The sequence below is a fragment of the Ornithodoros turicata genome, chromosome 6 (assembly GCF_037126465.1).
Source record: "Ornithodoros turicata isolate Travis chromosome 6, ASM3712646v1, whole genome shotgun sequence".
Taxonomy (NCBI): Eukaryota; Metazoa; Arthropoda; class Arachnida; order Ixodida; family Argasidae; genus Ornithodoros; species Ornithodoros turicata.
In genome coordinates, this window is record NC_088206.1 from 241,388 (window position 1) to 357,743 (window position 116,356).

The following is a 116,356-nucleotide window of genomic DNA, read 5'->3' on the forward strand; positions in this document are numbered from 1 at the left end:
AAGCATGCCAAGTGAAAAATAACAGTAATTCATCAGCAAGCTTAGAATTGGATTGAGAAAATAGGTTTATCTTGCATGAAGAATTGATGAGAATGCCGAGTATAGATAAATTACAGTGGGTTGAAAGCTTATACATAATAGCTGGCATTTGCTGGCTGGCGTAGTTAATTTTGAAGATGCGAATTACCGCCGTGGACTAGACAGGTTTAGAGTAGCGCGAAATGGTTTATAATATGGTAGCATGATAGTTTTCAGCATCTGTTGGCTCATTTTGATTTTCTTGCTTTCTTGAACGGTCAGAGCCCCTGTAGTGCGGACTGCACACAAAAAGAGTGGTTTGATGCTTCCAGGCAAAATATCACCTGCGATACAAGAAAAGAGAGACGAACGTTTCAGTACATGCCACCCACAACAATCCTATTATTCTTGTACGTTTCCTATTGGTACCCAGTTCACCCTACCAAATGAACCGCCTTGCTAATCCTTCTGGACCTATCGATAACCCGAGCCCATTCACGACTCACGAGAGATCATGTCTTTTGTAGGAATATCGCGTATTTGAAAATATCATATTGATCGCGATAGTGCATAAAATAATGATTTGAATTTTAAATGCGATGAAGGAAAGACATGGTCTTCCATTCGTGAATGAAGTCGGGGTTATTAGTTCTTCTATTCGCTGTGCCTGCCGTGCGTTCCCTCATTTCCCACATCCCTCTCTTTACTGAGATTTCATTTATTTATCTCTTAAAGGCACTCTATAAGGGTAATACAAGTAAGATATTACGGAGCACAAATAGTCACAATACAGCAAAAAAGTATCAAATCAAGCTATATAAAAGAAAACAAATTGACAAATGATGGTATGATGATGGTGGTGGTGACCAGTATTTTGAAGGGGCTTGCGGAGATGATTCTGGTGAAAATATAGCATGGTAATAACCAGATAGTGTACTTATTACTTTCTTACTTATAGCTTTCAGATACTGTTTGTGACTGTTGAAAGCGTGAGTTGTCTGGTTACTATGCTGTTCGGCAAGCTATTCCAGATATCTATGGTTCGTGGTAAAGAAGTAATGGTAGAAGCAGAATCTTGTTTTTGGTGATGACCAGAAGGGGTTTTCCAACATATCAGACTTGAAGTCGTGAGAGCAGTGAAAACGTTTATGCTTTTATGGTTATGCTATTAAGGTCATGCCAGAGGTGTCCGCGTATCGGGGTCTAATCCCCGTGAGATATCCAAACTGTCTTGCTTATACATTACCGATTATACATTATACCGGTAGGTTGTTTCCTGAAACAACAATTCTAGCGAATGGACGGAAATGAAACGTTTTGCATGCAAAAAAACAAACAAAAACAATTGTATTGCAAATGTGATGGTTGATTACCAGAGTTATGGAGAGGGCCGCGAAGTTGATGGTTTCAGTCAGGGCTGAGACATGCTGCCATAGAGGCCATTCTTCCACCTCTGAAACGTCACGATAGGAGAATTAGTTCAAGAGGCAATGAAAATAAATGTGCAATCAAAGTTAAAACCCGGGAGTTTCTCGGTGAGTGTCCAGGCTGACCCACATTTCTTCACAGGAAAAGAAATAAGCCTTTTCTATTAAATATGCTGCTTGTATCTCCCTTGAACGAGCGATAGAACAGAACAAAATCATAGAACCGATTGAAATTCTTTACATACAGAGTGTCCCAGAAAACGTGTCATTGAATTCTAATAAAAACGCCACCTAGAATCATGCGGTAAACGGCATTTGCCACCACCTGATGTGCATGTCATGTAACCTAAGTTTAATTATGTAAATTTTCGCAAAGTGAACTCGGAAATTGGCCAAGTAAAGGTCACTGTTTTACCCCAACAACATCAAGAGGCTTCCGAATTCACTCAAATTCATGATAATTGACATTGATATTCAGGATCTATCCTATCGGGAAAAATAGCCGAACATCATGCTTCTCGGGGCACTTGAGTATATCGCGCGAGAACTTTTTGAGCGCAATCGCTGTCAGTCCGACGAAAGGAGGTTGGAAACCCAGCCCACAGAGTGATAATAGAAAAAGTCACCGTTCCTGAAATTGGGAGAGGGAAGGTATGGTCCCAGCCGAAGCCGGACGCGATAAGGTATATCTGTGTTATCTCTCCGGTGTGGGCCGGGTTTCCAACCTCCTGGAGGAGGAGGAGGAGGAATGTCGTTGGGAGGAACCCGAGAGGTCTGCCTGCCTGATTAGGCGGCATGTTTCTCGGGAAGGGAAAGGTGGTGGAGAGGAGGAAAGGGTGAAGTGGAAGACCGAGCGGAATCCGCTCGGGGGGAGGATAGCTGCGTCCATGGGCCGACTTCAGGGGAACTGTGCCGGCATACGCCTATTACACATCTGAGGGAAACCCAGGAAGAACCCGCGGATTCGAACCGCGGACCTCCCAGTCTCCAAGCGCACGCGTTACCGCTGCGCCACCGGAGCTGGTTCCAACCTCCTGTCGTCGGACTGACAATGATTTCACTGAAAAATTCAACGCGCGCTATTCTCTGCGAGCTCCGTAGAGCATGATTTTCGGCTATTATTTCTGATACCATCCCAAGCAGCACAATGTACTGAAAGTCGGGTGCAATAGGGGTGGACGGTATGTGTCTGATCAGTGTTCTTTAGTTTCACGAGTTTGTTCAAGGCCTTCTACCTACCCGTCCACCCCTATTGCACTCGACTTTCAGTACATTGTGCTCCTTGGGATAGCTCCTCAATATTCCTGTCAATTATCATTCCTTTGAGTAAATTCGGCACGCTCTTCACATTGGTAGGGTAAAAGAGTGACCGTTACCTGACAAATTTCTGAGTTCAGGTCGCAAAAATTTACATAATTAAACTTAGGTTACATGGCATGCTCATCAGGAGGTGGCAAAAACCTAACAAGAACAAATGCCGTTGACCGCATGATTCTATGTGGCGTAGTTTTTTTTAATTAAAATTCAATGACACGTTTTCTGGGACACCCTGTAAATGAATTAGCATTGAATACGCGCTTTTTACGATAATTCTACGAATGATCCTTTTTCAACGCATATAAGGTTTTTATAAGGGCTTGCCAACACACATCCCGGCATGTCGCCTGCTGTGAACGACGAGAGTCATGTTTAATTCATTCGCATACAACAGACATCACCATAATCACCAGCAATCACGTTTTTAAATATAAAACGGACATTAAAAACCACGTCGCGCTTGAAAAGGCACATTGCGCATGTAATTAGTACCACGTCGAATGCTGTGTAGCAGGACACCTCGCGGAAAACACGGGACTTGCAGGATGAGTACCTTAATGCACAGTTCAACATCTCTCCAATCAATATTGGTGTTGGAAAAATGACCGCTAGAACTCATTTGGAGTCACCGTTGAGCATAAATACCTAGAAATATTTCGTGCAGTTATAAATATTCATTAGCAAAACCTGACAGGTGTCAGGGGGTTGCTGCTTCCACCACATGTGTAACAAAACATACTTTTCATCTGCGAATTAATGTCATGGTTGGCGTAGAATTTACGTATTTGTGATTTTTTATGTGGCTTCAAGAAGGATGGAAGGGCTAGAAAAAATATTCAGGAGGATTACAAGCCCTGGTGTACACATTCGCAAAAAAAAGCCAAAAGGGCAGCGCAATTCTGGTGCACAGGAGTGGTTTCGATATCGCAGGGGATATCCCGAAACCGTTAAACTGATCCCGTGCCCGACGACCAAAAGAAATATTTTGTGTGACAGTTCACGCAAATATCCCACGAACAGTATATATCCATCAGAACAGTTACTTTCCCAGGGATCGGAACCGTTATTTTTTGCGGTTCGGATTCAGGTTCAGGCATATTGGTTCAGTTCGGGTTCAGCTCCGCAGCAGCGCAAAATCTTGGTTCGAACCGGTTTAAACCGGCTCAGGAAAGTGAATTTTGAGCGATTGGGTTAAAAGCAAGCACATCCTTATGATTCTCAAATACAAATGTACTTTTGTTGCTGTTGTTGCCGACACAGTAGTAGTCCACAGCAACACTGCGTGTTACAGATCTGCGTTTCAGGTGCAACGCATGCTGTACTCTCTATATTCACTCGTCGTATACAAACTGTTACACCCTGCTCAGGGACTGGCAGTTATTTTCACATCCCAAAATGAAAACTTGTGGTTGCTGCACGACAAACGTCGCGTACAATGACTCCAACAACTGCCACTGGCATTACGATGGTCCCTGAAAGGGACGCGACCCTCGGTTCTACTTTTCTTTCAATAGGAGGCAGCGAACAAGAGCCCATTCGTGGAACCCAGCCCTCCCGTTCAGATTTGTTCCGTTTTGAGTCTGTCTCCAACGTCATGATGACGTTTCTCGGGTAGAGGTCTATATCTGCGAGGAGCAAATACCTCGTACACTTCGGCTGCAGTTTGGTTTTGTTCAGTTTCGGTTTTGAATTTGTTTGGCAATGCGGCACAATCTGCAGTGTAAATCGTAGTTCCCATCTCTCACAACGTACATTACGTCGGAAGCGTTTCGCGAACCGGTAACTGCCTAAGTTTACTTCGGTTCAGTTCCGGTTTCGTTCAACGCGAGAAAAAATATTTTGGTTCGGTCCAGTTCTGGTTCAGCAAAAAATACGGGTTTTTAGAGGTTTTCGGTTCGGGTTCACTTTCGGTTCCGAGCCCTCTACGCTCCATAAAAAAAGACAGGTATCGAAAATCCCACGCGAAAGAGTGACGTAGTTTGACTGTTATTCGATGGAATACACGACAAGAGCAGCCGCAGGATGTTGAGGGTATTCCGGGACTCCCTCTCTAGAAACACGAGAAAACGTCACTCCCAAAGAACCAATGAGGGCGCGACCATGGGAAAAGGAATGCCGCAGCCGCGTCAGAGTTATTACGGGGCGTCTAGACGGCGCCTTCCTCATCTGCCGGAGCCTCTGCAGCCCCGGAAGCAGCGATGATCTTTAAAATTCATTTATTTAATATATAAGCACTTTTCGGAGGAACAAAAAATAGCCAAGTAGATTGTCGGGCGATGCCGACCATAGTGGTACCGGTTTCATGCATGGGTTTCTGGATGCGACCGTCCCTTTAATGTAATATAAAATAAAAAAAAATAAAAATAGCAAGTAGGTACTACTAAACTAACTACTAAAAACTAGCTAAGACCAACAACTACAGGAGAGTCACCAAAGTGAGTTTTACGTCCCAAACTGGGCAGACCTCTCCAACAGACGGAGGCCCCCAAGTTTTTCGTTCTTTCGCCGAAACAAACAAAAAAGGATGGCAAGTTTTGTGGCCGCTATTCCGCTGCTGATCGACTTTTGTTTCTCAACCTTCTGTAAATATTAGATTCAATGCCACCATTACGGTACCACTGTTGACCTATTTCATGATAACTCTAGTGAATACATAGTGAATGCTTGTTGTCACTTATATCGATTATGATCATACGGGTCAATGGTAATTATTGGGAGCAGATTTGCTCCCAATGAGGAGCAAGGTGAATGCATGTACCGCAGGGTAGGACTGCGGATAATTTCGACCACATGGGGTTCTGGTGCTGGAAGCAACGTTTACCTTCCCCACATTGCTATTGCCCGGGTTATCGACTGAGGCCATTGTCGTAGCGTATAGGCGAGGGGTGACCATTGACATCACGTTTGCCATTGGTTTTCACGGTGCTTTACTTTGCCTATGTTTTGCTGCGCATTCACCAACTGGTCCCCAAGCCGAATTAATTTATTGTAATTCTTGAGTGAAACATTGCACATCCTTTCGGGTGCCAAACAAGTCAAGGTGTGGAACTGAGTTTTTGCTTTCTTCTGTCAAATGTCCCGGCAGTATACTTATTGAAAAGCTTACCTTCAGATCCTATCATTTTGACCATGAGCCTGTAGAGATTTAGAATGATCACCGCAACTCCCATAATATTGGACACCACCTCGATGTTCGAGGTCAATTTTGCAATCATCCTACACCATAGCCGCAAAAAATGGCGTCAGCTGGACAGTGCTCGTGCAGAATGAATTTTCGTTTTTATCGGCAATATAGCTGTGGTTGCTCCAACCCTAAGGATAATCACGGGTCTTTTTATCTTGGAGACCGGCATTTCCGAGATTGTTCTTCGGTCTCTAAAAATGCCTCAGAAGGACACGCAATATTAGCGTTCCTGAAAAAGTAACAGTGTAAATAGTATTCTGAAACTAATAAAAACACATACAGTATCTACTTATTTCTAGAGAGTGGAACAATTGTATGTTGAATTAATCAAAGAAAGATGGGATTCCCTCATACTGCTCATGCCGTGAATGTGATTTAATAGCAGACTTTTACGTAACGTAACGGGCTTTGAGCTTTAACTCATGCTTGCAGCTTGCAGTGCTCGCTGTTATGCACGGCGGCGTTCAGACACTTCTGTTTGTACTTTTTCTCTCAGAAAGCGCAAGTAATTGGCAAAGTAACGCGTTACTTTTCTAGACGTTACCTCATTACTTTTTCCGGCGAGTAATTTGTAACGGTAAAAATTACTTTTTCGTACAGGGTAACGGTAACGGTAATCAAATAGTTTTTTTAGTAACGTGTACAAGTCTGCCGGTGACTGGCGATGTAGAGGTAAGGGGGATTGGCTGGGGCTTCCCGCGGTTGTAGGACGCCGGCCAGCGGAAGGCCTGACCTGTATTGGTCCGCGTCCAGTGGCATTGTTTATTTTCTTTTAGAGCACTTCTTAGAGAATGGCCTTCCATACCTGTTGTTCTCATGCCTACGAATGGGTCTCCCATCCACTCTTAAGATCTATCAGACTGGCTATCAGACTGACGCTATCTTTTTAGATTTTTCTCGCGCCTTCGACCGTGTTCCTCACAATCGGCTGCTACTAAAACTCCAATACATGTCCATTGACCCGTCCATCCTAATCTGGATCTCCAAATTTCTCACTACGCGCTCACAGTCAGTCGCAGCTAATAACCACACTTCCGGATTCGTCAACGTTGCGTCAGGCATTCCGCAAGGCACTGTTCTTGGTCCACTACTGTTTATGATTTACATTAACGACCTCCCATCTCACATCACTTCAAATATAAGGTTGTTTGCTGACAATTGTGTAGTTTATAGACGCATAAACACTACTAATGACCTCACTAACCTCCAACAAGGTCTTTTAATAATACATCAGTGGTGTAAGAAATGGCTTATGCCACTAAACATAGATAAATGCTGTCACGTCCCATTTTGCAGGAACAAACCGAAATTTCCTCATACGTACCGATTCGACACTGCTATTATCCCCTCTAATACATCTTACAAATACTTAGGCGTCACTTTACAATCTAATCTGTCGTGGAATCTGCATATCGCTAACATTACTGCCAAGGCTACTCGTACTTTAGGGTACCTGCGACGTAACCTCCATTTAGCTTCAGTTGACATCAAGCGCCTTTCCCAGTGGCGTATCTAGGGTGTGGCAGGTGTGGACAGGTGCCATGGGCGCCAGGTGAACAGGGGCGCCATTATGCGGTCGGGTGTGAATGTGCCAGGTCGGGCACTCAACCTGGCACATTCATAAATGATCTAAAGCACCCGCCATTAGAGAGGTTGTAGTGTGAAACGTAGTGCGGACCACACGGAAACGCATCCCCAAGGACATCATGTTAACCACGAGGTAGCTAAACTGGGCGCGTGACGTATTTGACGAGAACGGGGCACCGTGAGCAAACCGAACCAGCTCAGTGAGCGACTGTCACGGCGGAGACCAAAGCAGCCTAAACAAAAGGGAGATCCCACTCGAGACGTGACAGCAGCATTTAGGATGTTTAGGTAGCAAGCCGATCGCAGCAGTGGGACTTTGAGAGAGATATCTGAGCAAGAAAATCGACCCGACGAAAAGAGGAGTTCGTATCCGGCGGACCAACAAGAGGGTCGACCTGAACCCGTGTGTCGGGCTGGGGCAGGTGTAAAGGTGTAGGGGCGATTTCGGCAAATTTTACACTTCCGATGTTGACGGCAACGAGCTGTACGAAGAAATTTTGGACTGCAGAATGTTGCTCGCGAGGCGCACAGAAAACAAAATATCGAGACCCGAAGAGCTTCTTGAATTTATTGTTCACTATGGAGATGAGAATGTCTTCCCGAACCTTCGGGTTGCGGTCCAGATAATGCTTACGATCGCGGTTTGAATTGCCAGCTGTGAGCGGTCATTTAGCAAGCTTATACTTAGCAAGCTGATACTTTCGTATTTAAGAGTATATCAATGGGCCAGGACAGGCTTTCCGACCTTGCTGTCCTAAGTGTTGAAGGAGAAGAAACAGAAAAAAAAATGATTTCAGTGACATTATCGAAAAATTTGCAGCAGCAAAAGCCAGAAAGGCTATCATGTGACATTGGGCCATTTGCATGTGTAGTAGTTATGTGGACTTCATTAAAGTATTTACAAAACATGACCAACTGTGTCCTCGATATGTGCCTGAACAGGGGCGCAGACTCACTGGTTGCCATGGGCGCAGGTAGCTCTAGATACGCCACTGGCCTTTCCTATCTAACCCTTGTCCGCCCCTAGCTGGAATATGCTTCCGCCGTTTGGGATCCTCAACCCCTGTTTCTATCTGACGAGATTGAGAAGGTTCAAAACAGGGCTGCACGTTTCATTACAAATAACTATCACCGTGGCACTAGCATCTCTGGACTAAAACAATCCCTTGACCTTCCACCATAGCCAGCCTCTGTCTTTTCCACAAGATGTTCCATTCTCCTCTCGCTGTACGACCATACATTGTCCCAGCTCATTTCATCTCTTCTCGCATTGATCATCAATACAAAGTAACACGTTTCGCCTGTAAAACATCTAGGTTCACCGGCTCATTCTTCCCGCGTACCTCAGTTGCTTGGAATAACCTCTCACACGACATAATGTCCCTCGTTTCACCCACTCGCTTCCACGACGCTCTAGATCAGGCCATCTCATAATCATTCGAAACAGGGTTTTGCTCTTCCACCTTCTCGACCATCCTTGTTAATTGTTGAATTGTTAGTTAACCCACGACTACTAAAGTGATTATGCCGTATTTATGTCACCATGTATTTGGTATAACATGTATTCTTCTTTCAATGTTTTATTATCGTTGTATTGCTGCCTCCACCTACTCACCCATGTAATGCCCTTTTAGGGCCTTTGGATTATGAATAAATGAAATGAAATGAATGAAAGATCCTTATTCAGTGCCTTGAGGGTGTAACGCCTTACTTTAGGGATATTGCTGAGCTACGTCAGTATGGTAAAGACGGTATCGTGTGTAGGTCCTATCACCTGGACATTGTTCGATCGTTGCTCCAAACCTCTACCTTTTGGGGGCCTTCCTGTCAAGTGCTACATTCCCCATCACCTCGCCTGCGTCAAAGGTGTGGTGAAGGGGGTTGATGTCTCGTCCTGCAAATGAGCTCGTTGACCTTTTCTCTCTTGTCGGTGTGCTTGAAGCTTATCGCTGTAGCGCACCCGGTAACGACAGTCGTGTAGACACTGGGTCAGCCACCTTCGCGAAGAACAACTGTCCTTCGGAGATAAAGTCGTGGCCGTTTATTTTTCGCGTTGATTTGTTCAAGCGTGGGCCGCTGCAGTGCAAACGCTGCTTTGGACACGTCACCAAAAAGTCCGAGATGCGTTGCCGTCGCTGCAGTGATTCCCATCATGAGTTTGCTTGTCCCTCCTCTCTGAACTGCTGCTTATGCGGAGGTGACCACTATGCTGATTTCGCGGCTTGTCCTTGTCGTGATCAAGAAACATCTCTCTTGGATTTTATGGATACCGTCATTGCTCTTGTGGCGATGCTGCATCTTTGCTTAAGAGTCGTGGTGCCTCATTTGCCGCTAAGGCTCAGGCTTCTGGGCTTGCCCCTGATAGGCTCGAGAAAATTATTAGCGTTGCAGTGGAGTCCGCTGTCGTCAAGCTCAAGGAGTACATTTGTTCTCCGAATTATTGCTTGCCTCTCTGACTGCTGCCATCCAGCACACTGTGTCCTCAGTGGTTGCTTCTGCTGTCAGTCGAGGCAATTCTGCCTCTAGGTTGTAGGCCCATTTATGCTTTCCCCCATGTGACAGTCAGGATTCCGAAATGGATTCCGTACGTTCCTTGCCCAAGCGCACCTGCTGCTTCAGTATCTGGCTCCCCCAAAGGCAAGCACAATAAGAAAGGCAGTAAACTGCAAGGGGGTAGTGACGTGCTTGCCACCGCCCTTGCTGGATCCATACTAGGTTATGGATAGACTTGACCTACTTCAATGGAACTGCTACTCTGAACTCAACTGGCCCTAGACCTTAACACTCTTACTCTCCAGATGTTATTTTACTTCAGGAGACTTGGCTGACTGCACTTCTGTCCTTTTCTCTTCCTGGTTTTCATGCGTATCGCTTAGACCGACCATCTGGCTGACACTAGCTTCTACATCGCTCATTCACTCTTCCTGTGTTTTCTTTGAGCACTCATCTCGGGACTGTCAAGTGCTCGGTGTTCATCTTACCTCGCCTTCCATCACTCTCTCTATCACAAATGTCTACTGTCCTGGCGATTTTCTCTCCACTGGTCCAGTGGATGCTGCCGTGGCCAAGGCTTCTGGTGGATATTTTAGTGGCCGGTGATTTCAATGGCCACCATGTCCAGTGGGTCACAAGACTGACGCGCGAGGTCGGGCCTTGTGCACTTTGATTTGTCAGCGATACTTTTCTGTGGTTAATGATCATCCACGTTTCTCCGAGGGACTGCGCGCTCTGCGATTTACCTGACCTTGTGCTTTCCCCCGAAGACGAGCTGTCTTCGTGGAAGATCATCGACTCGTCCACCGACAGTGATCACCTGCCCATTTGTTTTGAGCTCCTGTCTCTGCCCTGCACACTGTCTCTACGAGGTTCCACTGTGACCGCTCCCTGCAAGAGAAGAAGCTCGCTTCATTGTTTGCTGTAAGCGATGGCCTCCCTCCTCTGGAATCGGGCAATCTCGTCTCTTTCCTCTATCTCCCCAATCTCTGCAGCAGTCCTATTTTAGGCTGGAGAAACGCACTTCCTCTAGTTACGCTCCTTGGTGGACTGGTGACTACACAAGAGCCTACAGGCGACGTAAAGCTCCCTGGGGACAACTGCTTGGCAACACGTGCTACGCGGACTAGAAACACTCCCAGCTTCTCAAAGCCATTTACAAGCGCACAATCGCAGTCGCCAAACGTAACTTTTATACTGGTCGCAACTCATTTCTCTGATCTCCGAACTGTAGGAAAGCGCTACACAGACACACTGCTTTTATCCGCAGATCATTTTCCGCAGCATCACCCCCCTCTAACCGTCCTCTCCGACGTGGACTCTAGCTCGCGCCTTCTGCATTTCTTGAATGCGGTAGCCGTCGTGCTCCCTGCTCTTCCAGCTCCTTCCTCTAGATTTTACGCTCCCTCCTCCACGGAACTGGAATGTGGTGTGCGGGCTCTTCCTAACAGTGCTCCCGGTCCTGACGGGGTTACTGCAGCGATGGTGAAGCACCTTAGGACGAACCATCGATCTGCATTGCTGAATATTGTGAATTCGTCGCTGGAGCACGCATGGATCCCCCGCGAATGGAAGCGGTCTCGAATTGTCGTCGTTCATAGGGTGCCCTCCAGAGGCCTCTGGACAACATTTGGTCGATCGCACTTACCTCAGTACTTTGTAAGACTGTTCAGCGTATCATACACCACCGGTTGTCAGCTTTTATAGAATCCTGTGGTGTCCTTAACGTTACCCAAATTGGTTTTCGCACGCACTCCGCTATTTGCTTGGCCCACGCAAGCCTCGAGAGCCAGATCCCTCCTCTTTGGGCGTATGACTCTAGATGTTGCTAAATCTTATGACAGCGTGGAGCATTCTATGTTCCCGCATTGATGAATGCCAACACCCCTTACCTGATTGCGTGGGTCATGGCCTTCCCCTCTGATCGTTCGTTCTTCTGCTCTGCTGGTTCCTTAGCTTCTTCATCATAGCCCGAGAGTAGGGGTGTCCCCCAAGAATCAGTGCTTCCTCCCATATTATTCGACGTTTTAGTGAGCTCCATCCTTCTGATCCGAGGATTACGACCTTTACGTACGCAGACGACGTTTCTTTCTTTGCTTCGGCGCCTTCGTTGTCTGTTTTATACGCTAAGCTACAAGCCTATGTGGACGCCCTGACAGCTTGAATGACCTCTGTGCACCTTTCCCTGAATATAGACAAGTCGGCCATGCTTGTGTTTCCGTTGAACACTTCGGTCACCATCGACTTATAAGTTGACCCGCAATCGGTCCGTCAAGTTAAGCAGCTTAAGTACTGGCGGATGTGGTACGACGACCCGCTGAGCTGGGGTTATCACATAGATCACTCGTGCTTAGAGGCAACGAATGCACTCGGCGCCCTCCATCGGTGCTCTGGCACCCGTGTCGGCATGCGTAGGAACGTCCTGTTATACGTGTACCGATCTTACATGCGGCCTATTTTGAAAGATGAAAGTCATTGTATCGTTTCATCGTTGATTTCTTAGGCAATTTGAGGCTTTGTTTGTATCTGTCCCTTCTATGATGTTCCAGCCTCAGAACATCAGTTTCTCTCTCGCCTATTTTGAAGTTTGGGGCTGTCATTTTTTCCTCCACGTCCGACTGGCGGCTAACCAAACTATATATTTTGGAGCGGCGGACCCTCAGCCTCTGCTTGGGCCTTCCCAGATATTCGACTTATGATGCGCTTCTCCTTGAGGCCCGTATGCCTTCTCTTAAAGTAGCACAGAAGTCATATTTAACACCTTGTTTTCTTCCTATAAAACTGTTAAGAATGCCAATAAGATGCACCATGAGAAGTAATTCACACCACAGAGTCATAATTATCGTAGAAATTGAATTTAAAATACGCCGCAATAAAGCGACCGTGCGCAACAGTGGCAGAGAGCAGTACCAAGTGATCTGCCTGCGACCTCGCGCTGACTCTAGAGTCCGCGCTCGCTGATTGGTTCAGAGAAATGTTGTCTGCTACTTAGCTGTCGTCTGATACTCGGCTGTTCGGGGCTCTGACAAATCATTGCTCCTGGTTCGGTCATGATTCGGCCGCTCCTTCAATCCCCAATTCTCCGGGGTAATTGGCAAAACTGGTTTACGGTGGCAAAGGGCAGGGCGCTGGCCCCACTGACCAGCGAACCAGAACGCATGGACCCTCAACGTCATCGGTGACGTGTCATCATACTTCTCCTCCTCGGAGTGGCGAGTTAAGGGTGAACGCGCGGAGCTATGCTTATGAGAGTTCTTTCTTCTTCTTCTTCTTTTTTTTTCGTGGAAACAAATTGCACACATCAAAACCTTTCGTGCTGTCCGGTAAATTGACACACATACTTTCATCAGACGTCTTAATCTGAAATTTTTTTGGATGCTACTGTGAGCGCCTACCCGTCAGGGCACACAAAGAGGGTCGACAAAAAATAAAGGTTGTTTGTCAGTCCGCTGCCTGTGCCGTCCCTCTTTGTGTGGCCTGCACGGGGCTTTTATCGCTTTTAAACAAGTATCTCCCTTCAATGCTCATCTTTAAAACGTGCTTTTGTAACCGTGTCTCTGAATTGACTTCTGTTTCACTAAAAGCGCTAAAAAAAACAGGATAACACACCCCACAGAGCGCTCGTAGCGCTCTGTGTGGTGTGGTGTCCTGTTCTTAGCGCTTTTAGTGAAATCGAAGTATCTTATCAACAAGCCCAAATGGACCTTTTAGACAGCGCTCTGGTGTGTTGTCTGTCTGTTCTGTTATCTGCCTGTCTGCCCAAAGTATAATCTGCCAAGGTCTGTTGTGAGCACTTTACATAGTACTTGTTTGTGGTTGATTTCACACTCAAGTGTGTCCTTCTCTGTATTGTTCACTTTGTTGCATAAAGCTCGCACCTTGTGAGGAGCGCTGAAAATCATTGGAACTTGGTGCTGCTCCGCAATTTTGTTTAAATTATGGCCAATTTTATGTATGTAGTACGTATACGAATGTATCTAAAGAATTATTGTCAAATCAACCACAAAAAGAAGTATATAATACTCACAATAAGTGGTTTATTCAATTCTACTGACTTGTGGGAAAATATACTTAGGCAAGACAGGCAGTTGCCTAAACACTAGACTAAGGAAACACGAATACACGATAAAGAACTCCACACCATCAGATTTTTTCGCATTACATTGCAACAATTGCAAATGCAATAATAGAAAAGGCGGGCAAAGAATTGTGAGGGGGGGGGGGGGGGGGCTCACCTTACGTTGATTTGTTGTCTTCAGAGATAAGGTATTTAGACTAACCAAGAACGTCAACATTCCTCGATGGAAACAGGTTGAAGATTCGGAGCACCAATTTCTTACGAATGTATAAAAATGAGAGTTGAGTTGTGTACATTTGTCTGCCCGTGTCGTCGTTGCTGCTTCAAGATGAGTGTACGTTACCAACTACCCCACTTCACCAGTTTACTGAAGTAATCTTCCAGTAGGCCAGAGAGATAGCACTGGAACTTTACGTTAATTAATCTAGACCAATTGTCATGCGTAGCAGACGACAAAGCCGTCGTGGAGGACCCAGCCAAAGGATGTTCCCACCGTCCAATCGCCCAATGTCGCCGGATACGAGAGACCCGTAGGAGTCTGAGCCGACGAGGATGGCGACCTCTGCACTGTTTTCAACTCAGTCAGGTAGCGCGTCAGCAGCGTCCATCCCAAGCTGCTCTTCAAGTCGTCAGCCACCAAGTGCGGGCATCTTCTAGTGAACAAGGGCCGGGCACCGCAAGGGCTTCGAGCGAAATCGTAGGGCCGCCATACTGACTTCCGAGGCGCAAGGTGACGTGATCACGTAGAGGCCTTGACGAAAGTGTGCTACGCCCGAAGGAATAAAAGGAAATGTCTTCTGACCAGAGGACTGCACACCAGAAGGCTCTTGACACGTCGCGGTGGAGGATGTGAGGGCGGTTCCTTCCGGTGTCGAACATTATCCGAACGATACGAGATGCCCTGCGTCTATGGGCCCATATGCATGGGAAGTCTGTAGAAGGATGTGGGGCGTTGCTATGCAACTGCCGGCGACCATGGTGACAGACATTCAATGAAGTGGTAGTGTGGTCATGAGTGTAGGTCCGAATGCGCTCTAGGCGGACCCCATGCAGGGCTATATCCTGGACTGTAGCGCCAGAGCGGCTGCGCTGGATGTCGCATAGGAGGGACAATTGGAGGCCACCGCAACCGGAGCAGGTAAGCGACCGGGAGGATCTGCAATCTCGAGCGAAGTGATTGTACGAGGGGTGAAGTCAAACCGGGACTTTTCATTTTTCGCAAAAGTAAAATGAACTTACAGGCGAGAAATTAAGTTTTATTTTTCAACGTAATCTCCAGCTGCACTAATGCACTTGTGCCAGCGTTTCACGAGGGCTTGGATGCCAGCAGCCTAGAAATTCTTACCGGCGCGTAGCAGCCATGATCGGACCGCATTCTTGACCTCGTCGTCGCAGCTGAAGTGGCGGCCCCCAAGGAACGCCTTCAGTGGCCCGAAGAGATGGAAATAGCTGGGGGCGAGGTCTGGATTGTAAGGGGGATGTGGCAGCAACTCCCAGCCAAGTTCCTATAAGGTGCGTGTCGTGAGGTGCGCGGTATGCGGGCGTGCATTGTCCTGTAGGAGGAGGACTCCTTTGGTGATGAGGCCCGGCCGCTTTTGCTTCAGCGCTTTATGCACATCCCTGAGAAGCTGGCGGTAATATGCACTATTGATGGTGGTACCACTGGGCAGAAAATCAACATGAACAACGCCAGCCTTGTCCCAGAAAACCGTGGCCATGACCTTACCCGCTGACGGGGCACTTCGGAACTTCTTGGGAGCTGGCGAGCCCGGATGCTTCCACTGTTTTGATGCGCGTTTAGACTCAGGAGTGAAATGGTGCACCCACGTTTCATCGCACGTGATGATCCGGACAAGGAACGGCTGTCCGTCAGTGTGGAAACGGTACCTTAGCTCTTGGGAGATTTCCAATCTTCTCTGCCGGTCAAACACGGAGATCTGCCTCGTGACCCAACGGGCACTAACTTTCCGAAACTGGAGGTGTTCATGAATAATAGTGTTCAACGTTCCCACAGAAAGGTCAGTCTTTCGAGCCAGTTTGAGACATGTTATCTGTCGGTCCTTGAGGATCAGGCGTTCCACAAGTTGGATGTTCTCAGGAACTCCACTGGGCTCTAAGCCGCCCCGGCCGGGATCGTCCTGCACTGATGTACGGCCTCTCGGAACCGTTTGCACCACTCAAACGCTTTGCTGCGGCTATGTGCATCATGGCCATACTGAGCCTGAAGTCTTCTGTGAATTTCAGATGACTTTACGCCTTCATTCACGAGAAACTTCATGACAATTCGCTGTTGGATATGCGCGCTCACCTCGTTGTCGGCCATCTTGTCCAGCACGTGTCTCCTGTTTTGCACAAACTTTGGACCACCACGTGGTGAACGCGGAAGTAGCGTGAACCATTTGTACACTCAGGAGACAAAAAGTCCCGGTTTGACTTGAACACCCCTCGTACTTCCCGCACCGTAAACAGCATCATGCTCCATAAGGCGCCTTCTCTTCTCCTACGGGGAGATAACAGCCTGACAGTCGGCGATGGAGTGGGTATTGCATTGACACAACGGGCAACGAAGTCGCGGAACTGATGTTACTTGCATCGATAGCGAGAGTGCCGAAGGAGGATTTCGAGAGATGGAGATCTCGATGTCGGAGTGAGGAGGCTCCGGCTCACGACTAAGAAGGCGACGGGGAGCGATCCGGCAATCCTCACTGCTCTGAATGTGGCTTCGCACAACCGCAAAGAGGTCTGAGACTGCTTGCGCTCTGTGGAGCTGACCGGTGCCCGTAGTCTGGGGGAATTCGCCTGCGTGTGCTCGCTGAAGCTGACTGGTGCCCGCAGGCCGGGGGGGGGGGGGGTCGCCTCGTTCAATTTGACGTTGTCGGAACTGGAGTTCTTCGGGAATACAGCGCATGAGGACACGATGCAGTACAACAGGATAGTCCGAAGGCAAGACTGAGATGCTGAAGGCAGCTGACGCGGAACTGGATTCTGTCTTAGAGATCCAGCAGCTTGCCCAGATCCTTGGCAGATGGAACTGCCGCCAACCCAAGTAGCTTATCAATGTGAGCATCGACCAGGAGGCCCTGTCGTCCAAATCGCTTAGTCAAGGTTGCGATGGCAGTGTCATAATTGCCCTCGTAGATGCCGATGCCCTCGATTGACCTCTTCGCGGCACCGGTGACGTAAGAAAGAAGGTACTTGAATTTTTCAATTTTAGGGAGCCCAGTAGCCTCGTGGATGGTGGTACGGAAATGATTACAGAATCCTTGCCAATCTTCCCAAACTTCCCGGGAAAGGTAGGTACTTGCTGTTTGGGCAGGGCGACCGTTCTGGTGGAAGGTCTGTCAGTGGCCATGGGCGTGACGTTGGGAGCGGGGAACGGGGTAACTCCGCGAATAGCGCGGGGTGCTCTCGACACGGCGAGGCTGACGTCATCGTATCGAGAGGTCGTGGTGAACACTTCCTCAAATCCCGTGTCATCGATGTCGTTTCGCATGGCCACGTCAAGGTCCTTCAGGTCCTGGGCCTTCCCTTCGAGAAACTGAGCGGTGTTCTCTATCTCGCCGAGTGCTGCGGCATTCGTTGGTTGCGATGTAGCGAGCTTGGCGATCAATCGGGTGACGGATGCTCGAACGATTCCGCGAGCCTTCTGCGGTCGAGTCGTCGGGCTGGGCAAAGGATTTCTTGCGGAGAATGAAGGTTCCCAGGTAACGAGAGGGTAACCTATTCCCGGGTTTCGGCACCAGAAATTATGTTACGAAAGGGACCAGAGAGTGGCACACGTCCGAACAGCTCGCTGACCAAAGGTTTAATCCACGAACACCAAGGCATAAAAAAAAAGAAAAAAACGAACTGAAATCACGCGCGCAGTCAACCTCGTCCAAGGCTCTTCCTCCTTTTCCTTTTCTTAACACAAGCATTGAGCATGAGCAACATTCCCTCAGTGCATGAGGAAATTTCGCTTGTGTTCGGCATGCTTATTTTCTGATGTTACTTCTAAGTAATAAGCAGATTTCACCAATAATTCTAAGACTGTGCCATTCTAAGCATTGTGCTCCACTACCACCAGTCTTTTTCGTGTTGGTTGGTTGGCTGGAATAAAAAGAAAAATATGGAGATGGTGGTTCCTACAAAACACAGGAGCCGGCTACTCGAAAACACTTCTTTCTTTTTCGTGTCTTTCATGTACTCCACTAGTCGTTTGTCTTTTCATTAATTGGAGAATAAAGTTATAAGCAAAAGTATGAAAATGAAATCTAGAGGAACTCATTTACTCTTTATAGCTAACTGTAGTTCTGCAGTTCTAACTTGATTACGTTTATGAACTGTAGTTCTAATCTTGATTCAATTACTTTTGAAACCTAATTTTTACAGGTCTGGTTATGGGTAGTTGGATGTCATGGGCATAGGGGTTGAAACTGGTAGTGCTCTCCTGAAACGAAGATTGGTGCTATGTGCTCGTTTCAGGTAGAGTGAGGGTTGACACAGACCTTTACCACTACCATTTACACTAGGTTGATGACATCAAAATTTTGACCGCGAAGCGACAAAATGCCTCTTCAAAGATAGCTGAAATTACGCACAGACACAATTCGAAAAGTCATATTCCAACTACAGTTTGGACCAGGTTAACGATACTTGGCCTCAAAACATGAAAGGGTTACGCACCATTACCGTTAACCATCAATAGCATACTTAGATCTCGAAAGACTTCGAAATTCCGACCGTAAAAAGAATTGCCACAAATAACCTCCGAGGAACTGTAAAGACCTAATTGGGATGCCCTATAGGAACCAGACAAGCAGCCCAAGTGATTTGAATCCAGCAGACGTCATTTCAGTTCAAATGTTCCCTGACAACCAAGAGAGTTTATTTCTTTTTAAGGGCGAATATTTGTCCGTCGCTCTTGCAACGATAGTCTTGAACCTTCTTACGAACCACAAGATCCATCCGTTGCTGTTTGCACAAGGCCTGCAATGTTGCCGTGAAGCGACTTTCCAAAAACTGCTCAGATTTATGTTCGTAATGGTCTAGCGTACGATGAATCCACGTCAGGTATCCACCCGCTGTTATATTGAGAGGACTGGTGGTTAGTAATGCAAATGACTCGCACCAAGAACTCACTTCTGACGAGCCTCGCCAGCTCAGGTAGTGCGTCCGGCATGATGTGCCCGGGCATAAGGGAACCACAGAGGACGACCAGGTCGTACTCCGCTGCAGTCGACAAGCACAATTCCCCTGGATATCACCTCTCCCGCGAATACTGCCCGCACAATGCACAGCTTACCATCTCGCATGGGGAGCTTGAACCCTTTAGCCACTTTTTCCAAGAAGTGCCTCTTGTAAAGGGCCTTCTTCTTGGCTTCGGCCAGCATCTCGTCGCTGTAGTCTAAGCCGTCCATGGTGGAGTAGCCAAGGCTCTTGAGCTGTTACAGAGAACATGTTTTACGCTTCTCCAGACGCTTCTCGAAACTGACCTGGACTCCCAGAAGACCAGTACCACAGCCCACGTCTAAGATAGCAGCAGTCTTTGGAGATTTCAATTCCTGACTGATGAACTGTGCTATGATGGCAGGAGCTTTGTACTTTTGAACTGTCATGTCCTGCCAAAAGTCTCCATGAACAAACCGCCTACCTGCTGCTTTGCCGTGACCCACCTCTTCGTAGTTGGGAGCCCAGCTATTGTAAATGGCTTTCGTTTCTTCGGGTGCTCGATCATCTACAACGAAATCGACTATGTCTGACCGATCCAAGGAGCTCGTTGAAGGTTTCTTTGCCATGTCGGGAAACTGGTTGGTCTTGGCGCTAAAACTTTTTTCAAAAACACCAGTCAAACATTTCACATGCTGTTTACTTACAAACCTCCAAAAATCCGGCACTTACACAAACTACATGCAGAGGCAAATCAATTAATAATGTTGCCCCGACACCAATATATTTTTAAACAAGTATCAAAAGATTTGTTTATTTGATTTTAGTACAGTGTACCAAAAAACATGCCATTACTCTCGTTAACAGGCTGCTCGACGATCCGGCGGCGGCCATTTCTGTTTGAGGCCAATTTGTTTAAGAAGAAGGTGTTTCTAAAGAAAACATCCTGAGGAAGGTGTTGTGGCGCACGCCTAAAAAGTTTCCCACCGTTTATTCTTATCTATCGTAATTGCCATGATCGTGACACTTAAGCCGTGCAGCAAGTACGTAGTAAAAGTGACATTTGCTTGGTTGAAGTGCACTTGACGAACATGACACTAAATTAGGCTGTGTGACAGGGATTGTAGCTCACATGTGCACGAGTTGGGCAAAGTCCGGAGTTTGCACCGGAGACAAGTGCGAAAAGATTTCGTCAACGACCAAAGGGTCGCCTGGTGGGTCTTGGCTGCTGAGTCGATCAGGAGTCACCAGTGTAGCTAGATTGATGAGTACGTTGTCTGTCCTAGAAGAAAGAGAGCCTGCAAAAGTCTTTGAAACGCGATATTATTTTCGGTAAGCACCTTCGAAGCCAAGACGTGTCCTGCGGGTGGAAGCCCTCGCCCGCGTTACCCGAGCCTTCAGTCATCAGAACACATCGTCCCCTGAAATATTTTGCTTAGGGACGACGCAACTGTCTCGGAGCACTTTTCAATAAACATTTTTGCACTCACCAGACGCGGGGCCAAAAGGAACGGCTAGGCCCACGAGACTTTGTTTCTTCTTCTACTTCCGTCGCCTGATTTGTCCTCCAAATATGCGTAAGTCGTGGAAAAACTCACACACACATACACAAAATATTGTTGCATATTTAACGTCATCGGGTCTCGTCAACATGCTCGCTCGGTCTTCGTTATCCGCATTTGGTGTTCACTTCCGTCATAGATAAGACGACTCTTCTCTAGTATACGAAGGGAGTTGCCTCAGGACAGGAGCCGCCGATATTTCGATATTTCGGATTGTCCTTCTACTGGGCACCGTCCTCATCATTGGCATAGCATTTAAAGGGTTAAGTGTGACGTGTTAAGGTTCATGCGAATTGCGGGTCAACAGCCCGCAGGGAAGAGAGTGTCCGTACAGGCTTTTATGGCCGGAGTGAATGACCGCTTTAATTGTTAGAGTGTGGAGAGGTTATACGAATGAAGTGATCTTGGCTCCAGACCGGTTGCAGAAACGGGAGGTTCACGAACAAGGGGACGGAACGGAACAACAGGCAGGAATTTGTGAGCATTCCGAAAGATAAGGAGGTTAGTGGTTACGTGGGGAAAATTCCAGAGCGACCAAAGCATTTTTCTTTTTTTTTTTCTAAGATATATACCGGGTGTTTCAGTTAAATCCCCGGGCTAAATAATTCGCGAACGGGTGCACCAATCCACGAACTTTCTTTTTTACAAGTATCTGTCCGATACCACCTACAAGCTGCACACCGTGTGAATGAGTGGGGGGCGCTCGTTATTAAAATAAAAATGCAAATGAGTTTCGTCAAAAAGCGTTTCTTCTAAAGCAGGGCGCTGTCGGCATTAAAATGGGTACTACCCCTTTTAGGACCTTCAGTGGACACCTTTTAGAGAAAAATCTGCCACCGAAGCGGGTCATTTTTTGCAGTAATTAATTGGTTTCGGTTTACGTATTTTTGTTGCGGCTGGTCGCGGCGAAGCGCAAAAGGGCGTATTTCATCGGTGTAATTCATTGGTGTAATTCATTAATGTAAGGACGTAATTTATTGATGGATAAGGGAGTGAAAGAGCGTCCTTTTGCGCAGCGCCGCGACCAGCCGCGAGAAAAATACGTAAACCGAAACCAATTAATTACTGCAACAAATGACCCGCTTCGGTGGCAGATTTTTCTCTAAAAGGTGTCCATTGAAGGTCTCAAAAGCCCATTGTAGTACCATTGTAGGTGTCCATTGAAGGTAGTACCCATTTTAATGCCGACAGCGCCCTGCTTCAGAAGTTACGTTTTTTTACGAAACTCATTTGCATTTTTATTTTAATAATGAGCGCCTCCCACTCATTCACACGGTGTGCAGCTTGTAGGTGGTATCGGACAGATACTTGTAAAAAAGAAAGTTCGTGGATTGGTGCACCCGTTCGCGAATTATTTAGCCCGGGGATTTAACTGAAACACCCGGTATTCGTAATACAAAGTTATGGCATGCAATAAAGAAAGCAAAAAGTACTGGCCACGCAGAACATAACAGATGATAAAGGGGATAGAAGGGAAAAGGTCTGGGCATATTTTATTTGTGAAGTGTTTCTAGGGTGCCTTGTGATTTGTTGATACCGAACGGGTGAAGGGCGTTCAACTTGTATATGAGATAAGACTCCCTATCACGTCTGTCACGTGTAGATCTAAACCCGATTTCTAGAATATATAGTTTAATGTTGTCAAAATTGTGACCAGGAACGTTAAAGTGTTCGGCGACTGCTTTGGGGAGCTTGTTGGACGTGTCGGTTCTGTGTCCGGTAAGGCGGCTGCTCATTTGTTGGCCGGTTTCACATTGGTCTGACACACATTGGGGTCTGACTCGCGAATGCTTGGTGGAATCCCTATTAGATTTGTTGCAGATGCAATAAAATTCTTTTCTATTGTAGAAATGTGTACTGTCTTGTATGTTTCTTCTGTTTGAGGTTTGATTGCATGTCTTGAGTCGTGAGGAGGAAAGTATGGAAAACACTCCTCAAGTGAGGATGGGACCTCCTCGTTCGGGGGTGTAATAAATGATGTGGAAAGGGAATAAGATGCATTTTGGTTAGTGGTTATGTACTTTGCATGTTGATGCACGTTCAAACGCGAGAAGGAAAGCCCTTTGTACGCGAAACGCGTGGGCGATCTTGGCGCGCGCTCCTCTTCGGCGCTGAGTATCTTGCTCCAGATATCTCTCTATTTGGAACGGGGAGGGGATACCGATGGTCACCAGTATCTCTGGTTGGGGTGATCTCCCAATGAGTACTACTGAAGGCGACATGGAAGCGGCACTTGTAACGACACTAGCATCTCTGCAGTTTCTAGCTTGCCATGATGGTGATGCGCGGCCATGACGACAAAGAGAGCAATTTGCAACAGCTCTTACAACTTCACGCAAATGACGTATCAGAGGTGAAGTTATGGCTTCGCCACACGACATTTTAAACGAACAGATGGAAATGATGGCTCATATGATGTACTGCGTTCCCTGATAGTGAAATCCGTGAAGCTGGGCATTATGCTGTGATCATGGATGAGACGACTGACATATCCGTAAGGAACATGTGTCAATATGCTTCCGAGCAGTGCAAGCTGTTCTGCGCTTTTCTAGTAGAGCAGGCACCAGCTAGAGCGACTTAACCCTCTTCGCCATTATGCCGATTCAATCTTGCTATTGACAACCCAAGCAAACAGTGGCCAATGGCCAGAGGTTGCCAGGGGCAGGCCTTTGGCCAACTTTGGCCAACCCCTCAAACTCGGTGCCTATGTGAGGTAGGTGGGGTATACGGCACATCACGCTGGCCACACAGCTAACGACGGGTGTCGGTGGCGCGTAAGTACTTGTAGTAAGCCATTCACCTGGCTTCCCACGTCAAGAAAAGTAAATGGCGCACAAATAACAAGAAACAAACCCGTATGAATGAACAAACCAAAATGAAACCCGTATTTTGCATTTGAATCCAAACCTGGGGAACATATTTGGGCAGTTGTTGGCCAACTAAATACGTGCCAAGTGTATGGCCCTTTTAGCAAAAGCAACAAATCCCATTACCAAACTCCCTGGCCTAGCTTAGGCCATTTATGGCAACTTTGGCGAGCCAAACTCAGCCCAATATTGGCCCACATCTGGTGTGCTCCCTGGGAAGACCTGTGTTTGGGCACACATTGGCCAGCCAAACCTTTCGCCAAGGAACCAATGCCACACTGGTCCCATACTCTTCGACCAAACTTGGAAAGTGGTTGGCCAGTTTGGCTAGCCAGCATTTTGCCAATGTTGGGCCATGTTGCTTGGGAAGTGTCTTGAACAGCGCTACGACGGTGCGGCAAACATGAAAGAGCAGCACAGTAGACTTGAGGCCGACGCCTCGAGCGATATACGTGCACTGTGTGGCGCACGTTCTTAACTTAGTGCTTCAGGACATGCGATTGAACATAACAGACTTGATAAACTTGGACATGTCCTCGCGTGTTCCAAGAGTGTGAACAAGAAGACGGAAACGCAAAGCTCCCAAAATTTTGCCCAACCGCTGGACGCGGTTCCTCCCTGCGATCGGTTGTTCAGAATTACAGTCGACTGATGACGTTTCTTGATGAGATTGCATCAGAGGAACGGAACGAGGCCGGAGCGAAGCAAGTGGATTCACGAAGGTATTATCAAAATTCGAGTATTCGACACGTTTTTTTTTTATGCTCAGGCTCCTGACCCTCGAGACTAGAGGCTGTGTGCTCAGCTTTACAGAAACTGAGACTGATACTTGACCAAGCAGAACAAATGGTGTGGCTTCTCGTGCTTCTGGAACGAAACGCAAGCGGATGCGAAGAAGTTCGACATTGAAGAGGTCCCGGTTTCAAGGCAAAGAAAAGGTGCCACGGCAATATGATGAGCGATCGGACGCTCACGCGTTCCAGTCAGCGGAAGACATGTATCGACAGCGCTACTACCAGGTCGTCGACACCGTGCAATCATCGGTGGTTGATAAATACCCACCATATGTGGTGGCATATGGCACACAATGAGGAGCTTCGTCACAGGAAGAAACGACAGCACGTACATCTCTAATTTGTACGGTGCAGATTTTGATGCGGGACGTCTTGAGTTATACCGGGACAAGGCGATCGATATGGCTAAGCAGCGTTGCGTCGTGCCCTAGCAAACATTTCAAGACGTTGTATAGAAGGGGATGGTCTCGGGTGAAGACGGCATATGAGAGACCTTTTACCCGAAAAGACACAACTCTTAAAAATCGCACTGACCATTCCACTGACGTCGTGCACATCAGAAAGATATCGTTCTTTTGCCTCCGTCGCATCAAAACATATTTGAGATCAACAGTGTCCCAAGCTCGACTGCACCATCTGGCGCTTCTGCACCACAAAGAGCTCGCCCGCAAATTAAACCTTGATGCCATTGCAGACGAGTTCATAGGACGGTCCGCAGTGCGACGGAACACATTTTTCACCACGGCGCAGGAATTGTTCCTAATCTCATTTCGTTTCATTAGTGATGCAGTGTGGAAATGGAATAAAAATTGCGTTCGCATCTTGGACCGAAGCACACTGCCCCCCGTGGACCGTGCCAATCTTATCCATGCTTACGTTGAACCGTATCTTTTCCTCGCCTGTATCTCAATTGTAGCCTCGGTTCCATCTAGGGTATCTTGGCATGGTTTACACTGCAAATGTCCAAGGTCAAAACAAAAAGCCTGGTCATAAAAATGATTTACATCTAATCAAATCAATTTAACTCAAATAAATCATCCTTTTTATTGTTTCATAGAAAACATGATTTTTTTGCACAACCTTTACTGGAAAACGTAAAATGAGTGCCTCACGTACCACTGTCTCTTCATGAAAGACTGTAGGTTGCAAGCTTTTGTCATGTTGTAGCTCGACCCAATTATGTAAGCACACAAAGTTACTTTTGGAAAGTCATGCCCTTTTTATTGGTGTGAATTCATTTTCAACAAAAACATTTCAGTTGTGACTTTATATTCGTACACAGTGCGTTTAATATCCATTGAGCAGAGGAAACTTTTATAATAAGGTTCATGGGGGCAATCCTTGGGAACGAGCAATATAAACTGCTCAAGATTGTGTGTATTTAATTTATTTGGCAGAAAATTTCCAGCGATATCCGTGGATAATACACACAAATAAGTGAATCGATAAAGATATTTTTTATTTCAGCTGCTTACTGTAAACACATAAAATGTCCACAGCAGGTATTCGAAATCGTGTTGCATCAGTTCTTGTGCAACAAATGGAAAAAAAAGAAAAAAAATCACGGAATCATACCACAAGTCAATTGCATGTTAGTGATAAAACCGTTTTTGATGATCTATTGCTTGCGGAGAAAAAGACACTCCCAACAACCGCACTGAGAAAAATTGAGCAATATGGTCTATCTACAAGTGTCCTTGCAGTCATTTTTTTAAATATTTTAAATATTTCAAAGGGAAAATATTTTCAAGTGTCGACACAATTTGGCACAATGAACATCTAAAAGACGAGCCAACTTTGTTCGGGCAATTCGTTGTCTTTTATAACGCCGATTAATACTGGGAGGAATAAAGGGTGATGAAATTTTCACACATATTAGTGGGTTATCGCACTTACTTAATCGTTAAATAAAATTCAGGTACTCACAAGGATAGCTAAAGATTTTATGGAATACCTTCTTGCAGCAAGGAAGGTGTGCAACACAAATAATCCGATTGAACACTTGGCAGTATAAAAGCAGCCAAAAACAATGCTTGCATATCTGGAATAGATACTGAGCAACACAGCAAGTGTACAATATCTGTGGAGGAAAAACACTAATTGAACTACGATCAAGACGATTTGTTAAGTACAAACATTGAGACCAACACTGGTCTGCCACAGAGAGCTTGTAAAACGACATCTTTCCACACATATGTAAAACTAGATATAAAAAGTCTGGCAGCTAAGTACAAAAAACACCACAAACGAAGAACCACTTGATATGGTGCTGACGGAATCTTCATCTGGGCTTGATGGATTCATGTTGATATTGTTTCGGGTTGCATAGAAACCACAGTTCAGTTGTCGTCACGGCCTGGAAGGACAAAGGAAATCCATATATGGCTTGAAGACAACAATGATAGAGCTCACCTGAACTGAGGGAAAAGAGCGAAAACTCGAGCGAACCTCTCCTCTGGAATGAACAGGAGGATGGTAAACGTCCGGTTGAATCCAAGGAGTTGGCTTGCCGTCGAATCGAGGGAGACCAATCCGTTCTTGACCTCCAGAACCCAGTGAGCAACTCCAGACCGGCGGCTGAACGAGGTATATACCGTGGCGAAATGGCCAACATGAATGGCATCCGTGCATGAAGGCCAATCAGAGCACTGAGGATCTCGCCCGTGGAACCTCGACGTCTTTCCCAACCTTCGCTCTCCGGAGATACCATCAGGGCAGTGGGCAAAGATCCCCGCCGTCTTCGAAGGGGATTCGGTGAAATAATGGGGAGGAATAGGTCACGGGTTTCGTCGCCTGATGAGCTCATGTGAGGCCGAGAGTCTTCAGATGTTGCCTGGAATGGTTCCAAGAAACCGATGCTGTGACGGCGCTCTCGAGGGATGGAACCCAAGCTGTCTGCACAAACAAGGGGACCTCCATCATCACTTACAAGCACTTGTGACAAAAACTCAATTTTTCGTTGCCTTTGCGTTGTCCGTCAATGAAAATTTTTGTAGACAATTTTTCCAATAATCAAGTTCACTTCACGTTGTCTCCAAAGCAGCCCAGGAGTGTACTTGGCGTCGAGTTCCATGATACCGCATGCTCGGTTAACAGAGAAATCTGATAAGCTAGCTTCGTCTTGCTGCCGGACTTTCCCCAGGATAGTGAAGGAAAGTCATGCAGCAATGAACGATAACAATGAATAGTGTCTGATGGCACATACAGAAAAAAACGTGAGTTTTCATTATCTCCATCTATGTCCCAGTATGTAGCTGTGTTGACCGATAATAGAGTCTAGATAATTCATTCATAATGAAGATGGGTCAACAAAATAAGCTAGTCACACAAACGGCTAATGTTTGGCCGATTTTTGGCTGAATACAACAGTATGGCGTAGGTCATTTGTGTATGTATTTGCGGATACAGCAAAAGCCCCATGGCGTAGAAAAACGAAGATGAAAGTAACAAATACAAAGATGAGGTGCAGGAAAGCTCAAATAGAAAGAGAAGTTATGGAGGAAAAAATAGGGACATGAAGGAGGAAGGCGAAAGTAGTGAGAGCAAAGGAAAGCAGAGGTAGGTGGTTCCATGGTTTTAAGAGGCTTAGAAGTGACACAACAGCAAGTCAACACGGATGAGGTGTAGGAAAATGCAAATGGAACACAGGAGAAAAAAAAAAAGGTATATATATAGGTATATGGAGGAGGAAGGCAAATGTAGTGAGAGCAAAGGAAAGCAGGTCATGGTCAACTTCCACAATTTTCCTGTAAGTTTAGCTTGCATAAATGTGTCGTCATGCACCACCGGAAATTCTCGTCCAATAAACAGGCAATGAGTTATGTTTGCAAATGCCACTTAGGTTTATCGGCCCACACCCTGTATTATGACATATGTAATCGCATAAAATTTCAACGTGAGATCTCCGTTTAACAAAATTTACATTTTACTGCTAATACTTTGCCCACCAATTTCATACCTCATTAGGAATCTCAGTGTAAGTGACACTTTCTTCTTGATGTGGCCAGCATGACTTGAACAGGAATAAGTTGATATTGGCAAAAGTTGAACGTGGTATGTGCTGTGTGTGGAATGAGTTGTCCTGGCGTGAGGCAGGGTAGAGGCGACGCTACTCTGCAATAATCAGTGGATCCGCAAGTATTCTACAGATCGCGTAATAGTTCTGCTCCTCAAAAAACCTAGTGTAGTGTTAATATTTCTGCTTCATTAACATTCAGACTAGAGGTCAGAAAGTTGCCTTAATAAGTATATAGAAGACTGCTGCTGCCATTTTTAATGTCATTCCATATGGGAATTCTATAGTGATGTGGAATGGTTCAAATGTTCTACTTCATAAATTGTACAATGTCTTATCGGTCGAATATACATATGGGAGTTTGTTTGTTATTCTTGTATGAGAATATGTTTACTTTGCATCAGAAGATGTCTTTTTTCTACTTTTTACGAATGATGGCATCACATGTATCGTGGCAGCGCTCCACCCCGGTTCCCGAACACTCTTTCTGGTGAGGCTCAGATAGGTTCCTTGTCGCTCTGCCACGCGCTCACTGATCTACCGTATGCACGGTTCCTGAAAACTCTCGAAAACAGCAACGAAATACTGTACTGCTTTCGAAGGAAAGCCCATACCAAAAGTTGCTTGGAAAAGAAAACAGAAACAAAAAATCGAGTATGTTTCATGTACCCAAAACAGTAACATTAATATTTTCGGAAACAAACACTGCGCTTACGCACCACAGAATCGTGAACTGGGATGGTTTCTAGTGTTTCTCTCTTTCATCCCACTTGCTGAGAGAAACGCTGAAAAAGAACACTTGTCTTTGATAGCGAAATGTTAGAGTGGGTGGCATTCATGCTTGGAGTAGCATCACACAAAAAGGGCAAGAATGCGCTCTACATGCGAGCTCTCAGACATGTGCTTTTTTGGTATCAATTTCCAGATGTGCCTGGCGACCATGAAACCACACGGTGCCATAGACCTGTTTCTGCAGGTCAGGCGACACGAGTGAGCAGCACCCCAAGATATGCAACGTGCTGTAGTTAGCAGACGACGATGGCACTTTCAAATACATGACCTTGAGTTGTTCCATAGCCTCCTACATAGCCTCATACATGCCTGCCCAATGAGGCAAAGGCGGCCGTTCACACAACCGTATGGGGGCACCAGTGTCCTAGGTCGGAAACACGGACAGTCAGAGCATTGACAACCTTTGCCTACCCCGTAAGGGTGGGTTCACACGAGGGACGCATCCCCGGGATAAGTCCGCGGCGGGCGGTGACGTCACGTGGACGGAGAAGTCCCCGTCCCCACTGAGCATTCACACGGGACGAGGGATGGGAGCGGATAAGTCCGTCTCCAACAACACTTATCAGGCTGCGTGAACCAGTTTTCTCACTTTTCTGCACTGTGGCTGAACAGAAAAAATGACATTTTATACGTTGTGGTACATTATTGCACCTCTAGCATTCCACAATGGAGGGAACCACTGCACTAGCGAAATAAAAAAGAAACTGCTACGTCGATGACAACACACATTTCGCGGTCGCCGCCTTTGCGTACGAGCAGTGTTGCCATGCCGCGGAATCATAAAATCTCCACTTCGTTGAAAAGAAAGAACTCAAACTGCACTGAGTTTTCAGCGAAGGAAACAGACAACTGTGAGTTCTCGAGTCTGGACACGTAGTAAAAGCTATTTACAGTACAAAGCGACAAATGCATATGCAAAACCTATCATAATCATAATTTATCTGTTACTGTTCTATCGTACAGTAAGGTCACATTTCCACGCCGTGCTATAGTGGGTATCGTATTTGGAGATCCGCTTGCTCGTAGCAAAACCCTCGTTTTCCCCATTTTTTCTTGCTTCGTGAAGACTCGTACAAGATTCCTCTCTTTTATTACACTGTTCTTCGAATACCCTCTGCTTCAGCGGTCAGAGCTGTAAAACAGCCAGTCGAAAAAAAAAAAAAGTCAAAAGACGCTGCTCCATCCTCAAGTCCCCCACCAACACAAGGACCGTTTGTGGGTTGGAGACGAATGGTCCGCGGTGGGATTCCGGTCCTCCGCGGACTGGAGAAGACGCACATTTTGATGACGTAGGCTGTGACGTTTACACCATCCGCGGACTTATCCCGGGGATGCGTGCCTCATGTGAACCCACCCTTAGTGTACACTGCCGTGTTCTCTGTGCATACGTTGCTCTACAGTGCTTTGCGGAGATGAGCGTCCTGGATGGGCGCATGCGGTGCAGGCTGTGTCATCGCTCGATAAGCCAGTATTTTACTGAAAGATGCCGTGCCAGTTAGCGTTGGTACAGTCTCTTTTGGGCGTCATGTCATTTCTCCGCCTGTCAGACGACACCGGTTGTAATCTGCAATCTGTGTGTAGGGAGATGGCGTCATGACCAATACTGCTGATATCGCATCGAGGTAGCTATCACCGACCTAGGAAACTAGCGCCACTATTGTGGATGACCAGCGCCTCTGTGTTCCGGAACCATTGGGCAGGCATATAGTATATAGGAGGCTATGGTTGTTTGCACCTGGAAAGATTTTCACCGATTCTTTAGATTTCCTACAGGTTTTGTACCATTCGTTGGCGCTTGAAACACCATGCAAAATCTGCTAATGAAGCTATACTATACTGTTGAATCTGTGGCCGCTTGGGCTCCCAAATGGCGTTGTGCAAACTTTGCTGCAACAGCCCTGCGTTTCATTCTACTGAGCGATAATGTAATACAGTCAAACCTCGTTACAACGAAACGCGATATAACGAAATTCGCGATAGAGCGAAATAATTTGGATTCCCCGGCAGAGGGCCATAGAGATCAATGTATTTTAACTCCCGCTACAACGAAACACTTTTCAGCCGCCGCCTCGATACAGCGAAAGAACGAGATAAGTTTTATGACTCCAAAGCCGACTTTAGGGTCATGAAAACAAAGGGCGCAAGCAGCGTCCTGTTCCCGCGGCGAAAGATGGCACGCGCGATTAGGGTAGGGAGGAATCTGGTGCCTACAAAAGGAAGTCTGAGTCATTGGAAGGTTAGGGATTTTCTTCCGAGGCTTCTCCTCCTTTTCGCGCTTGTTTTGAACTGTCCGGTTGCAGCCAAGTAAAAAGAGCACAAGACGCAAGGCGCTATCGCACGCGTGGGAAACGCTTCGTTCGCGTGGCGGCGTAAGTGACGAAATCAGCCTAGATGATTTTCTTGACAGGGACAAACATGCCGTAGCAACGGAGAGCCTTACGGGAAAACGCACTGTCATAGACGTAGAAGGTTTGCGGGAGATCGCAACATGATATGGAGAAAGCTGCGGAGGCTTCGGCGGCGTACGAACAATGCGTGACACCGCGTCTTCTAGGCACGACGCAGACGCGTATAACCGGCTATTTCACGCAAGAATAAAATACCGTAGGTGCACTTTGGCGCTGTATTTGTAGTTGTTGTCATTTTTCACGAAAAACTTTTCCGCGTCGTAGCGGGAGTTTCGTTATATCGACGCTTATGTACAGCGCGCGCCCTCGCAAACGTCGCAATCCGTGACCTTCAATTCGGTACAACGAAAGAAATTGCAGTCCCCGTGGGTTTCGTTATATCGAGGTTCGACTGTACTTGTGGGGAAACCTACCGCAGTGTTCAAATGGCATCGATGATCTCCGGTGATATCCTTTCTCAGCCAGGGAGCTTAGCTGGCTGCTTAACGCCGTCGGCGCTGAACTACGACGGTTCGTTAGGCGAGCGCAGCCTTTCCAAGAGGGCGGGTGATCGAATTCTGGCTGCCGCTCTGCCAACTGACTCACATGGTGGGACCAGGACGGCGTCTCTGATTTAACGCCAGATTTTCGCAACGATTTGGTTGTACCTGAGTGGGAAACAATCGTTCTCTCCATTATTGAGCACATATCAGTCGTACCCACCTTCTAACTGCGATGCTGACTCCAAAATGCTAAGCCTACTCTGTGCATCCATTTTCTGCAGCAGGAGAGTACCAACTGCCAGAACGTCTTCCTTCTTCCCATTGTAGTCTTGAATTGCTGTCGGAAGAGCACTGTTCTGCTGCCCTGATTGTCTCGTCGTCGGGGGCGTGCCGCATCCATTCTCACACTTGTCTTCTGGAAGGTCAGGTTCCCATCATTTTCCCAAACTTTTAACTTGATACAACTGCGACACCCATTAAAATTCCCCTTTAAAGGGGCCGCACAGATTGTGTGTTCCTCAGAAGAAACCACCACCAGGTCATAATCGGCAAACCTTACGAGGAGTCCGTCCGCACGATCCGTCAGGAGCGCTGCTCATCGGCCCGCGAGATCTCCATCATGATTGGACAATGGAAATTTTGAATTTTGAATGCGCAAAAGTGGACATACTACTCCCGTAGCAGACGACAGCAACCGCTCCTATAAAAACGCGTAGAAGGATGATGATAATCAACTTTAGAATGAAGCATCTCCTGTTGGACATCCGCCACTTGTACAGAAATACTAAGGTAAGCTAAAGTACAAAGTACTGCAGAAATTGAGGAAGCAATAACCGGGTCGATGAGCAGCGCCACCGCTAGCTTCCAAATGCGGCACTGGGAAGGGGTACCTATGACATAGTCGTTATAATCTAGTAGGTCGTGGTCATAACACACACAAAAGAGTCACTTAGAAAAATAACGTGCACTCTTTGCAATATTATTTGAGGCATTCAATGCATCAAATCGTGAGTAGGCTTGACAACAGCAAACCTTGTGTGCTACTTGAACTGATTTATCGGTGGACGCGAACGTACCACTCACCCGTTTGTCCAGCTTTGTCTACCGCCGATGTTTCTTCGTAACGGCTGAATGCAAACACAGATTCTGACCTTCGCGGACACACTCTTGCCCTATCATGAACAAAGGGTTCCGAGGTCCTCCTGTACGGCGGGTAGGACACTGGCTGGTGCACCAACCTACGTTCACATTCCCTGCTATGGCGGTGCAAGACTGCATGCACGGGAGCACCACGAGATGTGCTGGACAGCGACAACAGGCTCGACGTTGGTTGTAGATCATCAGCCGACGGAGGTGCTGCATGGGTATCCTTTGCAGGTACAGGTAAACTCTGTCGCCTGATCACTGTCCTGGGAAGCATTTTGGGTAAACTAAGCGGCATGCTATGACGCCTACGACCCCAATGTCCAAAAGGCTCTTCCATCCAGGAGTAGTCGGTAGCTGTGCGTTGCAAAAGCGGTGGTAGCACTTCTTCATCCTCGAGGTCACCCTCTTCTTCTTCCGAAGCTAAAGGGGCGTTGAGGTCCGTCTCAAAGGAACCCGTCTCGTCATTGGCGATCAGCTTCTCCCACTGAATGTGGTTAATATGTAGGTTGTCAAGGAGCTCTGTTGACAAAGGCGTGTCCAGAAACTGGTGCCACATTTCAAACAGTGGGCTCACGACAAACTTGAAGAAATCTGTAAATAGGTCTGCTCAAAAGCGTGTTATTTTCCGTAAACAACGTACCAGCTTGTATCTTGGCAACTGTTGTTTTATCTCGGTCGCAGATAGGTGTGACCGGGATATTCAACCTCTTTTCGTAGTCCCCTGGAGCAGAAAATAATTTGTAGGCACAGCTTGGCAAGGGGTGACAATAACTTACCCTGTCTGTAAAACTCCTTGCACACCTGCAAGCTCCATCGATGGCTGATATCCCAAGGACGGCAGGGGTTTCCCAGGTCAGCACATTTCAAGGCAATCTAAACACAATGTGCACTATGTAATAGTTGTCACTTGGAGGTTCAATTCGGAGTACCTGGAGAATAAAATGACGGTATTCTTTCTCTGCCATGTTGAGCACCCTGTTCTCCAAGTATCGCTGCAAGGAGAACCACAATCTGGTTTTTCCATTTGCATTGAAAACATTAGATTAGAAATTGTCATGCATAAAGTTATGAGATGATATAATATGATACCATAGTTTATGGGTGCATATGAACAGCCACAAGGGCCCCAATATTGGCGCCCGCTGTCAGATTACAGCGCATAGCCTACTGTAGACAAAAGTTTACTGAACATGCTCCGGCGCAATCCTTCCTCAGAGTGACATGCCATCACCTGCAAACTGGTCACTGGGTTATCCAGGCACATGTCTGCAAGTCTGTACAGTCCCATTTTCTGCTAGCTTGTCACTCTAGCGCATGTTCCGTAAACTTTTGTCCAACACTGTACACACAATACTTGATCAAATATGCACGTAAGACACACAGGTAGTGCACAGGACATGTAACAGCTACAGCAAAAATTTGTATGCTAAAATTCGTACATTACAACAGAAAAGCGGCTTGGTTCATGTTCATTGAAGGACGGACTAGAATAGGAGAAGTTTAGGCGACTTGGTAAACCCAGGGGAATCAATCCATGAATGCAAACCTTTATTAAGGAATATGGCGTCAGCAATTTTGTGTCGTGATGACAGAGAGAGAAGGTTAAAATATTTTAAAGGGGCAGTTGCACCAGCAATCTACTTGGCTAATTTTTTCGTGCGAAAAGTGCTTAGATATTAAAGAAACAAATTTCAAAGATCATTATTGCTTCAGCAGTTCCAGAAACTCTGGTGGCGTGACATCACTCCCTAAGCGGAGGAGTGAGAGGGTCCCGACGTCCCATAGCTCTGTGAGGCAGCGGCATTCCTTTTCTCAAGGTCACACCCTGATTGGTTCTGAGGGAGTGACACTCGTTGTTTCTGGCTCTTTGTCACGTATTCCATCCAATAACTACGCCGCTCTTTCAATCAGATTTTTGGATTTCGGTCAACGGTCCACAAGGAACAAAATGACACAATAGTTTCGAAATAGACTGGAACGAATGGAAGACCTGAGTAATCAAATGATTCAAGACCGAGAAAGTCCCATAGATAATTGGATTAAAAACAATTAAAAACCCCCAGTGCTAGGTAGGATGCAAAAACCCGCAAAAACCCGCAAAAACCGACCAAAAGAGAGTGCTATACACCAGAAACAAGTTCTTCCAAATCTGCTTGCCTATCTGTTGTTCTTCTATTTTCTTGGTGAAATCAATGGATGCCATACTAACACAATTATCCCCTTCCTCTCGAATGAACCTAGCCTCCTGATAAAGAAGCTTCCCTCTTCCGTGCCCGTGAAAAAGATTTTGCGTTCCGCAGTAATCTGGGGGCTGTTTTTTGCAACCATCGCAATCTTTTACGTGATCTTTTAGAGTTGAATATTGGGAGCTCGCCCTGGCATGCTCCTGCAACCTGACGTTGACGCATCTCTGCGTTTGCCCAATGTAAAATTTCTTGCAACCTAAAGGAATTTTGTACACGATAAGATTTGTGAATAGTGTGAAGCGGGCACTTCTGAACAGCTTCAAGGCAATTTCTCATGGCATGGTTTCTCAATAATCCTTCTGGTCAGGAAACTCCGGCAAAAAGTTGACATAGGGTGCCCAGATGATGCATGGCGGCGGTCATTCAGGGAGAGATTTTGGTGTGTGCCTGTATCTGTGCATGTGTTTGGATTTTGGCTCCAGCTTTTTCTTTCCCCTTTTTGGCTTTGTATTTTGCCTCCGTAACGACAGGTTCTTTCTTAAATATCCTCGAGGGATATTTCAATCCTTGCACACTGTGCGCATGTAAGAATGTTCTGCACGAACTAAGGAGACTTTGCCTAATTCGATCCTGGAGCGTTTTGTGATGATCCTTATCCAAGGGGGTCTTCACTTGATGAGAAGTGAGCGCAAGTGTTTTTTTTTTCCCATAAAACTGTGATTTGCATCATGATGACTACTTCTATGGAAATAAACATAAGACGTTCATTAACTGAACTGTGATGAGGCGAATCAGAAAATCCCAGATAGCTTAGCACCGCTTTGAGCTGTGGGAACTTGTTGATAACAAAGGAGAAGGTCTGTTTTGGTTCCTTCTCTCACGGCCGATTGTCCACGAGGAGTCAAGGTCAGCGAAAACGTAACATGAAGGGCAGTTCTCCCTTCCTCATTCCAGTAATCTCCCAGAACGCAATGTGTGCGCAAGGAGCACTGTGAGGCATGATGTGTGTGGAGCGAGTGAGGAGCACGCAAAACGCACAAGGAGATTATGTCCATGCTAGACATGTGCGAATAATTATTTTAAAATCGAACTCAAGTAAATACCAAGTTAATACTATGGTACATAGTCAAAGCAAATATAAAAGATATTGTATATGAAGTGAATAGGTAGTTGTATACCTGGTCCGGATACACATTCAGCACATGTACGGATACAGACATGTGTGCAGCATGTATATGCAATATATTTATACAGATCAGAATATGAAGGAGCACTCACATTGTCTTACGTCTTCTTTCATGCAGTTTTTGGCCTTACACGTGAAGCTTTGGAAACAAATATGCAGGGTGCTTCGCCTAATGTGTTATTAATTCCTGTAAAAAATTTACTTGTCCGAAAAAGATGTGGTCAACAGTACTTATCTTCTGGCAACTTGCGTCACAAATTGCGCTGGTTTTAATTTGCCTTTTTTTGTGGGATTTTAATTTTCAGAATTGAACTCAAAATTTAGCCAAGTGAAGGCAACGTTTTCTTTTTTTTTTTGTCAGCAATAGACAGCCCATGTAGGAAATACCCTAGCTCATTGAAATGCATGTTCCCTGTTCCACTGGTAACAGCTGAAAAAACGTTCTGAGACACACAAAGTGCTGGCCACCCTCATTTTGACAGGGGACCTTGCCTCACTCATTCAGCTGCCCTCTCAGTGTCACACTATACCGGACAAGTAGATTTCTTAATACAGGAATTAATAACACGTCAGGTGAAACACCCTGTATATTAAATACTGGTAAATTGTATAGGATGAGCAGGTGGGGGTTGGTGAGGCAACACTGTCATACACAGATGTGAGGTACTACAGTTGAAGGGTTGGTCTGTATGACACCACTATCAAAACTCGTTTCAAAGAACGAGGACTAAAAATAAAATGAGCAGATAGTATTTACCTTGAACCTTGACAGGAACTCCTGCTGCCTAGTGATGTCTGTAGCCAGGATGAGACTTCGAATATGTTGTTCTACTTCATCCCTGCATACAGGCGATGCATAACCTCTCATAAAGAACTCTCGGAAACAACCACAACCATAACACAGTCAAACCTCCTTACAGGGAAATGAGATACAAACTGACGTCCATGGGCGTACCCAGAGGAGGGCAAGGAGAGCAATGGGACACATGCGAAAGCTACCCTGTGAGTACGTCAAGGACTACCCTGATTTTGAGGAATTGACATCGTTCCGCGATCGCGATGCGGAGGTTGTCGTACCGCCGCATAACAGTGAACACAGCACCTGGAAAGTGTGCATTGAGAATTGCGGAACACCTCAGCGTGCGTGGCACAAAATATATTGTTCAGCTTGTGTCTCTTTAGTGTTGAAGCAATAAATGTGTATGGTATGGTGTGTATGGAATGAACTGCGTTTTCGCTGTACAACTGTACGCAAGTTGTCAAGTTTTCTCCGAATTTCGGATATTAACTGAGCTGTAAATCATAAAGTCGGAAAAACTCTGTTTCTTGAAAAACAATAAGCTCCGAAAAACATCCTCCAGTAACGCCCAGAAATAAACTCAGAAAACCCGGAACCCTAGTCATAGGTCGTCATGGCTATTCTCAGATGTCAGAATAGGAAACATTCGCACAGTACGTCTCCAGGGAAAGATGCGTGCTTTGCCCCCTCCCCACTGTGAAAAAAAATCGTGGGAACACCCATGGGCACAACGCGTTTTGCCTCCCGATAGAACAAAAGAGAGTTGGGCTGGCATCTCGATATAAAAAGAAAATTCCCAAAACAGCATGCTGCGTCCCTAACACGTGCCCAAAATCAAAGAAACAAGCAGAAGATTGATCGAAACTGATCGGGAATGCGTGTCGTCAGCTAGCCGGCAACAGTGTACCCGGAAAGGGAGACGCAGAAGAGGTCGTGGATTGCAGTTTCCTACGCAAGTACGAGTGATGCTCACGAACTGCACGGCGGCTTGCCTGTTCGCATCATTCAAGGTGTGCGGCCCGAACATGTACACGTTTATGTTGGTCGCCTCTTCACAATTCGCGGTATGAATCCTCTCAAGTTTCACCTACTTCGGTGCAACGAAAGGAAACGCGACACCCGTAAATTTCGTTTTTTCGAGGCTCGACTGTGTATATCCACTAAAATGCAGCAGGAAAAAGGCTTACCATACAGAATTGTCCAAGTGATCGAAGATCCCGGACTGACGGAGACAGGAAATGGCCGAACGCCAATGGTGGTTCTCTAATACTGAGAAATTCTGCAAAGAAATTGTCTCTGATGTAAAATCTCCTGCGGTGCTAGCAGGGGTCGAGCCTTGGGGGTAAAATAATAGTAGCAAAAAGTCACTACCTTGTACAAGGCTGCAAGGTGATTGGAGGTAGCGATAAGGAAGGGCTGATTGACCCCAGGGTGATCCAGGTCGTGTGTGACAGCTGCTATGAGAGACGCCATCGCCTCCACAGGAGTCATGTGCTCACGTATCTGAGGGTGAAAAAACGTCTCCCTTCCAGCTTCCATATGCTGGACATATGGACCAACCTTGTATTCTAAGAGGAAACAGTGCATGGCCTGGGTTACGTCTGCTGCGTGCACGGAGTTGTGATAGGGGTTGTTGCTGTGGTAACCAGCGTCTATCAAGTCTGAAAGCAAGCCTTTAGCGATTGCATCTTGATGGAATGAGCAGTAGTACTCACTGAAGCAGTGCCACACCTTGACCACATCTAGGTTAAAGGCGCCCATGAACCCGTACTGGTGAAAAAGGTGCACCAGGAGATGGGGCATGGAACGACCTCCCGAGCAAACGTCCAGGGCAAAAGTATTGAACGCCCAGCGGTCCACCTGCCTCAGGAGGCACTGCAATGTAGAAATTATGAACATGAATGAATTTGGACACAGCCATCACTTATAGTGACTGACCCTTGATACTCCATGGTAAGAATCGTCGAGGATGTTCATAAGATGCCTCCATGGTTGTAAGACGGGTTGGTTGTCCCTTCTCCTGTACAGCGTCAGGAAGGGCGTTGTAGTTAATGGCCGATCAATGTCAATGTCCACTGCTAGAGGAAGAAACGAGAGATATCAAGGGACAAACTAGGCAATTCAATGGTCACTTACCTTGCAAGAGATTGTACTCTGACTGACTTAATGACTTTTTGGGCCTCTCTTCCTTACATTCTGACAAAAAACAATACTTCCTTGGAGAAATCTCCAGAAAAAGCACAAACCACCTGTTAGAATGACATATTTTATGGCCATTGCATTAGCCTCTCTATTTTAGGAGGGGGGATTAGTTTCGTTTGTTCAGTGACAAAGTATATTTTTCTAAATCCAATTCCCGAATAGAACAATTTGCTTCACAGATTAGTACAATGAACATTTTCAGGCACAAATAATGATTTTAATATCCATAAAAATCACTCGGAAATCTTTTTAAAAAACTCCATTTTCTGCTAATTTGCCTCACGAACGATCAGGAGTGTGCTGGGATGAGTCTCATACCCAACAGAGACTCGTAGAAAGTTTTCCAAAGGCCTCTCTACAGTTAGCTGGCACATTTCAGCCACATTAGAAGCTTTTAAAATATCATTTTATAAACTTAAATACGTACTCAGCCATATTTACTGTGGAAGTCATTGTCTCCGTGATGTTGTTTAAAATTTGAAAATAAGCTACGAGACACAGAAATTGCGAAAGGCTTTCTTTTTTTTGTTCTTCACAAGGCACAACCACATGCAGGTTGAGCCATATGGTACATAATTTCAAGGCGAGCAACAATGCAGACTACGTAAAATATCACACACAGGCCCACTTTTCTACGCAGTGTGCGAGAGTTGTCGATATAGAAACAACAAACAGTTGTGTTCCCTTCCACTTGTTGACGCAGGGACTTACGCGCCAATGTAGTTCACTACTGCGCCTTCAAGTGAGGTTCATTTTGTAATGCCAAATAAAATGAATGTCACCTTTTTAGTCCGTAGCGGCGATTCAACGTAAATGAGCCACTCAACAAAAGGTCAAACCTTTGCTAAAACAACTTCCAGAATTCCGAGGTAAATACCACGCTACTCTTACAAAACTCTTTCGTAGGAATTCGAAAAAAAGAAAAGAAGAAGAAAAACACCTCAACTTGGCCAGCTGGAGCAGCTTATTCGTTCCTGTATGAGGGAGAAAAAAAATGAAGCACGCCATAACCCCTATCGACATGTCAGTCACTGATAAGGCCCTTCGGTTCTGACAACTCACTGATAGGGCCCCACTTCACCTTGATTGAATGCCATTTGGAGTCCAATTTTAGCCAGCGGCATATGTGATTTCTGTATTTCTTAGGTGAAGCCACCGCACTTAAGTTACAGCATAGAAAAAAAAAGAAAAAGGAACGCTTATTGTTCGAGACTAACTAGCATGTTTTCGGGAAACACAATGTTGTCGGGTTTCATCAAATACAACATTAATTGGCGACTTCTCTCATAGTGCCCTGTGTGCGATGCATTTCATGAAGCGAATATTTGAGCAAGATTTACCTACGACTTTGACGTGGACTATACCATCCTCACTCTTCTCCACAACCACTCTCCTCTGAAAAGTTGGTGGAAACACACACAGAGCAGGTAAGAAAACGTGCGTACGTTGTGCCCCGTTTACATATATGGTCAACACACCAAGTGGAGTTTTGCTCTGTTTGTGTCTAACACGCACGTCTGTCATTGTGCGCTCTTTACGGAACGTTGGTTATTTCACGTTCTTGAACGACATTCGTCCAAGTGACCATGGAGATAGGATGAAATTATTTTGGCTCGAGATGTTTTCCTAGGAAGGGCACGCATTTTTTGCAACAACCGTATACTGCTTTACAAATTCTGTCGGGTGCACTGATTCCATAGGTTTACTCACGTGCGTAGTGTTGCAGACGATCCAATCCTGTGTAGTTCCGAATCGTATGCATGTTGCGTACGGAATCATCGCCTCTCACGACATCCTGGCCCTGAAACCAACACAGCGGGAGTGAAAAAAAGTTGAAATCGGAAACTGACGTCCATTTGACACGCAGGCGAGCTGGTGGACGGAATTTACCATGAACGAATGGGTCGCTCGAACCAGCAAAAACATATTACTGCAACCCCAAACACAACCTACAGAATTCATAAGCAAAATCAAGTATTAGACGCTGTCACCGATTCAATGAGACGAGAAGGTCGAAGGTCTTCAATATATTTACTAATTGTACCTGAAGGACTCGTAGCGTAACAGAGCTCCCAGTAAACCTGAAATATCCCAGGTACATCCCACAAAGGTCGTACACGTCGCATATGTCTGCACGTCTATGCGACGTTATCTGTACGTCCACAATGTGACTTCAAAAAGGTGTTTTATTTTCTATATACCTGGGATATCTGGTAGATGTAAAAACAAAGGAGCAAGCGCGCATTATTTTTCGGAGACATCTAGGACACGTGACCCTTAGTGGCATGACTACTACTTTATTTACCAAGTAATCACTAATCACATTATAGACGGTAGCTTGAGTTAAAAACGCTATATTTGCCTGGATGGGGTGTGAGGAACGTTCGAAGCTATATGCTGACGTGGTTTGCAAGCTCAGAATTAAACTGCAAAGCCGTTGTCACCGTTGCAAACGTGATACGCGCCACGCTACATTTGATGAATGATCTCTAACATTTTGTATTTCAGTATATGCTCGCTCTGGTATCTCTTGAAATCCGCATACGCCGTGGAGGGGCCAAAAAGAGAGCCTGCATCTCATATGGTAAAAGGGGAAAGGACATTTACTAACGCATGATCTGAATTGGTCTTGGATCATGGCTGAAAGGTCGCTGGGCACCCCTCCCCAAGTGGGGTGTGCTGCCAAAAGTAGATGCCCTTTTTGTTTAATTAGTGTGTGCAGCATTCATTGGCTATAGCAATCAATCACTATCAATTCCAAATTAATTGAACACAAAACGGCATTGATGTTAAAATATCCCCGGAACATCCAAATATCCAAAATAAATGTCTATGTGACGGTTCTGGGATGTGCAAACAGTAAGAATGTGCCAGTCGCATGGATGTACTTTCTACGTAAACAGGCTCTCTGTGAAGCTCCCATGGATACCCTAACATCCAATTTGCGATATCGCCAGGATGTACCTGGGATGTATATGGTTTGCTGGGAGGGAATAGAATTGAACAGAATAATATTCAAAACGGACATTCGTCAGTTTTTCCTAACTGTACGAGCGAATAAGAGGACGGTATCAACGCTTCAGACAACATTACGCATCGCTAATGAGTCGACTCCCCTTATTTGAATTGACGTCAGGTGACACGCCATGCGGAAAGGTCCGCAACAAACTGATTTGGAAACGTTGTTCTCTTCACGGAGACATCGAATAAATGGCATCATTCAGAGATCTATGCGGTTCAAAGAACGGTACACCCAATAGAGAATTTTGGTACATCGTACGCTATCGCCTTCGCGTACGTAAGGCATAGCGTTGAAACAGAAACAGAACAGAGAGAGAGCTTCGCGCAGAACCACCAACGCTATCTGTTACGTACGCTATCGCCTTTGCGTACGATGTACTAAAACTCTCCAATATGTACGGGCAATTCAGCAAAAATCTACCGTACCCGATCAACGGAGAAGGTTCTGAGTCGCTGCCATTGGCTCCGGTACGTACGATAACTCCCCGGTGACGATATCAAGGGTCTTAGGAGGAAGGAGCATTAAAGTGGTATCTAACATGGCCCAAAACTGCTGTCATCTTGTAAAGCAGTATGTGGAAAGCATTCCCACAAAATATTTCTGTCCAAAGGCCGGAGCGCTCCAACTGCAGACCACACCCACTCTAGTGTGACGTTCGTGGTAGAGAGCCCCTCATTCGTTCGTAGGAAAAACCGTCTGCTACGAACATTGCGAGCTTCTTCTTGTTGGCTTCCATTATTTGTATGATTTATATCACGTTTTCTTAAAAAAAAAAAGAAGCATATACGCAGCCTGAGAAAATAAGATTACGATCACAAGAGTAATATACCCGTGGCTTCTGTGCAATCTCAGAATTCACAGCAGCCGAAAGCTAGCGATGGCGGCGGTATTGTAGCGCCACCTGTTAGCCACTGAACCAACTGCGCGGTGAAAACTGTCGGACAGGCTGCACACTGTCGAGAAGCACGGGGTTTTTGCTGTACAAACGCAGTTAATTTCGGGCTGCACCACTCGTTCTTCCCGTGGTGCCTGCGGTCCCAAAAAATCGTGGTTGTGTCGTGGACAGCCTTCGAACCCTCCGTTTCGGACATCACGAAGCCGGAGAACGCATGGCGTCTCCGAAGCGGTAGCAGACGCTCCGGCCTGGGCGATGTTGCTCACCTCGATCATGTGATCCCAAGTCCAATGAGGAGCGTCCTCACCACTTGCGTCACATAGTGACGTGTGTGGTGGCGCTCATCACGTGCCTATCGTGAAGGCGAAGGAGGGTGTTTCGCGCGCGGGAGGTTCGGGGAGCTATTGCAGGCGTCCCAATTTAGCTACGGTTGTACTAATTGTGGGAAAACTGTTTTCGGTCGCCTAACATTCCATACTGACCAAAAACAGAAACAAAGTTGTGGGCCTCTAGACTGCTCCTTACACTCTCTGATAACAAGCACTGGTTTGTAGAGCGAGTGCGTTTTTCCCAGGCTTGCGCAAGATATTCAAAAAAGGTATTTAAGTTCATGGGTCTGTGACGCTTTGTTAGATGTGGTTCATTACACCATGCACACTAGAATAGTGTGGGAAGAAAAGAATCAATTTTCTCCATGTCGTACTTGGCGAGGTATAAGCCCTCGAACACACGCACTTCGGGCACTCCTTTCTACGAAACGGGACATTTCCTTTTGCGGAGTGTGCCGCTCCCGCGATCCTAGCCACCAATCGGAGTAATTCTCGGGCTCTCCCTCCTTCACTCCGGTTGGACCGGTTGGACTCACCTGCGTGAGTTCGTGCTTTCCAATGTCACGTGACATTGGAAAACATATTGCAGCACTGGAGTCACATGCGTGCAATTACGAGAGGGAATAGACGAGTTGAGAAAATCTCAGTGCACACGCACTGCATCCTGGGCGCTTGCTGAGCGGGGGACCGAAGAATAATCTTTCACATTCCGCTTTCGCTGACCTTGGCACGTCGTGGACAATGGACCGGAGAAATCGGAACAGTTTGGAGGTCACCCGTTTCTTTCGTATTAGTAAACTCCCACAGTTCAAAGCGACGCTAAGCACTCTGGGATTCTATTGTAAAAACACACGCTGCTGCCTCATTCGGCCCGCAGTGCGACGCATCCCCATGTCACGCGGCTTCAAGGCTACGCGTGACGTCATCTGCACGAGCCGGAAAAGAACATTCCCTGGCACCCAGAGGGGCTCTGCACGCGCATCACGTGCACACGCAACGCTCTCTTGGCTTAAAGGGTCCATGAAGAGATTCACAGAAAAAGCTGAGCTCTCAGTGGAGAACGGTAGAGCCACTAAATAAGCTTCGCTTCAGAGTATCGACACCGGGTTCCAAGAAGAAACACGCGCCGTCTTTCGCTTGCAAGCAGCTCATCATGGATGACGGCCTTGAGCTCACATCCTTGGGTCGCTCTGGCGGACAATACATGGATTATAGCACAACAATCATACACGCTTCTCTATCGCATTATGCTAGCCTTTGATCCTCAACTGACACCGGTCGGTGCGGTGCGGAAACAAGACTTTCCCTTGGACATCAGTGTCCATACTCTGAAGCGAAGCAAGGAGGACTATTATCTGAAATGAATCCCTTTTTTTGCCATATTGGCATTCAACGCGGGCGCAGTTCAAGTTCAAGCGGTCAGACGTCACTTGACATCTTTTGCTCACTCCAAGGTTGTACCACCGTGGTTGTACCAAGCTAGCGCGGCAGTGGCCAAGGTCGTCTGCTTTTGACGTCACAGCTAGTTTCTCCGTCGTGCCAGCAGCGGTGGCGTCAAAGTAGTCGCCTCTTTTGGCCGTGGTTTTTAATTGAAGTGCCACTACAGACTAAATCTCGCGTCTTCAGAATGCTACCAAAATTGTTACTCAAGTCTTCTTGTCTCGCTTTACATTCCTGCAAAGTATTTTGGCTCTATGTGACGCGAAAGCTAGAGAATATTAATTTTTATTTTTGTGAACTGTGCCGTCGTGTTAGGCTCCCGCCCGGCTCTCATCTGGCAACGTTATGGCCCTTCGCGTCTTCCGGGGGGCTCACTTTTGCACTCCGTTAGCGGAGCCCCACGTGACTCCGGCCGCTCCGACCTTCGAGAAAACACAAGGAAGGAGAAGACATCTCCCCATTTTCCCCTTTCGATCAACGTCATGTGACTTCACCACGTGACCCTCGCCGGACGCCGGCTCGTTGCTAGGAGACGGTGCCCTCTCCAGAACATGAAACCACTGCAATTTGTGGGCTTATGATTACGTCACCCGCTCCTCCCGTCATCGAAACCCGTGCAGGCTCAGGAGATCTTGAAAAATTGACAGAAATGCACAGCGTTCGTAAACAGGAATGAAATGTCGCGTATAGAATTCTTGAGGCGCCTTCTTTTCATGACTAAATAAGATAAACGCCGTTTTCCGAGTCCGGTGTGGCACCTTAATATATCCGTCGTTCTTACCAATGTTGAGTTCATACTCCACATAGTGAATGGATTAACGGCAGGGAACGCATGCATATGCTTGCAGAGATTTCTTTGTTTTTACATCTCTTCATGGTACCTGCGCTACCTAACGAGGCCCTTGTTAGCCTCTGACATCAGAGATCCGGCCATTGCCATTGGCAGTCGGAAGAACGTGACCTCTTTCGCGCCTGCCTGACGTCAGAACCGCCCAACGGCAGAGCGCCTCGATTTCATGATTCTCCAGAGTACAAAAAAAAAAAAGAAAGAAAAAACTACATCCATTACCAGCCGAGAAGCGATCCTTCAGGTCAGAGCTGGGCCATTCCAGCCGAAACCAGCCAGAGGTGTAGCTCGGCCCGCTTAGATTTTGCTGAAAAAAATTGTGTGCATTCCTTGAGGGGTGTGTATGTAGGATATAAACTTACTTTTTTTCTCAATAATTTGTTTTCTTGAGCATTGGGGGCGCCTCCAACTTTGCCCAAACATGAAAAAGTCTTGTCCGTTCCACACGTCCTTCTGACACATACAGACGACATTTCTGCGCTTTCTTTGCCTGGTGTTAGAGGAGAAGGGTCGATCTACCTTACCGAAGTCCATATGGAACGAGAGTTTAAGCGTTTTGGGCCAAGTTTACGATTAATTTTCAGCAAGTTAACATCCTCGCAGGATCCCGTGATTGTTTATGCTCATAAGCTACTGTATGGGGATTCGCTTCACGTAAAAATATGACGCTGATCTATATTCATTGATTAACTAAGCGACCGTGAATATCCACAATTGGCAAAAAATGACACTTTTCAGGTAGTATTTTCACATACCTGAGGTCGTCTAGGAAGTGAAACAACATATTCAGAATCTACAGGTGTATTTTTCCTTAGACGAGAAAAAATGTTTTTTTCCCTCCCAATATACTCCGCTGCAGTTCATTCGTTGGTTGAGGTCGTCTAGGAAGTAAAAAGTGATAACTTTGTGACCATCTCCTTTACCATTTTGAAAACCTACACGCGAGAAAACAAGATTCGTCAGCGCACTTGCATCCCGTCTTATTACCCTTCTGCTGTTCCGCTAAGTTCACCCAACTTACAGTCGCTGCTTCGTAACAGATTCGTCGACATTTATGATTATTTTCACATACCTGAAGTCGTCTGGGAAATGAAACACCATTTCAAGAACAGACCTGGCGTATTTATTCTTAAATGGGAAAGAACTTGGTCAACGCATTTGCATCCGCTCTGTGAGGTACCATTATCATCATTTTTCTTCCACTGCGCCAGCTGAGCATAGCTATTGACTCAGAACACGTCCGAACGCGAAACCATTCGTTATTAGCTGTCTTTGTTTCACTGTAAGTAGACGTTTTTGCTGCGTATGCCTGAACAGGATGGAGCATGCCTCATTGTGCTCCACATTTAGCAATTTCTTCTCCAACCGTACGGCCTAGGCGTTGAGTCACCAGAGGAACAGCAGCAATTGTAATTTCTCTTTTTCTATTACGACGTGCCATCAGGGAAGTAGTACATTTCTCGGATATTGTTCAATAAACAAGTGGCGAATGGTGTGTACCGTAACATTGTCATGAATCATGAGTCAGACAACCAGAAACGACGACGAAGCCGCTACGAAGAGGCGGCCTTGAGTACTCGCGGTAGAACCATAGTAGAACTAACAGCAGAAGGCGAATTTCCTTCAAAGGGTGATAATGGTACCTTACAGATGGAATATGAATGCGCTGACGACTTTTTTTTTTTTTTTCTCGCTTATGAAAAAATACACATGTAGACTTTGAAAATGTTATGAAAGAGGGGGTTTTCCACAAAGGCACATTTATTTTACTGCTTAGAAGACCTCAACTAACGAGTATGGTGAGGGAAGAAAATATTTTTTCTCGTTTAAGGAAAAATACACCTGTACATTTTCAATATGTTACAGGAGACGACTTGTTCTACAAATGGCACGATTTGTTTCACTCCCTAGACGGCTTCAGGTATGTGAAAATATTATCTGAAAAGTGTCATTTTTTTACGAATGCTCGATATTCTCGATTGCTTAGTTAAGCAATGAACACAGGTCAGCTTCAAATTTTTATGTGAAGCGAATCTCCATACAGTAGTTTATGAGCATAAATAATCTCGGGCTCCTGAGAAAATGGTAACTTGCCAAAAATTTATCGTAAACTTGGCCTAAAACGCGCTCCGTTCTTGAGCTCTTACGACGTCACCGGATTTATTCTCGTTCCATATATGCTCTTTGTGAAGCTAGATGGACCAGACGAAGAAAGCGCAGAACGGACAACACTTTTTCCTGTTTGGGCCAAGTTCGAGGCGCTCAAGAAAGTTTATATCTTACATACACACCCATAAGGGAATGCATACAATTTTTTTCAGCGAAATCTAAGAGGGCCGAGCTACACCTCTGGCTGGTTTCGGCTGGAATGGCCCAGCTCGCATGAAGGCCGCTTCATGGGAGACACGCTAGTAGTTCTGTACGCTTCAGAGCTCTGAAATCGAGCTACTCTTTCGGGTTTCGAGGAAAAAGTTGTACGGGGTAGGAAACAATTGCGATGGGTATTTCTCGACACGCTCTACAACTTTCGAATTCATATGTCAGCCCTAAGACGAACAATGAAAAAGTTGGCTAATTAATTGCGCCTAATACAGGCGGTCGGAACGCGCGACTTCGTAAGTCCATTTTTTTCGAAAGAAAAGTGGTGCACAAGTGCTGCACTGGTTGTGCACCAGTTCTTAAATACATGCGAGGTCTATGGCGAACAGAATGCGATAGTATTGCACTTCTTGAACTAGTTCAGGAGGTGCCAGGTGAAAGGAATGGACCTACTCGGCAGTTTTCGTTCGCCTATGACGCACCGTGTATTGTTTGTTTCTTCTTCGTCTTCTTTTTAGACCCCGGTGCACGTTAGGGTGGACACTGTGCATATCATGGGGCTTGTAGCCCTAATCTTTGCTTTTCCTCGCATATTTGCTTTTCGAGTCCTTCCTTGCTCCTTTCAAGACGCTGAGTACCAAGCAAAAAAGTAAATACTCAGCTTTGTAAAGCATTTGAGTAGCATATGTGACGGTATTAACCAGATAGTTCTAACCAGTGATTTATGTAGAACCGTCAATGCCCCTCAAATGTTTTTCTGTATGACATAGCTGTAATGATGATCCCGCCATATCTGTGATTGTGGATAAACTACTGGTTCGAGCCATTCTATGTTCCTCAATCTTAGGATTTTAGTATGGAAGTCTTCCCTTCTTTGTTATTCTTCTGTCTTTTTTGTGGTAGAGACAAAGCGAATAACCGTCAGTTTTGTGTAAAGTAAATGTTGTTGCTGGGTTTGAGCACCTCTGTGTCGTTCGTTCTTGTTTGCGCAAACTTGCGCATTTTTAGTATGAAGTTGGTCTACCAGCTCGCCTTGCTATATTTGCTCTGTGCCCAGCTCTCTCTGGGGACGGGTACAGACTCTGGCGGAGAGGATTAGTTAAGTGCTACAAATGCTTTTCCCTCATTTGGCTTTTGCTGAGTGTGCTGGGCCGGCTGAAATAATCGTCGACTTTCATCAAAATTTTGTCGATAAACCTTCCCTCCCTGCGGGTACCTGTAATACCCATTGACTTTATGCTCCGTCATACCGGTAACGGGACACGTCACAAGTACTAAATGCTGTAAAGAGTCGCTCGTTACTCTCAATGTACTGTCAAGTTAGGTAAAAAGGGCAGCCTTGCTTTCCTGCGATTTCTTGGTGCGTGCTCTCGGACATGGTGAGGGTACCCCATTTCGATGAACGCCTGTAGCTGTCTTCGCGTTCGCCTCTACACATGTATTCGCATAACACGAGCGACATCCTGACAAAAGAAACTGTTCACGGAGCCCAAGTTCCGCCCCGTGTTATGTCGAGCATTCACACGGTGACGGCATATATACAGCGTATTTAGGGTTGCCACCTTTCGTAGTGAAAAATACCGGCTGCGGGAGAGGAGGAAAGGCTCGCGGGAAAGGGAAGTGGATGAGGGGTGGAAGAGCACACACAGAGAACGAGAGAGAGCTCAAGATAATACGAGGAAACATATGTTCCTGTGTAATACTAAGGAAAGAACTGCATGGTGACTGCGGAGTTGGGTCTATGCTCCAGATTTATTCAAGCTGTAGTGGAATGTTGAAGGGAAAACCCCGCAAAAGCCCATATGAAAGGTCTTGAGGCTGCCGGTATCACCTTCCTATCGGCAACCGGCAGAGCGAGCAAATAACCGGCCTGGTGGCAACCCTAGGCGTATTGCGCACTAAGCAGACGACACTTGGCAGAATACACCGTGAGCGTCTTTTGCTGTCGTCTGCTACGGAATGTGGCTATGTCACAGGACATTCCACATGGTTAGCAGTGCACGTGACAGCAGAAAACTATTGCATTTTTCGTATCTTCCACTGGAGTATTCTGGGGAATGTCACTCGTGCGAATATACAGTATGAGGCCCCTATAGCCTCTACAGACTCCGGGCATTCACCAGCATGCCCTTCAGGCATGCGAATGTTATCAATAGAGACTAGAGAAACGTTTAGAAACCAAGGTTATCTTGTGGTTGCGGAGTCGACGATGTTCCCGGAACCTTTCATGACGCTTTCGTTCGGTTTCACCTATATAGAGAACGTTGGGACAGGTGGAACAGAAGATATAGCGTAGAGTACGTTAGCGGTTCTGCATGTGGAATGACCAGACGCATTGGAACTATATGGAGACGGTGGTGGTTCGGGCCCACATGAGTGCATGTGAGGGTCCCTGGCAAGGGAAAGTTCCATTTTGTGTACTGACAGTTTTGAGGCGGTATGGACAAGGATAGACCTCAAGTTGGGGGGTTATAGTATTCGAAGAAAGAATCAACACACAGATGCGGCGGAGCCGTAGAAATTGGGAAAAGGGATAGCGTCTTCAACATGCCGTGGGTGGCACGAAGAGGAAGAGAGATAATTGTGCGAATCAGTCTCTTTATAATGGATAGTAGTTTGTAGCGTGGAGGATGCAGCTGATATAGTAAGGCCAAGAAAGTTAACCGCCTTCTTAGAAATTTCGTGCGTGAATCTCAAAGCAGGATGGAAGTTGTTAAACGCATCTATAAACTGTTGGACCTCGGTGAGAGATAGCATGATTGTAAAACCAAATATACATATAGTCCATGTAACGTCTGAAGAAATCAGGTTTGGGCTTATCGTAGTAGGTGACGAAGCATTCTTCAACAAACCCTAAACACTAACAAAAGTGATCTAACACTGAACGTCTGTCCAAGAAGTATTGTAGCGCTGACAATTCCTCTGTGTGAGGTATGACCGTATAGAGAGAGGCCATGTCCATTGTAAATAGGATACAGTTGCCAGAGAGTTGACAACTGCTGAAGAATATGACACACATATGCACAATGACACAACACGAGAACTGGACTGAGACAACATTGCGCCCGATATTATTTCCCCTAAAGCTTTCCTCCCAGATTTGACGTTCCTTGCTGTTTCTGTCATTTTTGGTTCTTAGCGCATTTAAGATGTACCGCCTAATGTTCAACTTTGTTCAACGAAAAATGAATGTAACAATAAAATATAAGTGGCGAACGAGATAACGAAGGTTGTTGTGGGACCTTCTTTGCGGCGCCACGTTTCTGCATCTCGAGCTCTCGAAATGATTCGTTTGTGGCCGCCATACCTCGCCCGGCTCGACCCTCCTAGATAATCCGCTTAGCTGCGGATAGTCTCCCATTTGCCGTGATATTCAGAATCCTTTATCATCCTGGCTCATGTAAAGGAGCAACCTTTATGTTGTGATATGTTGGGGCAGTCTATTTAAATATTTCCTGTATTTAGATACTATTTTTGGATTTGTACTGAAGATGAGAACGGGACGAATCGGACGACGAAGGTAGCAAGACGTCGCCGTCCCCAGGAAATGAAACTCCGAATCCGATATCAACGACAGGTGAGCTCCCACAGCAACAAGGGGCGAAACCTTTCCCAATGGTTGTTATTCGAAGGCCCTGCATATGCCAAAGTCTGTCGGGACCAACTTCCTGGAGAGACATGTGGAAGACATTGTACACATGTTTCAGCGACGTTTTTAGAAAGAATTTGTCGATCCTTTTGACTTTTTTCTGTCCGGAAAACAGATGATAAACGATAACACCACAGCAAGTTAGCCAGCGTAGACTGAGTGTCGTCTGCTAGGGAGCGGCCGTGTGTTGAAAAAGGTCGCCACTAGCGGCGCTGACACACAAGGTTTGCTGCGCCACCTGGCCCAGCGCAACAGGCCTATGACCGAGCAGGGCAGAGACATCCTAAGAGGCATAGTGGATGACGTCGAGATCGCCCAAGACAATTTCTGGACTCGTCGAAGAGAACCGCCGAGTGGTTTGTAGCGCCTGCCATAGATTGTAGCCACGCGTCCGCTCAGTGCGATACCCCTCGTCCAGAAAGCTGTTGCCAGCACGTGAAAAACATTGTGGGCCCCACTGGGACTGCGCAGTGCACCAGTTAGACGGCTCTGCGGTCGCTCTCGTCGCACTCGTGTGTCGAGTTTTGGTGCGTACGGGTACGTGTGGCGTCAGCTTTGGCCACTTCTCTGGTTTGAAGAAAGGACATCTTCTCCGCAATGCAAAACACGTAAAATTAACTCCGGGAACAAGTTTTCGCGGATGGAACATCAAAGAAGATTGTTTAGCACAGAAAGCGTGTATTATTGTATCTTGAATTTGCTTCAAGTTAAGTGTCCATTTGACCGGAAGGAGGGGGGAAGGTGCGGTCAGCCCGCTCTGGAGTGGCGGCTCGGTGCACCCATGACCGGCAACTTCCAGTACCTCCAATATGACGATGGAAAGCTCAATACTATAGTCAAGTGCAAATCAGAATGTACAGGATTGTCCAAGATAAAGTTCCAGGTTTGTAATGACGATAAAACAAAGAATATGGCCTTTCCGGTCCAAAAGACGTATCACTTGGTTCAGATTACCAAATCGTTAGTCAGCTGGACTCTCGCCCCTTCTCCCTATTGAAGTTGCTTGGTGGTCCCTGGCCCAATCCAGCCTAGCAACGATCTACGCTCAAAGCTCTTCTGACATTTCTGGACACCATCGGACTTGGGTTGTTATTATGAAGGGGCTCGTTATTTTATTCACCCATTCCAACCAGCAATGGGGTAGAGTATCGCCTGTGGCGATGAACCTCCCCACTTTCCATTTCAAAATAAAGTTCTTGTTGTTTCGTTCAAATTACTGCGAATAATTCGTGAAATCTTAAGAAACACACACACACACAAAAACGCCGGCTCCTTAACATTTTCTATGGCCCACACCTGTTTTCGTTCCTTCCGCTAGATGGTGCCGCAGTAGGAGGCGGCGTTGCGGACGGGATTGAAAGCAACTGGGTGTGTCCAACTCACAGATCTCGATTGTAAAAGGCTGGATCGCGGATAGGGAGCGCGAGCGTGAAGAAACCGGTCGCCATCTTACTGTACCCACAACAGCCGCCGCAGCGATCATGGCAACTTCTTGCAATTACGGTCGTACCAACCGTACTGTCAAGGATACAGGGCCTAAATTTCTACAGGTGAGTAATGCTTTATCAAGGAATAAACAGGCGTCCGTTCTGTATATTTAGTTGACCATTATGAAGTGTTTTTTTGCCCAAAACGAGCACTGGATGCAGGTTGCTTGATCGCTCTTCCGACGTTCAATCGAGCACACTTGCATTTTATCCGGCGGCAAATACAGTTTGAGTGCATAATATGCTTGAAAGAACATGTTACACTACACAGGTAGTGTTGTCATCAACATATGTGCGAGCACTCGAGCGCTTTTTTGCATTCATTGCTAGCATGGTACACGGTGTTCTCTGCGGAAGCAAGTGCCACATTCATTTCTTTGAATTACCTTCGCGCACAAGTTCGGTATTACGTCATAATGAGACCAAGATTGTCAGCTTTTTTCACGTATTGGTATTGTTTTGTGCCTTGGTTTGATTTGTGACAAAGAATCTTACGTAACGGTGGTGTGGCGCGACTTGAATAACGCCTTTGTGTCTGAGCTGTATCGTCAGCTTGCTAGATAGTAATGATTTGTAATGTGTCGTGCTATTTGTAGCAGTTTTTAAGGCAAAAGTGGTCTCTCAATACAGGTTTCGTCATGAGGGCTACCCAGTGAATAATCTGTGCAGTGTGATACGGCTGGGTGTACAGGTAAGTATCACGTTCCTCATCCACTGGTTTCTCCTTTACAGGAAGGAACCACCTCAGTGCACGCACTGTGGTTAGCCTCTCTCAATTTTGCATATTTTCTTACATGTTCACATCAGAAACACACCTTACACTTTAGGCTCCTTCACCCAGCAATATAATAATTACAATTCTTTTTAGAAGAGTTTTTAATCTTTTCAATTTTTAGAAGATACAGAGATTGTAAACCATGTTTTAAACTGATGTTTTAACATTTGTTCAATGCATTTATTAAACAGCATATTCATTTTTAACTGGTTGCACCCAAACCAATGTTCTGATGTATTATTTCCTTTGTTGTCGATGCACCATAAAAATTGGAATAATCATCATCAATACAGGTTACTTCACAGCTGCCTCGACATACTCAAGAAATGGATGCAGAACCTGCGTAATGCCCACAAACTTTGATTACCACGGCACCTCCAGAAAGTAAAGGCATATGTGTCACATGGGATTTTTAAAGACATTCACAGTATATAATACCTTGCATGAACTGTTGTAGATCTAAGCAGCCTCTACAGTACACCATCAGAAATTAAAACTTGTCAGGGAACTGTGATAATTGTTTTAGTTAATAGGCATGCACATATACGCTATAAGAAGAAAATTATTTATTGAGAATGCACTTCTCTGGCTACTCATGTTGTTTACATCTACTGTTGGTGACGTTCATTTATCACATATTCTATTCTTATATATTATTATTAGATTATCACATATTAGATCACATTAAATTTAAAATTTAGCATATATGAGAAGATAGCAGGAGGGAAGTTGCTATTCATTGCTCATTCCAACATAAAATTGAGTGCTACAAATTCAGAGAGCGTACCTGACCATTGTCATTCCTAAAATATATATTGTCATTGTAGCAAGGTCACAAAAGAATAAATGTAGTCTTTTGCGACCTCCCTACGCGTTCATTGTATCCTGAAACGCATAAGTGCAATAAATAGATCTTGAACTTGAATAAACTTGATGTTGTATAACCTTGACATAAAATGTTGAATAATATAATGAATGATATAAAATACTGAATAAACTTGAACTTGTATATTTTCTTTACTCATCATCAGTGATCTTCATTACAAAATCGTGTTAGCATATCGTGTTAGACTTTTTTGTTTACGTTTCACAGACGGGGTACACGAGGGCCAAAATGACAAAATCACAACTGTTTCAAGCTCCAAGTAGTCCTGTTGCAACTTGAAGACCATATGTGGAGCTGCATTTTTTGGAACATGCTCCACATAACAAGCATGACAAAGTCAGCACTGGATAGCAGGCCCCCGTCCCCAAGCAGCTTTGCTCACGCTGCAGTTGTATTTAGCAAAAGCATGTGAGTGCTGGAGAAGTACATTCAGTTTGGCACAACCGCGCCTGCAAATAATCAGAACAAATGAAGGAAGAAGCAAACAAACGGGAAGGGCTGTACTTCAAAAAAGGAAGTCCTGTGTCTCAAGGAGGTGTTACCACTTTCTAAGTAACTTAATTGATTAAGCTTACATCACTACCTGATTAATTGTCCTAACGAGTGTGATCTAATTGCGTGAAGTAATTACTTGGGCTGCTTCGGTGTGTCCATATTTGCGAGGCAAGGAACCGCTGTCGTTTACTAAAGGACTCTTTCTTGATGCTTGATATTGATTTATATCAAGCTTGATGCTTGATATAAATCATACTAAACGCATACACGGCTAAAACAACGGCTGTAATTCTACAGAACGACCTCTTTCTGCCATGCGAATATATCCTTTCCCGGACCGTTCTTTATGGAACAATTTTTGTCCAGAACGCAGCACGGGATATTATATACATGGTTGTTGTTAACCTCACGTCGTTTCTTATTGAAATATTGGCTGGGAAACGTGCTGTAGTACAATCCCCTGCGCTGCACTGCAGTGATCGTCTAGTTTCGGAATGCAAAACATAACGTAATTAAGAATCGAACGGCAGGACACCTGTGAAACACTGTTAGGATACATCAGTATACTGGCACCTTACAAAATTGTGTGATGACAAACAACGATCAATGCTTGCAGCGCAATAAATACTGACAATCTCTCTTGCCTCCCATTGTTTTCTATGGGCGCACACAGCACTTTAGGGCCCACCAACATGGCGGCCCGAAGGCACGCCTCTCCCCCACGAGCCCCTCTCCCATGCGCGATCCAGCCTTTATACATGGAGATCAGTGGTCGAACTTGATGCGCAAAACTTCTGTAAAGTCATTTTGTACGTAGAAAGAAGAAGAAGAAAAAAAAGGAATGATTGCAATATCCGGAGCGTAAACCCGCGAACGCGTGAATATGAAGGCAATTCGACGTGCACTTGTTTTCATCTTATCTTTCACTGGTTTCTCATTGTTTACTGTGTATTCATCTGTAGAGGAGCCCACAAACGTAGTGCTTGGTGTACAGAGTTAAGAAGTGTTGCGCTCGTGCAAAGAAAATTCAGTGCGACTTACGACCGACCTGCGCTGTCGCAACACACCATAAAAAAAATGGACAAAGCGCTTCACTCACACAAAACGGACAGACGAACCCGCCAACGGGCACGTTTGAAGACCGTCCTGGCATGTCCACAATCAGGACCACGCGACTGTTCGGCGTAGGAAGAACTACGTGGAAAGGATCCTCAAAGACCGTTCTTTCTTTCGGTATAAACTTGAAATGCTTCACGAACTGGGGTCATGAGATCGCGATCGCCGTGTGCAGTTCTGCAGTAGCGAGCTGCGGCACATTGCTGACAGCACACCTCATGGAGTTCATTTTGTATAGTGACGCGGCGAACTTTCATCTCAATGGCCACGTAAATCGTCGTAACTACCGATACTGATCCGTAAATAACCCATGGGCGCGGCACCATCAACACTGTCGGGGCAAAGGATTGTGTAAGCGTTTCGCTCCGTTGATGATGGCATGCGAGAGCACGCACTGAAGGAGTACCAACGAAAACTCCGTCGCTCATTAGTGTTCGCGGCGCGCGTGTTGAGGCATACAGACTTTACTGAACGACTAGAAGACTAGAAACTTGCATTTCGAAAATGACCCTTTTAGGGCCAACCATTTGATGCCACGGAGACAAGGCGTCTGCAGAAAAACCGCGACATCACGTTTTTCCTTTGTTCTCTACGTCGTTCAGGTTCAGTCTCGCCCCATCCTTTTTGAATCAAAGCTGGTGGAGAACACCACAGGAGAAGATCTAGCCAAATTGTCTAGATTAAAAAGAAAGACATAGAAAGTCCCTCGTTTGAATACCGTCAGCAACGCCGACTGCGGCGCCATCCATCGGAAGGAGCACCACTACACAGCCATACCTGAACTACACAGGTATGGCCATAGAAAATTTTAAGAAGCCGGCGTTTCTTTTTTTTTTTTCACGAATTATTCGCATTAATTTGAACGGAGTGAATGTACTGACATAAAATTTTAGTGGATGATACGTCTTCCGATGCATAGTTCAGCTGCGAAAAGGCCGTATTCTTTGTTTTATTGTCATTACAAAACCTCGAACTTTATCTTGGGCAACCCTATACATTATGAATGCAGCAGAAACAGTCGTTTTTCGTTGCTTTGTGATCTGTTAACCTGATGATGAGATTTAGTCAACTGGTTCCCCAGCTTGAGGCATACTATTCACACATATATATGCTGCTTAAGATTGCTTCAGGATATAAATAAGACGTTTTTTGCTTGTTCCGCGACAAAAATGTTCCCATATTCCCCTGCATTAGCATGCAAGGTGTATTATAGAAGGAAGTCCAGGTTTCGAATAGCCGGTCTTCGCTGCATGAAGAGATATTTGGGTCCGAGTAGAAGTGATAAACACCGTTGTCTGACACACAGAAAGCTCCAAGTTCCATCATATTCATTCACCTTGCTCTGAGCACGGCGTACTTCGTAATTGTTTCATGCAAGCTGCTGTGTTAAAAATCCGCATCCATCAAAAAACCTAACTGCACGAAATGAGTGGCAAGTTCGAAACAGGAAGTTGCGTCATTAAAGAGCTTTCTTGGGTACTCGACCGTCGTACAAACGCTATCCATTGTCGACGACGTTCCTGCTTATAACCCATATTTTTGAAGGAAGAAAACTTTACGGCACGTTGCCACTCACCAACTTGGCTGTTATGGCAGCATACTATACATTTCTTCTTCTTTTAGCGGATTCAGCTGGTCGTTTTCGTGAAGCGTAGTGTAGTGTGCCGGTGTGGGTTCAGCCTAGAAACGAACGGACCGATAAAACGCGAGGCACGTTAGATTGAAGCGCAACTTTTTCTGCATGAAAACGACCAGCTCTCCATGTAGGCACTTCCAAATGAATCATCGTCCGTCACAACACTGCTTCACGGTGGTACCACGCGAGGGGGCGCTGCCATCGAAAGAGCCTCCCTGTGTCTGCACTCACTTAGACCGACACTCCAAAAAGCCCTCCCTACTCTGGTTCACACACGCAAGACCAATGGCATCTGTACCTTTGTCAACCTGCTACTGGCTCTGACTTGGACCGTTACAATGATGGAGGACGTTCAACGTACGTCGTACACTACCCTTGGAGGAGACGGCCGTCGTCACCTATGGTGGTCCCACACAGTATGGATTCGAGTAGTGTGACCTGCTCAAACAAGATGTCACTGGAATGATGCTGTTCGTTTGGGTCTTTGAAGCATCGTCTGACGGAACTGCTGGCAGTCTTTGTCCAAGGACCCTTGACATACGGACGCCACAGGTTTGAGCGCAGTCTCTGTGAAGAAAGGTCATGGTGACACCACCGGAGCCCAAGTTCCGCTATTGGAAATAAATGTTTAGCCATTATCTGGACAATATTCGGGCTACATATATACGGGCGCCCCTTGCTATAGCCATCACAGACTCTCCGTGCTGGCTTTGAAAATGGCCTGCGTCTTAGCTGGTGGACGCCTGCATTGCAGCGATGATGCCTCTGCTCTGACAGCAGTTCCACCACATGTCCTGCTTGTCCCTCGTCAACACAGAACGGCACCGTCGCCTTTGATCCCATCCAAACGGCTTCAACGCAAAGCCATGTCACACGCCGACAACCATTCGCACGGATTCCACTGCTTGGCATGTCGTTTTCGGTTTTGAAAATTTTCGGCAAAGCACGTGTCGCATCCCGTGTGAACAGCATGAGCAGGCCATCCTTCCGGGTTTGTTTATAGAGGAGATGGTGTCCCTTTACATGAGTCCTGATCGGCGATGATGGAATGTCCGGATGTGCTGGGGAACTTGTCAACTAACCCGTGGCTTTACTCCAGGGCGTTACCGATAGAACTGGAGCTTCTGATGGGGCGTGAGCTTGGTGACTTGGTCGTCGTCCAGGGGCCGTCACGTGTTCAACTCACGCGAGATTTTCGACCGCTTCGGTATTGATTTTATCCGGTCCTCGCAAAGTGAAAATTGCTGTCGACTATGGACTGGCAGAACCTTTCCAGGGGATATTAGCCGATATGCTTGCCATGTTAGTAGACAAACGGCTCTGCACCACAGGCGCCACCGTGTTGTCAGCAGTCAACCAAGCATAGTCGTCGACGCAGAGGAAACGACCCGAGAGGGTTTAGGGGTCATCGTTCCATTGATGGACCCTACATGGTCAAGGACAGCGGCGACTGCAATGCATTTTCGGCGAGATGGGTATAGAGACCTGCATCGTGTGAGGCAAGCTTGTAGTACCACACCGTAACACTCATCACCGAAGAAAGGTTTGTGGTTTTGAGCGTTTGGTGCAAATGAGCAGGAGGGGAGAAGCTGATCATGCACCTAAGCGATGCCCGGAACGCTCATATGCACCGAAAGGCTGGCAACTATACAAAGGACGGGCTTTCCTGCCCCGCATTTGGAACTTGGTGTCGGGGGTACGGCTACCGAGACCGCTTGCACGATCGCTGACAAACACGTGCAAAGTTGATTTTCTCTTGTCATGGGATATGAGCATGCGTGTAAGGTGCTATGAATTCCTATGAAATTGGTTACGACCACCCGCTGGAGCATCACGCAGTAATGTCCCGATTTTAAGAAAAATATTCCGGGGAACAGCACCGCAAGTACTGACGACCGTTTTATGGGCCGCGCATTCAAAGACACGTCCCACCCGTCCAATATATGAACGACCGGCTCCCCTTTGTCACCGCTTACGCGGGTTTCTATAGTGTCACAGCTGATCAACTGCCTGATCCAACCACTTTACCATTTCGAATTACAGCTCAGAAGGTGGGATACACGCTGCAAATACTAAAGAGTTAACACGAATCAAGTATATAGGCACACATCTAAACTGACACCTTTCCGCAAATTTGTTTCTTACGTATTTCTCGCATGATTCTAGTTAATCGAGTGATTTTCTGTATTTATCTTTCGGGTAGACACATAATCGTTGGATATACCATATAAAAGCGCTATGCAGCCAATCCCACAGAGAAACAATGTCATTTTGTGCACCTGACTATCTTATTGTGTGATGGTTACACTATAGGATACGGAAAAAACATGGTTATCGTGAACAATTTAGGTAAGTTAGGTTCCCGTCTTTATTCCGTAGATAGATCGACCAGTTTCCGCGGGTGACGTCACATGGCCGGTGTGGGCACAACAAATTAACAGAAAGTCCGGGACAATGAATGTAATTTGACACAGTTTGCCAGAAATTACGATTCGACAACACCTGAATCAATCGGGAGTCGCGTTCGTGTGGTTGCCCACACAACAATGGCGTCTTTTGTTTGTAAACGGAAAGAGGCCTTATAGGCCTGCATAGGGAGCTGCAGAAAAACATGCAAATTTCGGGAACGCGACATGGTAGTGACGCCTATGTTGTAGTGTTCACATTAAGGATGAAACGCAAGAATAAGGTGATCGAACACCTGTGCTCAGAATGTAATCGGAGGTTGACAAGACGGCTATATGAGAACTAGGACATTTCGGTGAAATATATCCCTCGCTCAGTGAGTACGCCGTCAACCAAACGAAGAGGAATGCTTCGCGAAAAGGGTGCACCGCAGTCCCGACCGGATTTCGCACGAAATTCAATTCTGGACAGTTTTTTCTCTGTTCCAGATGTCTTGGTGAGCGTGGATGACAATATCCAAAATGAGATAGGGACGTACTGGATCGCCTCAATAAACGTTCGGAGCAAGCTAGAGTCCTCGCTTACTTATGCCACATTACTTTCATCGAGTAATGTCACCCAGTATTTTATTTAAAGCGAGCGATAAAGCTCGCTTTAAATCTCGCGGTAAAAAAAAGCGACAGGTACTGCTTCACTACTACCACCTGTTTCTTAGTCAAGTAGCTGAAAAGTAGCGCTCGTTTCTCTTTCATCGCTGGACACGTTAGAGCAAACACCCTATATACGTATACTTACGTTTAATATACGCTTCGGCTAGCAACAAATATTTCATCTTACAGGAGCACAACTTGGCGATTGGAAAGCTGTTTTCTTTTTCGAAACGAATGCAAAGATTTGTTAGAGGTCTAAAATTCTGTTACAGATCTGTCCCCAAGAGCTATAGTTGATTTGACATATCTTGGTTAAATGGCTCCAATTCCTCGTTGAATGTTGTTATTCGGGACAGACTCACGAATTCTCACGTTAGTTATGAACGGCATGCTGGCGCATCGGTGAGTTTTTATTAATGCGTACGCATTACTAAAACTCACTAATGTTCTCTTTGCGAAATCAAGGTAAATATCCGAGATATCCCAATCAAACATGTCTATGCTGCTGCCTGGTTTGATAGAGTGAGTGTCATGAAGAAACCCCCAAACGAGAACAAGCAGGACCAAGTTTTTCCATAAACTTGAAAGAGACTTGGCCTAATGCTTCTTCCCCCGGAACCGCCTATATACTGAGGCACCTGAAGATCTCCTTTTTCGTTGCTCCCTGTGCACCACCATCACTGACCATACCTACCGTGCCTACATCACCCACAAACACGAAAACACATTCGCCGTGTAGAACAAGGAGCTTGTATTTTCCATTCAAAGTTTTCATTCGCGAAGCACCAAAGTCTCTCAGAAGAAGCTCAACACGTCTTTAAGGCTACGGTCCCACTCATCACACCGAAAAGTGTCATTTTCAGTCAAAGGTTACACGGCTTCTCGGCAACTTACGTGAAATATGTTGGTACCTTTGGAAAGCTTGTTCTTTGGGCAAGCTAAGCCAAGAACTCGTTTCTTTATGTGACGATCAGCTGTGGCGTTATAAAGCGAGAAGGACGACCATATCTTCCATTTTTGGTGTTTTTCAGTCAAGGATGATGCGAACAAGAAAAGAGATAGCGCTGTCAACTTTTTTTCAAAGTGACGTTGCACAGTATGCAGAGGAAAGTCAAGAACGTTTTTACTCACGTAAAGCGTCATTAATTGATTATTGCCTATCAAATTTAAGAAGAAAAAAACGCTACTTTTACACTTGCCGTAAAAGGCTATTCTGTACTTATTCTCGGCTGAAAATATGCTGAGCGGGCGGGTAATTATCAACAGGAGTGATGTCCAAAGTTTTATCGCAAATGAAAGAATAATAAATAAACTAGCGTGGTTCAAAATCGCACACCTAAATACACAGAAACGCAGAAAATGTGGTGACTAGCGCCATCTGCCGTACACGTTTGGAACCAGCGGCAGCTTTGCGTTGCAAGAGGTTGCCGAGAGATGGCACGGGTTCCTATGTGCTGATCACGTAGCGGTTCTCTGACCTCCCTGACTTACGAAACGTTGGCCTCGTGCGTGATTCCGTATCCGCAGGTTCCTGCCGCGTGTATTTTTGTTGATCGTACGGTTATATTGGTCCGTTTGGCTGAATTTCGTGCTGAGGAGTTGCATTATTTGTATAGTTGCGTGTACAATGAACGCTTGCGGCATTTCGTACAACAGCTGTCTCGTTGCAATCTTTTCGCTACGCGACGGACAAGGAGCCCTGCTGTCAAATGTCATAGAACTGTATTCGTTATTATTATAATACTTAACAAAATGAAACTGCAATTATCACAATAGGCTCGAATCATAACAATTGCGTCCTTCTCTGCGCGTGGACAGCGCGTGGGACAGCTGTCCCACGCGCGATTCTCCCTAACGGGGTCATCCACGGAAACCGCGACGGTGGCGCCCCGCCGTAGCAAGTCCGTGTCCTTGTGGAGATACCTCGAGAGTTTGTCAGGACGCGAACAGACAGAACCCGGATTCCACGACAGAGAGGGAAATAGGTTGTCAAGCACCACTGATATCGTAAACGCTATGACGGCTTTCTTCGGCGACCAACAGAAACAACTCCAACAAAGACTCCCACATGCCAGTCAAGCAGCTCATCCCAACACCACCAATCACCATACCCGAGGTAGAGCGCCACATAAAGCGCCTCGCACTAGGAAAGGCAACGGGACCAGACAATCTCCCAAACGAACTCGTAAAGATCCTAAAACCCAATGCACTCGACTATGTGCTTCAACCATATCCTACAGACCAAAAGCATACCGAAGCAATGGAGAGTGGCAAATATCCAGCTAGTTCACAAAGGGAAAGGCAAGCCAAAAGAGGAATTCAACTCATATCGGCGCTGCAGAGTAACGTGTACAAACTGTTCGCGTCGATTCTGACGGAAAGACTACAATACCAATGCGACCCAAAACTATCCGACGTACAAAACGGGTTTCGGACGAATAGGCGAACAAGCGACAACATATTCATACTCACTCAAATCATAGAAATAGCGCAAATGGAAAACAAAGATCTGTTCCTTGCCTTCCTCCACCTGGAGAAAGCATATGACGCTGTGCCCCATAGCATACTCACTGCAAAGATGAGATCAATGGGATTACCAAAAGACATCATAGACATTATCCAGGAACTATACAGGGACTGCACGAACAAATATCACATCGGGAACTTTACATAAAAAACGATTCAACAAGAAGTCGGCCTGAGGCAGGGTTGCCTTCTATCACCCACTCTTCAACATCTTCATCGACGACCTCCTCGCGGCACTGCATTCGTCAGGAAAAGGAATCCATATGCACACACAACAAACAAACGGAACGACTGAAGATACGTGTATTACAGCTCTTGCCTTTGCGGACGATATTTTGCTACTAACCACCAATGCAAACGACATGCAAAAACTCCTGGACATTTGCACGCACCATGCCAAAAATGAGGGCATGCGGTTCAGCCGGGAAAAGACAAATATCATGCACTTTGGACCGTCCGATGACAAACCCACGCTGCGCCTGCAAGAATTTGATATTCAGTATGCAGACACGTACAAGTACCTCGGTATTACGATCGAAAACTGCAAGGAATACCTCCAGAAACATGAACAGAACCTCATCCTGAAAACAAACATGAAAAAAGGCCAGGTGTGGAATATAGCCCGCCATTCCTACCAGCCATACGACGTGGGAAGACTGATATGGAAAGCTTACGCCGTGCCACATACGCGAACGACGTCATTTGCCTCAGCAAGCAGGCAACGGACCAGCTTGAACGGCAACAACGCGAGATTGGAAGATGGATTCTCGGGGGATCATTCGCCACACCAAATCCCGCCATTCAAGGAGAAATGGCCTGGTCTACCTACTCTTTCCGAGAAACCCGGGCAAAGACAAACTACCTTGGACGTCTCATTCACAGACCAAACGACACCCTAATAACGCGAGTCTTCCGACACCTCCGTTACAGGGGCACCCGAACGCACTGGATAAAAAAAATCAGCCAAATTGACCGCACATATAGCAAGGACACCACCAGACACAAAGCGAGGAACGAACGCGAGTGGAACAATGCAACCAAGAAGGAACTAACCCAGACTGAAGAGAAACGGTGGCACTCGGAGACAGCGAAGAAAAGAAGCATGACCATCTACTCTGAAAACAAGACAACTCCGGCACCCGAAACTTTCTACAATGGAGACAGAGCAAGTGGCCTCTTGTTTCAAGCCCGTACAGGCTCCCTCCCAACACAAAAGCGACTCAGCGAACTCTTTGGAAACGCAAACCCAGCATGTACCCTATGTAACACCGGAGAAGAAGAGGACATACAACACATCCTGCAGACTTGCCCGGCCTTACGCGAAGACGGAGTGCCCAAGACACCAATCCCTATCGCCATCATGTTGGGCTTCGAGGCATCACCCAGCTCCCAATCCCAGATCAACGACACGAAGAAAGTCCTCCTCAAGTGGGAAAAGGCCTCCAAAATCAAATCAAGGGCGCTCCACGAGACTGCCGGCAGACCCCGTCTCGAAACCGAAACCGGCCAAACACAGCGGATGGCCAACCGAAGCCAGAGCCAACAAGTGGCGCCTCCGCAAGACGAACCCCCCAGCATTGACTCAAATTCCTCGCTCCTCTTATAAGAGCTTGGATTGGAGACTCGCCTGTGACTCTTTTTATGGATGTCTGCCCTGTTGTAAAAGGGATTATGCGAACCTGAGTAAATTCAAGATGGCTACCGTGAGACCGTAGCCTTAAAGGGTAACGACAATGTTCAGTTCCCTCTGAAGTCGGCCCAGGATGCCTGCTGTTCTTCGTGGCGCTAACACGAAATTTAAAAAAGTTAAGGTGCATCAGATGTCCGACGTATGAGATGAGCCTTTCTTCGTTGATTCAAATTGATTGCCTCATCGCCGCGCTGTCCAAAACAAAACTCGTTGATGTCTACGAGCAAATACAACTCAAGATGATGGTAACATCGATGGTCGTAGCTAGATCGCTCAGCTTACCAGTCGAAAGCCAAGTTTCGAGTTGATCTAGAAGGGGCAGCCACAGCTTCCAGTTCCAGACTAATGCAGCTTTATTCTCCCGCGGATCTCAGAAAAACCTTGGCCGAGTTGTGGTAAAAGGCAACCAGAGGTTGACACTACTGGGAAGTGATATTCTAACATTTTGATTTCAACTGCAGAGTAGGAGTATTATATTGTTTGAAATGTCATTCACAAGGCTTGGTGAAAACGAGCGCCGCGGGCCCGGCTCTGATGGAGAATCTGCTTTTTCGCACACAGGGGCCACTCCCTGCTGACGTCAATCAGTGATAGTAACGGCCACTTGTCGCCAGTCTCATTTCGTTGCTCCCTTGACTGATCATACTCGGGAAGCGGATTTTTCTTTGCGCAGACACTTGTTCCCCCTAAAGTCGTTCCAGGACGTCTGTATACGCCGTTCACAGCCACAGTTGCTTCGTGGCACGGAATTAAAAAATAATAATCATGAATTTTTGTTTGTTTGCTCGCTTTTTAAACTGCTCCGTATCGCTGTATAGGAACTCCAAAACTTGAAGCTTTACTTTACGATCTTGAACGATCTACAGTATTCCGAGTGACACAGTCATTCCTGTCGAGTCTTCATTAGCACTCGCTTCTGTACGACGATATTATTATAGGTGTCGGCTTTCTTATCGCCTTTCTACCTTCATTCACCACTAATGCTGGTAAAACTTGCCATGTCTCGATTGCAATAGCGTACATATTTATATAAATGTTCATTTCATAAATAAATATTACCACTGTCTTGGCGCTCTATGACCCTTGTTGCTTTTACGCCAGAAAAAACCAATCATCATCATCATTTCATAAATCTTTGTCGTGAACAACGCCAAGGTTTATAGCATGTACATGAACCCCATTTCCGCTCCATGAAACGTGAGGATGGCATGCACATTTCCAGACGGGAAATGTATTCGAGCTTCGTAAAGCTGTGCGCGCCCCATGACCTCGATGCTGATTATTCATTATTCCGTACCGCGCGATAAATGCATGGCTTCGCCATGCCGTCCGTCGTGTGACATTCGGAGCGTGCCACTTTTAGCGTCGATGGCTCTGCGCACGCCCATAGCAGAAAGAGAGCTCGAACCACCAATGCTATCCTTTACTCTGATATTCCAGCATTGGGCCCCAGTGGCTGAACCAGACCCTCACTTTGGAAATCGTCCCAGGTGGGAACCTAGGTTAGTACCGGGTCCTAGGTTAGTTTAGGCTTGCTTTTGACAGTTCATGCGGTTGGAGGGGGGAAGTTGGGCACGCGCGCAACTCTACGCTATAGCGCCGTTTGACAAAAACGACTTTTCTTTTTGCGGGGACGATTACTCCGGAGACGATTTTTCCTACACTGCCTTGACATGGTCTCACACATTTCCTAGATCCCAACCCCATGCTTGCCACAATCTGGCGTCGCGTGCGAATGCGTTGTAGTTGGAAAACTTGAACGTACATAACAAAATATGGAACTTGCTTTTGTTTACCTTTTTGCGCTGCGGACCTCGTCGGATTCGATTTAGTCGGACGAATTTGCCAAGTAATGCGTGTATTGCGGGTACGCTGGACCAGAGAAACGCCAAAGCCCATGCTGCCTAGTATGTACATAGCAGCTTGCCTATTTGACAATACTGGGTCGGAGAAATACAGATGTGTATCCGACAGATGCCACGCGGTACATTTTTTTTATCATCATGTTGCGTTGCGAAATTCACGAAAGTAATATACGAGTAATGCACAATCGCACGCGGGGAACTTACTCAACAAAACATTCGTTACCAATTAAGTTACTGCGCAAAAAATGGTTATTAGCCAAGTTACAGGTAACGAAAATGGACCTCAAGTACATAAGCTAATTTGGAAAAGTAACGAGTTACTTTCGAGTTTTCCTATACCTAATACGCGGTTTTTAGTGGTTGATTTTTCTATAATTGAAACAAGCCTATCTTTATGTGCTTCTGTAGGGAGGCATTTGATGATTTTGATATCGTAATAATGTTCCTGAACGGAGCACAAAGCAGGCATCGAATTAGGTTCCACGAGTCTCTACGCACATTTCGTAGAACAGCGCAAAGTTTTAATCCTGCTGTACACAGTGCCCTCTGTCATTATAAATACACTGCATGCTCGTCATTATGATGGGCGTCACCTGAGCCTCCTGATGTACGGCCAAAACAGAATTTGTAGCATTCACCGCGGAGAGTCAGGCAGCGTGCCACCATTGGACCAACAACGGTCCAGTATTGGCAAGCCAATTTCAGGAGATGAGTCCAACAGTGGTTCTGCAACGCGATCCGGTATTGAGGCATGAAAATGGCAATGTTCACCTAATGAAAGACCGGCGTACATGGCTGACGTCTCATTAGGGAAGGAGGATGCAGCTCGCCATTTTTGCAGACCTTACCCCAAGTTACTTTGACAAAGTTAGCTAAAAAATGAAGTTAAAAGGTACCGGAAAAAGTAGCTTATAGTTACAATAACGAGTTACTCCAAACACTGACTAAAACGTGTGCGTGCTGTCATCTTGTAGCTACATTCGCCCGCCACAAAAATGCCAAGGATCGTTGAATTCGGTTGCCGTTGCCATGGTGCCGAGTGTGCCCGCTATGTCAACGCGTTTAAAACAACGTATTATGCATGGATCCCGGACCGTATCATCCAACTGTTACGTTTCGTGGCATATAATAACAGCGCCATTATTTTCATAAATATATTACGTTATTGGAAATGAATGAATAACTCAACTTTCAAAATCTATAAGTGCATCTGATGAGGAGCTTGCTTCTTGAAGCTCGTTTCGAGCCGTTTCTGTATATAGTTGTCATACATATGCGAGTACAGCTGTACACGCTTAGTACAAACGACAGATTGTCATCTTTTATTGTTTCGCATATGTATCCGGAAGATTTTTTTTTTTTTCAACGTGTATATCATGTATACTTCTGTAGTAACGTACGGTGAGAAGCTTATTTGCGTTGCCTTTTGCGGTGTGATTGCATAGCTTATTCATACGGGAAGTGGAAATTCTCTGGGTGGCTGAATCTGCGAAAGGCCATGACATTCATGTCTCCAGCAGACAATCTGGTTTGTGTATGCGAGATTGAGTTCCCTACGTATTAAGAACAGTTGAAGGATTCTGCTCCGTTTCTTGCGAAAGGTGAGTGCCCGTGGATGGCGTCGAAAAACGTTAGGATTAAAGGAGCACAGAAAGCCATCTCGAATATTTTCTGTTTCTACGCATTATGAAAGGATGTGACTTGATTTGACCACTAATACAAAAAAAATTATCTCTGCGCAATATTTTTCATATAAAAATGCACCCGAACATCAACGAGCGCGTTCCCCCTCAACTCGCTCTGCAGGGTGAAACGAGGAGGAGGAGGACGAAAACGCAATCGATGATGTCATTACGGTTTCAATCGGGGTCGACCGCAACCTTTCAACCGCACTCCAATTGGGGTCGGCGTTTCCCGCTTTTCTTTTTGTGTGTGTGTTTTCTCTCTCGCATTTCCTCCTGTGCGGCAGACTACGTAAATCAGTCAGCGGACTGTACCGTAGTGACGTCAAAGCGACACGGGCGGCTAGTTGCGCACGGTCGCCATTTTTAAAATAGAATTCTGCGATATTTATGCATGTGTCGCAGGGTACATTTTAATAGGCAGGATAACCGCTTTGGTTTGGAAAAAGGGTAGTGACTGAAGTGTGCTTCTTTAATAGCTAAAAGAGGAAAGAAAGAAAGAAAAGCGAGCCGTGAATATACCTAGAAAAGGGCCTCAACCAGGGGAAACTTTTGGAGGGATATGAAGGTAGCCGAAGATGAGTGTAGGTATACGCCTCTCACAAGGGCTCACTCCCCTCAAGCGAATGTCACTTTCGCTACATGCACTAAATTATGATGGCAATGACGATAGATGAGAATGAATGGCGGCAAAATTTCTAGGCGTACGCCACAATTCTGTCATAAAAATGTTTTTTTGTTTGAGTTAGAAACACTTCCCGTAAAACTTGTTCCAATGTTAAACAAATTGGCTTCAAATATGGCCGCGGCCAGATCGCTGGCGTTTTAATAGGCTGTTAACGAGAGTAATTACGTGTTCTTTCGGCACAATGTCTGCACTGTACTTAAATCAAATAAGCACTCTGTTGAAAATACTTAAATATATATATAGAATATTAAATAATAAAATATAATAATAATATAAATATTAAAATATTGTGATTGCCACAGGTTGTTGCTTTTCCTCAATATTTTATCTCTACCTCAAAGCCTGCTGTCGAGGTTACACATTCAGACCGCCGAAGTGAAGTGAGCGAGTGTGGGGAACTCACTATATCGTTACTGCACTTTCTGCCGAGTGTCACTAAAAAGACACCGTGTGACACTCCTTGAAACAGGCTTGGGAACCTGTGTGCGCGTGACAGTTCCTGCATGGGTTGCGTTTCAAAAAGAAAACTTTTGCTGGGCGTCAACTGTACACATTTAGCGGTTGAGCCGTCGGTATCTAATCGAGTGATGTCATCAGTGGTCAGCTATACTGCGTATATATGACCCTTAGTATACCTTTTCTATACCTGACGCTTTAGCCTCGACGTTCAAAAAAGTGTTTAGCCTCCGAAACCATTCTTCTGTTACAACTTTTGCAGGTCACTGCAGTAAGGCTGGGGAAATGCGACGGGTGTATTGGGGGCAGACATGTACAAGATACTCAAAAATGTATTTAAGATAAGATAATAAATACTGACGTTAGAATGTAATTAAGATAGAGTATAAATACATGAAAATTAAAGTAATTAAGATAGAGTACGAAATACTTCAAAAAGTATTTGAAATACAATTAAGATACTATTTATCCTTGAACTCAAAACGTCACCAGTCACTGGTCAATGCGGCGAGTCGCCGCTATATGGCATGAATAACCTAAAACCCGCGTACCATGCAAGCCATCCCTGTATGATAGGAGTCATCTAAACAGAAGTCCCAGAAAGATGACAAAGAGATATCATATTACTTCACTAAGTATATGTGACCCAGAACAAATCTAACTTCTAGCAGGTCCCTGCTCGGCGAGGTCAGAATTCGGCGTTACCACACTTGGGCACACATAATAGAACCTTCATCCGCAAAGGATTAGTACATACGGGGCAAGATCTCTAAATGGAGACTTCCAAGAAGGGCCAATGTCCGGGTCAAGTCCGAGGGACACAGGAAATTTCCACTGAACACGCAAGATAATGGAAAGACGAGACACAGAAAGTTTGAGAGGGAGATCCAAAATATGTAATTAGAGTATTGAGTAGAAAATACCATAAAATGTATTTTAAATAGAGTACAAATACACAAAACAAAAAGTATTGAGTAGAGTAGCAAAATACCGCAAATTGTATTTAAAATACAGTATTTTAAATACAATACTCCAAATACGTACAAGTCTGATTGGGGGATATCAGACGGGGGAGTTGAAATCGGGGGGAAAACTGCAAGGGCACCCTTACAACGAAACGAAAATCCCAGGTTGGGCTCTAAGGTATTTTATAATGAGGTGAGCAATTGTCCGCGCCCCACCACTGTGGATAGGTGGACAAAAAAATTTCGCGCATCGGAAGCGAATATTGAGGGTGAACTGGGATGCCAAACACTTGGACGTGACATGGTCTCTGGAAGCGGCCGTCAACTCTGCCTGGTACATAGAGACGTTAAAACACTTGAGAAGACGTGTGTGTCCTGTTTGAGAATCTTGCAACACAATAACGCTCTTGACGCTGCGCGATTTTCACTTCTTCCCGAATTTATAGATTTCACCACAGATGATGTAGCGAGGGACGCAGTGTGATCGTGGATCAAGGTACGACAGCCGGAATTCTTCAGGATGGTTCACCGTTAGGATAAATGTATAGCTCTAAATGATGACTGCATTGAAAAGTCTTGCTGCACTCGAATATCTCTTTTCGTGCGACTGTGCGTTACTTCACTACCCCCGCATCACCTGTAACTAGGGTTCCGCGTTTGCGGTTTTAACCGAAAAACGCCGGATACAAATGAATGTCCAAGGAAGATTAGGACGATAGAGGGCGTTCTTGTGCAGCATTATGCCGGCATCTACTACGATAAGTTTAAATGAGCTCTGTTCTCACGATTGAGATGCCACCACAACAAAGTGTTCCTTTTGTGACGTCTTAGAGGGATTAATTTTGTATCGGTTTTAAAGCTAAGCTGAGACGCAACTGCAGGGTGAACCATGTACACGCAAGAAAAAAAAAAAAAACACCGATTTCATGAAAATAAACAAAGGCCGAATTCACCCTAAAATAGAAACCGAAAGCGCAGAACTTTACACATAACACGTATAACAGAAGCACATGTAACCGAAATTGAGACAAATGAAAAATTGGAGAAAGAAGCAAAAATATAACAAAGTATATCATCGTTCACGTGTGCATTATTCCTCCTCTCCCTTTCAGATCCCGTTGCAAAAGAGACACACCCCGTCTTTCGGTGCTTATGAGCACTTTCTCCCCTCCGACTCATTATAGTGAGTTCTTCTTTTTGAGTGCATATGAGCGTTTGGTGGTTATGGGCGTTCTTATGAGCTGCTACCGGTAATCACATATCGAGATTCACTTTGAATGTCATAGCTGACGTTCTGACAAGCCTGTGGAGAGACGACCAAATAAAACTAAAATCAACACTGTCTGACCCCGTCCCTTGCTATGCAAGTGCGTATTTAGGTTACTGAATATACGCGTACGCAATACTGGAGCTGAAAATAATAATGCACATACTTTTTTTTTTTCTTTTCGACGAGCCGAATTAGATACTTGGTTGCTTTTGAGCGACAATCAAGTGCCTGTTTTTGGCAACAACCAACATGCATGACCAAACTGTAATACAGAGGGCGCGAACTGCCCATGGAATAAGCAGATGCTTTCATTAACCTCGAGAAACTTGCGGTCACAGTCATCGGGTGTTTATCCTGCAGAGCAACAAGCCAGGTGGTATACGCATAAGATTAGAAATGAATCACTGTATTCTAATTTTCTACATGTCAGGCGTCATATTAAAGCAGCAAGCCGTGCCAAAAAAAACTAGTCTCCAAGTGCAATAATACAGCGTGAAGGTATTATTCGTTGGACCACAATAAGAAGAGAACTCCTGTTTTGTGAGTCACTCCAAACCAAGAAGTGTAACCGTTATTTTGGGAGGTTCGGGTTTAGAGCACAAAAATTAAAGGTTCAAACCGGTTCACTGGAGCTGAAAATTTTAATTGACCGATACTGCAATTGAAACGTGATAGGCCTAATCAAGTGAGCTGTGATTTCATAATCACTCTCCAAGAATAAATTTGTCTGACAGCTGTCGTACAGCGGCAAAGCGATCAGTACGTTGTAGCTTAGGCCATGTGCGGGACGGCAGACTGTCATAGCTGGCGGTATATACGTTGTATTCTGCTTGGAAGCGAGCTTGGAAGCAAATCTTACGATTGCCAGAAGCATCTGATGAACAAGAAATACTACATATTAGGGCAAACGCTCAAGGTGTCCCAAAAAACGAAAACCGCGACGAACCGGCTCAAGGAAACATATATTGTATGCTGTAAGGAAACTACATTGAACCCTCGCTAATGTGCGGCTTGTGACAAAGCGCTCGATTTGAATAAAGTACCAATTTGGGCCTGTTGGTCACACACGATAAAATCGCTAAGACGGTGCTAAAAACAATAAGGACGACACAGGACTGTTTAATCATCCGCCACCGTACGCAGCGCCACTCCAAAAACACGAATCTAGCTCGTGTTTTCAAGGATTTTATCAGAGTAAAATACTGAACGCTCCCATTTATCTCGAAATAAAGTTTTCCAAACGTAGTGGACCCGCTGCATGATTCGCACTGTGGAGGCTTGCTTGCTTGAAGTAAACATTTGATCTGGACCGTTTCGCGAACCGGTAACCGCTTCACATTTATTTCGCTTCAGTTCCGGTTCGGGTTCACCTCCGGTCCCTGCTCCAAACAAACGATGTGTGTACAGCGCCGACATATAGCGTATTTTACTTTATAACAATTGGGAGTGGTGAGCCGGTATTTTATATTGCTGACACAACCGTGGCATGAGGAAGCGCGGGATCGATGAAATCACGAAAATGACCAAACGACCAGTAAAGGAAAAAGGATCAAGGTATACATTTGAGCATTTTTCAAAAACACAAGTCGTAGTTTGTCCTCCTTTCTTTTCCTCCGTCCACCACCAGCTCAGACTTGTCATCTTCGAGGAGCTCGATAAAATTTCGCTCAGCTGAGTTTGCCGAGTCACCCAACAAATTGGTCCCCGTTCACGGACGTTGGGATTATTTGCCCAAAAAGTGAAATTGAATAAAAATATCTCAGGAACAATTCTTTTTCGTTGGCGGGCGACGGAAGGAAGGAACGAGGCTCGTCCTTCGCGGGCCGACAATCGATCCGGTCACTGAACTCGCTCGTCGCATTAACCTTTTGAGAACTTGACGGACGGTCACAGGTGTCACGAAATGTCTTGGCTGCTTCCACGGGTGCCATTCAATGGACTCTTCTGACGAAAAACAAAGCCAGTTGTACGGAATATCCAGAAACGCCCCAATCAATGAAAATGTTGCTATAAGGAGATTCTCCCCCCCCCCCCCCCCCCCCCCCAAGATCAAAAACAGGAGCAACCGAGAATTGATTCGCCTACGCGCGGAATTATATCAACCTTCTTTGGACGGCGTAAATATCTTCAACATCGTTGGAATGACAATCAGTTGCAAGTATTGCCATCAGATGTACAGGCCATTTTGAGCAAGTTCGGGAGACTCGCATCCCAAAAAGCCCAAGCAAACTGTGTGCATTCAAATATACATGTTATCATGTTCCGTAACCGAATATCAACGTTGCAAGACAACTTTCTTGAACGGCTTTTGCCGTATGTTGTCAAAGAAATACCTTACACATAGTCCTGTAAGGCTGGTATGAATGAGCAAAAAGAACACACGACGACACAGCACAGGCTCGAGCCTGTCCTGTGTCGTCGTGTGTTCTTTTCGCTCATTTTCGTGCCATACTTTTTGTGTCACGCAGGAACCATTTCAAAAACAACTAATTGGGTGTTTTAGAACGTCTCTGAGGCAAACACATCCGTGCCAAATGTTTGTGACAAAAAATATCGTCAGCGTACGAGACTTGAGCGATCGAAAGGAACTTGGAGATCATGCAAGGCCAAGAACCTCCTTAATTTGGAATTGCCCCCAATTTTTACGCTCGCGACAACCCGTCCAAGGACACATTTGTGTTGAGCTAAGTGAACGACATTGATCTCGATACTACAATGACAATCATGCGCAAATGCATGATGGACAAATCACAGATGTTTGAAGAACACACTCAAAAAATAAATATCGTTGACAGGGCGCGCGCTACTCCATGATAATGATAGCGCATCACCCAAAAATAGAGTGAGCATGAACGAAAAAGAAGGAGCACAGAAAAGCAAGGCGACTATCAGCTCAGATGACTAGCGATACGAAGAGATGTAACTAATTTTCGTCTTCAAGGCGTGGGCGTCTGTGTGAGGCATATAGGATCAGCGATAATGCACCGCGCACATCGATAAGCAAATGCAGAACCAGACAACAGAATGCGGAGCCGAACGGGTTGCAAATCCTTCCGCAAAGCTAAAAAGTGCAAAACATTTGTTACCATTCGAGCGATTTCCTCGTCGATACCCCAATAAAAAAGAGAGCATTATTGGGGCGGCCACGACATTCGCATTTTTCGCGGCGCGACGCTCCGCAAGAGGATGTGCTTACCTCTCGAAACTGAGCTGTCTCCTCCGGAAATTGAATGTGCTGCGAGTGGTAGAGCGTCGTTCAAGCCATCATCATAAGCTTCCGAAGGCAAGGTAACATACACAAACACATCACACACAACAGAGACGAGGGCTCCTCCGACCGGTTGTGACGTATTCCTACGCTACCGGTGGTGCTGACGTCTTCCGCAGTAACAAGAAATAAACACATATCGCTCAATTTCTTGGGGCCGACATGCGTTCCGCTTTTCATATCCCAGGGTTGGTGACTCGCGAATGTACTCTGTAATGTACAACTGGACTTACATTACAAGAAATGGATCAAAGGTCATTATTTCGCTTGATTTCGCTTTTTCCTGGGGAGCACAGTGCAGCGCTAGCTGTGCTAGTGCGCACGCGTTTGGAAAAATCTCTGATCACCACTCGTTCCATGAGAATTTAAGGTTGCAGGCATACAAGACTATATTAAAAGCACACTTGCTCATCAGGCAATGAAAAAGCACAAATGAACTCGCGCCCTCATTTTCACTATACACAGGCGCGACGCCACAACATGGCGGTTGACGATCTCGCCGTCGCTGCTCTGTAGATATTGAGACGGCGTCAAGTTTGGACAGGCTGAGTGTTTTGAAGTTTTCATATCTGCTGCATTTGAGTACTTTTTTTTAGTTATGGATTTCGACATGACACAAGCTATTGCAGAGAACTCGGAAGAAGAAGGTTCCGATAAGGTGAGTCTTTTGGCGCCTTTTCAAAGCAGCGAGTTATGTAGCGTTTCGAAACGAAAGAGGCGTAATTTGTGTTCAAATCTTTGGGGCCAGGAAGAAATTGAATCTGTTCGCACAGAACTCCAGTTCAACGCTCATACTGCAGGACTTTGCTTTCTGTCTTTGCGACATTGGTTAGTGCCGAAATCATACGAGGTATCCTCAGTTCCAGCCCAGCTGTGTGCTGAAAGTGGACGCAGCTAAAGACAGCACAGAAACCTTCCAGCTTAAACAAGGTGAGTCCTTTGTTTAACAGTAGGTGCCCAGATAAATATTGGAGAAAAAGTACATATTTGCTTGCAGCTCACCTGTTGGTATAGTCCCCATCACGTGGTCGTTTTGATTGCTAATTAATGGGCATACAGGGGTGTTGTGATTCTCAAGTTCTAAACTCCTCTAAATGACCAAGATTCTGCCATTTGGCAGACCCAGTAGTTGATCCATGTCAGAGATCTGGAAGAACTTCCTCCTTCCCCAAATACAGGTGCCAACGTGATCGGTCGTCTAGCATCGTCGGACATTTGCCTTGACAGCAAGGTATCATGTTGATCTTGTTCAACTGCAAGCATTGTGAGCCCCCTGTATTTCAGGCAGTATCGCAGAGGCACCTTTGCATTCATGTCCACAGATGCTATGTTCTCATTGAGGATCTTGGCAGCAGGAACAAGACCAAAAAAGGGAAGGTCAGTATTCAATATCGCTGCTAGTGGAAGTGTTAGTGGGCATGTTTTATGTAGGTAACATTAGTTCCACACGTACGGTACAACTTAGAACGTGGAGAAGAAATCTGTATTGGAGGCGCACTGAGAGCTCGAGTCGATTTAGGAAATGTGAGTATTTACGATATGACCCCGTGTACATACTTTTTTGTAACACTCCCACTCACAATCAAAAGGAAGACAGCGACTCTGACACATGTTCTGAATCTCTTCTACCTCAACTGGAAGATGACAATGTGAGTGGTATTATGCAACTCTTTCTGTTGTTTTTACCTTCATCTCTGCTTCCAGTTGGAAGCATCACTTCTCAAGGATTCTGTCAAAGATGGCAGTCCTGCCTCGCAAGCTTCTACGGTGGCTTGCAGTTCGCCAAGTGCACGCAAGCCGGTCACCAAAGCTGAGCCTTCTACATCGGCCTCCCTGGGATTGGCAAATAATGATGATGATACTGATGTGGAAGATGCACCAGATGTCAAAACCAAAATGAACGTTAAGTCTGGCTCTCAGAACGAATTTTTGCCACCGTCCAACTTGGACTCCACCGAGCAGGAGGAAGTGAAAGATATGAATCAAACACAAGATGAAGGGTTTAGAAACATGCCAACGCAAGCCTTGCCTTCTCTTGATGTTCCAAATGAATTTGAAACGCAATTTCTTAATGCTGATACGCAGGTGTTAAGCACTTGCGATGATGAAAGAGATGGTGAGAACATGGAATTTCGTTGTGCGCCGACACAAGCATTAAGTGAAAGGGTCCCTGATGAGGAGGACTATCATTTAGTTACTAATGCTCAACACCTAGGTGTCCCTCATGGAAGTGTTGAAAGAAATTTGGAGACACGTAAAATCCCAAACATGAGCAGTCACTTTCTCATGTCTGACACACGAGAACAAAGCCTACTTTGTGAAGGAACACAACTGGATCATCGTTATGATGATGATGTTTACTGTGCTGCCACTCAGGAATTTTCTGCCGAGCTTCGACCAGAAAGCGGGGTGCCGGAAACTTCAGTACAGGAATCTCCTCCGAGGTCACCCACCCCAGATGTGGTCCCAGAAAGTGATGAAGAAGGAGTAGAAATTGCGGCAACTACTAGACCTAATTGTCAAAACACAGATAAAAGTAATTGGAGTCACATTAAAGGTGATGTGGATACCCAGCTTGAAACGCAAGCTTTGGATGAGGTCGTTCATATGGAAAAGGATATGAAAAAAATGGGAAGACCTCTCCAGGAGGATGAAAGGACAAAAAAATTGGAACATGCAAAATTCCTCGAAGGGCTCGATACCAATGAGACACCACAGAAAGTGGGTGCCAGTGCGGAACCAAATAATACTGACGGAGGAACTGTGGCATCTGAAAGGAAGAAAGCAGGCTTCCAACTAGAGATGGAGGAGCAGAGTAAAAACACTGGTAAGAAAATGGAAGGGCAACCCAAGTCATCAGGTGAAGCCCCTATGGACACAATACATGCAGATGTTGATGGATATACCAGGGTGGAAGACTCATGCGGTGACTACCCACGGGGTCCACGTTACATAAAATACCCGCCAGATACACAAGACTTTCCAAGCTTCTCTGAACTGATGAATCACAGTGACAATGAGTCTGGCCTGGTGAAGTTACACGAAAAGAAGGATAACGAATCTGTGGACGACAACACGCTTGAGCCAAACGATGGGAAATGTAAGGCCACTGGGAGTGGAAAGAATATTCCTGTTCGGCCAACAGCGGATTATAAGCCACGAGAAAGAAAGAGAAGAGGCAGATCATCAAGAGGGCAAGTACAGATGATGTCACCAGATATGTCGTCTGCTGGCAGTGTAGAATGTGTTGAAGAAGGCTCACCGAGAAGTTTAAAGCCCTCCACGAAGGAAGTTGTAGAAAATAATGACGAGGAGACAATGGAGGGTTCAACAAATATGCGAGAGTCTGGACTGGAAAAGTTGCACGAAAAGAAAGATGATGAATGTGTAGTACACCTGACAGATGACAACGTGCATGAGACAAACAGTAGGAAATGTAGGGCCACTGGGAGTGTAGTGGGAAAGAACATTCCTGTCCAGCCAACAGCGGATGATAGGCCACGAGAAAAAAGGATGCGACGGAGAAGAAGCAGATCATCAGGAGGGACAATACGAGGGATGTCACCAGATATCTCCTCTGCTGCCAGTGCAGAAGGTGTTGAAGAAGGCCGCGCAAGAAATTTAAGGTCCTCCAGTAAGGAAGTCGCGGAAAATAATGACAAGGAGACGACGGAGGGTTCTACAAATATGCGAGACACTTCTCTAAAAGTGGGTGAAAACAGCGAATCAGAGAGTGTCATTCAAGATAATGATGTATCAAAGAAGATGAAAGGCACAAGAAGAAAAAGAAGTGCACCACGATCTGAGAGCTCGGCTGTCAAAGTATGTAAACCCAATCCATCCTTGACAGAAGAAACGGGACACCAACCGATAGACAGTATTTCTCCATCGACGAAGGCGCCAAGCGTGAGACACCAGTCGGCTGTCGATAGTCAAAGGGGAGATAAAAATGTTGGTGAAAAGGTTGCGAGGAAATTAAGAGACAGGAAAAGCGCAGCCGTTGTGGATTTAATGCCGCCAAATACGAGGAAGAGAAATGCTCCATCAAAGGATGTTGCTCGGACAACTAACAAACTTGAATCACCTAGCCAGTATAAAGGAAGAAGAAAAAATGTAATTGAGGAAAGTGTGGATGCTACAGCAGAAAGTGACTGTCACAACACTGCTACTAAGTTGGGGAAAACTAAGGAGAATATTGAAACTCTCGACGAAAATGAAGGGCTCTCACCGATTAGAAGGGCAACGCGAACAAAGAAAATACAAGACGAGGGGTCAAAGAGAACACGGTCTAGAGAGAACTTGGCTGAGAGTAGTGCAAAGATAGTTACTGGATCACAAGTGGCCACCAAGAAGAACAAAGGGACTGCATCGAGACAGAGTGGCAAAGATATTATTCTCGGGAAAGAAGAAACGCCCAAAACAGAGCGGAGGAGGGCATCCAAACCGAAGGTATTGTTTACGGGTCTGGAAGACACTGAGGGACAAGAGGTGAGAGTTTTGATGACAAGTGACCAACTAATGGACAAAAGTTGCTTTTCTTGTTGTAGATAGTTGAGAGCCTTGGAGGCTTTGTGGCCCAAAGTGTAACAGAATGTACACACCTGGTCACAGATAAGGTACATCCATCCCTTTTGCTCCTGTAACTCCAATGTACCTGTCTCGCAGTTTCGACGAACAGTGAAGGCACTGTGCTGCATTGCAATGGGAGTTCCAATAATCACCATCCAGTGGCTGCAAAAATGCCAGGCATCTGGGAGCTTCATTGGTAGAATCCATTAACCCTATAATGATTTCATTGTCCATTTGATTGAAACACTAGGACTGTGCATATACTAGTGCTCTTAAAGGGGCACTAAACAGCTCGACGAACATTCTCCAGTTATTATGCAAAAAATGTGGCTCACGATATCCAAATATGGAATTCATTTACTTCTAGCTAGCATATTTACCATGAAACAATGCCAATGTGGGTCTCTCCTTCATCCTTGGAACGGAGTCACGTCCCAATACATAGCAACGCCACATTCCAGGCGCTGGGGGAGATTCGCTCTCTTAGCCAATGACGGGCCCTGTTGAGACACGCTGCGGCTCGCGAGGGAACTGGTTTTGGGAACATCGCGGTGACTTCGCGGAGCAGTACAGCACTGAAAACATGAAATGGAACATTGCGGGCTTTTGGTACGGTCATTACTGGCTGTCTTATGGTTGACAAGTGAAAAGATGTTTAGAATTTACATCACTTCTCAACATTACAACAAAATCAGCGTTATAAGCATCCCGCATTTTGAATGGTTGAGGGTGCGCGACGTCAAAATGTCTGTTGTCATTAGGGCATCGCAGAGCGCAAAAGAGTGCAGCGAATCTTCGGTCGATTTGGAGCCATTATTTACTTTTTTGCGACAACAATTTTTGGAAAATGTTCACATTAAAAAAAGTGCACCTTGTATACCTGTTTATTGCCCCTTTAAAAGTGAAGTGAATTGTTAAGTGCAGTGCATCTACATGGACTACACGGGACATGCGCATGATATGGGAGTGTCTCAAGTTCTTCACGGCAGGGGGAACACCCTTTGCTGGAGCGCAAATCTGTCTTTTCCATGTACTGTCTCAGCAAGGCTATTGGATGGCCCACACATACAGTGTGATACATGTGATACATACAGCATCACATAGGATGATTTGGGGTAGTACCTATTCAGGTGAATTTCATCTTCTACTTTTAAACCGGTTTTCATTTTCATACTGCAGTAACCGAGATAAAAGTGAATCTGTCTCTGACAACACTTACAGATGAAAGATGGGGTGACGGGACCCTCAGAGTTAAAGGGAGGCGACTGCACCCCCCCACCTTCTAATGCCCCTGATGTGATATGTGCTTAGTCTGTAGTGTTAGTGTAGTTCTTGCTCTTGCTTCATTCTATATACTCTCGTCTCTCGCATTTTTTTACTTACGAGTGTAGCTTTGGAACTATTCCAGTAGGTTCCATTTGGAAGAGATATCGCTTCAATTAAAAAATCAACATAAAATTTAGTAGCTACTTGGATATTAGAAAAATTGATTATTTGCGCAGCTCTACAAACGACCTTAAATGGGGAAAGTACGACTGCTTCCTAGAAGAACAATTTATGCAATTTAAGTGCACTATTTGTTCCACTATAGATCATGCGCCTTATCTGTTACGAGACAAAATGGCGGAGAAAAATTTTGAGTTCAGTCTGGGGACTGCCTTGGAGCTTGCTGCCCAACGAAGACTCCTGGTAGAGTGGAGCGTTCACGTCACCGCCAGTGTGAAGCCTGCACCTGAGGATATGAGGGGTGAGACTATTATTAAAATTGTTTCTTCTCTGCTGCACCGCAGTTGAGCTTTATCTTTGATGCGGGTTTGCTGTGCTATTGAAACGCTTGGCAACAAACGAGCAGGTGTCTATAGTGCATTGCGAATAGTATAGTGCATATTGACAATTTTTCAGGACAAGTAGTGAAAATTTGAGCGCTTAAGAGGCCATACCAGTCGGGGAGCAACTCCGATTCACGATTTTCTCGATCCTAGATTGCGCCATGCCTTATCACGCCATTCGCCTCCGAAATAATCCCCATTGCGCACGATCGAGGTCGCGAGTTTAAGGTCCCCTGCGCTGTTTGTCGAGAGGTAAAGTGTCTGACTTTGAGACGAAAGGTCGATTCGGGGCACTCGTGTCTTTTTGCTTGTCTCCTACTACTGTATGACTACTTTGTTACTTTTATTTTGTTGCTATATATTTACGCTGTATTTATTGTTTTCACAAATTAGTGGCGTCTGTACTGACAGATTATGGAATTTTTTAGTTCTTCGTATTGTTGTACTTGTGCATACTTGCTATATGCCGACATACAAATGTGATTGGATGGTATGAATGGTAATATGGGCAATACATACAGAGGTGGTATTATAAACGAAGGCTCCCAGCACTGAGTCTGAGCGCTAATTGATTGCCAATTAAAGAAATCGGGAGATGACCACGGAAAAGTTACTTCATATGCTATCAAAGCTCTCCCGCGATGTCGGTATCTCGGAGGCTCTCAACTGGACGTACTACTAGCGGTTGTATATTGGGCTATAAACATTGCCTGCACACTGCGCTTACAATGCTGATCTGGAAAATCTAGTGCTCAAAACAGTATTTTATTCCTGCACTCGGGTACACGCAATTTACCTCGATGATACCTCTATTATTCGTGCAAAAATGACATTTTGGGATACTATATATTTCTGGTAAGTAGGTATTAATGCTTTGGGTCGACACACACGAAACCAGCCAAGGTCAAACGGCGGGGCCTCGCAGCGGGAGTCGCGATATTTCCAACAGAGACTGTTTTCTTTTTTTCCCCTGGACACCAAGAGGAACGATTCGACAAAAAATAAAAGGAGATAGAGTAAAAAAAAAGTAATAACGGTCACTTGACAAGATAACATGTTGTGTCAGCATAGGAAACAGTGCAGTTCGACCTCCTTATATTTCGTGCGAAAAAGCCTTTAGGTTAAGGAGGTCTCGTAATGTGCTATAGACAGGTGCCTTAAGAGGGGACACCACCTGCATGTCCGTATGTATTTCGTGTGGGACAAACTTAGCCCTTTCTTCCGGTGAATAGTGTGTCACCATGGTTCTAGTCTTGTTCGATAGCTTTTTCAAATCCATTAGGTCTTAGACGAAAATTTCTACCTTTCCAATTCATTTTGAAGGCTTCGTTCACACTGGGCAACTTTTTCAGCTATGAGCGTTTTTAGAGTGGCTCGCATTCAGCCGACACCAGCAACCACCACCAACTCGAGTTGCTGGGAATCGCTTGCCAAGCGAAATCTTCAGCATTTGCTTGTGCGCCAGCCAATGAGCGAGGAGAGCATTGCCACGTGACTCCCAATGGTGTGACGCGATTTTGTTCATACCATACCACCTGGCATGGGTTCAGATCCTGCAGGCGTACCTGAGAAATATGCTAACTTTTTTTTTTCTTACTAATGCCACACAAAAATACCAATAGGCAGTTTTTGAAGACAATAACGATCTTTTGACGAAATCAGGGTGTCGAACCAAAACGTTTTTCGTTCCGGTTACATCATAAACGAGCTCCGGAGCAAAAAATTAAGGTTCATACCGGTTTTTAACCAGTTCCGCTTCTGCTGGGAATATTCATCCCCACAATAAAAATCAATGTTACAAAATGTAATACCGTTTATTCTGCATACGTGGTATTTAATATTAATAGACAGCTGCAAAATTGGTAGCTCCTGGTTCCTGTAGGTTACTGTCTGTTCAAATGGGCTTTCTCCTTTCTTGAAGCACACGCTACAAACGGACTTGTTTGTCGTGATGTCATACGTAAAGTACTTGCTGGGTTGGAGCAATTGCGTCCCATCCGAATGTCTGTTGCTACTGTCTAGCCAGCAAGCACCACCGCACGAGTATGACGCAAATCGAGGAACACTTTCACTCACAAATGCGCTCGACGGCTCTGTTTTATTCCCTTCGTGTCCTGACCACAAAAGAGTTGCCACGGGCTTGCCCTCGCGTATACGTAAATGTATTCAACTTAGCTGCTCTCAAACAAGGGACGCGTTGCGCGACATTACCAATAAAGAAGCCGTTATGCAGCCCCCTTGGGTCACTGTTTGGGGGGATCAAATTAAAACGAACACTAAAGGCGCAGATATAGTCCGACGTAACTGTGCTGCGCGTACGCGCGCTGCACAGTTGCGCTACGCCGGGGAAAATCACACCCTCTATAGTCTAGTGGCTAGCGCGGCCGGCGGCATTCAACGCGCTAGGACGTCGTCCGCGCAGAATAGAACATGTTCTATTGTTCGCCGACCGCGCTCGCGCAGTCAGATCGGCGCAGTCGCAGTCGCGCTGCTGCAGTCACAGCGACTTTGCGCATGCGCAACGGTCGCAGGCCACTGCTAACGCGCGTCTGACTATAAACGCATATTTCCCGGATCGCTTTGCTTGGCGTGTCTGACTTCGGCTGTCGCTGACTGCGACGCCAAGAACGTTGGACTATATCTGCGCCTTAAGGCACATTGCTAGAGAGTCACATGTACCTCTAAGTCTGTGTGTGTGTGCGTGAACAATAAACAAATACAAAGGGAGCCTAAAGGTCATAGTATACCGACATCCATTCCACCGTAACCCTCGTATAGTATCCATGACATGATTTCACAGCACACGACGTCTGTTTCATTCGCCTATCCGTAGTCCAAACCGGCAAAGTTTTGTCTTGGACCGAAAGCCGTTAAATATATTTTTCGGTTTCCCTCCTGAGGGAAAAAAACTTGTACGGTTTCGATTCCGTTCCGGTTCGCTCCGACACCATGGACGAAATAAACTTAGGTACTTTGGTTTCAATGATTTTCAGTCGAAGAGAAGGAACCACCAGTTGGATTCAAACCCGCACACTCCGATTGACGTCAGGTTGCATGTGGGTGGAGCTACTGAGTTGCTACGTGTGAACAGTGAACACTGTCTCGAAGTTGGTCATAACGGTAACTTGGTGTGAAGGCAGTCTAAGCACTTTATGGATGTACAGAAAAATTGCTAAAATTGGATGCTCAAGTTGGACACTCAAACTAAAAAACCTTATGCTGCGCAACACCCTGTCAACGCATCAGCCTATCCTAGATTCCCTTTCTCAGGCTGAGTCAGAAGACCTTTTTGGGAGGTTGCAGGTGTGCTGTTGCACTGTTGCATCGTGTCACAGAGCGGCTGTCTGGAATGTTCCTAAATATGGCAGTTATCTGTACAAGCCTTGTTTGTTTCCAATGCATTATGGCTGTTGATTATACCAATGTCCGGCACCGCATGAATAAAGGTTCAAGCTCAGTGCTCAGAGTGTTTGTATCTCAACCGCCTCACGTCTTGTCTGTCCATAGTGATGACCTGAATGCCACCATCTTGGAGCTGCCAGCTCTGTTGGTTTCACAAGCGGTTCGGTTGCCGAGCGCGTCACTGTCAACTGCCCTGCACTTGGCAGGGAAACGGGATTACTAGAATCAGAGTCGCCTCTTCTTAATCAAAAACGGTTGTGGAAAACAAAACTTTCTCGTGGACACCGGAGCGGAGATCAGTGTTCTCCCTGCTACTCCGCAAGACAGACGACGTACCCTGCTTATGGACCTAACGACAGTAAACGGCTCTCAAATTCCTGTTTACTACCGCCGTTCATTGACTTTGAATTTTGGTTTGTGCCGGGTTTTCCACCGTAGTGTTCCTAGTCGCTGAGATTGCATCGCATATTTGATTGAGAAGGCATTGCATACTCGGCAACGATTTCCTCAGTCAAAACAACATCCTGGTAGACATTGCATGACAACGCTTGTTTGATCATCTCACGGGACTTACTGTCAATGGCGTTTCTACACATGTGGCACCTGCTGGTTTGGCAAACCCACAGCCACTGCGACTGGACTCGGCCCGTCAAACATCCCATCGTCTAGCGCATAGTCACACACTGCCAACATGGTTTCGCCAAAGCACGCAGCCTCAGTCCAGAAAAACTAGCCATAGCACGCCACGGGTTTGCTCATATGCTCTCTGTTGGTATCGTTGAGCCATCATCCAGTACATCGCCTCTTGATGTGGTTCCCAGGAAGACCATCCTGCTCCTACCACTCCCGATCGCTATCCTCTTCTGAATATCTCTGACTTTACTGCAGGACTCTCCGGTGCAACCATCTTCTCCAAAATGGATTTAATGAAAGCCTACCACCAGATACAGTTGAAGACATTGCCAAAACTGCCATCCTCACCCTTTTCGGGCTATTCGAGTTCCTTCGCATGCCCTTTGGGCTACGCAATGCAGCACAATCGTTTCATGGATAATATCACGAGGGGTTTTGTTTTTGCCTACCTATATACAGTGCTTCTCCCGATGAACACGTTGCCCACTCGACCATGGCTTGCTGATCAACGCTGACAAGTGTAAGTTTGGGATTTCTGCCTTGCACTTTTTCGGTTGTCGGGTTGACGCCCAGGGCATTACTCCTCTCTAGAGCAAAGTTGACAAGATAATGAGCTTTCCCGCATCAGCGGCCCAGATCCGCCGTTTCCTGGGCATGGTAAACTTTTATCGCCGTTTCGTGCGCAGCCATTCTTCGACCGCTCAAAGATCTCCTACATCTCCCTTCATCACCTCTCGCACCCCGGAATCTCGTCACGCTATGTTTGGCCGCCTATGAACACAGATATACGCAACTGGACCAAAAACTTGTTTCTCTTGCTAGCGAGCCAAGGTGCACAGGCATACTGTCCACGCTCCCGCTGCTGAGTTGCCGCTTTAATCACATCCACCATGACATCATGGCCCATTACCTCCATCAAACAACGGGAGTCGACCGATACAACTGATGGCCCGAGGTCGTTCCCATGCAAGATTGCCTTCCTCTCTTCCCAGATAACTACGGAAAGAGGAATGCAGTTGGAATCTCGCCTCTTTACTGCACTCTCGCAATTGCTTGGTACAAATCGTTGCTGAACCGCGGCTTATCATCTCAGCGCCAATGGAATAGTCCAACGGCTGCACAGACACATCAAGGCGGCAATTATGGCCTATGAAGACTCCCCTGGAATAATTGGAATAACCTCCTACCATTAATCCTACTCATGAAGGACCTGGGCTGCGGAGCTGTGGCACCAACCTTCGTCTCCCCGCACAGTTAACTCATGTTGCGCCCGCTGACTACATTGACCAGGCACTTCTCTCGTGTGAAACCCATCAGCCATACAAAACGTTTGTCTTCACCCCGCTCTCTATCTCCTGGCTCTTCTACGAGACGACCCAAGTCGATTCTAACGAGCTACTGTGGCGAGGAGGAAGAACTCCACCACCGTATGAACAGACGTTTGAGCTCAGTGCTCAAAGTGTTTGCGCCTCAACCGCCTCACGTCTCGTCTGTCCATAAATATAATTGGCATGAGGGCCATGTTCTGGTGTTAGAAATAGTCAAGTTGGAGTCATAGGATAAAAAATGATGTGCGCAAGATTTTGAAAATGATGATTGTTGTGCTGAACTTTGTTGCAGCTGCTTTTCTCGCATTTTTTAAACATTAAGTTACATTTTTATTCTAAAACTGCATGTTTACATGATGGAAAGTAACTGTTCTGAGGCAGACAAACACACACTGACAAACACAACAAAAGTATATTGTAATTTGTATATTTACGTTTTCCATGCACAAAATAATTTCTCACACAGGTACAATTGCCTAGTGTGCTTTTTCAAGTACTGCCATATTCAAGCTTCCTAGCACTGCCCTTCAACAGCAAAAGGCACCTACCAGCGGCATGGCCGAGTGGGCTAAGGCGTCCACTTGTTGGTGGTAACCAAGGGTCGTGCTGTAGACTGGGAGGTGGTGGGTTCGTATCCTACCGCCGGCTGTGCCGTCTGAGGTTTCCCCTGGGTTTTTCGAAGACTTTCCAGACGAATGTCGGCACAGTTCCCCCTGAAGTCGGCCCAGGACGCATACTAATCCCCCCCACTCATTCCTGCTGTCCACATCTGTACGCCGCTCATAGCCACAGTTGCTTCGCGGCGCTAACACGCAATAAAAAAAAAAGGCACCCGTCCATGGTACACAGCAGGGTATCGACACCGACCTATTTTGCGGTGTGACCCAACATGCTCCGAAGCTGATTTTGTCTCTCCCAGACTTGTGGCACTTGGGAGCAAAATGCCTGCATTGTTTATGAGGAGACAATTGTGACAGACAACACGGGGGTGGCAAAGTCCTTGAATCTAAAGTAGCACTACTGGTGGCTGTACAGTTTTTGTATGCATCGGACAACCGTCGTGAACTGGTTCTTGAAAGCGGGCTTTATTCTGCCAGTGGCCAAGGACAATGAGGAGCCCGACCTTGACGCAATGATAGAGGAAGACGATGCTCAGTGGGTGATGAGACATCATTGCAGGACTATGTGAGAATAAACAGCGATGTGTTTCCGATGACACCATTTAATGGCGTGCTTCATGTGGGTGGCTAATGACACATCTGATGAAGATGAGGGTGTTTTGCCATCCATTAAATGTGCAATAGTGTTTTGAATTCCACCACGGCTTTTGTTTTGAAAAGCGTCATTACAGAACTGTCTCCTACAGTACATTTTGCGGCTGGATGTGCTTCAGCATGATGCTGTGTAGCACAGCAACAAGCAGAAGCAGTCAAAACTAAAAACTATTTCGAATAAAACATTGGTTTCTCCAGCTCTTTTTGAAGCGTCCCTCTTTCACGCTGCTCGCGGAGTTATGTTCCGTAGCAGGACGTTAACTTAGGTCAGCCCTCCTACGTATAACAGTTAAATTTATGTTGACATTGGCATACGTGGGAGCTCATGTTGTGATCCATCCTGTTGTTGTAGTGCCCCAGCTCAGGCTTGGCCCTCATGCTTGCCTGCGTGTATGTTATTTTATCTGCTAAGATAGCATAATCTAGAGGGCAGTGTATGCACCCCACAGAGGCAGAAACGCCTATCTTTGGAAAGCCTTTTTGCCTTTTGTTCAGTTGACCTCTGCATATTGATGGAACTACACAGTGACTCGGATGAAAGAGCCACTAATACGTGTATCTCCACGTGGCACCATCTACGTGCAAAAAAATCGTTAATCTGAGTAGGGTCACTGATGGTATCCCCTCTTAAAGCTCAACTACACTGGATTGAATGATACTTGCATTGTGTATCTATTAGGGGGCACCAAATCCCTGTGTCAAATATTTTAGTCTTTAAATATTAAGTCTTTTATTTATCCGAGAATATTCAACTCCATTGTATAAGAGACCAATGCCATATCAGCCGTGTTCCTTGGAGCAGCTGTTGGTGGACCCTGCAAAGTGAGCAACCTTATAGCATAAGTGGACAATCACTGACTGAAATATGTACTGACCCTCACCTAAATCTTTTATTTATCACTTGAAACTTTGTGTACAAATGTGACTATTTTAATACATGATGGTTTGAGTGGCATAAGATGTAGAGAGATGGGTATAGGACGCGCTGGACAGCAGTGAAGGCAAATCTCTATTGCACACAACACTGCGCCATCAATGCCAGCAAAATATGTGCTCACTCACCTCTTTGCTCGTGTACTGTGTTTATTTTTACTTATGTTGGTGAACAACACATTAGACTCACTTATCATTGGTGCCTTTCTCACATAAAACGACCAAAAGAAAACTACTGAGGTTACGCCCAAACCCCCAGCATGCTGTCACACAATGCCCCACCTGTTGTCATGGTGACACAAACACATGAGCTTCTTTCACGTGCGTGGTTGATGATGATGATATGGGTTTTTTTGGCGCAAAAGCTACTAGGGCTATGTGCGTGGTTGAGCACATCTATGTCATAAAACATGGTTGCACCCACGCGTGTTCTGAAATTAATTATCTGCTGTCTCTCTCTCTTCTTTTCCACATGATAAGATACCATACTGAGGGAAAGAAGGCACATTTTTGGTGAGAGTTCAATGTGGCCTTTCAGGATGTCACAACTGTTTCATTTGTCTGGTCTAGGAGATCGGCATAGCTGACCTTTAACCAGGTGCAGTCCATTTTCAAAACGAACCGCGATAAACATTTACCTGTCCCAAATGTAAGGCTTGGAGCAAGTCGCCCACGAATGAATGGAGAAAACATCTTTTGTTGCGATGTCGAAAGAAGGTTTCTTTTAAATGACTAGTCCCTGAAAGTCACTGTATTTCCTTAAATGTGCCCTTTATCCACTTTCAGAAATAATTACATGTGCTGGAGGAAAGGTAAGAGATCTTTTTAATTGTTTCATAGATGTGGTTGATTGCATCATGGGGAGAAGAATTCCTCTTCTATGTGTCATACTTTGCGAGACACAAGCCCCCGAACGCCAGAGATCTCAGATGGCAGGCGTAAGCATGGGATTTCTTGTGCGCTGCCTCACTGGCAGGCATGATTTTCGACGTGAAACTTTCAGTGCAGGTTTACATTGGTGCAAACAGCTATTTACATTTACCATGGGTAACGTGGGATGACCCTTTAAGACACCCCTGTGACAGAAATACATGCTGAAGGGACCAATAGTTGTGCTCTTTGTGAATTGCTGTAGTGGGATAAGTTTTTCTACAATAAATAGTAAGGCTGCATAATGTACAGGATGGCACCCTATAAAAGTCTAGCTGAACAGGTCTGACATGCTCTGCAATTACTCAATGTAAATAGAACATTGTATTCTCTACATAAACACATCGGAAGGTCAAGACTGGTAAATTTCCAAATGGTTAAGTAACACAAAGTTATAATGCAATGGCACTGTTGTGGAAGGTTGTAGAAGTGCTGCTCCCCAGATGGCGTTGTGGCACACAACACTAAGGCAGCTGTGATTGCAGTGTTCTGCAATAACTGTTAAATATATCACCTGTGATAACAACGATGAAGGATTACGAATCACATTCTCACGTTATCCCAGAATGACCTCGATGAAGTGGAGGCCATCCTCAACTCCCATCCTCCCATCACATATGTCTATGCATTAACCCCCGCAGACATCGTCAATGGTAGACGTCTAACTGTCTGCAATGCGAATCAACCCAGCACCCAGTGGATGCTGCATACGTGGACATCTGCGATTGCTCTTGCCTGGAATACGTTTGGTGTGCCAGTCAAAATTGCTGAGAGGGTCTCACGTAAAGGTCGGAGGTGTCGTACTAATTCAACCGAACCAGATTGCGAATGAGGAAGTCTTCCCCGGTTCATATGTCACTATATTGAGATGACATGTACAACATCTTTGTAGGATCTTGCCATCAGAACCCCAACACCTTCGCAGATGGCAAGACGTGATAACGATGACGAATCACCTTCTCACGTGATGAGTCATTTCATGTTCACATTTCATTCTCTTTTCATGTTTGCAGGCAATAAGCATCGGCGCTGTTTACTCTTGAAAAATAACAACTGCTTGAATGTTGTGCATCTGGGGAGCAGCATCTCAACTACTCTTTGCAGCAGCAGCGCCCTTTTGATTGTTTCGCATTAGAACTTTGCGCTATGATGCTAAATCACCTTGAGCTAGGAGCACTAGGAGCTTGAAATATAGACAAGACAATGTTTCATCTGCATTCAGTAACTGCCAAACATGGCATGCTGGTGTGGGTAGACATTTACAGGGTGCCATCGTGTAATAATCATCCCGTACAATAACAGGGTAGTCGGTCCCACAAAAAAGAGCACCGTGGTAGTTTCTACTTTTCACTCAACAAATTATTAAGTTGCATAATTTGTTGTTACGTGAAAATGCTGCATACAAAAATAGTTTCTACTATACAGAGTGTCATTGCTACTAGGGTTCCCAGGTTTGGCTACTTTGCGCCAAATTGGCTAGTTTCTGACGGCTTCAAAATTTGGGCAACGGCGACTCGACTATTTTCTGGCTACATTGTGACTTCTTATTTGAGACTTTTACGTAGATAAAACCATAAAACATGACAGTTTTCATCTTGGCGACAAATCTAATGCCCAAGTACATACAGTATGTTCATCACGATCGGCCATCTCTCATCCAGTACAATGTTTTTTGTTTCTATACTGGGGTTTTAGCACTTGTTAAATATCACTCATTAAAGATGGCTGAAATTTATCCTGTTGTATGGTGGCGCTCATTATCGTAACTCTCATATCATGGTTCTCTCGCGATGTAAAGACTTATACGAATTACAATCAGCTTCCTCTTTGATTAGGCAGATGATCTTTGGGAGTGGCCACTAGACTGGTCATATTTCACGTGGAATATAAATCATATTGACACAGCACAGGTCATTATTTTGCTTTCTCAAAAATTGTTTGCCTCAAATTCTTGACCTGAATTCCTGATTGGTCAACATGTATCGCGTGTGTTCTAGTAGAAATTTTGTGGTACAACCACCACAGAGGAGTTATGCATGATACCAACACGGCACTGGCTCCACAATTGGCTACATATACAGTAAATTGGCTACTTTCCGAGTGTGTGTTGGCGACTTTTCAGGATTTTGAGCTGGCAACCCTGATTGCAACTTACTTAAAAGTGTGACTTGCTCCTTCCAGTATCTCTCAAAGATTCCACAACGTTTTGTGGAGAAGACTGTCATCATTTCTTGTGCACTGGACAAAAAGGCCTACAGTGCAGCAGCAAAGAAATCTATTCCAGTTGTGTCGTCAGAATTTTTGTTGACTGGGCTTTTGCAGTACAAAATTGACATAGAAAAATATGCACTGTAGAATGAACTCTTTATGCATGTTATTTGGAGGTTCACTGGTATAGATGTTGCAGAAATACGTACATATTTTATATAAAGCTTTCCTATTTTTATCGAAGCTTAGCCAACCGTGCAACGAAATTGTGTTGCGAGTATGGTTTCAAATAAAGGCAGTCTCATGGGTCATCTTGAGTGGTTATCAGTGCTGGTGTCACTCACTTGTAAGCCTTGCACTTTAACGGTGCCTAAGAAAAACTGAAGAATGGGCTCATACGAAATTCTTTATTCCCCGTTTGGAAGCACCTCTGGACGGCACCTTGCACCAGATTTATTGGTCCCAATCTGGAAGGCAGGCAATGAAACTCTGTGATGGTACTCAAAACCATGGAAGCACACAATGACATCAAGCAAACTTCTTCTCAGTTATGGCAGGAAGTAAAAAAAAAAAAAAACAGAACAGCACCTGTCTTTCTGTATGTGGATGACAGGCATTCATGGGACTGGTCAGAGCTGCCAGACTGATAAGTTAAACGAGGTCTCCTACTCTGATCAGGATTAAGTGCCAAAACATGCCAACCAACAAGCACCTTTCATCCAGTAGCTCATTTCCAGAGACCAGCTTTATTAGAGAGTCATTATCAGTTCCCTCTTCCTTATCGGTAGGTGCTGATCAGGTGGCAGGCCTTGGCAGGTTTCGGCAAATGAAGAACGTGAACCTTGTGAAACTCAGCACTCAGCGAACCTTTATGCCCAGTTCACCAGACCAGAGCAGCTGCTATGAAGCCACTTTGTCAATTCGTCTTTGGTTGCCAGCCCCAATCAGCTGTTGCCGCGTCCTCATTGTCACCATTAACCTTGTCAGTTGTTATCAGTCAACAGTCAGAATGAGTTTCCTTTATGGCCAATCACCATTCCTTATCAGTCGATAGCTCTTTAACCAGAATCAACTAGTCAGCCCCTATCAACACCGATCCACATAGACCTCAGCCTTTCGCCCGTTATCAGTCACTGCCGTTAACTATATAAGCTCTAGCAGGAATTATCACTGGCTGAATATTTATGCAAAGTATCCAGCATCGATTACGCGCTTTTTGTGGGTCCCTCTCTATGAACCCTCAGCAGTCGACACATTCAATAATGGGGTACGAATCCCATTTAAAGTACTTAAACAGCACTCGGATTAAATTGAAAGGCAATTGTATTTCAGATTACACCTACATTAACTCTGGTGGCACTTTGATTAAAATGGCCGGGAAACCATTTAGTTTCCCCGAGGTCGCAGAAAAGTTCCTGAACCAAACACTGCAGAGGAACATGGAAGGCACTTGGAACGTATATCTTTTACAACGTTATCGCAAAACATTTCCTTTGGGGAAGTGCGAATTTACATGCGATACTTTATATGTCTACGTGCGAAGGGGTGAAGGAGCACAGAAAGCCATCTCCAAGATTTTCTGTTTGACGTTTGGGGGTGGCCTCCTTGAAACCTCCGATATTACTATATCCACGTCCAAGTCCGCGCGACGGGCCATCTTCTGCGTGTCCTTCTAGGAGACAGAGTGAAAAGGCAGAGTGAATGAATCACTTTGCATGGTGCATTTTTTGTTTAAAAATGGGTAGTGACCGAAGTGCTTCTTTACGCAGGCCTTCTGCATCTAGGTGCCAGTAGTCCATCCAGAACCACAAACATAGGGGGTAGCAAAATATTGGGGGGAGTCATCATTACAGCTATGTCGTAAAGAAAATAAAAGTTGGGGATCTGCCGTTGGTGCTGCCCTCGGTTAACAGGTATCATCCACGAAAAAGCCAATCTTTGAACTGTGGGAATTTGGCACAGAAACAAGTGGCCTCCGAACTGTTCCTCCCCTACCGGTCCATTGTCCACGACGTGAGCGAAATGTGAAGGATTATTGTTGGTTTCCACGCTCAGCAAACGCCCAAGATGCAATGCGTGCGCAAAGAGCACTGGCATTTTCTGAACTCGTCTATTGGTTGCCGGTGAGGGATGCTGCGTTTACACCACATTGGCATGGCCTTCTCGTAAACTGGGAAGTCTCAAGAAATTAGGATGGACAGGTCAAACACTACTTTCCATTCACTCTTACATGTTTTCTCTACCTCAGATGGAGTTCTCCTCGACTCGTTTGCCTATCTGCCCGTGGTTCTTTTTTATTTCTCTAATATATGTCCCAATGATCCTAGTTTATCTTCCTCTTTGCATGTATATGCCAGTGTCCTTCCATGTTACAAACGTCTTCAATGAACAATATAGTCCTTTTATTTTTTCGCCCTATTGTGTCTCGTTTGCTCGTCGAACAGTTTCGAACTATCATGCTCCATACAAGAAAGGAGCTTAAGATATCGAGGTGGTCAATTCCTTTCTGCTATACTCTCGCCCTCATAGCCGCAGCTGCTTTGTCCACAGGCACCACGCTCCATTCGTTCGGGTCCCGAGCTTTGTAAGACTGTAATCCTGTCTGCACAAACTCCACCAGAAGAGAATGCTATTCAAAAAGTATGATCCCTCTCCTTCCTTCCCTGCGCTACTCAGCTACGTCACGAAGCTCTTACGTATCATAATGCCGCATTTCAGACTCTTCGCCAATGAGAGCGTTCCAAGGGAAAGGATATTTCGAAGCGCCTGTATTGGGACGTCAAAATGAGGTCATCGCATATAGTGCAGCGAATATTCTTACTTTTTAGCGCCAATTATTTTTTGGAAAGTTTTACAGCTACCGTTCGTGAAAAAGAAAGCCGATAAATGTAATTCTAACAAATTGTTTTAGCTGTTGTATTTCCCTAGCATAGTTAATTATAGCATGTTGTAAAGGGAGGATTTCCCAGGGGTCCTAACTGCATGGTCGCAGATAGTCTAAGACCATCCTGGCTGCGTATGAGATGACAGAATTCGCGGAATTCATGGTTGGGAAAAATGCAGGGTGCTTGGATCGTCGACAAAACGATGTTAGGAAACTGACGATGGAAAATATTGCAATACTTGAGTAACTTAGATACAGTTACGTTTTGCAGTTACTTTAACCAAAAGCGGTAACTACAAGGGTCGTTGATCAAGACATTTGCTCAATAAAAATTTGTCTCTATGGTAGGATGGGACAAGTGTAAGGTTGCCCACATCACACTTGAAAAAGCAAGCGTCACCTGTATTGTCATCAAGCAGGCGAACTACTTATGGAGGCCCCGGCAAAAGGCTGCCGGGGCCTGGTGGCAACCCTACTCACAGCATTACGAGACGACCAGAGGCGGAGATAGAAGAAGAACAACAACAACAACATTCCCGGTGTGCGCAGCAGCAGCGTCAGCTGGGGTAAACCATAACCGAAGCAGACGACAGAGCAGTGTCCCTCAAAGTTGCCATGCTGCTTGGTGGCGCGCCGCATCGGGACGGCGTTGAGCGAGACTGGGAGGTACCCGGGTTCGAATCCCGGTGCCGGCGGTGGGGTTTTTCCTGGGTTTTCCTGAGACGCTTTCAGACATATGTTCCGTTAGAAGTCGGCCCAGGGCGTCAGTTGTGACGTTGCCCACCTCGCTGTGAGGCCGACAACGGCGAGCCCTTCCACCAGCACCACCGTTGAGCGAGATCCGCGCCGATGCCGTAGCCGTCAGTATGGATCTCCGTGGTAAGCCGCAGATCAAAGTAGGAAAGCACGGTTTAAAGCCTGGTCACATCCGTGGTTCCAGTCAAAAGTAAATGCCACGAAACACGTCCCGTCAGGACAATGCATTGAATGCAACTCAATGTGGCTTTTACAGCTCAGTGGCGCTACCACAAGGATCTCTCTAAATCAGCTCGCCCTTTCACTTTGTCAAAATTGCTTGGACCATGGCCAAATCCAGCCCACCAAAGTTTTTAGACACCGTAGGACTTGGGTCTTCACTGTGAGACGACCCATTTCACCACACTAGCACAGACAATCGGGTACTCCCCACCCACCAGCATTCAAATAAAATTGTTGTTGTCCTCAGGGCAGCGGCACTATCATGGCGGCGAGCAGTGTGTCTGTAGCTATGGAACCACGATGGGTAATCAAGTTTCTTGTGAAGGAGAACGTCAAGCCAGCTGATATTTTGCAAAGATTACAGGCACAGTATGGGGAACAAACGATGTCAAGGGGAAGACTGTACGAATTGTGTAGGCGAAGGACGGGATATGGTGACAAATGAACCACGCCAGTGAACATTGCAGGCGTTGAGCAAGCCATCCTCGAGAACCGGCGAGTACCAGTTCGGGACAATATTAGTGTCGGCAGTGTGGAGACAATCATTCACGAACATCTGTGCAAGATTGGTTCCCAGACAGCTCGCTTGTGACCAGAAGAGAGCGCGCATGACAGTCTCTGAGCAGCTGTTGAACCGGTTTCAATCCGAATTTCTACTTTCTCTATCATCACATGTGACGAAACCTGGGTGCATCATTTCACCCCAGAGACAAAAAGAAGCAGCATGGAATGGCGGCATAAGGCTTCCACTCCGCCAAAGAGAAGCAAGATGCAGTCTTAAAACATCCATCTCGGGAAAAAAAATTAAAAGATGCAGCCGTCTTCTGGGTATCCATGTCCACGTTGATAACGGCGCCGTGCGAAACGTTATTCGCAAGAAAATTGGACGGCAGCAACCCTGGCTGAAATGAGGTTTTGTTCCATTCCCTTTACAGCCCCCGAAGCGATTTCCATTTGTTGGGGCCCCATGGGAGGGAAGATCGGTTCACATAGATCAAGAAAGATGTCCCGCAGTGGCTAGGACAGCAGTCCACTTTTTCTACGCCAAAGGCATCGAAGAATTGTCACGTCAGCGGTGTCCAGTCTAGATGTGCACTGTGAATACTTAAAAAAAACTGACGTAGTTTGGTGCTTCCCGAATTTTCTATTGTATTTAAAGAAATTGTAGCAGCCCCAGCGGTGCTATCATCATCCTGGTTCAATATCTCGCGCCTCAGTCGCCTCTTCTACGTCCGCGAGCAAGCTTCTGCCTGACGTTACCTCATTGACACTGGGGCGGAAGTCAGCGTAATCCCCGCAAGCCGTACAGACCGTCGACAACAATCCTTGTATTCCCTTACTGCAGTGAACGGTTCCCGAATCCCGGTCTGCCCAGCGGTCGCTCACCCTAAACCTCGGCCTCCGACGCACCTTTCGGTGGATTTTTCTCGTGGCTGACGTAACCCAACCCATTATCGGAGCCGATTTCCTTACCCACCACCATCTCCTCGTCGATATGCGCCGTCGCAAACTCGTAGACTCCTCCACCAGCCTCACTGTGTCGGGCATACGTTCGTCCTTGCAATCGCTTCGAATTGCCTTCTACCAAGACTCAAGCAACCCCTTCCTCGTCATCTTGAGGGACTTCCCGCAGCTAACTCGCCCTCCTGACTGGACCCGGCCCGTGAAGCACAGCGCGGTTCATCATATCGAGACCACAGGCCCCCCGGTCTTCACTCGTCCCCGCCGTCTTCCGCCGGAGAAGATGGCCATTGCACGCGCGGAGTTCGACCACATGCTGGAAATGGGAATCATCCGCCCATCCTCCAGCAGCTGGGCGTCGGCGCTGCACATGGTGCCTAAGAAGACCGGCGACTGGCGCCCCTGCGGGGACTACAGAGCCTTAAATCGCGTTACCATCCCCGACCAGTACCCCATCCCCCATGTCCATGACTTCACAGCATCCTTACATGGCGCTACTATATTCTCGAAGCTGGACCTCATACGGGCATACCATCAGATCCCCGTTGCCGAGGCAGATATCCCAAAAACTGCCATAACGACCCCTTTCGGGCTCTTCGAATTTCCACGGATGCCATTTGGCCTTCGTAATGCAGCCCAATCGTTCCAACGGTTCATCGATCGTGTCATCCGTGGCCTGCCGAATGTCCACGCCTACATCGACGACATTCTGGTGGCCAGTCCAACACCCGAACAGCACGACGCCGACCTGCGCCAGCTATTTTCCCGCCTCACCGATTTCGGCATAATAATCAACGTTAACAAGAGCGAGTTCGGCGTTCCCGAATTGGACTTCCTGGGCCATCACATTTCCTCGGCTGGCATTTCTCCTCTACCATCCAAAATCCGAGCGTTCATAGATTTTCCGCAACCCGCCAACTTGCAGCAGCTACGGACATTTTTGGGGATGACAAACTTCTACCGCCGCTTCATCCCGCACTGTGCGGAGATATTAAGACCACTCGAATAGTTCCTGTCCATCAAGCGCTCCGCCACCTCGTCTCTGTCCTGGACTGCTGACACTTCTGCCGCATTCGCCAACATCAAGGAAGCTCTTGCTAACGCCACCATACTGGTGCACCCGGTACATGGCGCACCAACCGCCCTCATGGGAACCTTCAGTCGGGAGCTACTCGCAATTTACCTTAGCATCAAGCACTTCAGACATTTCCTCGAAGGCCGTGGTTTTTCAATTTTTACGGACCACAAATCGCTCGTCTACGCATTCCGTTCTTCCGGAGCCAACTACTGCGGTCGTGAGCAACGACATCTTGCCTTTATCGCAGAGTTCACCTCAGACGTCCGCCACATCTCCGGCCCCCTCAACCCCGTCGCCGACGCCCTCAGCCGCGTTGACATAGATCTCTCCGCCCTTGCGTCCGCGACGCCTGCACTTGACCAGCTAGCCGAGCTTCAAGCCCAAGACGAAGAACTGAAGTCTCTGCGGTCGGCGGCGTCGACAAGCTTGATTCTTGAGGACGTAACACCTTCCCCGGAGCTCGTACCCCAATCTGCTGCGACGTTTCCCGTGGCACTCCTCGACCATTCCTACCCCCTGCAGTACGCCGCTCGGTGTTTGATTCTGTGGCGCACACCGGTATCCGTGCCACGCAACAGCTAATTTCTTCACGTTACGTCTGGCCTGGTATGCGCTGCGACGAGCGCTGGGTTCGCTCCTGTCAGGGTTGCCAGAAGTCCAAAGTCACCCGGCACACGACTTCGAACCCGGGTCGATTCCTTGAACCGGACATCCGTTTCGCGCACATACATCCTGACCTCGTCGGCAGTGGCGTATCTAGAGCTACCTGCGCCCATGGCAACCAATGAGTCTGCGCCCTTGTTCAGGCACATATCGAGGACACAGTTGGTCATGTTTTGTAAATACACACACAAATGGCCCACTAATGTCACATGATAGCCTTTCTGGCTTTTGCTACTACAAATTTGTCGATAATGTCACTGAAATCAATTTTTTCTGTTTCTTCTCCTTCAACACTTAGGACAGCAAGGTCGGAAAGCCTGTCCTGGCCCATTGATGCTCTTAAATACGAAAGTATCAGCTTAAGCTTGCTAAGCTTGCTTGTAAAGTATAAGCTTGCTAAATGACCGCTCACAGCTGGCAATTGAAACCGCGATCGTAAGCATTATCTGGACCGCAACCCGAAGGTTCGGGAAGACATTCTCATCCCCATAGTGAACAATAAATTCAAGAAGCTCTTCGGGTCTCAATATTTTGTTTTCTGTGCGCCTCGCGAGCAACATTCTGCAGTCTAAAATTTCTTCGTACAGCTCGTTGCCGTCAACATCGGAAGTGTAAAATTTGCCGAAATCGCCCCTACACCTTTACACCTGCCCCAGCCCGACACGCGGGTTCAGGTCGACCCTCTTGTTGGTCCGCCCGATACGAACTCCTCTTTTCGTCGGGTCCATTTCCTTGCTCAGATATCTCTCTCAAAGTCCCACTGCTGCGATCGGCTTGCTACCTAAACATCCTCAAATGCTGCTGTCACGTCTCGAGTGGGATGTCCCTTTTGTTTAGGCTGCTTTGGTCTCCGCCGTGACAGTCGCTCACTGAGCTGGTTCGGTTTGCTCACGGTGCCCCGTTCTCGTCAAATACGTCACGCGCCCAGTTTAGCTACCTCGTGGTTAACATGATGTCCTTGGGGATGCGTTTTCGTGTGGTCCGCACTACGTTTCACACTACAACCTCTCTAATGGCGGGTGGATCATTTCTGAATGTGCCAGGTTGAGTGCCCGACCTGTTATTTGAGAGTTATGGGGGAGCCCGAGAGTTATTTGAATGATGATGAATGGGGAGTTTCATCGCCAGGGGCGATACTCTACAACACATTGCTGGCGGTGAAATGAAATAATGACTCGCCCCACAGTGACGACCCAAGTGCTTTTGGGGAAGAGCGTTGGTGGGCTGGATTTGGCCATAGTGAGATGTGAACGGCTAGTAGTTGCAATAGCCTGGTAGTGCAGATTACCGCACTGATGGCATATATAGGAGAGTCAACTTGTCGCAAGTATAAAACCCACATTGAGTCGCATTCGATGAATTAATGTTGAGTCTTGATGAGAGGAAAGCGAGCGCCGGATCAACGCTTGCAAGCATAGATGGCGGCAAAATGTCAGTTCTTAATCGGCGGGAAGCCAGAGACGTGTAGTGTCACACTGGACGTCGAAGAAGGAACGACGGTCTCTTCTCAGCAGTGCAATACTCGTTCGTCTCCTACAGATGAGAGAGCCGTGCTTCTGCGCGGCGCTGTCAGCCTGATCACCACGGCAACGTAATGGGCTGGAACCCACTGGAGAACTAGCTTGTGTAGCGCTTCGTACATATGCTGGTAAGCCATTAACGCATCCGTCACCAAGGGTGCGGACGAGCCTCGTACGCCTGTATTCTCAATAGCTTGCAGCGCAGATTTGGAGTCGGTGAACACTGTTCATTCTCGCAGGCTAAATCAACTATGTGCTGCAGAGATAATACGTAGAATGGTATAGAGCTTTGCAGCCGTTCGGCTGGCTCGTTCCTGAAGGTCCGATAGACTCACGAAGATGGGCGGGACCGGTAGAGACCAAGGTGCTTCCAGCGGAGTTCCTGAGCTACGAAGCCAGTGATTGATGCTCGGGCGTATAATCTGCGCTACTCGATAACAGTCAGTTTTGGGGCGGTATCGAATTTTCCTGAGGAACGGGTGACAGCGATTGTACGCACGTAAACGGAGGAAGTGCTGGGCTGTTTCTTTTTCACGTAGAACCTCAATCGGGAGCCCTCCAGCTTCAGCGAGAACTTGCCATGTTTCAGCCATTCTTGAAACTCCAAGGCAACGACGTAGACTACGAGCAAACAGGGTCCGAAGATTATTTAATGGCGTTCTGGAAATCCTGTGCAGGAGCGTAAGGCTGTAAAGTACAGTCGCACGCACGAAGGCTGTGTGAACTGCAAGAAGGAAGCGCTGATCACAGTCCCATCCTGAGCCAGAAAGATGCTCAACTCTTACTTTGTCCGACGTCCCCCTTGGCAGCCTAAACTAGTAATGTCACACCAACTACCCCAACTTTGCACTTTGGTAAGATGCTCAACAGCAGAAAGCCTGACCACGCTAAGGAAGCGATGGAAACGTACAAGCTCAAGCTTCTTGGCACCGACCCACAGAGGGAAATTTGTCATAGCCTTTTGTGTGAACGGGAGCTCGATGCACTTTTCGGGTGACTTTACGGCCTACTTTTGTCTAGTAGTACACAGAGATCGGGTTACAGTGAAATGCTTCCAGACTTCATAAACGTACCAACTAGGTAAACTATAAAGCTAATGCCATTGTAGAGCAACTGACCAGTAGAAGAACGGTCCTCGACATATGCCAGCCAGAGCGGAACTGGGGCACGAACATTTATTCACCCGGCATCCGAGTATGCCACCGGGAGCGCTACAGGGCTGCGCTCTTAGCCACCTAGATCGGAGCAGAGTTTGCGACGGTCGATCTGGACGATGACCAGGTGACGCGTTTGGGGATAGCACTGGGTAGGGGCCAGTGTAAAGAGGTGTTAGGGGTGGTCTAGCACAGTCCGACCTGATGAAGACATGCGTGGCGTTCCGAACGTCTTGATGGGCAAAGGCTGTACGCCGTGTTGATATGCGAGGGTGAACCAGGGTGATGTTGAGGAACAATTTCCGTAGATCTTCCACGTAGGTGCAGGGGGATGGCATGGAGCGATCTCCACTTTGGTACAAATCGAGTCAGAAAATCGTCTGGGAGACACAGTGTGGATCCGCTGGGGCACACTGGAGGTCTTCCTTGACTGTGGATCTTTTTCGGAGTAATGTGAGAAGAAGGTGACGGGTCCAGTGCGTGGGATTAACCTGCGCCGTGAGGGCATCTGTCAGCTGGCGATGCAGCCTCTCAATCAGGCCGTTCGCCGTTGGGTGGTAGGCCGTGGTTTGGATATGGCGGGTTCCCAGGATGCACAGCAGGGCGGTGAAGAGCGCGCATGTAAGGATGTATTTGATACCGTTAGATGGAGGCAGCGGTCCGACGATGTCGATGTGCACATGGTCGAACCGAGTGCGGGGAGGAGGGTCCTCGTATACCTACCAGCCGTAGAGCGTTGGCAGGATAAAGATGTCTTTACCCAGTCTTGTACGTCCTTGTTCATGTTCGGCCACACATACCTTGCGCAAGATGAGCTTCTGGGTGGCACGCACGTCAGGGTGGGTCACGTTGTGCAGAGCATCGAAGACAGGTCAGCGGAGGGTAGGCGGCATGACAGGGCGGTTGACACCCGTGACAGTGTCGCAGCGAGAGGAAGGTCTTGGACGTGGATGGTGTCGGGTATTTCATGCAGTGTAAGGAAAGGTTCATTCTCAGCTCGAAGTTGGGGTATCCCGTTGTCATCGACTTAGAGGCAGCGGAAATGTTTGCCGATGTTCTAGTCAAGCCACCACCTCCAGCTATGAATGGCATTCATCTCGTATACGGCGACCACGTCCTGGATAAGCCCTTCACGTGGACGGAGTTGAAACCAGCCCCCCCAAAGGTGCCACCGTGGCCGTGCGCCAGGGCTGGACAAGATATCGTACCAAGCCCTGAGAAACCTGGAAAACATAGCCCCCCCCCCATAGCCCGGCCGAAATGTCTCACCGCATCGGAACTGACGATCTCTATGTCGATCTATGCTGATGATGTAGCACTGTGTTGCATAGGGTGCAAAATGGACAGCTAAAGGCAAAGATGGAAGCAGCTCTGCAGATCATCTCCGCACATTTGGAAAGGGAAGGACTTAGCGTCTCGACGGAAAAGTCGTGCTCCATGATCATCAATCGCAAACGTCGACGACAAGTCAGCGTAGAGCACCGAGGCTACTCATTGCCGATTCTGGAGCGCCAAAGGTTCCTGGGGGCCACTATTGATGACAGGTTGGATTGGAGCTCACAGGTAGCAGCCATTAAGACATCCATCCGGTCGTTCCCGAATGTCTTCCGACGCCTCCAGGGCACAGACTGGGGCTGTCCTCCAGCGACGCTCCTTTCCCTACATAGCGCGCTCGTCCTCCAGAGAATACTTTATTTCCTGCCCAATGCTCTCCCATCTGCTACCAGACTGTCTGAGTTGAAAGCAGCTCACCGCATGGGACTCCGAACCGCGTTAGGACTACCACAACGGACGTCCTGCGGGCTGGTCTACGGAGAATTCCAGTCGATGCCCCTTCGTCTATACAGTCCACAGAGCGCCTACTGCGGCAACTTGACCGTCTGCACAAATCACAGGAGGGAAGAAACATCATACGACGCATAAACGAACATTGAGGATCCCGTTTCAAGGTTGTGGAAGAAGGTACATACAGCCTGCTAGCGCTGCCGGGACCCGAAATGCGCCCACGACCTGCGCCATTTGATGTCGAAGAGCCTAAAGTAGCACTATCGATACAAGGACTCCAGAAAAATAGGGAAATCTCGGACATTATCATCCGGTCGATAGCGTCGGAACTGATCCACGAATAATACGGAGCAACTCTCAACGTGTACACTGATGGCTCAAGTAATCAAAAGCTGCAGAGTCGTACAGCGGCGTTCTGGATACCTGCGCTCCAGCACTCCTGGGGAGGCCGCCTAGATTCCTTCGTCTCATCAACCCCGGCCGAACAAGTAGCAATAGAGAAAGCGCTGGATTTCGTATCATCCATCCCTGACCAAGACGTACTCATTCTATCAGACTCTAAATGTGCACTTGAACGAATCACCAGATGCCATCAGGAGGACACCATCACGCACAAGATTGTAGACAGCCTCATGCTTTTAAAAGAAGAGGGGTTCAGTGTGCAATTCTAGTGGATCCCTTCACACGTCGGAATAGATGGGAATGTAAATCCGGTCGCCGCTGCTGCCCACACTGAACCACCGAACACGCCGGCGCCGCACGATCCTGAGAGCAGTAGCAGAAGGCGATTTTCAAGGCACCTCCAGAGTGTCGACCTTGCTACCATCCCAGCAGCGGCAGTCTTCCAGCAACTTCTGCCGACAAGAGACCTAAAGAGAAGACAGACGGTACTGCTCCACCGACTAAGGACAGTCACTAACACTATCACTCCTGCGCAAGATGGGTTTCGCTCCCTCTCCAGATTGCGGCTCCTGTTTCGCCCTCGGGGACCTCGAGCACGTCATTATGCATCGCCCCGACCACAAGACTGTCAGAGACGCGCTGCTGCACAAGTACAAAGCCCTGAACTTTCCCAGCGACACCTTTGACGACAAGGGTCAGCGCTTTGCCGTAGAGCAGCCCGGGACGAGCTGCTAGCCTTCGCAGCCAGCGTGGGACTATCGTGATGCCTCCACCCCTCTACCATCTGGCGCTTCCTTTATTTTCCCACCCCCTTTCTACGACAGAGTGTAACTTGCCGCCTTAAGGCGAGTTCCCACATATAGCGCTTCCCTGCATAGCGCTAGAAAATTGCGCTATATTTTCCTCCTCGCATTGCTGCGAACCGCTATAAATCCGCTCTTGTCGAAGTAGAGCCCCGGTGAACTTTTCTTGCGCTATATTGAGCGGTGAGTCTGCGTTAACCAATCGTGAGCGTCTTCCAGCCGTGACGTCGCGGGAGCTGGGGTTTGTTTTGCTTCGTCCGATCTCTCGAAGCAGCAAGGCGGGAAGGCGACGAAGACGACGACATGAAAATGGCCACGAGTTTCACCTGCTGCTTCGTGTGATCGGAAGCAACACAAACCCCGCGACGTCACGGCTGAAAGAAGCTCACGATTGGTTAAAGCAGACTCAGCGCTCAAGATAGCGCTACAAAAGTTGACCGGGGCTCTACTTCGACAAGAGTGGTTTAATAGCGCTTCGCAGCAATGCGAGGAGGAAAATATAGCGAAATTTTCTAGCACTATTTAGGGAAGCGCTATATGTGGGAACTCGCCTTTAGAAGTGCAGGCAGACCTCACTCTGCTTCCTCACCTACGACTTACCACTACCACAATAAAGATTGATTACCATCGTGACACCGCTGTGGTTGGTTGTGCTACAGACTGCGCGACAAGTTATGGATATAACACCTGCGACGTAAATGGATTACCGGCCGACGTTGAACTATACGGCAGGACCACAGACCACAGCAGGTAATGAAAGCTTGGGAAGAATCGACAGACGATTTTGAATCGTATACGGAGCGCTTCGCGCATGCACTATGTAGCTGCAAATGACATTCCGCCAGCAAAGAAAACATCATGTACTCGGTCCACGAGCGTTTGACATGTTATCGAAATTAGTTGTATACTCGGTCGTCCAACTTTGTAGGGACGTCGGATGATGAATCGGTGGATTTAGTGTTTCTATTGGAAACGCCACTGGACAGGCAGAATGCGTACAAGGTCAATGTTGAAGTTAAGAGACAACCGCTTTCAATGTTAATTCATACCGAAGTATCGGTTTCTATCTTTCCTGAAAGTGTTTATATGGAGAGCATTCCCTTCGCTTGAAGTGTATGAATGAATGAATGAGTTTTAATGTACCCAAGAACGGCCGCAGGAGCCTTGATGTTGGCGCACTATCAGATTACAGCAAAGTACAAGTATAGTATGCAGTAACACTATAAAAAGAACAAATGCAAGAATCAAACGCATGAAGGTGGGAAAGAATGAGCATACATACAGAAGATGTACATATGGGGGACATAATAGAACAAAATGATAATTAGGGAAGAGGCACCAAAATTGCAGTATTTGAAACAATACATGAGACAGGTTACTAAACAATAATAGCAAAGGCAGCCAGAGCAAAGAAGCAGATGAAGGCACCAAAAGTTAAGGTAAGAAAGATGCAATGTCACGTTTAAATTCAGCATATGATATCACATGAGGACGAAAATGTGTTTACCAAAATTTGGCAACGTGTGAGTGGGTGATATGGGCAGGTTTTGTGTACATAAAATAACGGGGGATTGCGAAGGGCACCACAAGAATAGCGGAAATTTATGCGGCCTAGCAAGAATGGGGAATCAACAATGGAATGTACACACTTGTAAAGGAATGTGACATCAGCAATTTGACGCCGCGATGTTAGGGGGAGAAGTCGAAAGGATTTTAAGAGTCTCGGGTAGTCGAACGATTCAAAGCCAGGGATACCCCGGAGGTAAAAGTTGTCAACAAAGTCAAGTGCACGTTTCTGAACAGCTTCGAGGCGATTGCTCTCAGTAAGGCACAAAGCGTTCCATGCAACAGATGCATACTCTAGCTGTGGTAAAACGAATGTCTTGTAGAGTTTAACAAAAACAGAGGGAGTTGCAAAAACTTTGCACGTATAAGTTAAGTAACCCAGTGTCCGAAGAGCAGAACGACGTACTGCAGCGACATCATCATGGAACGTCAGTTTGGCATCAAAGCTGACTCCAAGATCACGGACACTAGTAACCCGAGATATTTCAGCACTTGACATATATGTAGCGAAAGAGAGTAACGTTTGTTTTACGGGTAAACGAAACGATCTGTTGCAGCGTTGACCTTGGGGCGGTTGTAAGTGCACGAATTAAGTATACTAGTTATGTCTTCCTGCAAGAGAGCACAATCTGAAGGTGATTATATAGTTCGCATTATTTACATGTCGTCAGCGTACTGTAACAGAGTTGAATGTTTAACAGACGCAAGGTCGTTGATGACAAAGTTGAAGAGTAACGGGCCAAGGTTAGACCCTTGAGGGAATACCCGAAGAAGGAACGAACACGTGAACCAGAGACAAGGACAGAGCAAGTGCATGCGCTCGCGTAAGTACGATTCAAGAAAACGATATTCGGAGACTCCATACGATTGCAATTTACATAAAAGAATACTATGATCTATTAGGTCACATGCTTTGGAAATATCAAAATAAATAACATCAACATGACCACGTGTATTCACAATCGGTGAAACTAGAGTCACTAAATGACTCTAGGTGAAACTAGAGAAAGGAAAGATACAAGGTTAGAGAGAGTTGACCTCCCTGCCAGAAAACCATGTAGCCATCGAAGCTATCTTGTTAAGTCATCGACAGTGAGTCTAAAAACTGATTCTGGAGAACGACTGTCGGTGCTTGGACAAATCTCAGTGACCGTCCGGTACGAACCGTTTTGGTTTGCTATTGTCATCATTTAGAATTTACACGCGCAAAATTAATGCGAATGTTGTTGTCGGTATCGAGGGGGTGGTTCGTATTCGATATGATGCTCGCCTAAATTTTTCGAATCCTTGCGAAGTCTCCCTTTGAAGTGAAACCTCTCCACATAGTACGGCGGTAAACAGGCCGCACACGTTGTGGCAGTGACATTAACGTTGCTGAGATCTACACTCTAAATAATTTTACACCTTAAAGGGTGTAAAAGAACATGTGCATGGCGCACACCTTTCAAGCTGTAACGGAACGCCTATCAAGAAATCAAGGGTGTAATTGTATGGAAGGGTGTAATGTAATCTGCAAACCATAGAAGAGGCAGCTGGAAATTATTACAGCTTCACTGCGAAAGTATAGAGTTTCAAGTTTTTACAGAAGCACATGCTTGGTACTTTGGAGTGTCATTGTGGCTACCTTGGCATCACTCTTCGATCACAGCCATGCAAAATATTCTTTAAAAAGCCAAGAATATACTTTTCTCACACTGAACTTGTAACACTTTCCAGGCATACTACTCAGCTGTACCCTGTGTGCAGCAAAAATACGACATTGCAGACACATGTTGCACAGTACGCACATGTTATAGGTGATTGATGTGGGTATTTGCGGGCATCATGCATATAAGACACAATCACAGGAACTGAATAGTTATGCTTTTATTAGGTTGACATTATGCCATGCAGCATATATATCCTACATTACGTAAGCATGAAGGTATTCAAATGTATCACTTAATACAGCTTTATCATATAGTCCTCTAACCTTGAGAGGTTATATGACAGTGTACCAAATGTTGAGTAACTGAGCATTTGGTCGTTATATCACAACTTGTATCACAAGCTTAAGCTCTGAGTACCACAAGCACTCCAATACTGCACAGGAACAGGAATACAACTAGCCTGTGTAATGGAGCCTGTCCCACCTCTAAATACACCCTTTGTTGCACCCTCATCAGTCATCACACCGTCCTGACAATGAATGTCTCATAAAAGGGTGTAATTCACCATAGTTACACCCTCGAAAATTTTCAAGCCAAGGTTCTAGGGTGTAAAATAGGTGTAATACATGAGAATACACCAATTTTACACCTTTAAAGGTGTGAAAATATTTAGAGTGGACTCAGTCGCAGGACGCGGCTGACGTTGTAGGGTATGAGATTGACTGCCAACGCTAAACGTTTTTCGGGATCGAGGGAGATACATAGTTTTGGTAGCTCAGCTCCATCTGACGTCAGTCAGTGACGCTTGCTGACGCATTGAAGGAGGGAGAGCCTTGATCTGCTTCGTAGAAAATGAAAGCGCTTGGGTTATTGGGTTGCTTTCACTCTGTGTGTTGCTTAGACACAAAGAGTTTAGTTTAGTGGCCCTTTAAAATGCCAATAGACGATTTCAAAAAATTCCAGAGAGCTTAGCGTCGTATTGTACTTTGGGAGCCTGCTTATGAGAAAGGAGGAGAATGTCTCCAATCTGTTTCTGGTTCTCCTTAGAGTCACTAAATAAGCTTATTTAGTGACTCTAGTTCTCCTCTCAAGGGCCGATTGTCCACGAGGTGTCAAGGTTAAAGACGTGAAGGACTGTTCTCCCTTCCTCATGACAGGAATATTCCAGGATGCAACGCGTGCGCCAGGAGCACTGGGATTTCCTCAAATCATCTATACTAATAATTTCATTTCGCTAAAACACTGCCAGAAGTGAGCCACAAAGTTTCGGATACCCCAGGACAGAGTAGGTGGTAAGACAGTCAGACTGTGTTCCAGGTACACGTCGGAAGACTGACAACAGCTAATGAAGCGCAATGTTCCCAGATGGGTTGCAGACTATGACGTCTTTAATTTTAATTCATTAATGTGTGGCTAAATTAATTTTACGCACACAGAGTAAAAATGTTTTTTGGGACTTTAGTCCGTCGTACCAAGTTCTCCAACACTGTAATTTACGTAGACTTACCTGCGCATACAGCCATGCAGTCGGCCGGGTTGATGAACAAGTTGTAACTCCGCCTGCATCCAGTATAAGCGAATGGACGGCATGTCTTGGCCACGGAATCGAAGTAGAACATGTCCACTCGTTGAAGGCAGTTGCCCATTGCAGGGGAATCCGTGCAAGGATCCTTCACACATTGGTCCAATTCTTGATGGACGTGGAATTGAGATACATTCCATAAATGGAGTTCCAAGAGATTTACATTCAAACGTTCGCACGTCACATTTTCAGCTCAACCAAGACATCTCTACAACTGAGTCGTCATGATAGATACCGTAGACATAACGAACGGTACCGTTACGGTATTTCGTCAAAATGGAACAAGTCCTTGTATGTCATTTGCAAGTACGTAAAACTGAATGTTAAAAAAAAAAAAAAGATTCAAGTTGAAGTTGAAAATGGCAAATACAGAAATCAGACGGTGAGGTAAACAAAAAGCTTGAAACATGCTGTCTACAGCGAGCTAAAGAGTCGGATATTTGTCGTTCAGCTTACAACCGTTTTGCTTTGCATAAATACGTTTTTTTAGAACTAGGTCTAGGTAAAACTACATTTCTAACTAGAGTCTGACTTCTTTCGGGTTAAACTAGATTCACCTTGATTATTCCCTCCCGAATGAGCTTAGGAATATTAAAAACACTGGAGGAAGCCCATGATATTTGTTCCTCAAAAGCAGTCGACACATCAGTGAGTTTTAGTCTATCGTACGTTTACTGCTATACCCCGCTTGCTGCGAGTGCTGGATTCTTTAACCCATCCTGAAAGCGAGGCATTGTCTGGCCGAGCAGCAAACAACTGCAGCCGTTCGTAAGCAACCTGTCAATGCTAATGTGAAGGGTAGAACACGCGACAACGAGCGGAATAGGAGAGAACAGCGAAATAGCGCTTGCAGTCCACGTGATCCCTTTCTTTTTTTAGCTCTCATTAAAATTTAATGATATTTTTGGAGAAAAGCTACCAACGGTACCGGTGTGAAAAGTTAGTGACGCCAGTTTATGGGTCGTGTCGGCCACAAATGAAGTCCTTTCTGCGATTGCGATGAAATACCCCCCCAGGTGTTTCTTTCCTTCGTATAGCCCTTTGCAGAGCCCAATGCGGCATTCTATTCGTGGTCGTGAATGACACTTCTGAGAACTACTATTCATATACTAGCAGGGCCACTCCTGTCAGGTGTCGTTATACCAAGACAGATGTTTCCGAGGACAGTCGCTTTTCGCGGTTCTGTATATGATGCTCGTGGACATTGAAAATGGTTCTTCACCTAATGTATACATACCTCGATCAAAGTCTTTTCGCAGGTTGCGTCCGTAGCTTCGGAAGCGCCTCATTTTAGCCTCGATGTTTTCTGGATTCATGGACTTGAGCAGGACACCCATTTCTGAAAGAAAGACTATAAAAACTACGTTGGTGACTGCCGGTGGCGTACTCCCTGTGATGATGGGATGTCTTCCCCTCAATGCGTGCGGCGTGTCTCTGTACGTAAGGATGTTCTTGTAACAGTGCTCCACTCGACGCATGAACAAGTCATCCGAGCTGTAGCAACCACACAACAGGCACAACAGAAGAAGGGAGCGCATCGCTATCATCTAAAACCACAAAATACCGTCCATTTAATGAGAAGATCGCTGTCACCAACGTTCTGTAAGAAGCGCAAGGAGACTACGAACATGCACTTTGGGGACACACTTGGGAACGGTTTATGGAACGCCTAAAACGACTTCTCCCGTCAACATAAAGATTTCTTCCGGAATAACCTCCAACATGACTGTCGTCTTCGAGCTTGTCGTGACTACTCAATCGCGATATTTTTCAATTTGTGTCACTCCACGGACGCTCTTAAAACACGAGTGATTTAAGAGGCGGTAAAAGTCGCCCGAACGGCGTTCAGACGGTTCTTTCCGCTCTAAACGTTCGGGGTCGATTGCATGGGCATATTAAAGGGTGGACTTGATCTCTGTGTTTCGGTAAAATACGGTCACTAACAAAATCCCATTGATGATGAAGCAAGCAGGGAATACTCACCTGTGCGTCGCCCGGTAGCCGAGTGAGCTGCACGCGTCAGCGTCCCAACAAGAAAAGCAATCACGATTCTAATAAGCGACACGTGCAATTCGCGCACGTTCTGTTTGATTACCAATTATTACGACGTGACATCCTTATGGCATTCGGGAGGGACGATTTATACGCTTCATGCTATAAGGACCGCTGTCCAGGAATGCTTTCTAAATTAGAGAGATCTCTGGCCTATATGTTTCTATCAAGCACAAGAGAACACTGTATCCGCCCGACCTCGCAACTGGCCTCGTAAATTCTTTGCTCTGATTTTCCACGTGTATCGGACGGCTTCTTGTATGCAAATCACTCAAGTTCTGGCTTATACGAGTGGAACGTTCGTGCACAAGATTATCTAACTTTTGTGCAGTATGGAATTACTAAGACACTATTTACGCGACCCGTTCTGTGACATTAATATATTCGGAAAACCAGATCGTTACGGAGTCCGCGGCCTTTCGCTTTGTCTTTTTAAGAGTTATTTATTGAACAGAAAGCAATATGTTACAGTTGATAAGCAACATTCGTATCAGCTTGACTCGCAACGTGGTGTACCACAAAGGCCAATCTAGCTCTCAAGAAGGTTCCTGATTGGCTTATGGCAAATAAATTAAGACCTAACACATACAGATCATGTTTCATGATCTTCCGTCCATCAGGATACTTTTGAAATGATCCTTGTGCGTTGTAAATTGAATAGAGTACACCATGGGAAATTTTTACGGTATGTGTATCTGCGGACAGAAAAATTCTCAGTGTCTTTTTGCGTTATCCCGACTAAAACATCTTATTACTCTGAATGTCCTATTTTCTCTCTATTATGCTTTGTTTTAAATTAATTGTATTTTAATTAAATTATTTTAATTTAGAAACGATTTACACAGTAGTCTTGATACAAATCATCAAACGGATGCTATCTTCATCGGTTTTGCGAAAGCTTTTGACAAAGTTCCCCACGCTCTCTTGTTATCAAAACTCCAAGTCCACTTCTAGTCGCTTGGATTCGCAGCTTCTTCTCTAATTGTAGACAGTGTGTTTTTGCTAACAATGTAAATCAACAACAACAACAACAACGTAGTCTCTAAGCCCCCTTTTGTGTGTGTGTTTTCTTTTCTTTTTTTCTTAAAGTAGCACAGAAGTCATTTTTAACACCGTGTTTTCTTCCTATAAAACTGTTAAGTAGGCCAGTAAGATGCACCATGCGAAGTAATTCACACCACAGAGTCATAATTATCGGAGAAATTGAATTTAAAGTAATCCGCAAAAAAACGACCGTGAGCAACGGCGGTGGAGAGCAGTACCAGCCTGTGATCTGCCTCGCGCTGACGCTACAAGGATCACGCTCGCTGATTGGTCCAGAGAAATGTTGTCTGCTACTCGGCTGTTCGGGGTTCTGGAAAAGCATTGCTATTGACTGGGTCATCACTCGGCCGCAAAACTGGTTTACGGCGGCAAAGCGACAAGGCGTTGACCCCCACTGACCGGCGAACCGAACGAGTTCTCCCTGCTTATTTACCTTTCGCGCTCTACGGTAAAATGACACACACTTTCATCAGACGTCTTAACCTGAACTTTTTTGGATGGCCCTCTGTACTCCTTTAAAGGAATAGCAAGTCGGCCAACGCCGGACTAACCTTTCCTCCCTTTCTTTTTTGTTTCAATAAACATATCCCCCCTCCCCCTAACCATGTCCTATCTTCTTTCGCGCTTGTCACACCTGCTGCGCAGGGACAGTCCTCGGCCCATTACTATTTCTAATACTATAGTATACAGGGTGTTTCACCTGACGTGAAAAAAGAGAGAGAGAAAAAAAAGAAGAAATTGTATTAACAAATCTACTTGTTTGAACACTATGAGGTCAACGCTATTTATCTTGGAAGAGGTTTGCAAGGACTTCTGAGCACTCTTACCAAATTTAATTCGTGAGAAATTGAATTTTCCCAATTAATCTTGGAAATTTGCCAAGTCAACCTCGCGTTTTTTTTATCTTTTTTTTAAAGAGCGCAGTCTTCTTCATTGCCCACACTACCAACCTTCCCGAACTGCACGCTCTCACCCCCCTCTCTCTCAAAATTGCTGGCCCAATCCAGTCCACCAACGCTCTGGCACTCAAAACTCTTTTGGGACACCGTAGGACTTGTGAAGGGGCTCATTATTTCATCCCCCACATCCCCATCAGCAATGGGGTAGAGAAACTCCCCGTTCATCATCTCAAAATAAAGTTCTTACCCCATTGCATATATATTGCAAAGTACGGCCTTACTTCTTTGATATTATTGGCCAAGCTCAGTTCTCCGCCAGCCCTTACGTACGCGGTAATCATGCCGGGCTGCCGTAGCTCTCAAGATATATATCGACGCTGACGACGCTGTCAACGTGCTACAGACAGCGTGGGAGGCCGGAAGAAAAGACGCAGTCTCCGCTAACCACCCCATTGACCGACGATGCGCGGCATGTCGCTAAAAATCTTGCATTGCGCGGTCGAGGAAAAGCGGCTTCTCCCACACCGCGGCAATAATTTTTCGCCCCGCATGTGCGTTACCGCGCGCACTTGACGCATGTGCGTACGCAGCCTCAATGTAATGCAAGATGCGGCTGAAGAAAAACGGTTACTTACGCCCCTTGCTGTTTGCTTCTCCGCTCTTATTTCAGATGCCCTCTGTGTCGGTAGCGTGTCCGCATATACTGAACCCAAGATCGCGGGTTCAAACACGGCCGAGGACGGTGGTAATTTGGTGGAAGGGTACAAGTTGATCAGACACGCCGTCTTCCGCGAGGGACGCTAATGTGTCGAGATTTCGGCGCACATTAAAGAACCTTCAGGTAGGCTTCTGTGGCGTCGCTCATGATCACAGTTCTCTCGCCATGTAAAGTCCCCAATTATTATTAATCTCATAACATTGCGTTGCAGCTATTCTCCCGTTATCAGCAGTAATATGGAAAGTGAAAGGGGCAGGTACATGGCCTCATCGCATCGTTTCTTTCGGAGCGCGGCAGGCAATTTGGAACGATGGTTCTCGCAATTTTCTTCTTTTTTTTTTTTCTTCTGTTATAATTGTAGTAGTGAATATATTTTGCAATACAATAGGGTAAATCAGGCATGCGCTTCCGGTTTCCGGGAAAAAGAAAGAAGGAAAACGCGAGGCTGACTTGGCAAATTTTGGAGTTCAATTGGGAAAATTCAATTTCTCGCGAATTAAATTTGATAACAGTGCTCAGAAATCTCCCCCGATATAAATAGCGTTGACCTCATAGTGTTCTAACAAGTAGATTTTTAATACGACGTTTGGTGAAACAAACGACTTACCTCCATAGCTCGGCGTTTCGAACCTTCGAAACCCACGATCACAATCGTCTTTCTTTCCAGGAACGATAGCCGAGTGGAACATCCTGCGCTACAACATTGTATGTAACCAGTAACGACGACATAGCTCATTTCAGAACCAGTGTTTCGCATCTGTTATCATAAACTTGTCCATTATCATCGATTTACTCGTTGTTGTTACTTGTTCTACGTTCATAGGCAGTTTTAGCAGACCGTTGCTAACGTTATCGTGCCTATCGGAACCAATCGCAGTCGTGTGTGACTCAGAATCTTATCCACTGATTGGTTCCGGTTGATACGATTTGACGCAAGCAATGTTGTCAAGCAGAGCCGT

General features: G+C 46.1%; 4 protein-coding genes across 18 annotated transcripts; 1 reads left to right on the forward strand and 3 right to left on the reverse strand.

Moving 5' to 3' along the window:
* Window positions 1-18,941: 18,941 nt before the first annotated feature.
* On the reverse strand, window positions 18,942-20,837 carry LOC135397523 (uncharacterized). Its single transcript, XM_064629123.1, has 8 exons — window positions 20,743-20,837; window positions 20,593-20,673; window positions 20,385-20,534; window positions 19,759-19,912; window positions 19,579-19,704; window positions 19,389-19,527; window positions 19,226-19,315; window positions 18,942-19,167 (listed from the first exon to the last, which is right to left on the reverse strand). Exons 2-8 carry the CDS (start codon window positions 20,655-20,657, stop codon window positions 18,971-18,973), a joined length of 921 nt encoding a protein of 306 aa, XP_064485193.1. The 5' UTR covers window positions 20,658-20,673; window positions 20,743-20,837; the 3' UTR covers window positions 18,942-18,970.
* Window positions 20,838-25,917: 5,080 nt separating this feature from the next.
* On the reverse strand, window positions 25,918-76,534 carry LOC135398741 (3',5'-cyclic-AMP phosphodiesterase 4A-like). 10 transcript variants are annotated; one of them, XM_064630136.1, is made up of 19 exons: window positions 75,982-76,534; window positions 41,402-41,492; window positions 41,032-41,086; window positions 39,626-39,685; window positions 39,428-39,564; window positions 39,205-39,364; window positions 39,050-39,150; window positions 38,861-38,992; window positions 38,677-38,768; window positions 37,448-37,529; window positions 34,248-34,310; window positions 34,095-34,191; window positions 33,959-34,039; window positions 33,256-33,909; window positions 32,393-32,587; window positions 32,104-32,337; window positions 29,210-29,275; window positions 26,888-27,370; window positions 25,918-26,831 (listed from the first exon to the last, which is right to left on the reverse strand). In XM_064630136.1, exons 2-19 carry the CDS (start codon window positions 41,468-41,470, stop codon window positions 26,815-26,817), a joined length of 2,778 nt encoding a protein of 925 aa, XP_064486206.1. In that variant the 5' UTR covers window positions 41,471-41,492; window positions 75,982-76,534; the 3' UTR covers window positions 25,918-26,814. The 10 variants fall into 10 exon arrangements, with proteins under 10 accessions (XP_064486206.1, XP_064486205.1, XP_064486210.1 ...); XM_064630135.1 differs by having other exon boundaries at window positions 39,428-39,567; XM_064630140.1 differs by lacking the exon at window positions 41,032-41,086 and having other exon boundaries at window positions 39,428-39,567.
* On the forward strand, window positions 75,655-93,470 carry LOC135398740 (mediator of DNA damage checkpoint protein 1-like). Of its 5 annotated transcripts, none has more exons than XM_064630129.1 (13): window positions 75,655-75,704; window positions 76,650-76,711; window positions 76,914-76,983; window positions 77,232-77,284; window positions 77,338-77,430; window positions 77,485-77,577; window positions 77,643-77,702; window positions 77,758-80,541; window positions 80,601-80,669; window positions 80,719-80,818; window positions 82,214-82,369; window positions 90,808-90,833; window positions 93,133-93,470. In XM_064630129.1, the coding sequence occupies exons 1-13, from the start codon at window positions 75,683-75,685 to the stop codon at window positions 93,304-93,306; spliced, it is 3,762 nt and encodes a 1,253-aa protein (XP_064486199.1). In that variant the 5' UTR covers window positions 75,655-75,682; the 3' UTR covers window positions 93,307-93,470. The 5 variants fall into 5 exon arrangements, 3 of the variants coding, with proteins under 3 accessions (XP_064486199.1, XP_064486201.1, XP_064486200.1); XM_064630130.1 differs by lacking the exon at window positions 75,655-75,704 and adding an exon at window positions 76,176-76,307; XR_010424125.1 differs by lacking the exon at window positions 80,719-80,818 and having other exon boundaries at window positions 93,133-93,312.
* An 82-nt stretch (window positions 93,471-93,552) lies between these two features.
* On the reverse strand, window positions 93,553-112,775 carry LOC135398743 (uncharacterized). Of its 2 annotated transcripts, none has more exons than XM_064630143.1 (5): window positions 112,668-112,775; window positions 112,072-112,231; window positions 111,922-112,023; window positions 110,610-110,792; window positions 93,553-93,626 (listed from the first exon to the last, which is right to left on the reverse strand). In XM_064630143.1, exons 2-5 carry the CDS (start codon window positions 112,229-112,231, stop codon window positions 93,613-93,615), a joined length of 459 nt encoding a protein of 152 aa, XP_064486213.1. In that variant the 5' UTR covers window positions 112,668-112,775; the 3' UTR covers window positions 93,553-93,612. The 2 variants fall into 2 exon arrangements, with proteins under 2 accessions (XP_064486213.1, XP_064486214.1); XM_064630144.1 differs by lacking the exon at window positions 112,668-112,775 and adding an exon at window positions 112,313-112,402.
* Window positions 112,776-116,356: the final 3,581 nt, after the last annotated feature.

What these genes read in the sequence shown, in the direction of transcription:
- LOC135398740 (XM_064630129.1), top strand. Translation starts at nt 75,683, where the DNA reads ATGACTAGCGATACGAAGAGAT. An exon ending in AACCTTCCAGCTTAAACAAG is followed by an intron (nt 76,984 to 77,231) that starts GTGAGTCCTTTG and finishes CCCCAAATACAG; the next exon opens with GTGCCAACGTGATCGGTCGT. An exon ending in CTCAACTGGAAGATGACAAT is followed by an intron (nt 77,703 to 77,757) that starts GTGAGTGGTATT and finishes CTCTGCTTCCAG; the next exon opens with TTGGAAGCATCACTTCTCAA.
- LOC135398741 (XM_064630133.1), bottom strand. Translation starts at nt 56,988, where the DNA reads ATGCCAGGACGGTCTTCAAACGTGCCCGTTGGCGGGTTCGTCTGTCCG. An exon ending in CAAGGTGTGGCACTGCTTCA is followed by an intron (nt 39,151 to 39,204) that starts GTGAGTACTACT and finishes GCTTGCTTTCAG; the next exon opens with ACTTGATAGACGCTGGTTAC. An exon ending in CACTTGGACAATTCTGTATG is followed by an intron (nt 37,530 to 38,676) that starts GTAAGCCTTTTT and finishes GCCTGTATGCAG; the next exon opens with GGATGAAGTAGAACAACATA.
- LOC135397523 (XM_064629123.1), bottom strand. Translation starts at nt 20,657, where the DNA reads ATGACTGAAGGCTCGGGTAACGCGGGCGAGGGCTTCCACCCGCAGGAC. An exon ending in GACACGTCTTGGCTTCGAAG is followed by an intron (nt 20,535 to 20,592) that starts GTGCTTACCGAA and finishes TCTTTCTTCTAG; the next exon opens with GACAGACAACGTACTCATCA. An exon ending in TTTGCCCAACTCGTGCACAT is followed by an intron (nt 19,913 to 20,384) that starts GTGAGCTACAAT and finishes TTTTGAAAAAAG; the next exon opens with TTTTAGCGCCAAGACCAACC.
- LOC135398743 (XM_064630143.1), bottom strand. Translation starts at nt 112,231, where the DNA reads ATGATAGCGATGCGCTCCCTTCTTCTGTTGTGCCTGTTGTGTGGTTGC. An exon ending in ACATCCCATCATCACAGGGA is followed by an intron (nt 112,024 to 112,071) that starts GTACGCCACCGG and finishes TCTTTCTTTCAG; the next exon opens with AAATGGGTGTCCTGCTCAAG. An exon ending in GCGAAAAGACTTTGATCGAG is followed by an intron (nt 110,793 to 111,921) that starts GTATGTATACAT and finishes ACGTCCATCAAG; the next exon opens with AATTGGACCAATGTGTGAAG.